The sequence below is a fragment of the Cervus canadensis genome, chromosome 18, assembly GCF_019320065.1.
Source record: "Cervus canadensis isolate Bull #8, Minnesota chromosome 18, ASM1932006v1, whole genome shotgun sequence".
NCBI classification, from domain to species: Eukaryota; Metazoa; Chordata; class Mammalia; order Artiodactyla; family Cervidae; genus Cervus; species Cervus canadensis.
In genome coordinates, this window is record NC_057403.1 from 16,077,080 (window position 1) to 16,213,759 (window position 136,680).

The 136,680-nt window shown below is 53.7% G+C and overlaps 8 protein-coding genes across 33 annotated transcripts in view; 2 read left to right on the forward strand and 6 right to left on the reverse strand.

The window, feature by feature from the left end:
• Window positions 1-251: 251 nt before the first annotated feature.
• On the forward strand, window positions 252-19,124 carry ERFL (ETS repressor factor like). The gene is made up of 7 exons (XM_043435068.1): window positions 252-313; window positions 607-789; window positions 14,248-14,327; window positions 17,263-17,497; window positions 17,840-18,035; window positions 18,129-18,246; window positions 18,676-19,124. Exons 2-7 carry the CDS (start codon window positions 755-757, stop codon window positions 19,122-19,124), a joined length of 1,113 nt encoding a protein of 370 aa, XP_043291003.1. The 5' UTR covers window positions 252-313; window positions 607-754.
• A 736-nt stretch (window positions 19,125-19,860) lies between these two features.
• On the reverse strand, window positions 19,861-40,316 carry ARHGEF1 (Rho guanine nucleotide exchange factor 1). 6 transcript variants are annotated; one of them, XM_043434960.1, is made up of 31 exons: window positions 40,104-40,316; window positions 35,533-35,575; window positions 35,345-35,428; window positions 34,390-34,503; window positions 32,191-32,289; window positions 31,877-31,919; window positions 31,390-31,636; window positions 30,727-30,756; window positions 30,379-30,478; window positions 30,133-30,229; window positions 30,022-30,057; window positions 29,653-29,790; window positions 28,624-28,729; window positions 28,008-28,019; window positions 26,968-27,135; window positions 26,567-26,712; window positions 24,600-24,746; window positions 24,198-24,280; window positions 23,836-23,961; window positions 23,632-23,746; window positions 23,406-23,506; window positions 23,238-23,315; window positions 22,947-23,022; window positions 22,684-22,851; window positions 22,088-22,175; window positions 21,854-21,940; window positions 21,434-21,501; window positions 21,261-21,347; window positions 20,688-20,851; window positions 20,503-20,605; window positions 19,861-20,240 (listed from the first exon to the last, which is right to left on the reverse strand). In XM_043434960.1, exons 2-30 carry the CDS (start codon window positions 35,560-35,562, stop codon window positions 20,522-20,524), a joined length of 2,922 nt encoding a protein of 973 aa, XP_043290895.1. In that variant the 5' UTR covers window positions 35,563-35,575; window positions 40,104-40,316; the 3' UTR covers window positions 19,861-20,240; window positions 20,503-20,521. The 6 variants fall into 6 exon arrangements, with proteins under 6 accessions (XP_043290895.1, XP_043290890.1, XP_043290892.1 ...); XM_043434955.1 differs by lacking the exon at window positions 40,104-40,316 and adding an exon at window positions 38,877-39,097; XM_043434956.1 differs by lacking the exon at window positions 19,861-20,240 and adding an exon at window positions 20,247-20,420 and having other exon boundaries at window positions 40,104-40,237.
• Window positions 40,317-41,374: 1,058 nt separating this feature from the next.
• Window positions 41,375-45,263, reverse strand: CD79A (CD79a molecule). Its single transcript, XM_043435117.1, has 5 exons — window positions 44,958-45,263; window positions 43,255-43,551; window positions 42,944-43,062; window positions 41,981-42,049; window positions 41,375-41,834 (listed from the first exon to the last, which is right to left on the reverse strand). The coding sequence occupies exons 1-5, from the start codon at window positions 45,031-45,033 to the stop codon at window positions 41,721-41,723; spliced, it is 675 nt and encodes a 224-aa protein (XP_043291052.1). The 5' UTR covers window positions 45,034-45,263; the 3' UTR covers window positions 41,375-41,720.
• Window positions 45,264-51,835: 6,572 nt separating this feature from the next.
• Window positions 51,836-59,431, reverse strand: RPS19 (ribosomal protein S19). 2 transcript variants are annotated; one of them, XM_043435118.1, is made up of 6 exons: window positions 58,920-59,431; window positions 58,375-58,445; window positions 58,014-58,114; window positions 53,334-53,517; window positions 52,757-52,811; window positions 51,836-51,901 (listed from the first exon to the last, which is right to left on the reverse strand). In XM_043435118.1, exons 2-6 carry the CDS (start codon window positions 58,443-58,445, stop codon window positions 51,875-51,877), a joined length of 438 nt encoding a protein of 145 aa, XP_043291053.1. In that variant the 5' UTR covers window positions 58,920-59,431; the 3' UTR covers window positions 51,836-51,874. The 2 variants fall into 2 exon arrangements, with proteins under 2 accessions (XP_043291053.1, XP_043291054.1); XM_043435119.1 differs by lacking the exon at window positions 58,920-59,431 and adding an exon at window positions 58,733-58,910.
• A 4,093-nt stretch (window positions 59,432-63,524) lies between these two features.
• DMRTC2 (DMRT like family C2) lies at window positions 63,525-69,007 on the reverse strand. Its single transcript, XM_043435067.1, has 9 exons — window positions 68,789-69,007; window positions 67,517-67,744; window positions 67,273-67,427; window positions 66,911-66,987; window positions 66,431-66,614; window positions 66,150-66,276; window positions 65,326-65,386; window positions 65,006-65,177; window positions 63,525-64,081 (listed from the first exon to the last, which is right to left on the reverse strand). Exons 2-9 carry the CDS (start codon window positions 67,738-67,740, stop codon window positions 63,969-63,971), a joined length of 1,113 nt encoding a protein of 370 aa, XP_043291002.1. The 5' UTR covers window positions 67,741-67,744; window positions 68,789-69,007; the 3' UTR covers window positions 63,525-63,968.
• Window positions 69,008-69,190: 183 nt separating this feature from the next.
• Window positions 69,191-74,955, forward strand: LYPD4 (LY6/PLAUR domain containing 4). Of its 3 annotated transcripts, none has more exons than XM_043435103.1 (6): window positions 69,191-69,317; window positions 69,974-70,114; window positions 73,148-73,297; window positions 73,503-73,646; window positions 74,104-74,430; window positions 74,686-74,955. In XM_043435103.1, the coding sequence occupies exons 3-6, from the start codon at window positions 73,231-73,233 to the stop codon at window positions 74,883-74,885; spliced, it is 738 nt and encodes a 245-aa protein (XP_043291038.1). In that variant the 5' UTR covers window positions 69,191-69,317; window positions 69,974-70,114; window positions 73,148-73,230; the 3' UTR covers window positions 74,886-74,955. The 3 variants fall into 3 exon arrangements, with proteins under 3 accessions (XP_043291038.1, XP_043291039.1, XP_043291040.1); XM_043435104.1 differs by having other exon boundaries at window positions 69,224-69,317; window positions 69,991-70,114; XM_043435105.1 differs by lacking the exon at window positions 73,148-73,297 and having other exon boundaries at window positions 69,277-69,317; window positions 69,991-70,114.
• Window positions 74,956-89,005: 14,050 nt separating this feature from the next.
• On the reverse strand, window positions 89,006-96,222 carry LOC122420204 (carcinoembryonic antigen-related cell adhesion molecule 6-like). Of its 7 annotated transcripts, XR_006263224.1 has the most exons (8): window positions 96,053-96,222; window positions 94,480-94,839; window positions 92,895-93,173; window positions 91,005-91,125; window positions 90,399-90,451; window positions 90,072-90,102; window positions 89,613-89,655; window positions 89,357-89,376 (listed from the first exon to the last, which is right to left on the reverse strand). XR_006263224.1 is itself a non-coding variant. In XM_043435083.1 (7 exons), exons 1-7 carry the CDS (start codon window positions 96,114-96,116, stop codon window positions 89,204-89,206), a joined length of 981 nt encoding a protein of 326 aa, XP_043291018.1. In that variant the 5' UTR covers window positions 96,117-96,222; the 3' UTR covers window positions 89,006-89,203. The 7 variants fall into 7 exon arrangements, 5 of the variants coding, with proteins under 5 accessions (XP_043291018.1, XP_043291020.1, XP_043291019.1 ...); XM_043435083.1 differs by lacking the exons at window positions 89,357-89,376; window positions 91,005-91,125 and adding an exon at window positions 89,006-89,354; XM_043435085.1 differs by lacking the exon at window positions 91,005-91,125 and having other exon boundaries at window positions 89,006-89,376.
• Window positions 96,223-105,346: 9,124 nt separating this feature from the next.
• Window positions 105,347-136,680, reverse strand: part of LOC122420192 (carcinoembryonic antigen-related cell adhesion molecule 3-like) — a 64,040-nt gene continuing 32,706 nt past the window's right edge. Inside the window, exons 1-9 of one of the 12 annotated variants that reach the window (XM_043435047.1) lie at window positions 134,132-134,290; window positions 132,718-133,077; window positions 131,251-131,529; window positions 130,096-130,374; window positions 125,483-125,636; window positions 124,409-124,437; window positions 124,055-124,086; window positions 123,395-123,436; window positions 122,703-123,136 (exon numbers count right to left, since the gene is read on the reverse strand). In XM_043435047.1, coding sequence (XP_043290982.1) covers window positions 123,071-123,136; window positions 123,395-123,436; window positions 124,055-124,086; window positions 124,409-124,437; window positions 125,483-125,636; window positions 130,096-130,374; window positions 131,251-131,529; window positions 132,718-133,077; window positions 134,132-134,195 — 1,305 coding nt within the window. In that variant the 5' untranslated portion in view covers window positions 134,196-134,290 and the 3' untranslated portion in view covers window positions 122,703-123,070. The other 11 variants (XM_043435044.1, XM_043435049.1, XM_043435048.1 and 8 more) reach the window with 11 other exon arrangements.

Here is a 136,680-nt window from a genome sequence, read left to right on the forward strand (position 1 = left end):
AGTGCTAATGTCCAGAGCTAGGGTGTTTATTTGGAGACTGGCATGGTGCCCATGTCCCTGTGTAACTCTAGCATGTAGTTGACATAATTGCCCCATTTTGCAGATGAGAAAACTGAGACCATGGGATGTTTAGTGACTTGTCCAAGTGAGGAGTGGTGAAGGGGGGTGTGGTGGAGCTGGAGCCCGTCTGGAGCCTTCTTCGTCCCTTCAGCACGTTGGCATTGGCACCTGGGGGTCAGTGGGGCAGGGGAGAGCCTCACAGAGTTGTCCTGGCCTCCTGTCTTGCCCCACCCACCTTCCCCTCTGGAGGCAGGTAACTCCAGGGGTGATCCCCTGAGCGGGTAGAGCATGGCCCTGGGGTGGGAGAGAAAAGTGGGGGAAAGAAGTGGCAAGGGGGAGAGGGGAAGGAGAAGGGGTGAGAAGTGGGCAAGAGAGGGAAAAGGAGAGTGGACAGTGGACAGTAGAGTCAGGCTGGGCCAGGGCACCTGAGTGGGGGCTGAATTCTGGGGTGGGCTGGGGTGACAGGGGGCTCCTCTCAGGGCCCAGAGGCCAGTGGCTATTTCCTTGTTATTTCAATGAGAGCAGATCCCTTGTCTGTCACTGCAGGTGTGTGTGTGTGTACAGGGCCTCAGTGACCCTGTGACCACGTGTCCATGTGAAGGGGAGTGTCAGTGTGCCTGACCTGGGTTCTGTCTGTCCACATGCCCTGGGCTCGTGTGTCAGAGGGTGTGCGTCAGGACCGGAGTGTAGCCGTATGTCACCATGGACCTGCGTGTGTCCAGTCTGCAGGTCAGTGGGTGAGGGAGCGGCAGTGGGGCAGGGTGGGTCTGTGTGTGCAGCTGTGTCCATCTGTTTGTGTATGTGTGTGTGTGTCTACTATAGCTGTGTGTCCATGTGCCCACAGGCCGTGTCCCCTGTGTGTCTTCGCGCTGTTAGTGTATCGGTGTGTCCCTATGTCTGTGTGTCTGCTACCCAGACTGTGTGCGTTTCAGCCGCGTCCGAGTCCAGTTCCGCGTGTCCAGCAGGGGTCCTGGCCACCGTAGTTGCCACCTCCATCTCTCACGCCCGTCCGTTTGTCCGCCTGTCCTCCTCGGGAGGGGCGGAGCAGGGAGCGGAGGGGAAAGGAGAGGAGAGGGGGTCTCCACCTCTCCACCCACCCCCGCCCCCCGCCCCCACTCCCTCGGTCCCGGGATCGAACCTTATTTAGAGTCGCGATTCGACATCTGTTTTCAAATTTGATCAGCTCTGAACTTTATTTTCCGAGTTTGAGGAAAATTATATTCCATCGATCGCGCTCCCGCCCCCTCCCCCGCACCGCCCGCCGCCGCCGCCGCCTCCATATATCTGCGCGCGGAGCCGGGCCGGGCGGCCGCGAGGGCGGGAGGCGCGCGGTGCGCGCGGAGGAGCAGCGGGAGGAGGAGCGGGAGGAGGCGCCCGCGGCCGGCCGCCCCCGCGCCCCCCGCCCCGGCCCTGCTGCCCCGCGCCTGGCTCGCGGAGCCGCTGTCCGCCCGGAGCTCCGTCCCCAGCTTCCCGCGTCTCCATCTCTCTTGGCGCGTCTCCGTGTCGGGGTCTCTCTCTGCATCTCCCTGTCTCTGCTTAGCTCCCGTCTCTCTGTCTCCGGACATCTCTCGGTGTCCGGGTCTCTCAGTGACTCTCGCTCCCTGCTCCCGCCCTCTCTGGCTCCGTCCCCTCCTCGGGGGCTCTGGGCATCTCCCCCCACCCCCGCCCCCGCCCCGGTGCCCCCTCCCCAGAACGCCGCGGGGGCCATGGCTGCGGGATCCGAACTTTAAACTCTTCTCCCCGGACCTGTGCGGATGCGCAAATCCCGGAAAGTGAGTGAGCGCCGCGGCCGGCACAGGGGCGGGGATGGGGGGCGGGGATTCCTGCCCGGGGCGGGGGCCTGGCCGCGGGAGGTGCTCCCGAGAGAGCTGGGCTCCCCAAGCTGGGGGCGGGGAGGCGGGTGGGGTCTCCTACCGGGAGGTGGGGGCGGGTGGGGCTGCGTCGGACTCCCGGGAGGAGGGAGGGGCCGAGGGCTGGAGGTGCGCCCTCGGGGCAGGGGTCCAAGGACAGGGGCGCGGGGAGTGTGGAGAGCGCGGTAGACCGCGCCGTAAGAGCGCACGCTGGCGGCCAGACGTGAGGGCGGGTCTGGACTTAGGGGCGAGAGTCGAGGGTGTAGAGAGCAAGGCTGAGGGCTTGAAATTTGGGACCTAGGGGCTCGGAGCCAAGAGACTGGATATTGGGGATGAAGAGCTGTTTGGGGTTGGGGATCAGGACTAGGGGTGTGGATATCTGGAGATGGGGTCCGCATGGGGGTTGGGTTTGGGGGGCTGGGAGGTCTGGATTTGAAGCTAGAGTTCAGAGCTGAGGATCTGCAAATTTGGCCCTCGATATTTGGGGTCTGGATATTTGGTGTGAGAGGTCCCAGGGGCTGTGGGGAGGATATTTGAGCCAAGTTTGGGGTCTGCATACTTCCCGGCTGGGAGTGCAGGCCTGGCCTTGACCTTTGGGGGGGCCATGTCCTGGGGACAGGTGGCCTAGTGCCACATGCCTTTTCTGTCCCAGTCATTCCACAGCTGTCCCGGGACCATGCTGGGCCACCTCTGACATCTCTTTTCTGGCGGGGTCTCTCCTCACTGACTCTCTGTCCCTGTCTCTTCCAGGATCTCTGTGTCCATCTCTAATTCTCCCAGACTTGTCTCTCTGTCTCTTTTTGTCTCTCTGTCTCTGCCTCTCACAGCATCTGTCTCTACCTCTTTGGGTCCAACTCTTAGACCATCTCTCAGAATCTCTGTGACTATCTCTGCCCTTCCCCTATCTTTCTCAGCATCTCTCTGCTTCTGTCTCTCACTGTCTCTCTGTCTCTGTCTCTCCCAGTGTCTCTGTCTCTGTCTCCCCCTCGCTGGTTTCCGCTCAGATTAAGCCGGGGACCTAATTCCAGGCCCAGGATCGAATTTTCTGGCAACAAAGGGAAATAGCGAATCGATCGGTCGCTCCGGAGATTAAGAGACAAGCGGCGCGCGGATCTATCACGGCTAAACGGCCCCCCCTCCCGCTCCCCCCGCCCGGCCGGCCCGCCGAGGCCCAGACGCGCTCCGCATCGCCAAGCAGCCTCTGGAGCCCAGGCTGCCGGCAGGCCGAGCCCAGAGCTAACTGCGTGCCCTGCCGCGGGCCAGAGCCTGGGGAGGGATCCGCGAGCTCAGCCGGCCCCTGGGGAGGCGGGGAGGGGGTAGTGAGTGAAACGGAAGCCACAAACCACCCCAAAGAGCCATGCCGCACACACCTGTGGCCCCAGGTAACATCTTTCACCCACACCTGCCTATCAACACACCTGTCACATCGGTGTCCCACATCTGGACCTCCAGGTAACATTCGACTCTTTACACCTGTGCCCTGCAGGTAATCCCTGTCCTCCGCACCTGTTCCCTTCATCCACACCCCCCTCCAGGTGTCATCTGTTTCCTCTCACCTGCCCCCCCCAGGTAACACTTGTCCCTTGAAGAAACCTGTCCCAAAGATGCCCATGATCAAGCTTACCTGCACCTCCAGGTAACATGTTCTCCAAACTTTGCCCTTTCCACGTGAATCCAGGCATGTCTCATTTCAGACCACGTTATTCCCTCTCTACCTGCAGCTGCACCACCCCCACCTCCCCCGGAAAGCCCGAGACGCACTTGTTTCTCACACGTCTGTATTTCTTCATCTCTGTCTCCTTCAGGCAGTACCTGTCCAGCACGTCTTACCTCACTCTATCTCACGCAGTCCCTTCCTTTACACATAAACACTCACACTCAACACAGGAGCATCCTTCTTCTCTGACCTCAGGCCGTGCCTGCCCCCCTCTCTTCCCCACCCCCGGCTCTCACCCATACCTCTCCCTTATAATGCTGACCTTGTCCACCCTCACGCTGGTCCTTCCAGAAGAACCTCCTACGCCCCTGTCACTTGAGAAATGCATCTTCTTCATGGCACTCCCTGCCTGCACCTAACTCCCTCACACTCTTCCTCACGTCTCCCATCATTTCACGTAAGTACACCTGCTTCCAAGGCTTCCTCCATACCTGTCACTTCAGGTAACTCATCCCAGACAAGAGCGCATGCGCCACCTTCACGTGTCTGCTAGCCACCCCCCCATGGCTCACACATGCAGTGGCCCCCAGGTATCGGGGTAGCCATCTTTCTTGGGTCCCTCCCCTGCCATGGCTCCTTCAAGCCCATGTCCACATGCACGCTTGCTGTCCTCGCTGTCTCTCTGGGTCTCCCAAGGTGCAGCTTCATGCTGGCATGCCTTTGGGCCAGGAATCTGTCCTGGTTGACAGGTACCTGCCTCACCTGTATACCTGTCCCTGCAGGTATGACTTATCTGCCTCTCTTCTTTCCCCACATACCTAAAGTTCCACGTTCCTCACTTCTTTTTCCTTTCCTCACAAGGTTATACCAATATCTCCACATACCTGCCTGTTGCTCACCTGTCTACCGCAGGCATCACCTGCTCCGGTACCACGTCCACTCATTTCTTCAAGCAAACAGGTACTGAGCCCTCCACACACCCTCTCCTTAGTCTCTCTCTGCTTTACATCTCTTCATCCAGGTCTCTGCCAAACCACTGGACTCCCCAGCCTGTCCCCAAAGGGATTCCTGCTTCTGCCCCACAGATGCACGCCTGACTCCCAACACTCTCGCCTTCTCCCCAACTCACCACATCCACTGTGGCCCTCGTTCCTTCATAGCTTCTTCAAACACTGTGTACCCACCCCGTCCCTCTCAACCACCTGCTCATACAACCTGTCGCCCCTGCCCCTCTAGAGCCTAACCTTCAGATCTCTCACACCTGTCTCCAGCCCACTCCCCTCTGGAACGACCTGTCCCTTTTCCCAGAACGTGTCACCAGCCGTCTATCTCCTCAGGGGAATACCTTTCTCGGTGAGCACAAGTAACACCTGTAGCATTTGTTAAAAACGTGTAACACCTGTTCTCGGCCATCCACACACCTACCTGCTGCGGCATGCAGAAGCGCTTAAGTCAGGGGTCCTTAGGTTGCACGGGCAGAGGAACCATCTGGAGGGCTTGTGGGACCACAGAGACCTGGGTCTCACCGCAGAGACCCTGGTGCAGCAGGTCTGGGGAGGAGCCTGACGCTCTGCATTTCTAGCAAGCTCCAAGTCGTGCAGCTGCTGCTGCTGGTCCACGGACCACTCTCTGAGGAGCACCTGCTCATAACGTGTGCGTGGCCACTGCTTATTAAACACCCATCTCTGCGACAGACGGTGTCTTCTGTTCTTCATATCCCTTGTCTCATTTCATCTTCATGAGACCCTTGGGAGGGAGGCACTTATCTTATCCCTTATTCCCATTTTGCAGAGAAGGAAACTGAGTTCAGAGAAATGAAGTCATTTCTGGACTTGGAAGCTGGTAGCTACTGGAGATTTGCATCAATCTGAGGCCATCTGACTGCAAGCTTCCAAGTGTCCCTGTCCCCCACACCTGCCCATCAGGTGACCACCTTCCTCCACAGACACATCTGTCCACCTCATCACTTTGGCATCATTTGTTTGCCCATCACCTGCCAGCTCTGCTACATCCCACGTTCTACCTCCACTCCTGTCCTTGGATACCCTCCCTACCTGCTGGCACACCTGTCTCTCTGACGGTGACTGCCCCCGGCCAAGCTTGTCATCCGCCTCCTGGTTCCCACCTGCCCCCCGCCAAGCGAGCACAGCCTCCTGCCACACACCTGTCTCCTCACATACACCTTGGTCTCTGGTTCCTGGCTCCTGTTTCCTATCCCCCCACCTGTCTTTTATCCCCTCTGTCTGTCTCCATCTCTGTTCCATCTTCCCATCCCCCTTTGCTTGTCCCTGAATCTCTTTTCCTCCCTCCCTGTCTTTGTTCTCTGTTTTCCTCCATTTCTGTCTCTCTCAGGGTCTCTGTATCCCTCCCTATCTCTTTATAGCGCTCTGACTCTCTGTCTGCGTCCTGCATTCTCTGTCTCTGTCTCATTCTCTGTCACCTCTCTCCTCTTCTGTCTCTGCCCCTTGCCCTCTCCACTGACAGTGGAAATCTTAGGGAGACTTCAAGTCATACTGATCTGCATTTGAGTCCAGACATCACCGCTCACCCCTGTGGGACTTTGGCCAAGTTACTGCCCCTGTCGGAGCCTCAGTTTCTGCATCTGTGAAATGGGCATCATGGCAGCTGCTACCTCCCAGGTCATAGTGTGGATGAGAGACTGAAGGAAGCCCCAGGATGCAGGCAGTGGGAAGCGGGGGGCACAGATAGGGGCTGACCTTCCCTCCATGGGTCCCTCTCTGTTCCTGTCTCTTTCCCAGGGCTGCAGCCCCTCCCGGCTGTCAGTGGAAGCATGTGTGTGGTGGGGGGATTGGAGAGAGAGGTGGGCAGAAGTATCCCGGCCGGCCGAGGCCTGGGCATGGGACCCGGTGTGGGGCTGGGGACAGGGATCGATCCGCCTCGGCGGCAGTGCGCGGGCCAGGATTGCATCTTGTCACAATAATTTATTGCTCTCATCCCGTCTGATCGATGGCGCTGAATTAGCACCGTGCGATGCCCCTGGAGCCCCGAGCCTCCCCCAGTCCAGCCGGACCCTGGCCCTTCTCTGGCCCTTGTGGGATCCCTGAAGCCCAGGCATCCGGTTCCAGCTGGCCCAGGCCCTACGCCTGGCTCCAACACAGGGGTCCTGCCCTCGGTGCCCCACCTCTCTGCCCCCTCGCCCTGGGTCTTGCCTCCCCACCTCCACTGCTGTCCATGGGTCTCTGCCTTTCTGTTCCTTGACTCACACCATCCCTCTGTTTCCCTGCCTTGCTCCCTGTAGCCTGAATTCCCTTCCAACAGTATTTGCTGAGCACATACTTGGTGCCAAGCCCCGTGAGCAGGACACACAGCCTCCCCGCCCTTCGGCCAGTGCAGTCCAGAGGGGCTCCCATGGTCTCGTGGCTCCTAGGACTAGCTGGTCACCCTCGCCTTCAGTGTCCTGTCCCTCCACCCCCTCCCCAGCACCCCCACCACGTCACAGTCATCGCCACTGTCTCTGACACAGAGCCCGGAGGCCAGAGGATCCAGCAGTGGCGGGGGGGGCAGGGCAGGTGGTGCAGGGCCTGGGGGTGTAAGGATGAGACTGGGATTCAGCCGGGGGAGTTGAGGACCAGCTTGGGAAGAGAACCCCAGCTCCACTGGGGTTCAGGTGAACGCAGGGGCTGGAGTTGGAGTTGGGGTTGGGGCGGGGTGGTGGTGAGGAGGAGGAGGAGGGGACAGGCTTTGGAGTTGGGGTGGCAGCCAGGAACTAGATCAGGACCCCTCCCCGACACTGGTCCCTTCTCCCAAGACTGCACAAGAGCCCAGGTGGGCGTTGAGGTGGCCGTGAACCCACACTTGGGCTCTGCCTGTGCCAGCGGGACTCTGACTTTCCCCACCATTGCTCCGGCCTCGGGCCCTGCAGCCCCCCTCATCCACTCCTGTACCTCTGCCCTAATCCCTCAATTTTCCGCATCTCTGCCCCCTCCTCTCCTTTCTCCCTGACCCGGGGACTCTGCTCCCAGCAGCTCTCTCCCCGTGACCTCCAGCTCTAATTCACTTTGTGAAGCCTCTCTCGGACCCACTGCTCTTTCCCGGGTCTCCCTAACTTGGGTCTCCCGCCCCGGCTCTGGTCTCTGTCAGTCTCTCCCTGTGTCTCGCTCCCTGTCTGTCTTTGTGAGACTCTCTCTGGCCTCCCGTCTTCTCTGCGTCTCTCCTGTCCCTGTTCCAGTCTGTTTCCCCGCTCTGGGCTGCTCCCCACTTCTCTCCCATATCTCCCTCTCCCCATCGCTGTCTCTGTCTCTCTCCCTCTGCGGGTGTCTCTCAGTCCCCCCCAGCCCTGCGCTGGCTCCATCTCTCTGGGTCCATCTGCGGTTGCGCCTCCCTCCCTCTCCCTTCCCCCAGCGCTGTTTGGTAGGCGGGGTGCGTGGCACTGCGGCTCCCACCTCCCGGGGGACGCTCCCTCGCCACCCCCCCTTCCTGACACCGTTCGGAGCGCTGGCCGCAGCCCCAGGGACATCCGTGCAGAGACTGGAACTCAGGGGGAGAGACCGAGACCTAGAGAGACACACTCCACCCCAGAGATGCCAGCTAGAGGGAGAGACAGTGTGAGGGTGGGTCTGAGGTCTCCGTTCCTGCCCTGGCTTCGTGCCTCCCAAGCACCCCACACCCACCTTCTCCAGGCTGGAAGCTGGTGCCCCGTCTGTCTGCCAAACTGTCCCTCCGTCTTGCACAGTCAGCCTGGGCAGAGGTTCCTGGGGGCGTGTGCGCGCCTGTGTGTGCGTGTGTGCATGTGTGCAAGCTGTCTGGACCGTGTGTGTCTGTGGTGTGTGTGATACTTTGGGGGGGGGCTTGGCTGCCTTTTCATGGGACTGTGTGACCTGTGTTACAGCACTTGTAAACGTGGCGTGTGGAGAGGTGTGTGTTCCTGGGCAGTGACTAAGTGTGGGTGCGTGACACCCTGGGGTCGCATTAAACCCCGCGTGTCGTGTTTATGCCCACATGTGTGACCGGGGTGTGATGCTCAGCTGTCTGCCCCCAAAACTCTGGAGCTGTGCCGTGTTTGGAGGTTCTGGGTCAGGTGGCCACATGGCGTGTCTGAGTGGCCGGGAAAGGACATGTCTGAGGGCCAGGAGACCAGGAGGCTTAATAGCCCCAGGGAGACGGGGTGGAAAGACCGAGAGTGCCAGCATGGTGGGACCCCAGGAGCCAGGCTGGTGAGTGTGGGTATGAGGAACACAGCACAGGGGCAGCTGTGGACACGGTCCCCAAGCCCCCCCCCGAGCTGCTGCATCAGACTGGCTGTGTGTGGCGGTGCCTTTGTGTGCAGGGGTGCTGTTGTGTGTCTGAGACTGTGGGCTGGTGTCTGAGTCTGGGATCAGGCGTGGACAGGCTGTGTGTGCATGTGTGTGGTCATCTGGGGAGCTAGATAAGGAGTATCAGTTCATGACAGTTAAATGAACGAGACTGTGTGTGGCCAGCCCTGAGGGGTGTGGAAGGCTGCGTGTGTCTGTGGTTGTGTATTCGTGTGAGACTGGTGGTGTACCTGTGCATCCCTTGTGTAAACTGATGCTCAGCGATGTGTGGGGCTGGGTCTCTGATGTCGTGTGAGCATCAGCCTGGGGATGGGATCACTGTGTGTGTCACAGGTGCTGGTGTGTTTCCGCCCCTGTGTTTCCTCTGGGGATGAGCCAGGTCTCAAACGAGCTGGGCGGTTGTGGAGATGACAGTGTGTGGCCTTGACAGAAGTAGAGACAGTGGTGTGTGTGTTTGTGTGTGTGTGTACACACACAAGGACACCATTTGGTGGATGTGGGTGGGGGTAGAATGGGTGACCTTGGGTTGGGAGTGGGGGCAAGGCCAGGCAGGAGAGCCCCTATCACCTTCCTGACCCCTTCCTTCCCGGGATAGCCTCCTTGGTACCTGTGATGGGAGGTCCTGGGGCCCAGGTTTGTGTCCCCATGGATGTGGAATGGTCTGTACAGACAGGCGTGCTGGGAGTGTGTGTTAACATAGTGTATGAGAGCAGGTAGCCGGCTGTGTGCTCCCTGTTTGGACAGTGTGTGTGTACGTGTGCTGTGTGTGAAGGGTGCCTAGTCGTGTGTGTCCAGAGAGAGTGTGTGTGCATGCACAGGGGTCTACTGTGTCTGCTGTGTGCACAGGTGTGTCCTACATGGGTATGTGGTATATGGAGGCGTGTGTACCAGGCTGGGTGCAGATGGAGCACCAAGGGGTGTGTGTGTGTGTGTGTGTGTGTATCTGTGTGTCCGAGTGTGATGTGTGTGCCTGTCAGTGTGTGTGTGTATGCATGCGTGCGGGGGCCGCGGGAGAAGGGTCTTGGGCCGCGTCTCTCTCCTCTTTAGACAGAGCCCTGGAGAAGATATGAAATTTAAAAAAAAAATCAATTTTCATTCCACTTGTGCAGATTGTGTTAAGGGGAGGTGGGGGGGCTGGGTGAGGGATGAAGGGGCTGGGGTGGGGGGTGCAAGGCCTGAGGCGGCTCCCGAGGCAGCCAGAGCAGCTTAGAGAAATCAAAACAACTGGTTAAACCCCAGCCCAGGGGGCCGGGGTGGTGGTGGGGCGGCAACGAGGAGACAGAGGCAAAGAGAGATGGAGAGAGACAGAGATGCCTCGAGACAGAGACAAGAAACAGAGACACTAAGAGATGGAGATATTTGGAGATAGAGGCCGACAGACAGCTGGGGCAACAAAGACAGAGGGAGAGACCCACTGCATAAGCAGGCCTGGTTCAGTGCCCGCCTCACACACGTCCAGGCTGGGGGTGTCCACAGATGAGTGGACGGACAGACGGCTGGACAGATGGTGGCAGGAACATTGGGACCCCAGAGTGGGGTTATCTCTGAGTGCCCACTCCAGCCCACCCAGCCTCATCCAGTTGGGCTGTGGGTCTGAGTGTGGCGCTGTGTGTATGTGTGCACCGTGTGTGATGCTGGCCTGGCGATGGCTGGCTGTGTTGGTGTCATGCGTGCACCTCTGTCTCCTTGCATGATGAAGAGTGTGCACACACACGGTCTCTGGTGCTTGTCTGTGTGACTGTGCTTTCGTGTCCCTTGTGTGTGACTGGCTTGGCTGTGCTGCTGGGTGTGCCTGGGTGTGTGTGTGTGCGCACTTCTATGCTGGCACTGTGTCAGTGTGCACTTTGCAGCTTTGTGAGCTTGTATTCATGAGCCTTGGTGTGTGACGGTGTGTCTATGTAGTGTGCATCTGTCTCTAATCTATGATTGTGTGTCTTTGCTTCTGTAGGGGACTGAATCGGGGTGTGTGTTGCATATATCTGTATGTGGTTGTGTATCTGTCTGTGTGTCAATGTCTGTGACCGTGAGAGTACATGTATGTGTGTTTTGACATGGGTGTCTCTGTGGTGTGTAAGCTGGAGGTGTGTGTGCCTGGGTTGCCGTGTGGCAGGGGCTGCGTGATGGTGTTGGTTGTGGCCGTCCTGGTGTGCGTGAGCGGGTTAACATGTGCGTCACCCGTCGTTGTGATGCGTGTTGTGTGTGCCGGTGTGGCGTGTGTCATTTTGTCGAGCTGTGTCGGGGTCGTGTTGTGTGGCACTGTGGCGTGTGTGTGTCTGGGTTGCCGTGTGGGTCTGTGTAGCTCCTTGGCAGGGAAGGGAGGGAGGCAGCCTTTGCCGGCCCAGCCTGTCTCCGCACTGCTGCGCGCACACGCGCACACACACACTCGATGCCATGGCTGCGGGCGGTGGAGATGGGGGGGTGGGGGGGTGTGGAGGAAGCAAAATAAAATTAAAAATTAAAGCTTGCCCGGAGTCCCCATCCGCCCCGTGTGGACTGGTGGGGAGGGGCGGGCTTGCAGCCGCTCCGCCTCCGCAGCCACGGGGGCGGGGGGGCTGGGTGTTTGTCCATCTGTCCAGCTGTCCAGCCAGGCCCCTGCCAGGCCCACTGCCCCGGCCGGCCCCTCATGCCTTGCGCCCTCCATCGGTCGATCAGCGATCGATGGGGCCAGGGGGGCGCCAGGGGCAGGGCAAGATCAAAGGGGCCCCTAGAGACAGATGCGGGATGCTGGGACGGAAAAAGAGACGCGGAGATGGGGAGACAGAGACACCGAGACAGGGGTGGAGACCCCCAGACATAAAAACAGGGTGGTGTGGAGCCCCAGAGACGTGGGGACCCAGAGACAGAGAGACATGGGGACACGGAGATGGGGTGCCTTGGTGCCCGGACAGTCAGGGGCAGACATGCGGGGAAGGGGGCAGAACAGGAGGGGGCGGGGGCCCAACAGGACCCCGGCCGGGGGACAGAGAGGGAAGAAGTGGCAGGCAGAGACCTCGAGATGGCAGAGACGCGTGCCTGCGTGCGAGAGACGCGGGGGGAGCGTGGGAGCAGGGCCCGGAGCGCCGATCCCACGGCTCCTCGTTATAACGTGTCCGGAGGAGGCGGCGGGGAGTTGAAAGCGTCGGGAAGAGAAATCAAAACCAACACGGAAATGAGAGGGGCCAACAGGGGGTGGGGGCGGGGGGTGGTGGTGGTGTGTGTGAAGCAGGAGGGAGGGGGGCCCGGAGAGGCAGAGCGAGCCAGGGAGGTGGGGGAGAGAGAGGTGGATGGAGCGAGGTGGGGAGATGGGAGAGAAGAGAGACTGAGACGGGCCAGGCGGGCAGACAGGGGCAGAGAGACCGAGAGATGGGAGTTAGATGAGAGACGGGAGGAAAAGAGACAGATGGCGCAGAGTTCCAGAGACGAAAGACCTGGGGAGACACCAGGGAGAACAGAGAAAGGCCAGGGACAGAGAGGGACAGGCCCCGGAGGACATGGCAGGGGGTGGTCGTGGAGGACAGAGATACAGGCAGAGACTGAGTGATGGAGGGGGAGAGGCAGAGGGGGGAGACTGCTGGGTGGGGAAAGATGGGGCGAGACACCTGGGGTGACGGGAGATGAGAAAGCAGACCAGAGAGAGACAGCAAAGTGGACCAGAGATGGTGGGAGGAGACGGAGAAGGGAAGAGAGACGATGAAGAGAAAGGATGAAGAGAAAGAGAGATAGGGAGGCAGAGAAACAGAGAAAGTTGGGGAGCTGGGGGGAGAGGAGGGTATAGGAGCAGAGGAGGAGGGGCTGCCCCCAGCAGGAGCCTGGGTGCTGGGGAGGGGGCGCGATCAGAGAGGCCTCAATAGACATGGGGGCGGGGGAGGCTGGAGGCTGGGGTGAGGGTGGCCCTGGGTGGGCAACTGGGCAAGCCCGGGGTGCGGGGGAGTGGGCTGCCAAGGCTCCTCTGGTGTCCAAGGGGTGGGGTTTATGGGGGGAACGCTGTGGGTTCCTAAGGTGTGTGAGATCCTCAAGAGGCAGGGCGTGTGAGAGGGGTGGTGTGTTTAAGAGTCTGTAGAGGGGAAGGGTGGGTGGGTACCCCAGGGAGGGAGCATGAAGATAGCACATCCTCTGAGAGGTGGGGTCTGGAGGGGTGGAAGGATCTGGGGCTTGGGGTGTCCTGGATGGTGGGCGTCTGAGAAGAGCGGATGTCTGAGGGAGTGGGTGTCTGAGGGCGGTGGTGGTGTCAGGGTTGGTGGGGTATCAGAGGGAGAAGGGCTGACAAAAACGAACGGTGGGGAAAGGTCTGAGAGACAGGGATGAGCAGGGGATGAGCCGAGTATCTGAGAATGAGGTACCCAAGGAGAGGGGTGTCCCAGGGAGTGGGGGTCTGAGAGGGGGGACCTGTTGCAAGGCGTAGGGGGGGAAGGGGGAGAGGCAGATCCAAGGGGTGCCTGAGGGTGGACGCAGATCTAAGGGGTGGGGGTGTCTGAGGGGGGAGGCAGATCTAAGGGGAGGGGTGTCTGAGGGGGGAGGCAGATCTAAGGGGAGGGGTGTCTGAGGGGGGAGGCAGATCTAAGGGGAGGGGTGTCTGAGGGGGGAGGCAGATCTAAGGGGAGGAGGTGTTTGAGGGGAGAGGCAGACCTAAGGGGAAGGGGCTGTCTGAGGGGGGCCTTCTGCAGAGGAGGCAGGCCCAAGTGGCGAGGGTCTGAGAGGGGCAGCGGGTTTAAGGAGGGCATCTGAGGGAGCACTCCTGCGGGCGCTGGGGGCCGCTCTGTGGGGTGGGTGGGGCGGAGGGCAGGGCGGGCAGGGGCTGGGCCGGCCCCCTCCCAGCCCGTCGGAAGGCCGCCTGCCCGCCCGCCCGGTGCTGGCTGGCTCTGGGCGACAGATGAGAGCGCGGGGCGGTGCTCGAGCTGGACCAGCCAGCCCGGGGGCCAGCCGCGCGGGGTGGAGGTGGGGGCACAGAGGTGGGGAGCGGGACAGACCGGGGACAGCCACAGAGGGAGACCGAGGGAGAGCCCGGGACACAGAGACGGACCCGGAGAGGTCAGGCGCGAGGCGAGGGATGGAGAGACAGCGGCAGAGACGGTGCGGGGCGGTGCGGGGCGCGAGTGTGAGCCGGGAGTGTGAGTGAGTGAGTGGCGAGGAGCGCGGAGGGAGGCTGGGGGCCCGTGGTTAGTGGTGAGGCACAGAGGAAGGGGAGGCTGCCAGGAGGACGGGCCGGGAGGGAAGGACCGGGCGCGGGACTGGGAATGACGGGGACCAGCGGGCAGAGGGGCACCTGTAGGGGAAGGAGGGGGGGCAGGATGCGAGGATGAGGGCGGCTGGGGCCTGGGTGGGTGGAGGGGGATGTTCCCCGGCAGTGCCAGCCCCCGACTGACTTGGTCTGTCTCTCTTGCTTGCTCCATCCTGTCCTCATCCGTCTGTCTGTCTGGCCTCTCTGCAGGGCTGGCTCCACCATGGACTGTAGCTGCGTCTCCGACCTTCTCTTCGCCCCACCCGCCCTGCCGGCTCTCTGGACCCCTGGTAACTGGCCCAGACCTACCCCACCCTTTCCCCAGCCCTGGGACCTTCCCAACCCTCTGGCCCCTCCTTTCTGCACCTCTCACTGTCTTTCCTCCATCTGCCCGGGGTCTTGGTCAGAGTCGCCTGAATCCCACCCCTTAGTGAAAAACTTGGCTAAAAACTTCACAGCCAGATGTTCCTGCCACCTGCCCTGCTGGGACACGAGGGTCTTTTGGAGGACAGGTGAGGTGTGGAGGTCTGAGCGGGACAAAGATGCTGGGGCCTGAAGACCTGGGGTCTCGGCCGGCCGCAATCTGCTTCCACCCAGGACCTGCAGGCAAAGAGAAGCAGGGAGACTGGAGACAGATGGGCGCTGATGGCGCAGGGCCGGGGACGAGAGGGGGCACTAGACCAGGCGCTGGTGGACAAGTGGACAGACCGGATGACCCAGGCAGGGGGACACGGAGGCGCGGCCCAACTAGCTGGAACGGGAAAGAGGACGGCTTGCTTGGAAGTGGACACCCAGACCAGGGATGTGGAGGACAGTAAGACTTGGACGTGCATTTGAGTCCAAGTCACACACCCCGCAGATGGGCAGTGAGAGGAAGAGGTGTGTGTGTGTGTGTGTGTGTGTGTGTGTGTGTGTGTGTGTGTGTGTGTACACCACCAGACAGAGAGACGAGACAGACTCCGTGCTGGTTATTTAGGATCCCGGCGTGTGTCTCTGGGTCACCCTACAGTTTCCGGAAGAAGGGGTCGCACTGGGGAAATGTGTGTCCATCTCTTTGTTGAACTGGTTCTGCCTGCTTGTCCGTGCACGTCCGAGGTCACCTGAGTGTCTACAGACTGGGTGTGCTGTGTGTCTTTGGGACTCTGAATGTCCACAATTCCAGGCTGGGGGGGGGGGGGGAGTTGTCTGCCAGCTTGCCTCAGTAGGCAATGAGCCTTTGACTGCTTCTTCCATGGTGTGTGGCATTCTGAACCTAATGGAGGTCTTATCTTGCTGCGTTTTGGGTTGCATGGGTGGGTGGGTGGGAGGTCCCCCAGGCCTGTGTCGGGGGCTGTGTCTGTGTCTGGGGCGTGGGGCTGGTTCTTTCTGTCACTGAGTGTGGCTGCACACTGGGGGCTGTGTGTCTTGATGTGTGTGTGTGTCTGTGTGCCGAGGTTGTGGGTCCTCCTCTCTCTCATTGTGTTTGTGGGTCGGGACGTACAGCACACCCGAGAACATGCATGGAGGACAGGCCGGGTTGTGTGTCTGTGTGGTGTCATCTTCGGGATCGTTTGGGCGTGTCTGTGTGATACAGCCGCTGGGACGTGTTCCGGGTGTGGAATGGGCCAGAGAGTGTGTGTTGTTGATTCGGCTGTCTTCTTAGATGAGAAAGACCCCAGACAGAGTTGAGAGAGAAATTCTCTCTTTAGGGAGGAAACTGCCTGGCCTTCGCCAGCCTCGGGCAGACCCCGGGCAGCCTGGCTGGAACCCTGCTTCTCCTTGCCTCCCATCCCTGAAATTCTAACAAGCCAGAGAGGGCAAGGAACTGCCTTGGGACCACACCAGCAAGTGGATACCAACAATCTCCCAGCTCAGAGACGCTGCCCCCGCCACCCCAACCACCTTCCTTTCCTGCAGGGCTCTCTGCGGACTGTAGGCTAATTCTGCCTTCTGTTTTCATGCCTGGGTCTGGGGTCTCTGAGGAGGGGGACGGGGACAGAGACTGTGGCACAGGAGAAGTGGGACCCAGGGCCTGGGGCCTTGTGGGTGGGAGGTGAGATTTAAGGGTGGGCAAGCCCCTCGGTCTCCACCTAGCATCTGTATGTCTGGACACTGGGATGCAGGGCGCTCATCGGAGCTGTGGATGCTAAGAGCTGGTTGTGGGACTTCCCTGGAGGTCCAGCAGTTAGGAATCTGAGCGTCCACTGCAGGGGGCATGGGTTCAATCCCTGGTTGGGAACTAAGATCTCAGGAGGTGAAAAAAAAAGAGTTGGATGCTTGTGACGGGGGTGGGGGTTGCTGTACTGTTAGGGTGTCACGAGGGTGTGGCTGTCAGATTGACACATGCGTCTTGGTGTAGCACTCACGGTCTCCACCACATGGTGTTTCATTTGGGCCTTTGGGGTTCTGTGTGTCTCTCATCACAGTTGTGTTGTTAGCGGGTACCGGTGCTGAGGGGCCTAAGATGTGCAATCGTGTGTGTCTGGCGTGTCTCCCTCGGTGGCATGATTGTAGTGTCGTGCTCCGGCGGGAGTGTGGCTCTCTGGTACAGCCGGTGATTCCCTTGAGGGGGAGTGGATGTCTGTGTGACAGGTTGTGTGCTGTGGGCGTCTGCACACACACGTGCTCTCAGACCGACATGGCACAGAGGCAAGGGCGGGGACACAGGGAAGTGATAGGTATAAATACATGGACGGGTACGGAGGCACACGTGTACGCAGGCCCAGCCTGGATGTCCCAGGGTGAGGTCAGCCCGGGCGGTGGAGGGGTGTGGGGTGGTGAACTTTGGGGAGAGATGGACAAGGGGCAGGGAGAAGAGTGAGCAGGAATCAGGGACTGTTCAGAGTGCACAAGAGACCAGACCTCGTGGGGCAGGACCAGGCTGGGGGGCACAGGGAGAACGCAGTGGAGGGCGTGCCCTTTCCTGCAAGCCCCTCCCAGACCCTCCCCCCCAGCGTCAAGGACAGGGGAATCTGGTCCCTGCCACCCTCCGGCCCAGCTGTGCCAAGGCAGGAGATTGGGCTGCAAGTGCCAACCCAGGGCCCCTGGACGCTGAGGTCTCTCTCTCTGGACAATCTGGGGACTGGACACCAAGTGGGATGTGGAGAGTGGGCGTCGGCTCCCCAAAGATGCCTGAGGCTGCTCATCAGAGACCAGGGGTCAGGGAAGAGGGGGATGCCTCCTGGTCCCCCAAATCCCCGACTCGGCGCCCTGACCTGGGGCCGCTCTTCTGCCTCCCGTCCCCAGGCTTTGCCTTCCCGGATTGGGCCTACAAGCCGGAGTCGTCCCCCGGCTCCAGGCAGATCCAGCTGTGGCACTTTATTCTGGAGCTGCTGCAGAAAGAGGAGTACCAGGGCGTCATCGCCTGGCAGGGGGACTACGGAGAGTTTGTCATCAAGGACCCCGACGAGGTGGCTCGGCTCTGGGGCATCCGCAAGTGCAAGCCCCACATGAATTATGACAAGCTGAGCCGGGCGCTGCGGTGAGGAGGGGCTGGGGACCTCGCCCCTCTCTCCTCACTGTCCCTCTGGGGCCCTGTCCCCTGGGGGCTTTCCCTCAACTTCCTGGGGGGGCAGAATCCTTCGGGATCCCAGCGCACAGGGCTCTTCGCCTGTAGCTACCCTAAGTACCCACTTGTGAGTGAAGGACCAGAGCCCTGGGCTTTGGAGCCACACAGACCCCAGCCCCTGCCTGGCCCTGTGACTTTGGCCTCAGTTTCCCTAAGCTGTTGTGCCCTATGCTGGGTCCCAAGCAAGTGTTGGGGGCTCTGCCTTCACCTCCTGGGGTCCCACCCCCCACATCAGTGTTCTCCCTCTGCTCACAGCTACTACTACAACAAGCGGATTCTCCACAAGACCAAAGGGAAGAGGTTCACCTACAAGTTCAATTTCAGCAAGGTTGTGCTCGTCAATTACCCATTGTTGGACATGGCGGCCGCCACCACGGGCTCCCCACTCCTGCTGACCCCTGGTCCTTTTGGGGGAGCCCCTGGCCCAGATGCTCCTCCCCTCACCCCCGAAGTGAGTTTGGATCTTGGGGTCCCCAAGCCCTGAACCCCCTGGGGCAGGAACAGCCTGTCTGAGCGGTACCTATTCCCTCACCTCCCTCTCTAGACCCTGCAGACCCTGTTCTCTGCTCCACGCCTGGGAGAGCCGGGGGCCCGGGCACCCCTTTTCACCCCCGAGACAGACAAGCTGCGTCTAGACAGCCCTTTCCCATTCCTGGGCTCTGGTAAGGGCCTGGGGTCCAGGGGTGCCCCCAGGGTGGGGGCGGGGGGTGGGCAGGCATGCTGCACGTGTGTGAGGGAAGAAGGTGGGCAAAGATAGATGGAGGAGGAGCCAGGATGCAGGAAGGAGGCCCTGGGCGAGGCTGTGTGTGTGCGTGTGCATGTGTGCATGCGCGCGTGTGTCTCTGGAAGTCAGACGATGTGAGGAAGGTGAAGCAGAGAGGAGGGAAGCTATAGAAGGGGTCAAGCTGACAGCAGAGCTTTTGGGGGGCACTAAATGAATGGGAGGCAGGCAGGGGGGTGGAAATGAGGGGACCCACGTGAGGGTGGGGAGATGCCGTGTGGGAGGACGATGGGAAAAATCAGGTGTAACACGGCAGGGAGGAATGAGCCGGCCCAACTGACCCCCTCTGTGCCTGTCACCTTCTCCCCAGGTGCCACAGGCTACTCCAAGCCCCCTGGCCTGCTGGGGCACTTCGGCCGCGCCTTCCCTGAGCACCCCTGGAACTTCAGCCCGTACCTCACTGGCCCCTTCCCCAAGCTGCCCCCGCCTCTCTACCCACCACACTTCTACCCCAACCCCCTGGCCAGTTCCCTGGGCCACCTGCCTTCGGCAGGGGCAGGGGGCGGCCCCACCGCCACGCCCCTGCTGGCCGCCACCGGGGAGGGCCTGGGCCCGGAGCGTCCCGCGGGCCTGGCCGTGGCCCAGCGCCTGGCGCTGCCGGGGGCCGGGGGTCCAGAGGCCGCGCTGGGAGGGAAGGAGGACAGCGATTCGGAGCTGGAGATCACCGACGTCAGTGGCTGCAGCTCTGACAGTGACGGCGACGAGGGCCTCCCCGTGCCCCCCAAGGCCAAGGCGGGCAAAGGGGCGGTCGGCAGCTGAACTGCTGCGGGGAGATGGATTCTGCCGGGGTGGAGACCAGGGCGGCCGCCCGCGGGCCTCTTCTGTGGCCCGGTCTGTCCTTGATGTCCTGCCGGAGGCTGGGGCCGGGCACATGGCTGCCCCAGGCTTCTTCCCCAGCCCCAGACTGGGGGGTCTCACCTCCCCTCTCCAGTGAGGGGAGGAGACACGATGACCTCCAGCCTCCTCCCCAGGCTCCAGTCTGAGCGGGGGGTGGTCCCCGCCTGACGCCCCCCTCCTGAAGTGCAATATGGCGCCCAGCCTCCCCCCACCCACCTGCCCCTGTGCTGTGACCTGAGTGTTCGTGTGGCCCCAGTGCTGACGCCCGCCTCCCACCCTTCCCCACAGGCCCCCTGGGGACAGGGAGCTCAGAGCAATAAACCCGCCCCCAGCCCCCACCCAGGAGGGCCCCCCTCCCCCCGGCCCCCATCAGCCACCCCCAGAGATTTACTACAAAAATAAACGAACGGAAAGAAGTGTGAGATGCTGGATGCCCAGCATCGGCATAGGTGACCAAAGAGGCTTGGGGGTGGGGGCTGCGAGAGGTGTGTGTGTTGGGGGGGGCGGGCAGCCCTGGGGAGTCAACGTTAAGACATGGGACTGGATGAACGCAGAGGCGATGCAGTGGGACAGACGGAGGAAGCAATGCCAGACAGTCTTGGGGGGGTTTCCAGACGCCATTCTGGGGCCCTTCCCCACCCTCACACACTCAGACCTCTCCTTAGATAATATATATTAAAAAATAAACCTCCAATTCAGGGTATAAAAACAGAGCAAAGGCACTTGGGGGGTGGGGGTTGGAGGGTTTGGCCACCCCCCCCACCCAGGCAATACTGAGATGGCCCAGGAATGGGGGCCAGGTGGGGCCCCCCCGGAATGAAGCCCTGAGTCCCCCAAGTGGGAGGGAGAGAAGGCCAAAGCCAGTGGGAGGTGGCGGGGGGCAGTGATCCCATCTGGGCGCCCTCCACCCCCCAAGGCATGGCCCGGGGCAGCCCAGCTCCCTCTCCTCAGGCCCCTGGGGTTGGAGACGCTGGGTAGTCGGTGGTCTGGGTGGTCGGTGGTCGTGCGGTGGCGGGTGGCCCTCTCCTTGCGAAAGGCCTGGGGGCAGGGGAGAGGCAGGAGCAGAAGGGAGATGCGGAGAGAGATGGAGAGAGATGGACAGGGTGGAAGGGGAGGGTGGGGAAGAAGCACAGAAGAGCCAGAGAAACAGAGATGGAGATAGGAGGCGGAGTGGGGAGATGCAGAAAGTCAAAGATGGAGGGAGAGAAACGGACAGGGCTAGGCAGCTGTTAGCATCCAGTGGGGTCACTCGGGCACCTCCTCTCTGGCCTGTGCCCGGCTCCCCTGGCCCCCCACTCACCTGCCTGGGGCAGGGGGCCTCAGGTACAGCCAGACTGGGGGATGCTGTTCTCCCCAAGCTGAGACAGGAGGAGTCTCAGGCGGCAAAACTCCTCCTCCACCTCCTGGTTTTGGGGGATCATCAGTGAGAAGGGCTTCCACTTAGTCAGCCCCTTCCTCCCCACTCCCACCCCCAGGCCACACCACCTCCAGCTGCTTAATGGTCTCCTCCAGGCTGAGCAGCTTCTCCCGAATTTCCTGATGCTGCGTTGGGCTTGAGGGGCCGCCCCCTGGGACCCCATCCCCTTCGAGGGGAGGTCCTGCCCCGCTGTCTTCCTCCGAAGGCAACAGGAGCTGTTTCAGGGTCAGCACTGGACAGGGGTGAGGGGATAGAGTCAGACGTGGGGGGGGCGAGGGCTGGGAGATGTAGCTGGGGATGGGTGTGGGCCTACGGTGGGAATGAGCTTCTGGTTAGCCAGACCTGCGGGAGGGGCTGGGGGATGCGAGGAGGGGTGGAGGGGTGCAGGGGTGTGAAACTGGGGCTGAGGGGCAGGGCACCAAGCACAGAGATGGGCCCCGGGGAGAAGCTGAACTGAAGGTCAGGAAGGGACAGGGGCTGCAGGAGGCAGAGGGGCTTGGGGCCACCAAGGACGCTGGTGCAGCCTGGGGCTGTGCACGGGGTGGACTGGGTGGGTTTGCTTCCGGCGGCTGAGCACAGGCAGGTGGGAAAGCAGTGTGGGGGCAGGCGGTGGCCGCCCTGCGCAGGTGGGGCTGAGCTACCTTTCTGAAGGGCCTTGGCAGCGAGCTGGCCCTCAAGGCCTTGTCTGCAGAAGGGCAGGAGGGAGTTGAAGAGTCTCTCCATCCGGCCTGGGTTGGGGAGAAGGGGCTCAGTCCCTGCCAGGCTTCCTGTGGAGCCCCCCACTCCCACTCATCGCCCTTCTATCTAGGCTCACCATCCACTGGGGGCATCTCTCGGCTGCCATTGCCGTTTTCGGAGCTGCTAAGCAGGGGTTCACGGGTGCTGAGGGGAGCAAGTGCCGGGTGACCCCACCACCCTGGCCCTGGTGGGCAGCAGGGGCAGGGAGACAGGGAGCTGGAGGTGGGGAAGGCAGGGAGGTCCGGAGATAGAGACAAAGGTCGAGTTTGGGAGACAGGGAGACAGAGAGGCTTGGCCAGTGGAAGACAGAGAGGCCTGGATCGGAGACAGATGGGCCGTGGTGGGGTGGGTGCACACCTGCACACACCTTCACGTGCATGCACATAGACACACACGTGCACATGCACGCACATGGAGACTGGGCTGGAGCTCAGGTTCTGGGGACACACAGGGAGGCTGCCCCTTGACCTCTGGTTCCCTCCCCTGGCCCCCTCACCTGCTGGGGCTGGGCCGGTGTTTTGGTCGGGAGGTGGGGGCGGGGACCTTCAGGCATCCAGCAGTCTCGGTGATGATAGTACACCAGCTGAGGAGACAGGCCAGCCCCCTGGGCCGTCAGAGCCCCCAGACCCTGGGCCAGGACATCCCACCCCCACCCTGTCCCCAGAGACCCTGGGGCCCGGGCCTCCTTCTCCTCCTCCTCCACCCGCTCCAGGAATCCAGACCCACTCACATCCTCCTCTCGGACACCGTCTGCGCCACCAGCTCGTATATCTGGGCCTCATGGTCCCAGGTAAAAATGACATAGAAGGCTTTGTGATCTGCAGGGGGAGGGAAAAGTGAGGCTCAAAGCCAGGGTCACCCCAACATGCACCTGGGGAAATCCTCCATGACCTTAGGGCTCCCAGGACTCAACTCACCTACTCTGCCCCGGTCCGGAGCCCTCCCTCATCTAATCAGGAAATGACAGCCCTGTCAGCTCTACCTCCAAGACCTCCAGCACCCCTCCCACCACCATGGCCCCACCAGGTTTCAATCCCTGCTCTCTACAGCTCCCAAGATGGGGCCAGGGCATCTTTTCAAAATACTACTTAGAACTGGCAGCTCTTCTGTGCAAAAACCTGGGGGCAGTTTCCCATTTAACTTAATAAAATTCACAAACCAGCCTGGCACCCTGGCCGTGTCCAGTCCAGGGTCCGCCCCCCCTGCCCCCCCAAGCCTCAGCCTCAGGGCGGCCAGCTAGCCCCGCCCCCGGTCACAGAGCATGCGCGCCCAGCTCTTCGAAGCGTTCCTCCGCCATCCTGGGGACGGCCGTGCCCGGGGGCTCACCGGTGGCCACCTCGCGGGTCATGGCGGAGGTGAGCCGCAGCACCGGCCGCAGCATGGTCTTGCCGTCGGGCGTGGGCGTCAGCGTCCGGCTGTGCGACTTAAGCAAGAACCGGTCGTCCTGGCGCTGAAGCAGCAGCAGCAGGTCATCCAGCAGCAGCACGTGCACCTCTGCGGGTTGGGGGGCAGGGCTCAGCACCCCCCCCCTGACACCCTGGCCCCGAGGCACCCCTCCACCCCGCCCTGCTCGCTGCTCTGGCGCTCACCCACAGCCTTGTCCTTCGTTACCCGCCACGTCAGTGGGCCCTCGTGGATCAACCTCTTGCCGGTGATGTCTAAGTTCTGGAGGCAGGCAGGAAGGGGTGATGGCCGGTGAAGCCGATGGTGGGGCGGGGGAAGGTGGGGATGACCATGGGGGGTCGGTCAGGTCAGCTCATTCCCCGCTGGGAAATGAGGGGGGTGGGGTCAGAGCTGAGGGGCCCCTCTTGCTTCCTGGGTGTGCTATCAGAGAATGCCCAGGGTAGGGTGAGAGGAGGGGAGGGGAGCGGGGAGGGCACCTTGAACTCGCTCAGCATGGGGTCATTGCTCTGCCGCAGGTGGGTCAAATCCAGGCGCCTCTGATAATCCTTGAGCCGCTAGGGGCAGGGAAGGGAGGGTCACTGGCTTCCACAGACCACTGCATATGCACGCCCCACCACCCCTGCCCAGGGCCCCACCCTGCTCACCAGCAGGTCCTCCATGTCCCGAACGGCATAGTTGACGTGTTGCAGAATTTCCCGGCAACACTCGGCTGCCCGCTCCACTTTCTCCCGTTCTGCGGTCTCTTCTGTGGGGAAAGCGGAAGACCGGCCCCGGGGTGAACCCCAACCCTGGAAGCTCCGGGTCGCGAGGCCAAGGCTGGAGGCTGGAGAGCCAGGGTCCGGAAGGACGGGGCGGGGCCGCTCTTTCTACCTGTGTTCTGCGCGATGCTCTGCAGAAGCAGCGGGTACTTGGTCAGACGCTGCATCTCCGTGGGGATCATGTCCTTCAGCTGCAGCCGGCGGCACCGGGGCCGGCTCTCGGCGTCCTGCAGGAACGGCAGCGCTGAGACACCAGGACGCTGGCCCCCTCCCCAGGGACCCTGGGGCCTAGACCACCCCCCCCCCCCCACCTCACCTGCACGAAGGTACAGAACCGGGGTTCCTTGCGCTGTTTGCTTTTGAGCTGCTCTAAGGCGAATGACTGGCGGCTGCAGAAGCGGGAGGAGATCTTCTGGAACCACGAGCCCTCGGCACCATCGAACTACAGCGAGAGGCAGGTCAGGGAGGGTATCTCAGGTGGGATGGAGGTCAGGGCTAGAGGCCCAGACCCCTGGGGCTTGGATGCGGGTAAGGTTGAGACCCTGGGCCTGGGTCCCAGGTCCCCAGCCAGGCAGAGAGGGCGGGGCGGGGCGATGGGGAGGCGGGGCAGTGGAGGGGAGGGGCGGGACAGTTGAGGGGGAGGGGCAAGTGGGCGGTGTCTGGGCGGGGCTCTCTCACCCGGGCCAGCAGGACATCTCCGATCTCCTCGATGAGGTAGCCACTGTCCTGCCTCCGCTTCATCAGGCAATCAAGGAATAGGGCTGTAGGGAGCAGAGAGGAAAGGTGGTGCTCTGTCAGAGTCCCCGAGATTGGATGCAGAGCTGGTCGGGTGCTGGGGGGTGGGGGCTCGGGCTGCAGGTGGGTGTGTTGGATCCTTGGGGCCAGTGACTGCCCCCCCCCCCAACTCCCCGCCCCATGCCTGTTGATGATGTGTCCCTAGGAGGTGAGCTCTGGGGATCTGGGGATCTGGAGTGTGGCCCTCCCCAGTGCTAGACCAGAGGCTGCCCGGGGTCAACGGCAAGGCAACGGAACAGAGAGCTGGCAGGTGGAACGATGAGAGGGCCACAGTCCCGCACTCACAATGCACCTCGATGAGCTCGTCCAGGCTGGGGAAGATGGTCTGGAGCTCCTGCTGGGAGAAGTAGCCCCCGTCTGCCATGGGCTGATAGAAGAGTTCGTGGAGCACGCGGAGCATGCGCACATGGGCCGCCTCCGTCACCAGGAGCTCTGTGGGGACAGCAGACAGGAGGCAGTTGGAGTTGGGGAGCATGCAGACTCTGGGGGTGTGGGGGGGCCCTCTCAGAGGCAGGGTGGGGAGGGGATGGCACAAGGAAGGCTCTGGGTGGAGCCACTCGCCCCTGAAATAGCCACTGAGAATTCCTCCACCCCACTGCCTTTCCCATATGGCAGTTGCAGCCAGCCAAGGGGACCAGCAGTCCCAGTTTGCCTCATACCATGAGTTTCCCGGGACATGAGATTTTCAGTGCTAAAACTAGGTCGTGTGGGCATGCACGCTCAGTCATGTCTGACTCTCTGTGACCCCATGGACTGTAACCCACCAGGTTCCTCCACCCATGGGATTTCCCAGGCAATACTGGAGCAGGTTGCCATTTCCTTCTCCAGGGAATTTTCCCAACCCAAGAATCGAACCCGTATCTCTGGCATCTCCTGCATTGGCAGGCAGTATTTACCAACTGCACCACCTGGGAAGTCCCCAAACCAGGACAGTCCCAGGAAAATTGGGGACAAGTTGGTCGCCTCACTGCCTGCAGCTGCATTTCAAGTCTAACCATCCAGCAAGTTTCTCAGGCTGTTTCTGGCACAATGACTCTCTGACAGGTTGATGGCCTGGGATCCAGGGGGCTCCAGGGGGTGCATGCCTGAGTTCCAGTGATCCCTCAAATCCCCAGAGACTAAATGCACGATTTTGTATGTTAAGTATGCATATATTTCTGGTGAGAGAAACTGCCATGCTGTCCAATGTGGTAGCCACTAGCTATGCCAATAACTCTTAAATTTTGCTTAATTAAAATGAAATATAATGCAAAATTCAGCTATCAGTTGTGCTCACCATGCTTTAGATGCTCAACAGCTATTATGTGGCTGGTGGTTACCATGTTGGAAAGTACAGACAGATATTTATTGCATGTTACCATCATTCCAGAAAATTCTATCAGATGGAACTGGGAATGTTTTGATCATTATCCTCAGAAGGATCTGTGACCCAAAGGGCATCTAACCACTGCCCTAAAACTTCTGAATGAGAATCCTTCTCAACCATTAAATAACCTGTAAATTAACTTCCAAATGAGTTTCCCAAAACACTCTACATCTGGCAAACCTCTCTCAACACAATTTGAAATCACAGGGAAGAATTAAGACAAAAATGGTATCTCTCAGCTCAGAAGCAAGCATTGCTAAAAATATATTATCTTCCCAAAGTTTTCTGAGTGGGAATCTTTTTCTCCCCTGAGTGCTTAAGATCATAGTCGTAATAGCAGTCACAGCTGAATGCTCTGTCCCTGGACCCATCACTATGCTGAATGCATGAATCATCTCATCTTTATCTCTGTGGGACTTTTAAGGGAGGAGTTATCACTGCTCACATTTCACAAACAAGGAGACAAAGGCTTGTGCTAGAAATGCAACTTTTATAGACTGTTTCTGGCTGTTCACGTCAACATTGTCCCGCACTACAAAAAATTCTTTAGAGAGGATTTCCCTGGCGGCCCAGTGGTTACGATTCTGTGTTTCCATTGCAGGGAGAGAGCGTGGGTTCAATCCCTGGTCAGGGAACTAAGATCCCACATGCCGCGCAGCGTGGCCAAAACAGAATAAATTCCTTGGAAATGTCACTTCCAACAGCTGCCTTCCCATTCCTTCCCTGGGATGTTCTACAATTTAGCTAACAAATGGCCCTCTGAGAGAACTGGGCGGCCTTCAAGCTCTGGTGTAAGCAACAACAAGACGGCCATCCCCCTGCGTCTGTCTTTGCCAGAGGTGGGCTGTGTCCTTGGCCATAGTGGGCTGGAGGGGGTGGCACTCACCACTGATGACCTCCTGCCGCTTCACCTGGCTCCTAGGCAGGTTGTGCAGAATGTCCTGGGGGACAAGCTCTCGCCAGCCAGGCGGCTCCTCCGGTTCCAGCTCTAGTCCCGAGCGGCCCGGCTCCCCCTCGTCTCCAGGCTCCGGGCTGTGGGACAGAGGCCTCGTCAGGTGCCTGGCTCGGGGCATCCCAGGAAAGAGCCTTTGACTCCTTCCACGCCCATCCCCTAGGGCAGCCGAGCTGCGGACCGGCCCCCAGATCTCTGGAAAGCAGCAGCTCACCCCTCTCCTGTGACCACTGGAGGCCCACAGTGACCTCAGCATCCGATATCCCCCACCCTGGCCTCCCTGACTCTCCAGGCTGCCTCGGTGGATGCGGGGGGCAGGGCGGGGAGTGACGTACGTGGCTCGTCGGGCAGGGCCAAGCACGGCCGTGGCGGAGCTGGGGTCCATGTCCACGTCGCTCCGGGAGCGGCCCCCACCCCGGCCCTTAGCCCCGAGGCTGCCCCGGGAAGGCCGGCGGCGGTCACTCACCCGCAGGCTCTCTGAGCGCCCCAGACGCCCTGACAGCCTGGACCCCGAGGCCAAGGACAGAGTCAGGCCCGGACAGAGACAGGGAGAGACCAGGACAGGGAGAGACGGGGAGAGACGGGGACAGGGAGAGACGGGGAGAGACCAAGACAGGGAGAGACGGGGAGAGACCGGGACAGGGACAGACGGGGAGAGACCGGGACAGGGAGAGACCAAGACAGGAAGAGACAGGGAGAGACCGACCGGGACAGGCGGGGAGAGACCGGGACAGGGAGAGACAGGGAGAGACCAAGACAGGGAGAGATGGGGAGAGAGCAGGACAGGGACAGACCGGGACAGGGAGAGACGGGGAGAGACCGGGACAGGGAGAGACGGGGACAGGGACAGACGGGGAGAGACCAAGACAGGGAGAGACCGGGACAGGGAGAGACCGGGACGGGACAGACAGGGAGAGACCAAGACAGGGAGAGACCGGGACAGGGAGAGACGGGGAGGGAGACGGGGAGGGACGGGGACAGGGACAGGGAGAGATGGGGAGAGACCAGCACAGGGATCAAACATGCAACAGAAGAGAGGAGAGAGTCAGAAGGACCAGTGTAACTTCGGGGTGCAGGGGCAGTGGGGGGTGGTCAGAAGGGATACTGAAACTGGTGGGGGAGGGACAGGGACGGGGAACCCAGTAGGGAGCAAAGGACTGCCCCCTCCCTTCCCTGAGGCAGGGGGATGGGGGCAGAGCCAGGAGGCAAGGCGGGGAGGGGGGTTTCAATACTTAGCTCTTCGGCTGGGAGGGTGGTGTCCCCACCCACCCCTCACAGGGGTGAAGGGGAAGGGGTGGCCCCTGGGGGGAGGGGAGGGGCTAGGAGAAATGGGGGAGGGGCTAGCCCTCCCCCCACCCAGGGCCCAGGCACCCACCTCTTCCACTTTCTGGGGAGAGAGGGGGACAGGATCAGAGGTGGACCCAGAGGGAACCCGACTCACCTCCCCCACCCACCACAGGGTCCCCAAAGCAGCTGCACGAGGACTGGCAGGGGGCAGAGCCTGCCCCCCAACTGTGAGGAGGACAGGGCCCCCAGGCATGGAGCACAGAGGGCTGGGGTGAGGGAGGGAGGGGGCGCTGGGAGGCAGGAGCAAGGAGGCTGGGCTGGAGGCTTAAGAATGGGTGGGGCGGGTGGGGGGACGGAAGGAAGAGGGGGTGGTAGTGGGGCAGAGGGAGAGGGGCCAGGAAGAGCCGAGAGGGAGTGAAGTGGGAGAAGAGGAAGGGGGAGGAAAGGAGAGCAAGAGGGGGCAAGGGGAGAGGAGAAAAAAATTCAGTGAAAAAGGAAGGAGAGGAAGAAGGGAAGGAGAAAGGGAGGAAGAAGGAATGAAGGGAGAGATGGGGAAAGACAGAGCGGAGGAAGAAGGGAGAGGAGGCGAAGAGGGAGGATCAGGGCAGAGTGGAGACGGCTCGGCTGGGGACAGGCAGGTGCAAGTGGCAACACGACTCCCAACACGTACCCTCCCCCGCCCAGCCTGCGCCCGCCCCGGGCACCTCTCTGTGTCGGCACCCTCCTCCGTGGTCTCTGGGGGCGCTGGGGTGTCCAGGCTGGCTGGGCCCTGCGGGGGCGGGTCCCCCACTTCCAGGAGGGCATCAACACCTGTGGGGACCATGTGAGGGGGGAAGCAAGGCTGGCTGGAAAGCCCCTGCGGTGGTGAGACCCACACCCCACTACACCCTGGGGGCCTCCATTCCTTGAACCATCCACTGCCTGGCCAACACCACGTGGCTGCTCTGTATTTTAGTGGGGGACAGACAGATGGAAGCTGGTAGAGAATCTGCCTGCAATGTGGGAGACCTGGAATTGATCCCTGGGCTGGGAAGATCCCCTGGAGAAGGGAAAGGCTATCCACTCCAGTATTTCTGGCCTGGAGAATTCCCTGGACCGTATAGTCCATGGGGTTGCAAAGAGTTGGACACGACTGAATGACTAAGCACATGCACAGACAGATGGAAAGAGCTCTGAAAACAGGGCCCTGGGCAGCTAGGGCCCAGTGGGTGAAGATGTCGCAAAACTGAGGTGCCAGTCTCCCACTTGGAGAGGAGACTGGATGCCTCCACATTCATTCATTCTCCCAACACTCCACTGGGACTTGTGGGAAGAGAATGTATCCCATTTAGAGGGGAGGAGGCTGAGGTTCAGAGAGAGGAGGGGTTTCTAAGATCTGACATAAGTAAAATGCAGAACCAGGATTTGAACCCAGGCCCTGGCCAAGTGGCTTTCTGGGGGGCGTCACCCAAGGAGTGGGAGACCTTTCCATGGAGCAGCCAGGTTCACCATCTAAGGGGGTTGATCGGTCATGGACTTAGAGGGTTCTGGGAAATGAAACCATGGGGGCTGATGGGAAATGTAGTCCAAGGAGGTGGGGAAATCCATCACCAGGACAGAGGTCAGAGCTTAGGAGGAAAGCCGTGGAAAAGGTAAACCAGGGGAAGGAAGTGGTTATCAGTAACACTGGTGGCAAGAAGCAGGGAGGGCAGCGGACCAAGGGGCTGTTCTGCTGGGGGGTATAGGAAACTCACCTGGCTCCCGGTCAGGGCTGTCCCCAGACAGAGGGTGCAGAGAAACTCCAGGGGTGTCCTGCCCAGGGCCTCCGAGATTCCGGTCCCGGGAAGGAGCCCCCTGACCTCCCTTACGTTCTGTAAGGCCCGGCTTCTCAGCTGGGGACGTATTGAGGGAGAAAACTGAGTATGAGAGTCAAGCGACTCAGATCCACAAGGGCTGGGGGATCTAAGAGGCTAAGGTCCTCCCCATCACCCAGGAGACCCCTCCTCCACCCTCGGACCCAAGAGTCCTAGCCCCTCGCCCCTCCTCCCTCAAATCGTGTGGGTCCCCCCACCTCCCCTCTTAGGTCCCCAGGATGGATGATGCTCTAGATTCAGGACCATTACCATCAACCTCGACCTTCAGGTGTCGAAAATCTGGGGCTGAAACGAGAGATGGGACCGTGAGATAGGGGCAACACGGGGAAGTAGGGGCAGGGCCAAGGCTGGGCACCTCACCCTGGGGCTCTCCCCGGTTCCAGCGGGCGGCATCCAGGAAGCTGCTCAGGCCTTTCTTGGTCTTGGTCGGTTCATCTGACCGCCGGTTCCCTATCATCTGGGGAAGGGGGGGAGAGGGGGCTTGGCATTTCTGGACCGATGTCAACAGAGGGCTCAAACCTCAGGGGCATAGAGGTTTCCTGGGGTGGAGGGGGGAAGGCCTTCTCTGGGGAGGAAAGGGCCAGGTTTGGGCGCTCAGGGAAGCACCTTTTTCCGAAAGAAATTCCTCCCGGACTTCTTGTCCCCGCTCTTGGTCCGCACCCCAAGGTGCCGCATGTACAGGCTGATGGCGTTGACCACGGCGGCACTGTGGGGAGGGGACAGTGAGGGCACACGGACAGACACGCAGGGACCCTGCCGCCCCCACAGCTTCCCTCTGCTCACCTCCCACCCCAGCCCCACAACCACCTCCTGCTGAGCATCTGAGCAAAGGGAGAGAGAGGAGGTTCTAGGGAATGGAGCCGGGGCATGCAGCTCAACACCCAGGCCCCCAGGTAGACCACCCCCCTTCAGGCCCGTGACACCAAACTCCCTGCCGGCCTCTGCTTCCATCACCTCTTCTCCTCATCATTAGAGATGGTGTGCCTGTAAGAAGAAAAAGTCTGTGAGCAATGTGCTAAGCCTGGGGTCCCTGACTACCCAGCCCAACAGGTCACTGTCCCCTTCAAAGGTGGGGGGCACTCTGCCAAAGCATCTGGGATGGACAGTTGCTGGAGGAGAGACCCTCACTCGGGGCGGTGGGAGTTGCAAGGGCAGTCCCCAAAGCCCAGGCCTGAATGCAAGACCATGGATGAGACCTGGGAACTGGGAGGGACCCCCAAGCTGGGAAGGGAAGATGCAAAACCAGATGGGTGAAAATGCGAAGGCTTCCCAGGTGGCACCAGTGGTAATGAACCTGCCTGGCAATGCAGATAGACAAGAGACACAGGTTTGATCCCTGGGTCAGTAAGGGCCCCTGGAGGAGAGCATGGCAACCCATTCCAGTATTTTTGCCTGGAGAATCCCATGGACAAGAGAAGCCTGATGGGCTACAGTCCATGGGGTTGCAAAGAACTGGACATGACTGAAGCATGCACACAAGGGCCCCAGAAGTTAAGAGAGGAAACCAAATGCGTGGAAATGACCCCTGAAGCTGAAGAGGAAGCCTGGAAGCAGATGGGACGAGGATGGGATAGCAGAGGGTGCCCCCTGGGCTAAGGAGAAACCTGCCCCACTTACTGCATCTCCTCCAGGTGGGTCAGTTGCCGCTCAGCCAGATGCCGCTCCCGGGCCTCATAGCTGGCACGGTCCCGCGCCACCCAGGCCCCCAGCTGGGCCAGCTCCTGCTCCCAGGGTGTCATGCCCATGAGCTTCTTGGAGCGAAAGTCCTCCAGCTGCCGGACCACGGCTACCTGCTGGCTCTGCACCACCTCCTGCACAAACTGCCGCTGGAGGTCCTCAGAGAAGAGGTCAGGCCGCGTGCGGTCTGCGGGGACAACGGGGCCCGGGCTGGGGGCCAGTTCCCTGGGCCGTGAGTCCGCCCCTAGCCCTGCCCACCCTTGGACTCTGACAGCCATGCTTCCTTGGGCTGGGGTGGCCGTTAGAAAGGAAGGCATCTCCGCTGTCCAGGGACCGTGGTGTGAGCGTGGCCTCCCACCCCGGGGGGGGCTCCTGGTCCCTGCTCGCGACTTCTCCCTCACCCCAAAGTCCCCTTTCATTTCCTTACCAAGTTCAAAGGCCACGGGGGGAGGGACCATCACTCGCAGAATCTGCTCAGGAGAGAGAATGGAGTGAAGGGGAGGATGCAGAAGTGAAGGGGCAGCCGTGATGGGATGAAGGGATGGCAGCCCAGGCAGCAGGTGGGAACGGTGCTCTGACGGGAGGAGCAGTGGATGGAGAGCCAGGCTGGCATGAGGTCTCCCACCGGGCGGGCCAGGCCTCCCTTCACACTGTCCTCAGCAGGGTGGAGGTTGGGAGGAGCAGGGTGGCTGTCTAGGGGGTTGGGGATGGGGGACGGGGGCCCTAGAAGGGGTCTCTCACCGAGTGCTTATCCAGGAAGCTGTGGTAGAAGTCGATGAAGGCCTTCTTGAACTCCTTGGGGCCCAGGGAGCCGAGCATGTCCGCATGCAGGCAGCAGAGCTGCGGGACACAGAGCGTGACCCATCCTCTTCCCCCCCTCCCAAACCGCACTGCCCCTTGGAAAGCCTCGGGGTGCAAACCCTCTGGGAAGTGCTCCCCGATGTCCCGCATCCCAACACCCGACTCCCGCACAGCTGCCCAGGGCCACTGCACCATTCCCTTAATTTTCTCTCCTGTGAAATGGTTCTTCGGTCTGTCTTCTCGCTGCTGCTGCTGTTACAACCATCACCGCCCCCAGCTATACTAAGAGGGCTCAGTGCATCCCCGACACTGTCCAAACCCTCCACCTGCATTAATCTGTTCAACCATGGGGAGGACCATCATTATCCCGTTGTTGCAGATGAGAAAACAGCTAGCAAGTGACAAAACTGCGATTGGATTTCTGGCAGTCTGTCTCTGCGACTCTCCATCGCCAAGCAATACTGTGTTACTCAAGGGTGTGTGTGTGGCAGCCAGGAGGTTCTGATTCATCGGTGTCTCAGGGCCTAGCGCACAGCGGGGCTGATCACGTAAACAGAAGGACGAGTGATGCTTGCTCACTCATTCATTCGTCAAGCATTCCCTGAGGTTGCCTGTGGAGGGAGCCCTCTGCTGGCTGACAGTGGCAATGCTGTGGGGCCTCCAACCTGTCCTGGCTCCTGGCACACTCTCACTGGGTAAGGGACATGGTCTCAGTCGGCTAAGGACTCGCCCCAGTAATCTACGCCTGCCCCCTTCCCACCCCCCCCCCAAAAAAAATCAAAACTCCATCTGAGGCTAAGAGGAAGCAGCCCAGGCAACCACAACCATCTCCTGGCCGCTCCACCAGTCAGTGAGGTGAGGGAACGGCATGAGGACAAATCTCAAAACGCCAAAGGCCATCCGGGTCACGTTAGTCACACCCCTGACCCTGGCGAGGCCTCAGTTTCCACATCTGGAAAGGGACACAGCAACCAGCACAACCCCTGGGCTAAGTTCCAGGAGCTCAAGTTCCAGAAACACTCAGGCTCAGCAGGGGGACTCCTTTGCCCAGAAGGCCAGTGCCTTAGGCATTAGGGGAGGCTGCAGAGGGGACAGTCCTTTTCTGGCAATTTCCTGATTTCCTGTTTCTGATACTTTGGTGTCAGTCAATACAGCCTTCTCTCTGCCACCCCCAGGCATCCCTTTCCGCCACTTCCATCAGCCTCCTTATTTTCTGGAGGGGGCTTCCCTGGTGGTTCCAGATGGTGAAGAATCTGCCTGTTTTGTGAGAGACCTGTGTTTGATCCCTGGGTTGGGAAGATCCCCTGGAGAAGGGAATGGCTACCCACACCAGTATTCTTCCCTGGAGAATTCGATGGACAGAGGAGTCTGGTGGACTATGGTCTATGGGGTTGCTGAGTCAGACACGACTGAGCAACCAACACTACGACCCACATCCAGTACAGAGCAGTGCCCTGGTCTAAGCCCAACTCCCAGCCTATGCTGGGCTGCGTGGGGTCCTCACGGGACAGGACCCCAATCCACAGAGCCTTCTCCAGCCAGCACTGGGCCTTCTTCCTCCCTAAGCCACCTGCCGGGTTCTCTAGACTCTGCAGGCGTCTCCCAGACAATATGGCTCTGCATCCACACCTCCCCAGTATTTTCTGCCTGATACAAGTTTTCTGTAGCATCCATTACGTCCTCTGTGCCTCGTGGGCTGCTTGGAGCGGTCTCCTTGTTTCTGGACCAGGGCCTGCTGTGCTGCCTAGGCCCGAGAAGGCTACTGGCTTTCTCCCAACCACCAGCCCTGAAGCACTGACTGGAGGCACCTGCGGAGAATTAAGATTCTGGGGCTAAGGGCGCTGTCACTGACGAGTGATGCTGCCATGGGCACGGGAGGGCAGCCGGGGCACGGTTTTCCTCCAGGCTGCTGGATTCTCTGTTGCTCTGCGAGACTGCACCCTGCTTTGCTCAGAAATTTACACTGGCAGCTGCAACCTTGTCTGGACCCCATGGCGGGCTTCCTGGCTCTCAAGCTGTGTGCTCTGGGTCTCTTTCCCAGACCCTCGCGGGCCCAAAGCACTGAACACTGCGGCCGGTCCCAGCCCCGCCCCGTGCCTCTCCGGCCCCGCCCCCGTGCCTCCCCAGCCCTGCCCTCACCAGGGGTCCTGGCTCAAACTGCATGGCCACGTGCTGCAGGAGGGCCATAAGATGGGCCGGGCGCCGCTTCACCTGATCCAGGTTCTGGAACTGGTTGTTTTGTTCCTCGGGGTTCTGAGGGGTGGGGAAGGGAGTGAGACAGAGGGGAGCAGTGGAGGGGCTTGGGGCTTGATCCCCGCCCCTCTTCCCGGGCACCTTCCCCAAAGGACCCAAGCTGGGGGGGTGGGGGTGCTGATGGTGCCACTGCTGGGATGGTGGCCAGTTAGGGGGTGGGGAGGATGGATGAGACTTCATGTTCTAACGGTGGGTGGTGAGGAGAGAAATCAGGAGAGATGGAACGAGGATCTGCGCTGTCATTACAGGGAGTGGGCAGCGATAAAAACTGCGATCAGAGTAAACCGGCTGACAGCTTGTGCTGTAATATCGAAACGGGCACTGAGGATGGGGTGAGGGGATGAGGAAGGAGGTACTAGGAAGATGGGGGCTTCCCTGGTGGTCCTGTGGTTAAGAATCTGTCTTGCAATGCAAGGGATGCCAGTTCGATCCCTGTTCTGGGAGGACCCCACATGCTGCAGAGCAATTAAGCCCCGGCGCCTCAACTACTGAGCCCACGTGCAGGAACTACGGAAGCCCGCATGCCCCTAGAGCCTGTGCTCTGCAGCAGGAGAGAAGCCACCGCAATTGAGAAGCCCACGCAGGGCAACAAAGAGAAGCACCACCCCCTCACTTGCCACAACTAGAGAAAGCCCGAGCTCAGCAGTGAAGACCCAGCACAACCAAAAAATAAAGACATCCTTAAAAAAGAGAGAGAGATGGGCAGAAACAGGAGGCCAAATGACAGCATCAGAGGATGGAGAACAGGGTGTAAGCGGGAGGGGACGCTGAGGATAGGGCTTGAGGGCTGGGGCCCCGGGGAGCCTGAGACAGAGGCTTTTCCAGCCCGCCTCCCTCTCACCGTCTTCAACTCAATCTCAAAATCCTCGTCCTCTGCCCCGATGATGCTGACGGGCACCAGGCCGGGTCGGGGGGGCCCTGGGGCCTGTGGAAGGGGAGGGATGGCTTCAGCCCACATTGCTCCCCGCCACACAGCACCCCCCTCCCCCACCTTCCCAGTCTCCTCACCCCTCGGCCCTCTCCACTCACCGCCCCTCGGGCGACGTCTTCTGCCTCCATGGGCTCTGCCGGGCTGGGGGAAGAGGAGGGGCCGCGGTTAGAGGGGTGGGAGGCAGGGAGAGCAGGGCGGTTACTCACAGATTCCTGGCCCAGGTGCGAAGGTGAGTAAACAGCCTCCTCTCCCCCCCATCCTGGCCTCCACAGCTCAATGGGGCCTCTGTGTGGCGACAAAGAGCCCTTCAGAGGCCAGCCAGGGCGGGGAGCCCGAGGACAGGGAGCCGGGTGTGGGGGGGAGCTGGAGGACGGGAGCCTGGGTCCATGAGAGAGCTGTGGCCCAGGAGCCTGCGATTTGGGGTCCCCTGATGGAGGAAGGGCCTGGGGGCTCTTGGATCTAAGTAAGGGAGGAGGGGTTGGGGAGTTGGGTCCTAGGGGGGCAGGGCTTGCAGGCCAACAGAGTTGGAAAAGTTAGAGGGGAGCTGGGAGGGAGATAACTGGGGTGTGGGGGCTTGCCTCTGACCTGCGACAGACTTGGGGCAGGATGTTGCCTCTGAACCCACCAGCCCCACTTCCTGTGACAGGAAATCACAATGGCAAATCCCCCAACCCCCAGCTCTCTCCACAGAAGAAAACAAAACTGCAAACCCTCCTCCTTCAGGGACCAAGGGGCCTCGAAGCCACTTCTCTTCCTGGGGCCCTGGCATCTTTCCGGCTCCCATCCCAGAGAGTAAGGGACGGTTGTCAGATAGCTCATCCCCCCAGGTGCCTCTGTCTCCCTCACCCCACATCCACCTGTCCCGTCTGTCTGTCTGTCTGCCAACTTGCCTCTCCCCAGCCAGACCTCCCTGGCTGTCTCTCGCTTGAGTCTGCCTCCTGTCTTTTGCCTCTTTCCTCCCCGATTCTTCATTTTCTCTCTCCCTTTCTTCAGACCCGGCTCATTTTTTCCCACCATCTCTGCCTCCCCTCCCCCCACATCCGCTGAGGCCCCACCCTGTCTTCTCTTGCTCCCCGTCTTCCCTCCTCGCTCTTCTCGGCCTCTGTCTCCCCACGCCTGGTTCCTGCAGCCACTGTCCCCGCACCTGTCCGCGTCGCTCGCTGTCTCCCCCCTCTCTCTCTCCCATCTCTCGCTGTCTCTCCCATCTTGTCTCCCTTAGAATCTCCCCGTCCCTGTGTCTTCCCACTGACATCTTCGGTGTTCTTAATTAGTCTGACTAATGCCACTTGAGCCCGTGTGTCAGGCAGGAAGGAGCTGTGGAAACGGGTGGGGTGCACCACTGGGGTGAGGGGTGGCTCTCCCCACAGCCCAAAGCTATTTATAACCCTAGTCGCCTGAGTCCGATCCTTCTCCTCTTCCACTGGCCTCCTCCCTAGCACTCAATAAACGGCAGCCGGCCTTTTGACTCTGATCATTAAACAATGATGCCTTCTGGAGTGTCCAAGTGCCATCCTATGGGCTCACCCAAGCAGGCCTCATTTTGATTCTTTTCTATAAAGTGTGTTTGTCCAACATCCAAGCTTGGGTGACTTCAGATCTGAGCATTGTTAAACGTTCACATAAATAAAGTTGCAAACCAAGGCAGAAGAATAGTAGTAATTATTTATTATGAGAGCTGAACTTACACTGCACTTACAGTGTGCTAGGCACTGCTCTAAGTGCTTTTCACAGAGTAACTCACTGAAGCCTCATGACCACAAGCAGCCCTGTGCTGTTATTACTCCCATCCGAGACAGAAAGCCTTCACCAGGCCACCAGCTGCAGCTTCTGGACTGGAAGCCATGACCATGGACACGGAGGGTCCATGCTCATTCCACTCAGGGGTGGGTGGAGAAAGTTCGACAGAGGCAGGGGTAATTCCAAAAGGGCCAAGGCAAGGACACAGGTTTATCTGAGCAAATGCTTAGGTGCCAGGCAGGCCTCGGAACATGCACTTGATATGTATTACTTCCTTCATTCCTCATCACCACGACAGGAAATAATAGCTAACATGGAATGTGCACTAAGTGCCATGAAGTACAGTATTAGTGCTTGACAGGTATAAACTCAATCCTCTCAGTGACCCTGGGCAGTTTTCTTATTACTGCTATTATTCCCATTTTACAGAGGAGGAAACTGAGGCACAGCTTATAAGAAGCACTGCCAGGATTCTGACCCAGGCAGGCTGGCTCCAGAGTTTATGCATTTAACTCCCAGAATGTGCTGCTTTGAGAGCATGGAGAATCCGCACCCCCACCTTAGGAAACTGAAATCTCAATCAAAGCTGAGATACAGCAGGTCTCCCTATGGTATCCGGGTATGTGGACACTGTGATCTGGGCAAGAGTTCAGACTGGACTCAGCTGCTCCACAGAGGCCTGGGCTCAGAGAGGATTGGGGAGGAGGGTGGCTCCTTAAAAGATGGGGCATGAAGGAGTCCTGCAAAGTTAGAGTGATAGGTGGAAGCGGACAGATGGATCTAAAGGCAACTGACAAGGCCTGAGGTCCAGCAGAGAGGGTGCTGTGTGCATGGGGCTGTGGAGATGAGGGCAGGTTGACAAGGTCCTTAACAGTGGGGGTCCGAGAACAAAGTGGGCATGCGCAAGGACTACATGGGCGCCTGCGTATTATGCAGGGCTCAGGGTCTACAACAGGCTTTCCTGGTGGCTTGGACCACAAAGAATCTGCCGGCAATAAGGAGGAGACCGGGTTCAATCCCTGGGTCAGGAAAATCCCCTGGAGAAGGGAATAGCTACCCACTCCAGTATTCTTGCCTGGAGAATTCCACGGACAGAGAAGCCTGGCAGGCTGTACAGTCCATGGGGTCGAAAAGAGCCGGACACGACTGAGTGACTCACAGTTCAGGGTCTATAAGATATTGAGTGGATGACCCTGGTCTCCAAGAACCTCTGGGAGCCTTAAAGAAACTAAAACACAAAGTAGTCAAGGTTAGTCCTTGGAATGCATAAGGCTCCAGATTCTGTTTGACACATGGTGGTCTACAAGGATCCTTGGTCCACAGGATCGTAAGTACATAAGGGAAAGAAGCCAGTGTGTGGGACCTCTGGAGATTTAAAAGGGGAACAGAATTCTATAGGGGAGTTTGGTGGTCCCCGAGACCCACAGTCTACAAGGCCCCGGATTCTAGCAGATGCTACTGATGTATCGAAACCCCCAGTCTGTAAGGAGCTGCACCTCCACGCGGGGCAATCAGGAACCTTAGAGGGTCTGTAGGATCTATATGGAACGTGGCAGGTCTACACAAGCCCCAAATCATATGTAGGACGTGGCGGGTGTACACGGGCCCTAAATCCTACACGGGACTTGGCAGCGTGCATGGTCAGGGATGCTGGGGAGGACGTGCGGAGTCAGGGTCTGACGCCCGCGGGGGCCGCGTCCCTCACCTGCTCCAGGTCGGAGGCGAAGCACCGCAGCAGCCAGAACCGAAGCCTCCGCGCGCCGGCTCCGGGCTCCCCCACCCCCGACTCGGAGTCGCTCTAGCCAGCCCAGGGTCGGCCTTTGCGTCCACCTCCACTCCTCCTGCCAGCCGTTCTAGCCTGCTCCTGCCGGGCTCCAGCCCAGAAAACTCTACTCCTCCTTGCCGGCCGCTCTAGCTCTCCGCTGAGCCACGCAGGCCAGATAGGGCCGCTCTGGCCTGTCTAGGAGGGCTGGCGTTTCCGGGTCTCGACTGCCCCCGTCACTCTCCTGGGCCCCGCCCCCTGCCCCCCGCCCCCAGGCCGGAGGCGGGGATAGTTCCAGCCCCCAGATCAGTGTTCGTTCAATCCGAGTCGCCCCGACCCTTAGCCGTTCCCCCAGACTGGGGTCCCCGTCCTATCTCGCCGCCCTAACGTGGGACCACTTGAATTCCCAACACTTATACATTAATTCTCCCTGCAGTCCCCCCAGGCACCCCCGCACACTTTCTGCTGGGGCTGCAAAACAAAATCCTGGATTTTGCAAACAAAATCCTTTCCATCTGACATGCAGCGGTACCTGGAGAAAACTAAATACCTCTTCCCGGGCCTCAGTCTTCCCATGAGTACAATGGGGAACGATCTCCAGTTTTTGTCCCCTACAACCTATTTCCCAAGGTATAATTCCTGACCCAACCCAGAAAAAGACCTTTCCAAAAAATGCTTTCAAACGCGTTCTGCAACTTTCAGCTTCAAGACAGCCTATGGCCTATCGCCACTTTTCCTTTTGAGTGGCTCTAAAGTATGCGGACTTGGAGGACGGCGCTTGGCTAAAAGCACCTGCGAGTTCAAATCCCAACTCCACTCAGTCTCACGATGTGCGTGCCTTGGGACGAGTTGGTTTTACGCCCTGGGTCTCAGTATCCCCACCCGTGCAATGGGAATGATCATCCGTCCTCCGCCGGACAGTTGGGAAGTTCTGACCCCGGGCTTGCAGCCCTCATCTCACCTACCGGGCCCTCAGCAAGTATTACTTCTCCTCCCTTTGTCCCCTTTGACAGATGGAAAAACTGAGGCCCAGGGAGGGGCGGCTGCTGGCTGAGCCGGGCCGGTAGGAGGCCCCTCCACGGCCGGCAGCGCCCAGCCCCCTCCCTCCTCCTCCCTACTTCCCCTAGCAGCCTAGGGGAGGGAGGCCGGGCGGGGCCAGGGACGGTGTACCTGGTGTCCGCGCGGGGTGGTGACCGGCGGGGCGCCCGAGGTCGGGCTCGGCGATCCCGGGCCCGGTGTCCCGGCTCCCGCTTCCTGGCTCTGGCGGGGCAGGAAGTTGGGGCGTTTTTCCGGAGGCCCCAGCCCCGCCGCCCCTCCTTGCTTCCTGCCCGCGCCCCGCGGCCGCCCGGCACCTCCGCTTCCTTCCCCTTCTCGCCGCCGGCCCCGCCCTCCTTTCCCCGCTCCGCCCTGGACCTGCGGGCATCAACCCCACCCGGACCCCGCCCAGTTTCTCCCGGCTTTGTCAGTCTGTCCCTCCGCAGGGCACGGGCACCACATTTCTCAGATCTGCCTGACGTCGGCCATCACCTCCCTGGCGAGGCAGGGGGCCCTGCGTCCGTCTCCACCTGCGTGTGGCCGCCCCTGCTCTGAGTCTCTGTGTATCTCTTGGTCTTTTCTGTTTTTGCTTCTGTGTGTTTCTGTCCGTGTTCCTCTCTTTGCCTCTGTCTCTGACTCTCTTGCTACGTTGAGGTCTTTCCCTCTTGCTCCCGAGCCTCTGCTTCTCCCTGCTGTCTTTTCAACTCTTTGTCACTTTCTGTCTCAGAGGCTTCTCTCCCCATCGCTGGGTCTGGATCTTTCTGCATCTCCATCAGTCATTTCCCCATCTATTGCTTTCCTTAGAGTCTCAGGGGTCAGCCTCTCCATGTCCATTTTCAGTGGACCCTCCTTGCCTTTCTGTCTCTTCCTGGCCTCTCTCTCTGATGCCCTGTCTCCCCAGTGTCTTTTAGTTCACTTGCTCTGTCTCTCCATCCTTATCTCTGTCTCAATTTCCCTCCCCTCTGTCAGCTCAGACACACTGTACCTCTGTCCTTCTCTCTCATCCCCTCCAGGTCTTCCCACCATCCCCAATTTACCACCACAGGCTCTCCAAAATCCCACTTTTACAAGTCTACTCGCAGAGAACAGGTGTGGCTATGGTCAGGATTTGGTACCAGTCCCAGCAGACAGTCCACTGTGTTTTGGCGACTTAGATGCACGTAAATGAATATAACCGGTTACCTGGGACCCCCCTGTGTCCCCCTCTGCTCAGGCACAGAGCCTGGGGTAGGACCCTTCCCAAGACACTTCCTGTTTTTTCAGGGGATGACCAAGACTGACTACCTGGTCCCAGGTGTGGGGAGTGGGCAGGGGCTGGGGGAGGAGGGGCCTGAGGTCCTGGATTTCTCGGTTTCAGAGAAGGAAGGGGAGTGGTCCCCACGAGATCCATGACTCCTGCGAAGGTCTGCAGTTGGGAAGGATTTATTATCACTAAGTGGCCAGGACAGAGCAGGCAGCGGGGAGGTGACACTACCGAGGCTGCTACAGTCAGCTCCCCTAGAGGCAGTGATTAAGGGCTCATTACCCGCTGGGTGGTGGGTGGGGGAAGCTGGGGAAGGCAGTAGGGGGAGGATTGAGTTAGAGTGTGTGGAGGGGATGAGGACGAGGATGGCCTAGAGGGAAGAAGAGTGGACAGTCCCAAGGGGGAAGTTGAGTCAGGACACTCCCAGGAAAGATTGTGAAAAGAGAGCGGGTTCAGGGGGAAGTAGGGTGAGATGCGGGCTGGGTGCATGGCGGGTCAGCCCGGCGGGGTCACGGCTTCTCCAGCTGAACGTCTCCAATGTGGAGGCTGCCCACATCCTGGTAGGTGCCCTGGAGGCCCCGGGAGATGTCTTCATACATGGAACAGTCATCCAGGTTCAGGCCCTGCGGCAGACACAGGGGGGTGGACCTCAGTGCCCTGGGGCCCAGGTCCCTGCCCCCAACCAACCTCAAGGAGGAACCCTAGGAGACCCCCACCCCCACCCCACAGACCTGCACCCGCTCTGCACCTGCCCCGACCTTCCACTCACCTCATAAAGATTTTCATCTTCGTAGTCATCCTGGATATCAGCCCCGAATTTCATGTTCTGCCATCGTTTCTGTTGAGGGATGGGGAGCCTCAGTGAGTGGGGGCGGAGGGGGGGGAGCGGATAGAGATCATGTTTTCAGACCCTTGTGGCAGCCAGGAGGAGTTAAGGGGCATGCCCAGAGTCACATATCCTGTAAGTGGCAGGTCACTCTGGGTCCAAGCCAGTGTCCTTTTGACTCTCGCCACTGCCCATTCTTCCCCACAAATAGTGAGAGCAATAATACTAAGTGGCTATAGTTGCCTTGTGGCCTAAAGAAAATTTGTTGTTGTTTTAGTCGCTCAGTTGTGTCCGACATTTTTTGCAATCCTGTGGCCTGTAGCCCGCCAGGCTCCTCTGTCCATGGGATTCTCCAGGCAAGAATACTGGAATGGGTTGCCGTTCCCTTCTCCAGGGGATCTTCCCGACCTAAGGATGGAACCCACGTCTCCTGCATTGCAGGCTGATTCTTTTACTGCTGAGCCACTGTGGAAGCTCAGGTACTCTTGCCTGGGAAATCCCATTGGACAGAGGAGCCTGGCGGGCTACAGTCCACCGGGTCGCAAAAGAACTGGACACTACTTAGCGACTGAGCACACACACATGCCAAAGAGACGCTGGTGGGGGTCAGACACTCCGGGATGACACCAGCTCCCAACTCCCCTGGCCTGGGCTACATCTGAAGGGTACAGCCCTCCTGGATAGAGGGGGTCAGTGAGACATCCCTGGGGCTGGAGGTGAAGACAACCCTGTGGGGAGACAGCAAGGACGCCCCTCTGGTCCCAGCACGGTTTAAAACGCGTTCATTCTATTAAATTGTCCTCAGCATCTCGGAGGTGGGTGCTGCCATTCTGCCAAGTTCTAGGCGGGAGGGATTCTTGGGGGCCCGTTGGTCCCCGCGGGGTGGGCCTGGGGGGGGGGGCTCACCCGGAAGAGCAGCAGCGTCCCAGGCACCACGGCGCAGACGAGGAGGATGATGCCCTCGGCGGTGATGATGTTGTTCTTCGTACCCTCCCCCATGTCCAGGAAGGGCCTGGGGAGCGGCTCTGTGAGGAGGGAATACGGCTCAGAGCCCCACCTTGCCCCCTGGCCACGCCCCCAGGCCACGCCCCCTCCAGCGAGGCCCGAGACCTTGGAAGCGGCTCCCGCTTGGCGAGACCCAGGATGCCCGAGATGCAGGCGATGCAGGCTCGGGCTCCATCCCGCTTTCCCGGAGGATGGACGGGATGGGCACTCACCTCGCACGCGGAGGTACGTGCCGCAGGAGCGCTGCATCTTCTTGCCCTCGCTGACTTGGCACCGATACATGCCCCGGTGACTCTTGTTCACTTGCTGGATGATCAGCTCCCCTTTGGGACCCAGGGCCCCGGGATACATCACAGGGGGCCACGAGGAGTTGACTTGGAGGACGTGCCACCACGTGACGTTGGTGTTGCTGCTGCCGTTGTGCGGGCACTGGAGGCGCACCTGCTCCCCCACGCTCACCGTCACCGAGGGTGGGCCCGGCTCCACCCACAGGGCCCAGCACCCGGGGCCTGCAGACAGGAGGCAGTGGGTCAGGGACGGCCCTTGAGGACACCGCCCGAGCGCGGCCCCTGGCATCTGCAGGACTCCTGGCTGCGTGTGCATGTGTGTGTGGGGTGGGGTGTGGAGAAGTGTGAGTGACACACCCGGAGCTGGGGGGGGCTGGGAGGTGCCCCCACTTGCCCCTCCAGGGCCACCTCCTCCCTCTCCCCCCTGCTCTGTGCTTCCACCCACTCTGAGCTCGCTGGCACTTGAATAGGCAGTTCCCTAGGACTAGCAGTGAGTGCCCCAGGCCAGGAAGCACCTTCCAAAATCAGTCTGGGCTTTGCCTCCTCCTGCAGGCCCTCCTGGATTATTTTCTCACCCAGCCCCTGCCCAGCCCCACACTGGCACTTTATTTACTTTGTATAATTGTCACAGAACCCAGAGAAATCAGTTCTGTCATCAACTCATTCTACCAGTGGGCCAGCTGTGACCCACGGCAGCAGGAGTGGCTCAGGGCTTCTACCCCTGGCCCCCTGGCCCTGGGCCTCTTCCTGCCAGTATGTGAGCCTGCCCTGCCCTGTGACCCTGGGCCCGCCCCTCATTCTCCTTAACTTGCTTGTGTCAAGCTGGGGACCGGGGGTGAGGCCAGGGGCTGGGCTGGGCTGGCTGGCTAGAGCTGGAGGGCCTCAGCTGGGTCGAAGGAGATGGGATGGCCCAGGCACAGGGGAAGGCCCAGTTCTGTGCCCCTCCTCCTGGGCCAGTCCGCATGGCTGGCTCTGCCTCTTTTGGAGGGAGGAGGGGAGAGGTGGGGAAGAGAGAAGGAGGAAGAAGTGGGGTAAGAGACAGCAACCTGAGGAGTCACTCCAATCTCAGCTCCCAGTAGAAATTTGGGGTGACTGGCCGTATTTCTCTTAACTCCTCGGTCAAACAGGGTGATCACAGCCCTGCCAGCTGGCATTGTGTGGGAGGGCAAGGGGGAAGGTCACCTACTCCCCCAGCACTGAGAAGGGGTTCACTAAGTAGGGGGTGAGGACTAGGATTCAAGGCAAAAAAGGAGAAAGCTTTTTCTCCCCCCTGAAGCTGACCGCTACCCACCACCGTCCCCTCCCTGCCCCTAGCTCGCTCGGGAGCTCAGTCAGTCAAGGGCAACCTTAGTTCCTTATTTTGATCTGGGGGGAGGAGGGGGTGGGGAAGGTTTCTCCTGCCCTTGCCTCCCTCCACCAGGCCCGGACGCGCCATCAACTTCGCTGAGCCCCCTCCAGCCTCCCATTGGCCTGTTTGGGACAATCAAGCAGGCAGATGCAGTTTCTACAGGGTCTTTTCTAGCCTGCCTCCTGCCAGCTCCTCTCCCTCCCCCTCTGCCTGGGGCCTCTCTCAACAATCTCCCAGTTCCCAGTACCTTCTCCCCAGCACCTGCCTGTTAACCACATACCCAGGCCAGCAGTGGAGATCAGGAGGAGAAAGATGGTGGCAGGCGGGCTTTGCAGGGCTTGGGGACCCCCAGGCATCTTCTCCCAGTGGGTCTGGTTAGTCTGGGTTGTAGCAGTCCTGGGGTACCAGATCCCACCTCGGCTGAGCCCCAAACCCCGCCCCACTTCCTGCCCGGCCCTGCGGAGATGGGCTTCGCTGGCCCCACTGCTGGGCCCTTTGGCTGGCGAGCTGGGGGGGGAGCCCCTGGCGGAGGAGGCTTCAGACTGTGAGTGGAGAGGAACCGCTCCTTGCACCTGTGGCCGCCACAACTCCCTTGAGAGGAGGCTGCTTTGGTGGGGGGAAGAGATTGGTTCAAGGCCTGGCTCGTCACTGGAAAGGAAACCCGCCCTGCCCCCCTGCCCGAGGGAGCCAGGTTTGGGGAGCTTACTGCACAGCGGCAGTCAAGGGTGGTGGTGGTTCCGAGCTTGGTCTTTGCCCCTCATTGGCCTTGGGCAAAACTTGTCCCCTCTCCGAGCCTCTGTGTGCTCACTTCTTTTTTCTAATACTTATTAATTTATTTGTTTGCATTGGGTCTTAGTCGCAGCATATGAGATCTTCGCTGTATCATGTGGGATCTTTTGTTGGGGCACACAGATTCTCTAGTTGTGGCCATGGGCTTACTGCCTTATGGCATGCGGGATCTTAGTTCCCTGACCAGGGCTCAAACCCACGTTCCCTGCCTTGCAGGGCGGCTTCTTAACCATTGGAGCGTGGGGAGTCCCTGAGCCTCTGTGTCCTCACTTCTTGGGGTTGGAAAAGAGAATTTAGAGGTTGTACATGCACAGTGCTGAACACAGGACCCCGGCACGTGATAGGTGCTCAGTAAAGGTTGGTTATTATTAATGTTTATGAGGAATAAAGGCTTCCCTTGGTGGCTCAGTGGTAAAGAATCCACCTGCCAATGCAGGAGACAGGGGTTCAATCCCATGCACACACACATAGAAGGAGATGCAGGAAGAAACCCTGGAGAAGGGAGTGGCTACTCATTTCAGTATTCTTGCCTGGAGAATTCCATGGACAGAGGGGCCTGGTGGGCTATAGTCCATGGGGTCACAAAGAGTCAGACACGACTGAGCAACTAACATACACACATGAGGAATAAATGAGGCAGGCTCACCAGCTATGTGACTAGGTGATGGCTTTCCTTTCTGAGGTTTGGCATTTAAAATATATATATATATATATATATATGTATCATTTTACTTATGTGACAGCGCAGGGTCTTAATTGCGACTTGTGAACGCTAATAAATTGTGGCATGTGGGTTCTAGTTCCCTGACCAGGGATTGAACCCGGATCCCCTGCATTGGGAGCATGGAGTCTTAGCCACTGGACCACCAGGGAAGTCCCTGAGGTTCAGCATTTTTAATCCAAGAGATGAGGATGAAAATATCTCCCTGATGCTGTCATTTAAGATGATATTCCTGACATCCAAGGTCCACAATGGGCTCTTCCCTGGTGTTTTTTCATTTCCGCCACAAGTCAGCAGGGTAGGCCACTTACCGCCCCCGCCCCCCCACCAATTTAAAGGGGTGGAAACTGAGGCCATCACAGAGAGGGGATGCCATCTGTCACTTGCCCAGTGTTCCACAGCCTAATGATGGAGCAGGGATTCCAAGTCACTGACGTGTGTCCAGGTGGCTTTTGAACATCATTTTAGGTCAACTGGGAGGGAAATGAAGCCTGAGGGGTGGGGGAGTGAAATGATATGAAGTTGCTGAGATGTTTGTGAGCTGTTGGGGGACCATGTCACACATGTACACACACATATAAGACACACACACATAAGGGGACACCTAGGAAGAAATTCATGGCAGGGAGATTTTTGGTAGCCAAAACTGGGAAACAGATGAGAAACTCCTTTATAGGAGAATGAATGTATACATTGAGCTATGGTAAGGAGTACATCAAGGCTGTATATTGTTACCCTGCTTATTTAACTTAAATGCAGAGTCCAAGCATCCCCCCAAATTAAAAAATTACATCATGAGAAATGCTGGGCTGGATGAAGCACAAGCTGGAATCAAGATTGCCAGGAGAAATATCAATAACCACAGGTATGAAGATGACACCACCCTTATGGCAGAAAGTGAAGAAGAACTAAAGAGCTTCTTGAGGAAAGTGAAAGAGGAGAGTGAAAAAGTTGGCTTAAAGTTCAACTTTCAGAAAACTAAGATCATGGTATCTGGTCCCATCACTTCATGGCAAATAGATGGGGAACAGTGGAAACAGTGGCTGACTATTTTTTTGGGCTCCAAAATCATTGCAGATGGTGACTGCAGCCAGGAAATTAAAAGACGCTTGCTCCTTGGAAGGAAAATTATGACCAACCTAGACAGCATATCAAAAAGCAGAGACATTACTTTGCCAACAAAGGTCAGTCTAGTCAAGGTTGTGGATTTGCCAGTAGTCATGTACGGATGTGAGAGTTGGACTGTAAAGAAAGCTGAGCGCTGAAGAATTGACGGTTTTGAACTGTGGTGTTGGAGAAGACACTTGAGAGTCCCTTGGACTGCAAGGAGATCCAACCAGTGCATCCTAAAGTAAATCAGTCCTGAGTGTTCATTGGAAGGACTGATGTTGAAGCTGAAACTCCAATACTTTGGCCACCTGATGTGAAGAACTGAGTCATTTGAAAAGACCTTGATGCTGGGAAAGATTGAGGGCAGGAGGAGAAGGGGACGACAGAGGATGAGATAGTTGGATGGCATCACCGACTCAATGGACATGAGTTTAGGTAAACTCCGGGAGTTGGTGATGGACAGGGAGGCTTGGCGTGCTGCAGTCCATGGGGGTCGCAAAGAGTCAGACACGACTGAGCAACTGAAGTGAACTGAACTGACGGTGGTGGTGGTTTAGTTGCTAAGTCGTGTCTGACTCTTGCGACCCTATAGACTGTAGCCCATCAGACTCCTCTGTCCGTGGGGTTGTCCAGGCAACAATACTGGAGTGGGTTGCTGGTTGTTGATGTCGCTCAGTCGTGTCTGACTCTTTGTGACCCCATGGACTGCAGCATGCCAGGCTTCCCTGTCCTTCACCATCTCTTGGAGTTTGCTCAAACTCATGTCCATTGAGTCGGTGATGCCATCCAACCATCTTGTCTTCTATGTCATCCCTTTCCTCTCCCAGCATCAGTCTTTTCCAGTGGGTCAGCTCTTTGCATCAGGTGGCCAAAGTATTGGTTGTCAATAAAGTAGCACACAGCAGGAGTCCGAGCTTCACTTGTCAACAGGGCTGCATCTCAGGACCAACAAAAAAATGAGAAGAAATGGACTGTGGCAGGATCTAGCTGACTTGTTTTCAAAAGGCAAAACAACATGTGCTGTTTAGGGACACATGTGTGCAGGAAAGGGGTGAGCCCATGCAGGGGAGTGACATCCCACTCGCGAGAGGGGTTCCCTCTGGGGGAAGAGTACACAGAAGGCTTCATTTCTCTTAGTTTTAGGTCACTTTACTTTTTAAGCTAGGTAGTGGGTTAATGGGTCCTTGTCACACTATTATACTGTTTTGCGTGGTAAAGTCTTTTGTAATTTAAAAAAGTGCAAATGTCACCCACACAGAAGAAAGTGGGCCTCAAGAGATCACACCTCCTGGGTCTGAATCTCAGCCCTGCTCATCTGAGCCTGTTTCTCCTCCTGTAACTTGGACACAACCCCCCTATCTTGTGAGTCTGTAAGAATATCACAGAGCAGGGTTCCTAGGACACACTTCTTCTTCTCTGGCCCTCAGACCCTCCCCCTTTCCCTCCAGGGACCCAGGTGTTCCGTTGGGCCCCTCTGTATAGCAGGTTATGAGCCCCTCTGTACTAAAGTTCCTCCTTCTGACCCCCACGTAGGAAGATGCCTGGGTGGTCCAGTCGCTGCAGCCCTTAGGAATTCGCCTCCTCCAGCATCCTTCCTGGCCAGGCTGGTTTCCAGGCCCTTGACTGCCCCCCAGTGGCCAGAGGGCTGCAGCTGCCGCATTGCAGGCCCTCTCAGGCAGACTGGTTTGTCTGGGCACCTCCACGACCCACTTACCCAGCACCCCTGGTATCTGGCACTGGGCAAGCTAACCGGATGCTTGGCATTGCATTCCCAGGACGATTCTGGGAAATTTCATTCTCAGTCGACAAAAGAGGAAACTTAGGTCCCAAACAAGGAGTGACTGGCTCAAGGCCATGCCCAGGAGTGTAACCCTTTGGGTCTCATTTTCCTCATTGCTAAGCCCTGCAGTGGCTACCGCCCAGATAGCTGGCTGTAGCTACCAAATGCTGGCTTTGCTACCTCCTAGCTGTAGGTCATGAGGAAAATCACCCATCCCGTGACTTCTTTTTCCCATCTCAAACAGTGGGTGAGTTTGGGGACCTACTTCACAAAAGTATTAAGTGATATGGCTATATAGCACCTCTAGTATTTCAGTCTCTGTCATATCTGATTCTTGCGACCCCATAGGTTATACAGCCCATGCGGTTCTCCAGGCCAGAATACTGGAGTGGGTAGCCTTTCCCTTCTCCAGGGGATCTTCCCAACCCAGGGTTTGAACCCAGGTCTCCCACATTGCAGGCAGATTGTTTACCAGCTGAGCCATAAGGGAAGCCCCTGAGAAATCTATATGCAGGTCAAGAAGCAAGTTAGAACTGGCCATGGAACAACAGACTGGTTCCAAATTGGGAAAGGAGTGTGTCAAGGCTGTATATTGTCACTCTGCTTATTTAACTTATATTCAGAGTACATCATGTGAAATGCCTGGCTGGATGAAGCACAAGCTGGAATCAAGATTGCCAGGAGAAATATCAATAACCTTAGATACGCAGATGACACCACCCTTATGGCAGCAAGGGAAGAAGTGCTAAAGAGCCTCTTGATGAAATTGAAAGAGGAGAGTGAAAAAGTTGGCTTAAAACTCGACATTCAGAATAAGATCATGGCATGTGGTCCCACCACTTCATGGCAAATAGATGGGGAAACAATGGAAACAGTGGCAGACTATTTTCTTAGGCTCCAAAATCACTGCAGATGGTGACTACAGCCAGGAAATTAAAAGACGCTTGCTCCTTGGAAGAAAAGCTATGACCAACAAGAAAAGCTATGACCAACAGCATGTTAAAAACAGAGACATTACTTTACCAACAAAGGTCTGTCTAGTCAAAGCTATGGTTTTTCCAGCAGTCATGTATGAATGTTAGAGTTGGACCAAAAAGAATGCTGAGCGCCGAAGAATTGATGCTTTTGAACTCTCAAGAAGTCTCTTGAGAGTCCTTTGAACTGCAAGGAGATCCAAGCAGTCAGTCCTAAAGGAAATCAGTCCTGAATATTCACTGGCAGGACTGATGCTGAAGCAGAAACTCCAATACTTTGGCCACCTGATGCAAAGAACCGACTAATTGGAAAACACTGATGCTGGGAAACATAGAAGGTAGAAGGGGACGACAGAGGATGAGATGGCTGAATGGCATCACCGACATGATGGACAGGAGTTTGAGTAAGCTCTGGGAGTTGGTGATGGACAGGGCAGCCTGGAGTGCTGCAATCCATGAGGTCGCAAGGGTTCACACACTACTGAATGACTGAACTGGAGTACTTGGGTACAAACACACTGGTCGGCTCTAGTCCAGTGTTCACATCAGTAACTTCCAGCCCTGGCAACTTTTGAGCTGGGGGCAGTAGTGCCAAAGGTGTATGACTCTGTGGCCTGATATTTTCACTTTGAACATCTTGGTACACCAGGTATGCTGCTTTGGGCCGAGACAGGGAACCTCCCAGAATCCCTCAGGCAGGATTAAGTAGCTTTACAAACAAGACCAGGCTGAGGGTAAGCTGCTCAGGGTCACAGCAATTATGGGCAGTAGCAGAACTCAAACCCATGTCATCCCGAGTCCAGAAGTCAGGCATGGCACTGGGTCTGATCTCAGTGGTAACTTGGGGTGGAGGAACCTCAGGGGTTGTGGCCTAGCCAGTTTGGGCTCAGCATTTTGGCTTTTCCCAGCAGGGAGGTGTGCCCAGTCCCCAGGGTGGTAGAGTGTCCTATGAAGGCAAGGCTTCTCCCTCCAGGATTAAAAGGGTGTCCTGCTCCAACCAGGGACCCAGGTACAGGTAGAGTTCCTGTTCCATCAGTCGAAGTTGCTCAGTGTCCCGCTCTTTGTGACCCCATGGACTGTAGCCTACCAGGTTCCTCTGTCCATGGAATTCTCCAGGCAGTAATACTGGAGTAGGTAGCCGTTCCCTTCTGCAGGGAAGACTTCTTTACTGTCTGAACTACCAGGAAGGTCCCATCAGTGCCAAGAACCAATCGCCATGGAGACCCAGAGGGGGCAGGGCACCAAGAGGGCCCCAGACCGCAGGTGTCACATCCATCCCCTGGGGAGGGAAGTTAACACCCTGGTCCCAGCTGGGTCCGTGCTGCCGCTTCTCCTTGTTGAAGGGGGTACAGCAGGGCCCAGGCTAGAAGTCCCAAGCAGATCAGGGAAAGGACGCGCACACCAGGCCAAGGTCAAACCCTCGGGCGGAAGGCACACCAAGGACCACCTGGAGCGAGGGCTGTTTGTCCCTGTCTGCTTCCTGCAGGGAAGCAGCACTTGAGCCCCAGGGCCCCTCCTGCTTTGTTCCAGCAGGACCACTGCTTGAACTTTCAGTTTCTTTTTTCTGAGACTTGCTGTGGAAAGACGCGCAGAGGCCCTAGGTCATACACCAGCACCTTGCCCACGTGGGGTAGAACCCATTTGAATCTGGAGGCCAGGCCTCAGGTTTCTGGGGCTGTTGAGTATGACAACCATCCAGGAAGCCCCTGACGCCTCTTTCACCAGGGAAGGGAAGTGCTCCTTCCTCATGCCCCACCCCTCAAAACAGGAGACCCAGACCAGGGTTACGAATGAGGCAATTTATTAACCCAGCATCATTTGTTCTAATGCTTCTTGTTGGCAGCTGCCACCTGTAGGAAAGATGGACAAATAGTTACGATCAGCTGTGGGCCTGTGTTCAGGCACTTCACAGAAGCTCCCCACTAACCAGGGGGCACCAGGCCTCCTGATTTGTGGTTTCTGATGTATTCATCTCACCAGATGCTCACAGCCTCGGGCACTTCCCCCTTTTACAGAATCAGAAACTGGGACTCAAGCGAGCACTGCAGTATGATCCTGACCTCTGCCCATCACCCCAGTCTACACTGCCAGGCCCTGCACTGCCCCTACCGTCTGCCAGGCCACCTCCCGCTCCCAGAGGGCTGATACGCTGCTCTTGTCTGACACTCAGGGACTCCACAGTCCAAGGCTCCTAGGGGGCCTAAGTCAATGATACACAAAGAAGAAAACCAACAGCAGGTTCGTGCCGGGCCCGGGGCTCCTGCTGCTTTAGCTCGTGAATCCTCGCCACCACCCTGGGAAGTGGCCAAGAGCATCACTCCCGACAGGGAGACTGGCCCAGGGTGTCTTGTCAGTCAGCCTCCACATGGAGGCCAGGTTCCGTGGCACCCCGCCCAATGCTCTGTGAGGATCAGGAGTAAGGAAGAAACCCTGCCGTCAGAATCAGAAGGCTGACCTGGGGAGACGGAGTGGCCTCTGTGGGAGCGTGCCCTGCAGAAGAGGCCCAGCTGGCTGCACCTAGGCCCGGGGCTCCCTTCACCCAGGGCCCTGCATTCCAACCTGTCTCCCACCCCCCGTGATGGGAAGTCTGTTAGAAACGATCTTTCTCCTGCACCCCCACTTCCCTGGCTGTACCCTCCAGGGTACAAAACTGTCAAAATCCAGGCTCCAGAGGCCCCCGGGTGGTGACCCAAGTCCCCACTCACCTGTCCAGCGATTCTGTCCAGATCTCTCTGTCCCTGAGGTGTCAGTTTGCGGCCCCTGTGGGAGAGAAGGGTCACGCAGGCCCAGGTGAGCGTGGACTCTCACCAGCATCCCTGGTCCCGGCCAGGCCTCCCCTGGACATGAGCCAGGCTTCCCAAGGAGGCACCTGGCTGCAGGACCTCACGACGCCAGCCAAGTCCCACTCAGGCCCCCAGTCGGCTGCATTCTAACAAGCTGGAGGCTGCAGTGGGAACCCCCCCTCTTCCTGAGCTGATGGGGTGTCGTTTCTGCAAGCAATAGATCAAAAGCCCCGAAAAATCAATTGGGAAAAGTTAACGAGCAGGCTAATGAAAGCGGACAGTCGCTAAATTACCTTCCTGGAGTCTGGAGTAGTCAGCCAGAGAGGTCGGGGCGAAGCCCCTCGGCTGCTCGCTCTTCTGAAGAACCCCCTGCCTGCCCGAGGGCCAGGACATACCTGACACCTCACTGAGGGCAGAGGGGGATGGTCCTCCATAAAGGCACCACTGGGGATCTGGCCCCAAGCACCCTCATGTGCCCAGCGTCCCCTCGCTGGCTTACCCATCTTGGTCCTTTTCCACCATTTTCAGCCCCTCCAGGGCTTGGAGGACCCGCCGGGCCACGCTCTTGGAGCCTCTGCTGAAGTGGCTGGGCATGACGCCGTTCCTCTGACGCCCACCATAGATCTTGGTCATGGAGCCAACCCCAGCGCCACCCCGGAGGTACAGGTGGCGTGCCGTGGAAGCTGGGTGGGAGGAAAAGGAGGCTGGAGACCCCGTCTCAGGCACAGAAGCCCACAGGAAAGGGTCACACACTGAATTCTGCAGGGAGCGGAGTCTCACCATCTTACAGTCGGGGAAACGGAGAACAGGCGAATGCACCCAAGGCTCCAGTAACACCTGACCACCACCCCCAGATCGGGAGCCTGGGGTGCACCGGCAGTGGAGAATGCTTCAGCCACGTGACCAGGCAGATCCTGCTGCCCCGGCCAAGTGGTGAGGTGGACCTGAGGTTTCATGGACAGAGCCCAGCAAATGTCTGAGCCGTGACCGTCCACAACCAGCTGTCCGGGGGCTCTGCAGGGCTGCAGAGTTGTAGAAGGGACCTACTGATTGCCCCACTACCGTCCCAGGCCTGCCCTGAAGAGCTCGGGTTCGCGGTGGCAGCGGTGCTGACATCCTAACGCCATGGACGATCCCAACCTGAAGGTATGTCAGCCTGCTCCGTGGACTGGGGTTTCTGGCTCGGGCAAGTCCCCTGGCCAGTCTCCTTGGAAATCTCTTCTGTCCAACTGCAACACTGGCCCGCCAGGCCCTGTGCCACCTGCTTTTCACTCTCTCCTGTGAGTAGTAAGATAGCCTCAGGGGCCAGCCTGATAGTGTGGCTGCTCTGGAGGGACAGACAGCCCCGCAGATGGTTCTGGTTTTCTACCTCAGGGAGCCACTGGGGTCTGAAAGAGCTGGGGCCCAGATGCTGGCCACCACACAGCCCTGCCTGGCTGAAAGCTCAAGGGTAGGGACTCCAGGTCCCCACACGTTAGGATTCTCCTCGGTCCTGAGAATGAGTCAGAAGTTATGACTTGCTGCTAAGAGTCACACCACCTCCCTGTGTCAAGAGCTGGGGTGGGGGGAGGGGTGGTATAAAGTGTAACTGACCAGGTGAGGTGGGCTCCTCCTCCCCGGGCAGTACCTGCACACAACCCATTGTCGGCCCGCCTCCAGACACGGACGCAGGCTACAGGGGCGTATCACGGAGCGCTAACTCCTGCCACTTCACCAGGGCCACTGAGCAGCCTCTCCCTGGTATCATTGCCTATGGCCCTGCCCCCTTTAAATCACTCTCCTTGGTTCTTTCTGTCCCCATGCCATCCTCTATACCAGGGATCTGACCCCTCTTCCAGGCATCAAGCAGTCTACCCACTGCCAGGATCAAGAGACTCACCTCTTATAAGACCCCCCCGCCCCCAATTCCCTCAACAACCCTTCTGCCAGGGGAGTAACCTCATGGAGAAATGGCCTTCAAGACCAGTACAAATGCCCAATGGCCACCTCCCCACCACACCTGCCTGGCCATGCCCTGGTTCCATGTGGAGATCCACTCTCCACTTGGGACGTGGAAGGCATGAGAGCCCCACAGAAGGGTTAAGATGAACACCCCTGATTTCACCAACACCTGGAAGAGGCTGCACACTAGAAATGAATTTTGCTGAACCAGGACAGCACTCAGTCTCACCATGGAAAGGGGTGAGCTCCCTGGTAGCTGGGGTTTGAACCCCAACATGGCTCCCTGTCAGCTGTGACAGAGCCCACCCATGTCTAGTGGCCAGTGGCCTGGTACTCACAGGGACAACTTACTCAAGTCCCCAGCAGCAAAAGTCAGAGAACAAACTCCAACAAAGCCCAACTATAGTTTCTCCTGGGTGGATTTCACACCTTTCTTAACACCACTAAAACTATTAGGTGTGGGGGACATCCCTGGTGGTCCAGTGGTTAGGACCCTGTTTTCTCACTGCCAAGGGCCTGTGTTCGACCGCTGATGGAGGAACTAAGTGGCGTGGCAACCCCCCCACCCCCCACTATCCAGTGTGGCAGATACCAGGTCCTCCCCCATCACAGCGGTTTGTGCAGATTATTTTTCTGACCCGTTAGAAGGGAGAACAAGAGTATTAATTTCACAAATTGGAAATTAACAGTCAAAATACTGAGTTCTACAGAAACACTGACCCCCTTTTACCTCCTTCTCCTCAGCCCTTCAGACCTAGGCCGAGGTCCCAGCGCCTCCTCCTGAAGTGGAGCTGTAAGGGCGCAAATCCAGGCCATCCCGAGGGTGTTTATGATGGCCTCAGTGAATGAGGTGCTGCCACAAATGGCTTTCCCTTCAGCCTCTCCAAAGGTGTCCTTCTGCTCCTTCTAGGGAGACCCGGATGAGGAGTCACTCCTACCTCAGGACCACGCAGCACCCTAAACCCCTGCTAGGTATCCTGTTGGGCCCCCAAGTGGAAGAGGGGGCAGGGCATACTCCACTTAGCAAATGGCAGACCAAACGAGGCTTTGGTCTTCGCAGCCTAGCAAGCCACCAGTCCATGTTAAGTTCACGTTCATGGCTCCATCATGACCCACCGAATCATAAGGCGGGGAAAGGCAACTGCTCAGATTGGGACTGGCCTCCACCTTACAGTAAAATGCATTCAGTGGGAACTCCCTGGCAGTCCAGGGGTCAGGACTCTGCTTTCACTGCCCAGAGCCTGGGTTCAATCCATGGTCAGGGAACTAAGATTTTGCAAGCTGTTTGGCATGGTGGGGGGAGAGAAAAGGGATTCAGGTGCCCCAATCCAACAGCTGCTCACTCACTGCCAGACACACTGTATTCTTACCTCCCTCTCAAGTAGGCCCATCCGAGCACTCGTATCTACCCAGGGCCACAATGCAGCACCCCATTCAAAGCCCACAGTCTCCCCTCGACCCCCCTCCTCCCCTTAGAGCAGGTCCCTGCTCCCCTGAAACAGGGTCCATCTCCACACCCCATCCCTCACACACTCCCAACACCACTGCCTGGAGGCCATTCATCCCTACAGATAACCGCACCCCTTCCAGACCACCCTTACAAAGGCCCTGTCACTTACGTGGCCCTTGTAATCTACACCTGAGATCTACAGATTTTGGTCTTGGTCGTCAGCCTGCCACACCCTCCCCCAGGGTCTTCATCTGTCAGTCTGCATGACTCTCCTCATCCAGAGTATGAACTGAACAAACTCAGTAGGAGCACTCCAGATTTCAACACAGGTTGGCAAACTTTTCCTCTTGCAGGGCAAGCAGAGGACGCACACCCAGCATGAGGTGTTAGGGAAGGTACACAGTGGACAGAAAGGGGCCACAGCAACTACAAAGATGACCAGCAGGCTCAACTAGGTGTGTATTACCCATGGCCTTTCCCCCACCCCACAACCTCCCCCGACCTAGAAACGCCAAGTAGAGAATGTTGCCGAGGGAAAAGAGCTGCCCACCACCAACTCCCCAAGTGATGACAAGGCCGAGGGGACTGTGGTCTCAGGAGCAGGCAGACCTCATGTATTAACCACTCTGACATCAACAGCGATTCAGCTACCACCAGTCCCTATGTGGGAGGTTTCTGCTAAGTACAGATTACACAACATAGGCATATTCACCCACGAAATGAGAAAAACCACTAGTCTTTCTCCAAATCTCGGGCATCACAAAAGAGCAGTCAGGACCATGCAAACCTTGCTTCCCAAGACAGGTGAAAGGGGTGGCAGTGGTGGTCTTGTCCACCCTGTCCCACCCCCCATCTTTCTTTCTAAAAACACTGAAATGAGTAGGTGGATAAGCTACCCACCCCACTCACCTCACAATCATCAAGGCTCAGACTACAAAACACTTCATGTTCTGAGATACTGGGCAACCTGACCAAGGCCAACTCTTCTCAAAGTCATGCTGGAGTTTTGTCAACTTCTCAACTCTGCTTCCCACCCACTTCCCACATGGAGACCAGCAGTCGTCAGGACAGAACCCCCACTTCACAGAGGAGGAAGGTTGAGAGTGGAGAGGTTGAGAGCTCGTAGTGAAGGTCTGTGCAGAGGCTGCTTGCTGCCTTGGCACAATCCAGGGCGGAACCCCATCTCCCACTCCCAAGATAAGCGTCATGGGGGTGACTGCTTGGAGAAACTTCAATCATTAAAAAGACAGATAAGACAGTACTAGCACTGTGCGGTCAGGGGCTATATTTAAGCCAGTCCTTACTGAAGGATTAATTAATAAAAAGGATTAATAAAAAGAGAAGGAGCTGGTACAGAGTGACCATAAGTTTTCTTCTGAGCACTTGAGACTTGTCAAGATTTAGAATAACTGGGTCACATTTCCAACCCCTTTGTTAGGAACAACTTCTTAAAGAGAAGGAGATAAGCTAGAGTGATAACCTGAATGAAAACAGAAAAGAGACACTGAAAGGACAACGACTTTATAAAATGAACTACCTCTAGACAAAAGATGAACACTTTACTCATTGTCCCTGGGATGCCCTCGAGGCTCCGAGGAAAGCATGGGTCCTCACATAAAATCGCTTACAAATGAACAAATATCAACAACACAAAATTACCCTACATCACACAAAGTATGCAATGACAGAGTCAAGTATTTCTCTCTTGTAACTTCTGGGGACAAGTTAAGAACTCACAAAGGAGACACCCAGCCCTCCACTCCCCATCCAAAGGCCCCAGTTCCTCACCAGCTCGTGTGTAGAACCAGTTCTCATCGTAGGGAGCAAGTTCTTTATGCTTGGCCAGCTTGACGGTGTCCACCCATTCAGGGACTTTCAGCTTCCCGGACCTGGGACCAGGACAGCCAGAAAGGCACAATTCAGAAGCCTCCACAAGCTCCATCCCCATTCCCTTCCATCAGCACAACTGTACACCACTAGGAGCCCACTGTGCCCCAGAACAGGAAAAATACTGCAACTCAAACACAACCCAGGCCTCATGTAGAAAGAGTGGACTCCACACTGACCACCACCAAGCCTCCCCAGCCAGGAAAAGAAAGCCCAGAGGCATTGGACAAGACTAGAGCCCCCACCCAGTCCCCACACTCACTTTTTGAGGAAGGCTGCCAGAGCTCTGACGAACTCCTGCTGGTTCACGTCTTTTACAGTAACTCCAGGCATCTGCGGGCAAGGTCGAGCATGAGAACACAGGTTGGATGGAGAAGAATGCCAACGGCCCGGGCCCAGTCCCACGGCGACGTAACCGCCGGACTCACCCTACTTTCCGAAGGCCCTACTGCAACTCCCCGCTTTAGAGGCCCAAGCGCCCGCGGGTCTTACAGAGCTTACCGCAGACCACGGTCTCTCTGGGGCGCATTAACACTGCCTGACCCCGTTTGTGAAGACGCTGTACGTCGCCAACCCCTGATTCTGACCCCCACCCCGCCCCCGCTTTCCCGGGTTTCCACCTGGCCCAGCCGCGGTTCCCGGACCGCGCGGATCAGACATGTCCGGGCCTGCCGCTCGCACGTGGCCGCGGCTCTAGGGGGCGGGGCGGCCCACGCGGGTGCCCCGGAGCCCCCAGGCACGCTCCCCGGGCTCGAAAATCGAGCCCCGACTCCCCGCGCCCAGGTCGCACCGGAGCACTCTTCTTACCGTGCGGCCTCCGCGCTGCCAGCCAGGGGAAAGGGAGCAACGGGGTTTCCCGGGCGCACAAGTCGGGCGTCGGTTATCGCGAGAGTTCCGGAGCTCGCGAGACCGGGTTTACAAAAAAGGTGGCTCCGCCTCTCTCAGGGCAAAGGTGGCTTCGCCTTCGCGGACGTGGGCGGGTTTGGTGGGAGGGTGGAGGCTTTTTCCTCCTCGCTCTTCTTTCTCCTGCAGCGAGATAGAGTGAGGAGCTCTAATCTCGAGCAGGAGGGAATCTAGCTTCGTTTGCATCAATCGTGGATGGGACGAATAGCGGCGGAGGCTGTATCTCCTGGCGGAAGTCATGGGGAAGCTGGCTGGGCGGGAAATAGACCGGGGCCTCCAGCGGGACCATCCCTTTTTCCGAGTGGAAGTGGCTTTTCTGGCCGAAGGTGGGGCTAGTAAGGGCGGAACTGTGACCGGGAGCCGAGAGGCAGGACACGGAAGAATTGCGGCCAGTCTGCCCTTTCTCGATCAGCAGTACTCGCGAGAGCAGGAGACGGAAGCCCCACCCTTCTTAGGGCGGAAATTGCTTCACCGTGGCCCAGCAGAGCGGAGTGCGAATGAGGCCCTGGAGGCGGGGAGCAGAAAAGGGCAGGAACAGAAGCAGAGGCGGGACCTTCGAAGTTCAACTCTGCTTCCTAAAGCCCGAGTCTCTTCGGACATGTGTGTGCGCTTAGTCACTCAGTCCTGTCAGACTCTTTGTGACCCCATGGACTGTATCCCACCAGGCTCCTCTGCCCATGGGGATTCTCCAGCCAAGAATAAGGGAGTGGATTGCCTTGCCCTCCTCCAGGGGATCTTACCAACCCAGGGATCAAACCCAGGCCTCCCGCATTGCAGGCAGATTCTTTACCTGGGACGCCCCTCTTCGGACAAAGTGCACACAGACTAATTCTATCGACAAATGTTTTTTGTGTGGCTACTCTGTGCAAGGAACAGGTAAACATGTATAGTGTTACATGCATTATCTAGGTTAATCCGTCTAAGGTCCGAGAACACAGAGGACACACCTGTGGTTTGATGAAGTTGCTGACTTGCTGCGAGGAGAAAATATTGAAATATGAATCCTAATGTAAACTATAATGTGTCAGCGTAGACTCCGCAATTCTAACAAATGTACTACTCTGATGTGTGATGCTGATAGGAGGGGAGGCTTTGGGGAGCAAGGGGAATATGAGAGCTCTTACTTTCTGCTCAATTTTGCTATGAACCTAAAAACTGCTTGAAAGAAAACTCTTAAAACGTGGTTTGAGAGGGACTTCCCAGGTGGTCCAGTGGCTAAGACTCTGAGCTCCCAAAGCAGGGGTCCCATGTTCGATCCCTAGTCAGGGAACTAGATCTCACATGCCGAAACTAAGAGTTCACATGCTGCGACTAAGAGTTTGCCTGCCACAACTGAAGATCCTCCAGGCTCAGCCAAATAAATAAATAAATAATTTTTAAAAAATGGTTTGAGGGTAGGAAGTTGTTCACGTTGTGATGAGGGGAGAAGCCATGTTACAGTGAACTTTGTAGGAAAAAAAATATTCCTAAGGAATCAAGACAGCGTGTTTAGTCATTTATGCTGAGTGGCCAGAGAGGAGTTCAATGCAGGCTCTGCCCTCTTAGAGTACTAATTCTTAGAGGGGAAGACGTGGTTGGACAGGCCCAGCTCAAGGTGATCAGGCTGGTAAACTAGGGGCCAAGGGCCCCTGAGGAATGTAAGGAAGCCTATCTAAGGGGCTTATTAGAAATATTAAGTCAGATGAAAAGAATGAGGGTCTATGTAGGGCATGGGTTATAGAACTGTCTATGTGAATGTATGTTGGCGGCTGCAGAGCCAGCTACACAATGTGACAGGGATGCAGGATGAGGTGGGTGGTATGATGGTGCTACATTGGTCAAGGAGCATAGCCTGGAGTGGACCAGGTTCACACAGGGCTGAGTGAAAGAGAGTGTGGATTCCCAAAGGGCAAAATGTAAAAGGAGCTCCTGAAGTGAAACATGGGTGTCTGTCTGGAGAGGAGCAGGATGGTGCTTCAAATCTGGAAACTCATTGGTGATTTCTGCAGAACATCAGTGAGGATGGTACATGAAGGAAGCTTAGAAGAGGTACCTATTGGACCTGGGCAACACCTCTCCTCACCTGCTAATGGGTGCTGGGAAAGGGAGTGACATATGAAACAGTGCTCACAGTCTATTAGCTTTAATCTCCAAAGGCTGGTCAGAGGCCAAGAGCCCATTGGCTCCCCACAACTGCAGGTGAGGGATGCTTCAGCCACGTAGGAGCATGAACAATCTGTAAACCTGCCTTTTTCCCCAGACCCTGAGCTCTGCAGAGCCTCCACCTCTCTCCCTGGGGAAGTGGTTGGGGAAGCAATGGGGGAGCCCTGACAATTTGACAAACTAGACCTAGTCAGGAGTGTAAAAGGTCCTGCCAAGTCTGACAAGAAGGTGAGATGGGCTGCAGAGAAATGGGTCTATGAGTGGCCTGCCCCCAGCTCCTTTCTCCAGTCTTCGTCACTTTATCCCCCTCCGTTTTCTCATGTCATCCTTTAACCTCAGATTATACTTTCTCTGTTACTGTGGCCAGCTGTGTGAGCTTGGTGTACTGGGGACCTTTGGTCAGCTCTGGGTAGCAGGGTCTTAGCCATGTTGCATTTTGCAGTGCTTCCCTCCCCCTTGATTATGGAGCTTGGCTATCTGTCACCGAGAGAGCATGGCACAAGGTTTATGCAGGTCTATTAAGGGGCAATCGTACATCTAAGTTAAGGTCAGGGAAGGAAGGTGTGAACCAACTTAGGTCCTTCGGTTATCCTGCACTGAGTCCTAGTCCTGAGAAGTGTTGGAGGTTAGTTGCTCTGTAATCTGTTAGAATTAGAAGCAGCTCATCTTCTCAAGACCCCAAACTGGAAAATAGCAAGTTGTAATTGGATGCCATCACCATCAATTATCTTGAATAAAAAGGTGTGTAGGTAACATTAGGAAACAGAATCAGTGCCCAGGCAGAATCATCCTCCCAGGCATGAACTTTCTGTTTGGCCCTTCTAAGAGTGGGAATGGGGATGGGGGTCTCCAAATCTTCATATCTTTGGAATAGCTCAACAAGTCTCCACATACTTGGAACAGTTCAAGAAGAAAAACTTGACAGCAGAGGACTAAGAAACAAACGTGAGTAAGATATTATTACTTACTGCTATCTTGAATACAAAAGCAAAGACTTTTTGAAAAACCCTTGGGATGTCTGTCGCCTGGAGTCCTGAATTTTTCACTCTATGTATTATCTATTAATTGATTTATCTGCCTGCAATGCAGGAGACCCAGGTTTGCTTCCTGGGTTGGGAAGTTCCCATGGAGGAGGGCATGGCAACCAACTCTAGTATTCCTACCTGGAGAATCCCCGTGGACAGAGGAGCCTAGCGGCTTACATAAGGTCACAAAGAGTTGGACATGACTGAGCGACTAAGCACAATTGATTTGGGCCTGGCAAGGAAAAGGAATCTTTCTTCAGTATTTGCCTACAAATTTTTCCTAAAATACTCGGACAAGTCACTTAATCTCTTTAAGCTTGTTCCTTTATTTGTAAAGTCAGAGTAATCATGTATAGCTTACAGAGTTGCTGTGAGGATATGTGGGAACTGCATACAGTGAGTACTCAATAAATGATAATTGTCACAATCCTTTTATAGGTCCTTCCCAAGTTCAGGAAAAACCTTTTATAAAGACTAACTTGATTATTCCTGTTCTGATTGCTCTCAGTCTCCCCATTATAAAATATTATGTTAGATCAGCATTGGGGCTTCCTTGGTGGCTCAGCGGTAAAGAATCCGCCTGCAATGCAGAAGACATGGGTTTGATCCTGTGGTTGGGAAGATCCCCTGGAGAAAGAAATGGCAACCCACTCCAGTATTCTTGTCGGGGAAAATCCCATGGACAGAGGAGCCTGGCAGGCTAGAGTCCATGGAGTCACAAAGAGTCAGACATGACATAGCGACTAAACAACAACAGATGAGCATTAAATTGGCATTCCACTGACCAAAGCTGGCCTGAAGATATGTTTTATTTGACCTACACAGGATTTAAGCAAAGCACAGAATTTAAAGAAAAACTGAGTCAGCATTTGAAAATTTAAAAATGTAAAACAGAAATCTAGTTTTCCAGCTTCTCTTGAAAAATCAGCAGATATGGCAGTACTGAGCCCACATTCCTGCCTGGCAACAATTCACTAGGGCCAAAAGGAAGCTGCCCCCTAGGTGAGGCGTGCATTCTGTTCGCCAGGGCTTCTCTGGCCTTCTTTACTCATTTATATGATCTGTTTGGCCCTGTAGGTATTGCAACCTGTGCCCCTCTGAACAGCTGGAAACTGTCTATGCTTGGCACAGAGCAGTCAATTATTCAACCAGTGAATCACCTACTGTGTTTCCCTACCACTCTTTCTTACCTGGCCATACAAAGAAATCCAAGTTTGTAGTTACTTGTGGTAGTTACTGAGTAACTGACTTTCATTTTGAGGAGTGAAGTGAACAAGTCCTTTCTGTCACTCAGGATAGACTAGGTTAAGCTGTGGTAAAAAAAACAACTCCCACATCTCAGTGGCTTAATACAACACTGGTTTATTTCTTGCTTACCCACACAAACCAAGATACAAAACAAAAATACTCTTGTTTTCACATGCATGGAGGCAGACATGAGTGCACAGGTATATACAGGATCACATGTCAAATGAATACCCTGGAACATGAACTCATGCAGAAATCTATTTAGATACTGGCTAGCTTAAACTGCACAACTTTTTCTTTGTTGGGGATTTGAAAAGGTCCCAGGACCCAAGGAAGGTAAGAGAATATCCACCTTTGGCTAAGGAAATGGCCATGCTACAAAAGAAACCAAAAGCTAACAAAGCACCTGAGAGCTTTAAAAAAAGCCTGAAGCGTGTGCTACATTAAATTCCATGCAGAAATCTGTGAGTAAAATACCAAATATGCAATGCCTACAGGCTGCTGCCCCCTACCTCCCGGGACCTCCACCTCTGGGCTTCTAGCTTAGGAGGGAAATGGACCCCAGTCGCCCAATATGCAGAGCCACGGAAGGTGCTGGGCTGGGCCGGAGAGAGGGCCCAACAGGCTGGAATCCTCTTCCTCCAGCAGGAGCTACAGGAAGGAAGGAAGAGGGCAAGACCAGGTCACATCCATTTCCCCTCCCAGCAAACCCTCCCTTTTTACCCCATCTATTCCAGGCCCATCTTTGTTCACCTGGATTATAGCAAACACTTCCTCCTCACCGATTTTACTACTTCTAGTCTTGCCTCATCCAACCCCTCCATCACAGCCACCATACTTATCTTTCTAAAGCTCAGAGTCTCTGAATACATCCCTGCCTAGCTCAGAAATATTCCCTTGTTCCCCTTCATGTATGGTTGCTTGTTTACTTCCATGATCAGAAGCCCTTCCAGACTCACCTGCTTCTGTCTCAGCAGTTCCTTCAGGCCAGTTTCCTCACCTGCGCTGCATGCCCAACCCATCATTTTGGACAGGAGAAATCTCAGCCTTCCCTTTCTGTCCCCACAGGTGGTTCTCACGCCTCAAGATTCTTCTAGATCTCTCCAAGTTTATCACTAAACTTTGTGAAAGCATCCAGGTTTTCCAAATAGGATGCCTTTAAAGGCAGGTTGCCAAATAGGAAACTCCTTAAAAGCAGTTATCAAGGGTCCAGGCCAGGCTCTTGATACCTCCTCAGTCCCTCTCCAGACTTCAGCAGGCACCGTGGGTCAAGAGAAGCCCTGGGCTGGAGTGAGGAGACCAGGCTTTGCCACTGACTTGCTATATGCTCTCAGGCCTCTCTCAGGGCCTCACTTTCCTTGACATCAGGGCACTGGACATTTGCTTTTGAGCACACAAAAAAATAAATTCACTGAATAACTCTCAACTGTAATCTAAGGGGCTAGGTTGAAAAGCGTGGGGCCTGGGATCTTCAACTTGCTGATCTCCTGATCTCCTTGGTTAGTCCCTGCTTGTTCCAGTACCTCCATTTCTCAGTCATGCCTTTCCATCCTTTCCTTTTAGAGAACAGGTTACCTGGTGGGCCACAAGGATGGAGCAGGGAGATCCAGGCAGGGTTGGCGGGGCCAGGAGTCAGGCGGGGAGCCTGAGATGAATCTTTCAGTCCCACAAGAGCCTCAGCTGCCTCCCGCTGCAGCTGCCGCTCTGAGGAGGCAGAGGTCCAGGTCAGGCGAGAGGGTCCGGGGGCCTGCAAAGGAGAGATGCAGACTGGGAATCCCTACTTCTGCCCACCCTCCAGAGGCTCCCTGTCCCCAGTTACTTCATTATTCCCTACTCTTCCCTTCCCCAAGCTGAACTTCCTCCCAGGGTCCTGGATTCCACTTCTTTTTCAGGACCTGTGGCTGTAGCAGAAGAGGGTCTGGGGTGCCACAGGGCTGGAGTATCAGAGTTGAGCATCTGGAAATAAGGAGAAAAGATGCCAGGGGGATTAAACTCATGGACAGACATGTATACATGAAAAGAGGAGCAGGATTTTGCTGTGTTCTGAACTGGGATTGTGAGTGCCTGTGGTCATTAGGTTTTGTGGCTTTGGGCAAGTCCCTCCCTCTGTTTGCCCTGCTTTGTTTTCTGTGAAATGGAAACATCTTTCAGTTTCTTACTCCCAGAGCTACTGTAAGGATTATGGGAAATAATTGGTGTCAGTTTAAAAAAAGATGGGCAAAACACCTAGAGGGATTTGAATGATTGTTCCTGCCCTACCAGTGTCTGATTTTCTTTCCTCCTAGTTCCTTAAACCCCATGGAACTTGAGGAGCAGCTTGGCCAACCTTTAGACAGAGGTCTAATGACCTCTGGCCTTTCTCCTAGGCCTCTGAAATTCTTACCATCATGTCCCCCCACCCCTCAGGTCAGCAGGCAGTTCAACCCTATCTGTTTAAGCAGATTTAATAGCTACTATTTGTTTAAGGTCAGGGCTTGTGCTAAGTGTATTCCATATATTATTGCTAATTCTTATTATTACCAAGAGGTAGTACTGTCTCTGATTTACTAATAGAAAACAGGCTCAGAGAAGTAAAGATACTTGTACAAAGATTCATAGCTAGCCAGTTAGGAGAGCTCTGCCTCACACAGTAGTCTGAAGACTTTTTCTTCATCATCTACTATGGTGTCCAGCACAGGGTTAGGCACATCATAAACACGTTTTTTTCCTCCATACTCACGTGCGGGGCAGGGTAGAATGCCCTTGGGATTCTCCAGAAAGAGGAGCTGTCAGTATTGGGCGAGATCCTGTGCAGGCTGGGAGAGGCCCATGAGTGGGCAGCCGGAGGGCAGTGCCAGGGTCAAAACCTAATGAGGAAAAGAGAATGCAGAGTATATAGTGTTCAGAGGTCATGGCTCTGTCTTGCCTTTTCCTACCCTGTATCCTTTTGCTCTTCTCTTTCTGACACAGTGGTACACAGTCATTCAAATATCTGTTGAATTAACGTTGAATTCATCTTACCAGGGAAAGGATGCAGAGGGACAGCAGGTTCTTGGCACAGCAAGCGGCACACCACTGGGGTTGGCATGGAAAGGCCTGGAGGCAGCCAGTGCCCAGGGCCCCAAGGGCCGGGAGGCACTGGAGTCCAGGGCAAAGGCAAGGCTTCTGGGGGACGACTGAGCAGCAGAGGGCCCCGAGAGTTCTCCTGCAAGGGCAGGGAGCACAGGTTGGAGTCAAGTTCAAGGCTGGAGAAGGAATGTTCTAGGATAGAATTGGGGCCTCAAAACTTCCGAGTTTGAAGGGCTGCAAAATCCCACCCCATCATTTTGCCCATGGAATAGAAGTGATTTGCCCAAGATTACACAGCAAGTCAGGGCTGGACCTAGAATCCAGGTGCTGAGGGCACAGAGGAAGGGATCTGGGCAGGGGCTAGGACAGGAGTCACTCCCTCAGGGCCCAGGGGGACCTTGTGCCAGTGGGACTGGCACAGGCCTTCCTTACCTTTCCAGGAGGTGTCAATGCCAGTGGAACTACATGATGGGGAGTCTGAGGCTGGGGTGCTATGTTCTCCTTTCCAGCTGTGAGGGACCAGGGAGAGCTTTGGGGAGCTCTTTCTCCTGTGTGCCTCCCACTCCAGCCCAATATTGAATTTTTATCTCCCTCTGTCCCATTTCTACCCCCCCGATCTCATTACATCCTTCCAACACTTAATCACGCTTTACAGTTGGGGAGGGCGAGGCCCAGAGAACAGAAACTCCTTGCCCAAAATCATACATCAATTCAGTGGCAGGACTGGGGCCCTATTCCCTACTTAGGCTTTTCCTGCCTAAATTCCTGCCCTGGCCACAGCCAGTGACACTTACAGTGGACCCCTGGTCGAGTGACTCCCTTCTTGACACGGCTGGGAGCTTTGGGAGGAGCTGCCCCTCTCATGAGTCCCTCGGCTAGATGCCTCTTTAGCTGTGCCTCCTGCTGCCTACGCAAGGCCACCTGGGCAGCCATGACCCTTCGGCGCTCCCTAAAAGAGGGCAAGTGGCGAGTCAACAGTCAAATCAGCCACCTTTTATATGAGGCCCATCCTCTCCCTTCTCTGGATCTCATACTCACAAGATGAGGACACATTTGTGACACTCGCAAGCCTGAAACAGGCACAGGCGCTTGTGGCCCTTGAGGTGGGCAGTGACACCGTGGTTGCGGCAACGGGCACAGGTTGGAGACCGACTGACAGCTCTCCTGGGGATAAGTTCCATGCCCTGAGGGGCTCTGGTTTCACCCCCTGTGGCAGAGTCTGAAGGGCAGTGGTGGACAGCATGCATTTCATTGGGGTCCATGGATCTAGGGGCAGGAGTGGAAGGTCAGGGTGGCCACGTACATGGGTCCTGTCCTGACTATCCTTATTGCCTCTGGGAGGCCACACCAAAAGGGTTTTCCCACTTTGCCCATCCCGGGACTCAGCTGTCACCCTTGATTCTCCCCTGGCTCTCTCCCTTCTTCACGCTTCCTGGGGCATCCTCCTCTCCAAGAACCTCTCTCCTCGTTCCTTTCTTACGTATCTTTCGATCCAAACATTATTCTCTGCTCACCTCTACCTTCCCAAGCACAAATACCAGTTTGGGGCACACTCAGGCACTCTCATGCCCCCTACAACAGTTCTTACACTCCCCTTTCCATCACCACCCCATTCCCACGATTTTCCTGGCATCCTCTTCCACAATTATCATCCTTCCCTCCTGCAGTTATACAATTCCCACACATGCTTTCATGCTCCCCTTTCAATCCTTAACCCTCATGTATGCCGTGCAATTCAACTTCCCCCTGCAGCCCTTTTAATCAGACCCCCTTGCACCCCAGTAAATATATCATTTTCAAGAATCCCTTGTCCCATTTTCAAGAATTATTTTCATTTCCTCAGCAAAGGTTTACTGAGCCCCTTCCACGTGCCAGGCCCTGATCTAGGCCCAAAGACCCCCCTCTCCACGGCCCAAATTCCTCTGTTGCACCCACACTCCTTCTAAACTAAGGCAAACCCTGGCACGTCGCTGCGCCGGGCCATCACGCGCCTTCACCGACTACCAACAAGTAATCTCGAGCCACTCCCGCCCCACCGCCCCACTCAGCTGTTCCTGGCGCGCACCCCATTCTGGAGCTGTCCCCCCCAAACGCTGGGTCCGCGGCCCCGCCCCGCTCCAGGGTCTCAGGGAGGGGGCGGGGCTCGGGGAGCGCGCCCAGGGTCCGCGGGGCGGGGAAAGGGCAAACGGGGCGCGAGGAGCGCGAGCAGGGAGGCGAGGGGATGCCTGGGGCGGGGAATCCAGGGCAAGAGAGGGAGTGGAAGAGACACAGAGGGGCAGGGTCGTGTTCGTCTCGTCAGTTCGGAGTTACCTCAGCCTGGAGCACAGTTAGAGTCAATCTGGAGGAGGCGAAAGGAGGCGGTGAGACAGTGGCATGAAAAACGGCCGCGCTCGCGCCACTTTTCCCGCCCCTTCTCAAAAGGACCAATGAACTTCAAGGGGCGTCTCCTGCGCCAAGGCGACCGACCAATGCGCTTCAAGATCTTGCAATGACGGCCCGCCCCTTTACCTCCGTCCGCTTCTCCTCGTGCTGGACTATCAATCCAGCCAATAGCGCGTCGAGTTGAGTCTCGCACTTATCCCTTCCCCTTGTGATTTGCCTTCCCAAATTGTTCTTCCTCTTTTGGGAGAGGTAGCCAATGGGGCGTCGAGTACCGGTTCCAGTACAAGGCTGGCCCCGCCCCCAAGAACGGCCGCCTGGCCCGCCCTCCCGCGAACGTTGACCTGGACGCACTGGCGCTTGCGCAGTCTCGTCATCCGGCCTGCGCTGCACCACCCCGCCTCTGGAGCATTTGGTGGCCAGGACTTGGCTTGAGCGGCCTTGCACTGCGTGGACGCCCGTGTGTTTTTTCGCTTCTCTCCCACTACCCGAACTCAAGATCTACACTTCTCCTTTTATGTTCCCCTACCTGTGATATCCTTGTTTCCCTCCCGGGTCCCACCTTCTAATGTTGTGACCCTTTCCTTGTGTCTCTTATTGGCTATGCCCATGCTGATTTCCCTAAATTTGACGTTTTCCTTCTCCGGGAGTCTCTCTCTTTGCCTGTTCATCCTACTGATTTTCGAAACCCTTTCTCCACGTGCTTCATCCCCTGATAGTCTGTCCCCCTTCCCCTCCCATCCCTGTCTTTGGTTCCCGAGATACTTCTGTGATTTTTCTTTTTAACCCTTTCCACCCTCTGTGTTCATCTTCCTCCCGGATTTCACCCCATTCTCTGGCCTCCACACTGCAATTGTAGCCGTCTCTGTGCATCTTTATTAGACCCATCTCACGGTTTCCCCACCCGCATCCTCCGTGTTGTCCCCTTTTCTCTATGCATCCCGCCCTGTCTCCTTTTCTGTCTTTGAGCCTCTCAGATAGCCTCCTCCCCACCCCAGAAACCGATCTTTGTGCCCAATTCCTCATTTCTCTGCCACTCCCAATTGTGCTCTCTCTGCGGCTCATCCTCTGTCTCCCTGCAAGTTTCTGTTCCATTAATTTGCTCCTTCTCCTCAGTGTGGTTTCTCTTGTAGGAATAGTGTCTTCTCTGACCACTACTTCAACCCTTTTTCCTTGAGGATTTTATTCCAGTCTTTTCTTTTTGTGTCCGTGCTTGTACCGAGATTGCTGGGGCCTGCGGTTTTGCATTCCAGGCAGGTGTGTGCCCTGTCCCCTGCTCAGTCCAACTCCTTCTATCCTTTGCCTTCATCCCCCCTTCCCATGTCCCACCTTTTCTGCTGGTCTTGGCTTCTTGGTTTGCGGCAGATTTCTGGGTTACGCATCCTGGGTCAGGTATTCTGGTCAGAAAAGTGCGGCAGAAGTGACGTCTATCTGGACTGCTGTGCAGGGAAGCAGTACTAGACAAAATTGGAAAGGTTGTTTGGGGCCCATCTGAGGGATGAAGGGTGGCCTGTATGTGGGAGGCTTGAATGCCAGCTAAAGAGATTGACCTTGATCTTTTAGATAGTGGAGAGAGAGAGATGGGGGGCAGAGGCAACATTTTGGAGAGCTTAGCACTTGCCTGGCACTTTATGCTAATAATCTTAATAATGAGCCTATGAGATATATTTTTAATATGTTTTATAAATGAGTTCAATAAGAGGCACAAGATCACACAGCTAGTCAATGGAGAGGTAAAGATTCCAACCTTGGTCTGTCTTTGAGTTCAAAATCTTAAGAACTTTGTACTACCTACTGCATTTTATTTATTTCCAGTAATCCCCAGTTCCCCACTTTTCTTCCCTAACTGTCCCACAGGCGCTCATTTCAGATGGCACACGCATATCTCTTTTAGTCTGTGTATGTTCTTGGCAAGATGTGCAGTGTTTTATGTGCATGATGTTTTTAACTTATGCAAGTGACATTGAGTTGTTTATTATTAAAAATAATCAACACAGTGTTTTTATGATCCATCCATGTGTGTGTGATGTGTACAGCTAACCAGTTGCTTCTAACTAGTGCACGCTATTCCATGGTATGCATCCCTTGTGTGTTACGTGTTCACTTGGTCTCAGGGAGAGATGCCCATGTTGCCTTCAGCTCACTATCCCCACCATACTGGCACATCCTTTTATGTGTTCTTTTGTAGTTGAAGGTGGAAATCTCTGTTTTGTGTACCTAGGATATACCAGAAATAGCTATTTGTAAACCTAATTTGGCTAAGTACTGCCAGACTTCTCCTTGCAATGAATGATACTTTGGGCTTGAGACACTGATCAGAACCCTTAGCACCTCCATTCTTCAGGGTCCAGAAGAGGACCCTATCCCTGGCCACAACTACCCCATGAGCACCAATGCACAAGGGCCTCTCCAGCCCCATAGTCCTACCAACATTCATATTTTTCCAGCTTTCTGATCTCTTGTCAGTCTGGTAGATGCTCATTTGAATACACTGCATTTCTGTGATTATTGTTGAGCATGAGTGTTTCTTCATGTGCCTGTTAGCCTTTCTGGTTTGCTTTTCTGAGAACTGAGAATTGCCTCTTCATATACTTGGCCTATTTCTCTACTTAAATTTCTCTCTTTTTCTAATCAATTTGCCCAAGATCTTTGTCCATTCTTATTGGTTTAAGACTTTGCATACATTCTTCTTATGACCATTTTGGCATTTCATATTATTTTAGAAATTTATCCACTTATAAAGTATATAAATTTCAAGTTTGTAAGTGTAGGCTTGTTTTTTAAATATATATTTCAAGAAATTTATTTTTGGCTGCATTGGGTCTTCATTGCGACATGAGGGTTCTTCGTTTTGTGGCTTCTCTCTAGTTGTAGTGCTTGGGCACTAGAGCGCATGGGCTCAGTAGCTCTGCGGCATGTGGGGTCTTAGTTCCCTAGCCAGAGATCAAACCTATGTCTTCTGCATTGGAAGGCAGGTTCTCAACCCCTGGACCACCAGGGAAGTCCCAAATATGGAGTTGTTAATGACAGTTTTATTATTCTTAGAACATATAATGTCTTTTAGTTTCTATTTTTCATTCTGCATCTTATTTGCATCTCTCTTTTTTTTTTTTCTTGAGTAGATTTGCTGGAGGATTATCTTAGTAATATTGTCAAAGAATGAATGTTAGTTTTTGGTAATAGTTTTTTGTAAATAGTTTTTTTTAAATCAATTTAGTTGATTTCTGGTCATTTTTATTCCTTTTTGGGGAGGTTGCTTTGTTGTTCCTTGTATAACTTCTTGAGTTAATTCATAAGCATATTTTATAATTCTTATTGTTTCTTGATAAATGTACTTAAATTATAAATTTACTTCTAAATGCTGATTTAGAAATCATTGTCCAATTAAAAAAAACTTTGATTTTGAAATGATTATTAGCTCACAAGAAGTTGCAAAAATTGTGTATAGAATCCCTAAAACCCTTCTTCTGGTTCCGCATAGGGACATTTTGTATGACTGTAGTAAATGAGCAGGAAATTAACATTGGTACAGTACTCTTGGGGCTTCTCTGGTTGCTCAGTGGTAAACAATCCCGCCGCAGTGCAGGAAATGTGGGTTCGATCCCTCGGTTAGGAAGATCCCTTGGAGAAGGAAATGGCAACCTCTGGTATTCTTGCCCGTGAAATCCTGTGGACACCTCCCCCAGAGGAGCCTGGGGCGCTATAGTCCATCAGTTTAGTTCAGTTCAGTTCAGTCACTTGGTCGTGTCCGACTCCTTTCGACCCCATGGACTGCAGCACACCAGGCTTCCCTGTCCATCTATAGTCCATAGAATTGCAAAAGAATCTGACATGACTGAGTGATTAAACAACAACAACAACACTTTTAATTAAATTACAGACCTTATTCAGTTTTCATCAGATTTTACATGCGTGTGTGTGTGTGTGTGTGTGTGTGAGACATGTAGCATGTTTGCTATTATTCAGTACTAAATACTTTCTCATTTCTTTTTCAAGTCAGGGGTTACTTAGTAATACATCAGTAATTCACACAGTTGTTGTTCTGATCTCATTGTCTCTGGATGGAGAACATCCTGTATAAATAGTGATCCTTTGAATAAGTCAGCTTTCTCTGCTCAGCACCATTTCCAACATTAGGAACTAAGCAGGAGAGCGAGACTCAGGATTCAAGAAGCTCACGGGGTGGGTTCAGGTTAGGCTGGAGGAAAGACCATGGAGATGAAGACCTGTGTCCCTGAAGGTCTCAGGAAGCCTATGTCACAGGAACTGATAATCAACTTTCTGCTTCAGAAACAGTGATCTAAAGGCCAACAAGAACAGAGTTTTGAGACCTAGATTGAAACTGGTTCCAGAATCAACCCAAACACAGGACCATGGGACCCCAGCATCTCAGCCCCATGCAGCTGCTCTGTCTCCTGGGGGCCATTTCCTCTCTGCCTTGTATGTCCTGTGGGGCTGGATGCCTCGGGACCCTCTTGGCTGGGGAGGATGGGGGGGCCTGGATTCCTGTCGCTGGGGGAGGGAAAGCTGCGTCTCTGGGTCCCTCGGGGGACAAGATCTGTGGAGGCTGAACTCTTGATTGGCGGCTCAAGGGGTGAGAAGGCAATGTGAGGAGCAGTTGACCGGATAAAGATTCTCTCTTTAGGGGCTGAAGCTCTTCTGTGCTATGAAGCAAAATCTTCACTCTTCAGAGCTGTAGATCTCCATAAATGGCAGTGGTTTCTATTGAGGAGCATGGTGTGTAAACTCAATGAGGGCTGTGAGGAGACCCTGGTGTTCATCGAGGCAGGTGGGTGGGGGCGACTTTGCTACATTGTTCTGGCTTGCTCTTCTGACCCCTACCTCCCTTCCCAGCACCCAGGGACTCTGGACTTCGGTTCCAGATATTTATCCCTGTCATATCTTTGGGAACAACGTCCAGACACCAGCAGGAGAGGGGCAGGACCCAGCTGGTTGCGCTGTGGGCTGGATAAGAGGGCAGAATGGAGGTGGGAGAGAAGACAAGTTTGGGACACACGGGAGAGAGGAGCAGAGGGGCTCCTCCCGTGGAGAGAGGGGTGAGGAGAGGCAGATAAAACCTGGGAGATCTGAGCAGCAAGTGGACAGTAGGGGAGATGCAAAGCTGGTGGTGGGGCAGAGCGAGCAGCAAGGGCAGGGTGGGGTGGAGTGGGGTGGGGTGGGGTGGGAGGTCGGACTGGGTGTGGTCAACGATGCTGATCAGAGCTCTCCAATCTTCTGCTCCACAGGGACCAGAAGGGGAATCCTGGGTTTTAAAGGCTGCAGCCCAGCCTCATCTTATCCCCCGCAAGTCTCCTACCTGGTTTCGCCACCTGGATTGTCCATCGCCTCCTATAGCCGGGTCTGCCGGACCTATCTCTGCAATAACCTCACCAACATGGAGGCTATATTGCAGCTCAAGGCCAGGACTCCCAAGACTTTAGCATTTTCTTCCCACAGTTGCCCAACTTGTGTGGGCGAGCACTCAAAGAGCTGCCTCCCAAATTTTGTCTCCACTGAGTCTTGCCCCAGAGATGCTACTAAGTGTTACAGTTCCACAGTGAAATTCCAGGCAGGTGAGAGGACACAGACTTTCTTCCTCAGATGCCTGCTCCAGGCCTGCTGCCTTTCCATCCCTGAGGGAGGTGGGTGGGACTCGGAGAGATGCTGGGGCTCGTGGTACAGAATTCCAAGGGGAACAGGGGGAAGGTGCCTGATGCCGGGTCTTTGGGGGGCGAGCAGGTGTCCTGGTTGGTGAGGGGTGTCTGGAAGGAGGGGCAAGGCACTTGCATTTTGAAAGTGTCCCTGACTGCCCCCTCTCTTCCTTGCAGGGTCTCTCAATACCACCTTCCTCCTCATGGGCTGTGCTCGTGAACATACCAGTGTTTTAGCCCATTTTCACCATATTGGGAGCATCAGAGTGACCGAGGTCATCAACATCATAGAGAAGGCTCTGTTTACTGGTGCAGGGACCCCTTGTTGGAGTCCTTGGGGCATCCTCTTAGGCCTCATGTTTGCCTTCAGGGGCTAAGGATCTAGCTGGACCAGACCAACACCCCCCTCCCTTTTCACAGGGCCAAATAAAGTCACAGAGTTGCATATCTGCCTTGTCTTGTGGTCCATGAGGGTTGTGGGGTTGTGAAAGAGCTGAAGAGGGGTGGCAGGCGGAGGGGAGGGGCAGGCAATGTGCAGTGCTCGCTGTGAAGTGAGCAGGGTACTCCAGGAGGAGGATCATAGGCAAAGTGACAGAATCATGGCCAGCGTGCAGGAGGAACACAAACACTCCCCTTTTCCTCCTGGGAGCATTAATTCTAGCTTGGGTTCAGCCACTGACTTTGAGATCCTGGCCAAATCTCCTCCATTTTCTGGGCCTCCATTTCCTCCCCTTTAAAATTGAGGCTTGGGACCTCCCTGGCAGTCCAATGGCTGAGACACTGTGTTCACGATGCAGAGGCCTGGCTTTGATTCTTGGTCAGGGAACTGGATCCCACGTGCTGCAACTAAGAGTTCACATGTTGCTACTAAAGATCCCACAAGCTGCAACGAAAATTGAGGATCTAGTGTGCTGCAACTAAACCCGGTGCAGCCAGATAAGTATTTAAAATGAAGGCCTTGTAGGGAAGTCATAAGGATTATAGATTCAATTTGAGTAAAGTTTAAAATCACATATTTAATGATAAAGGGCCTTTGACTTAACATGGCCAAGGACTTCCTGGTGGTCCAGTGGCTAAGACCCTATGCTCCCAAAGCAGGGCCTGGGTTCAGTCCTTGGTCAGGGAACTAGATCCCACAGGCCACAACTGAGACCTGATGCAGCCAAATAAATATTTTTTAAAAAAGAAATGTCATTTTTAAAAAAGGGACTTCCCTGGTCCAGTGGTTGAGAATCCACCTTGCAATGCAGGGGCAAGGGTTCAATCCCTGGTGAGGGAACTAAGATCCCACAGGCCAGGAAGCAGCTAAGCCCACATGCCTCAACTACTGCCCGCGAGCTCCGGAGCTCGTGTGCCACAACAGGCTGGAGGGGTGCGTGCTGCTAAGTTGCTTCAGTCGTGTCCAACTCTGGACACACGGACTATAGCCTGCCAGATTCGCTGTCCATGGGATTCCCCAGGCAAGAATACTGGAGTGGATTGCCATTTCCTTCTCCAGGGGATCTTCCTGATCCAGGGATAGAACACACGTCTCCTGCATTGGCAGCAGGCAGATTCTTTACCACTGAGCCATCCAGGAAGCCACTCAGTGCCTCTTTACCACTGAGCCATCGCTGATGCAATGGACATGAACTTGGGCAAACTTTGGGAGATGGTGAGGGGCAGAGAGATCTGGCATGCAGCAGTCCATGGGGTTGCAAAGAGTCGGACATGACTGGGCAACTGAACAACACCACCAGGGAAGACCTGAGGCGGCCAAATAAATAAATATTTAAATATTAAAAAAAGATAGCCATAGCACGGATATGAATTTATTATAAACAGAATTTTAAGAGTTTCATTTTTCTGATATTAAAAGTGACAATAAAGACTTGTTTCCATTAAAGACAATAAAATGAAGTCTTTATGAATTCAAACTGCAGCTTATCAGGGTGATTTTTAAATACAGTCTATTTTGTATGTGTCAGATATTGTGTTAGTGTCTGCTAGGGTTTCTTTTTTCTCTTGGTGCAAAAAATTTATTAAATGGACTTGTATACAAAGGGTGTGTGGGACATGGGTGAGATATGTTTTGAGCCAGCTAAACTCATGCTGCAGGCCACTTCTTTTCCAGTTTTAGTGAGGTGTAATTGACAAAATTGCAACATATTTAAAGTGTACAACGTGAAGATCTGATACACATATATATTGTAGAAGGACTCCTACCACTGTGTTAACTAGCACATTTATTTACCACCTTACACGTGTACCTTTTTTCCTTTTTCTGGTGAGAACACAAGTTCTACTCTCTTGTGTGCATACATACCAAGTTGTTTCAGTCGTGTCCGAGTCTTTGTGATTCTATGGACCGTAGCCCGCCAGGCTCCTCTGTCCGTGGGATTCTCCCGGCAAGAATACTGAAGCGGGTTGCCATGCCCTCCTCCAGGGGATCTTCCCGACCCAGGGATTGAACCTGTGTCTCTTATGTCTCTTGTTTTGGCAGATGGGTTCTTTACCACTAGCGCCGCCTGGGAAGCCCCTCTATTCTCTTAGCAAATTGCAGTTATACAACACAGTATTATCAGTGATAGTCAACATATTATACATTAGATCCTCAGACCCTATTCCTCATATAACTGAAAGTTTGTACTCTTTTACCAACTTTTCCCTATTTCCTCCAACCCTAGCCCCTGGCAACCACTTTTTGAATCTCTGTTTCTACAAGTTCAACTATTTTTGGAATTTCACAAGTGGTATCATGTAGTATTTTTTTCCCCTTTTTTCTTTTTAAATTGAAGTAAAGTTGGTTTACAGTCTTGTGTTAGTTAGTTACTTACAGATAACTGCCCAGGTGGCTCCAGTGGGAACGCACCCCCCTGCCAGTGCAAGAGAGGTAAGAGACACGGGTTCAATCCCTGGGTTGGAAAGATGCCCTGAGGAGGAAATGGCAACCCACTCCAGTATTCTTGCCTAGAGAATCCCATGGACAGAGGAACCTGGTGGGCTACAGACTACAGTCCATGGGGTCACAAAGAGTTGGACATGACTGAAGCGACTTAGCACACACACATATGTATATATTCATATATACATATATATACACATTCTTTTTAAAATATTCTTTTCCATTTTGGTCTATCATAAGATATTGAATATGGGTCTGTGTTCTATATAGTAGGACCTTGTTGTTCATCCATTCTGTATATTAAAGTTCACATCAGCTAACCCCAACCTCCCACTCCATTCCTCCTCTAACCCCTTTCCCCTCAGCAACCACCAATCTGTTATCTATATTCTGTTTCATAGATGGGTTCATTTGCGTCATGTTTTAGCTTCCACATAAAAGTGATACCATATGGTATTCGTCTTTCTCTTTCTGATTTGCTTCACTTAGTCTGCTAATTTCTAGTTGCATCCACGTTGCTGCAGATGGCATTATTTCGTTCTTTTTTGTGGCTGAGGAGTATTCCATTGTATATATGTAACACTGTGCTGTGCTCAGTCGCTCAGTCATGTCCGATTCTTTTTGATCCCATGAACTGTAGCCCGCCAGGCTCCTCTGTCCATGAGATTCTCCAGGCAAGAATACTGGAGTGGGTTGCCATGCCCTCCTCCAGGGAACTTCCCCTGCCAGGGATTGAACCTGCGTCTCCTATGGTGCCTCCTGCCTTCACAGGTGGGTTCTTTACCTCTAGTGCCACCATTTTTATCCATTTATCTTTGATGGTCATTTAGGTTGTTTCCATGTCCTGGCCATTGTAAATAGTGCTGGTATGAACATAGGGGTACATGTATCTTTTTGAATTAAGAGTTTTATCTGAGGCTAAGGTTTTAAATACAGGATCTCATTCAACTCTCACAAGACCCCAGTGAGATCAGTTTTATCCCCATTTTGCAAAGAAGAAACTGGCTGTGGAAGGTTAAATGACCTGTCCAGCGTAGAATCCCTCTTGCCTCCTGTGAAGATATGTCCCTACTGAGGGGATTTTGTTGAGACATTTGGAGATCTGGGACGACTTCCTCTGCCAATTAATTGCTTTTTTTGGTGCAAGCTGGCAGATAGTAGGAAGGAGTGCTGGGGGTGGCTAGTTTTCACCTAAGGTTCAGGTTGTAGGCTCCTAGGAGAGGACCATGTAACTCCTCTTTCTGGCCATAAGGGGGCGGCAGATACACCAGACCCTGCAACTTCAGGCCTTCAAAAGAGGGTTTTGTAGATGAGGAAAGATGGAGTCTGAGGAAGCTCAGTGGTAGAGTCCATCTGCAATGCTGGAGACACAAGAGATGCAGACTCGATTCCTGGGTCAGATAGACCCCCTGGAGGAGGAAATGACAACCTGCTCCAGTATTCTTGCCTGGAAAATTCCATAGACAGAGGAGCCTGGAGGGGCTGCCGTCCATGGGGTCGCAGACGTGACTGAGCGCAGGTAAGGAATAGTGATGGGAGACTCTGTGCTAGGCTATTTACCTGTGGAATCTCAGTTTAACCCTCTGTACTCTGTTATGAGGTGGGGAGGTAGACACTTAGGGTACTTTTATTGTTCAGTTCAGTCGCTCAGTCGTATCCGACTCTTTGCGACCCCATAGACGGCAGCACTTCAGGCCTCCCTGTCCATCACCAATTCCCTGAGTTTACTCAAACTCATGTCCATCGAGTCAGTGATGCCATCCAACCATCTCATCCTCTGTCGTCCCCTTTTCTTCCTGCCTTCAGTCTTGGCAGTCTTCAGTCAGAAGATGGTAGTCTTCTTCCTGCCATCAGGGTCTTTTCAAATGAGTCAGTTCTTCGCATCAGGTGGCCAATGTATTTGAGTTTCAGCTTCAGCACCAGTCCTTCCAATGAATATTCAGGACTGATTTCCTTTAGGATGGACTGGTTGGATCTCCTTGTAGTCCAAGGGACTCTCAAGAGTCTTCCCTAACACCACAGTTCAAAAGCATCAATCCTTCTGCACTCAGCTTTCTTTATAGTCCAACTCTCACATTCATACATGACTGCTGGAAAAACCACAGCTTTGACTAGATGGACCTTTGTTGGCAAAGTAATGTCTCTGCTTTTTAATATGCTGTCTGTGTTGGACACTTGCTCTTCGAAGGAGCAAGTGTCTTTTAATTTCCTGGCTGCAGTCACCATCTGCAGTGATTTTGGAGACCCCCAAAAATAAAGTCTGTCACTGTTCCCATTGTTTCCCCATCTATTTGCCATGAAGTGTTGGGACCAGATGCCATGATCTTAGTTTTTTGAATGTTGAGTTTTAAGCCAACTTTTTCACTCTCTTCTTTCACTTTCACTGAGAGACTTTTTAGTTCTTCTTCGCTTTCTGCCATAAGGGTGGTGTCATCTGTGTATCTGAGGTTACTGATATTTCTCCTGGTAATTCCAGCTTGTGCTTCATCCAGCCCACCATTTCACATGATATACTCTGCATATAAGTTAAATAAGCAGGGTGACAATATACAATCTTGACATACTCCTTTCCCGATTTGGAGCCAGTCTGTTGTTCCATGTCCGGTTCTAACTATTGTTTCTTGATCTGCATACAGATTTCTCAGGAGGCAGGTCAGGTGGTCTGGTATTCCCATCTCTTTAACAATTTTCCAGTTTGTTGTGATCCACACAAAGACTTTGGCATTAAGCATTTTCTGTGCCTTACCTCATTCATTCTTATTACAATACTATGAAGAAGATATTGTCGCTTCTGTGTTTCCATTTTGCAGTGGAAGGAATAGGTTTAACTACCTGAGGCCTCAAATCCTACCTCTGTTAATGACTTGGACAAGTGAGATCTGAAGAGCCTGCCATAGTCCTCAGAAGTTGGACTGTCATGAGGACCTTGATTACTATGGATGAGTTTTGGAAGGGTGGTTGGGGAGCCAAAGGAGGTCATGAGAAGTGGGTCAGGTCTGAATGGAGACCAGAGAGAGCCTGTGGCAAGAGGCTGCGAGGTGAAATTTATCACTGGGCTCCTCCTAGTCTGTACTTCTGACCAGTTGAGCTAGTAGATCATTTTAGAGGGCTGAGTCAGGGCATGGGTGAGCCAAGGCATGTGTGTGTACATTCTCTCTCTCTTTTTAAAAATGATTTTATTTTATTTTTGGCTGTGCTGGGTCTTTGTTGCTGCCCCGGATTTTCTCTAGTTGTGGTGAGCAGGGGCTACTCTCCTGTTGCAGAGCATGGGCTCTAGGGTTTGCAGGCTTCCGTCGTTGCAGCAAGCAGGCTCAGTAGTTGCAGCTCCTGGGCTCTAGAGCACAGGCTCGGTAGTTGTGGCTCACGGGCTTAGCTGCTCTGTGTCATGTGAGATCTTCCTGGACCAGGGATTGAACCTATGTCTCCTGCACTGGCAGGCAGATTCTTACCACTGAGCCACCAGGGAAACCCCCATAGAGTCTCTTTTCTCATTAGCCAAGGGGCTTGAGAACATCAGTAACCTTCAAAGGGAACTGGAGAGTCAAAAGGATGGTATCTTTAGGTGGATGGGAGGCGCCAATCATGATGTGAGAGATGGGACATATTTACCATGTACAAAAGATTATATGTAACAGGACAATTGGCCATGGAGTGTGATTTAATGAACCCCACAAACATATCACTCAACCTAAGAAATAGGCTATCAAGAGGAACATGCATCTTACCTATACAGTGCTTCCTATTGCATCTCTTTGCCTTCTCTCATGAAGTAACCACCACCCTACATTTTACTTGGCTTGGGTTTTTATATACTTTGATCATATATGCATAATATACATTTATTTTAAAATATTTATTTAATTTTTAGTTGCACGGGGTCTTCTTTGCTGTGTGAGGTCTTTCTCTAGTTGCCGCAAGCAGGGGCTACTCTCTAATTGCGGTGTGCAGGCTTCTCACGGCAGTGGCTTCTCTTGTTGCAGAGCATGGGCTGTGGGGTGCTAGGCTCAGCAGTTGCGGCTCACAGGCGCTAGAGCATGGGCACAGCCTTAGCTGCCCGGTAGTATGTGGAATCTTCTCAGACCAGCGATCGAACCTATGTTTCCTGCACTGGCAGATGGATTCTTAACCACTGGAGCACCAGGGAAGTTCAAGAATAACATATTTAAACAATAAATGTTGTTAGAATTGTTTCCTCTTGTAAAATGGTTTGTTATATGGAGTTTTCTGGAACTTTAAAAAATGCATATATTTAATATTCATCCATGCTCCAGTGTGTGGTTTTGTTCCTGCATTTTCACTGATGTGTTATCTCCTGTTGTGCTATTTGTATCACAATATAATTCTTGTCAATTGTGCTTGGATTTCCCCTTCTCCCAGTTTTGGGACCTTATTGCTGCTGGGTGTCCCCTAGTGCTTGTGTGTAAGAATTTCTCCTGTGTGTACAGCCAGGTATGGAAATGCTGGGCTGTAGGTTTGTCTGGCTTTGGAAAATAATGCCAAATTGTTTTCCAAAGTGTTTGTAGCAATTATACATTACTGGTAGAGAGTAAAGAACTCTTGTTCATCCACATGACCTCCAACTTTTCCAACTTTAAAACTTTTGCCAATCTGGTGGGTGTAAAATGGCATCTCATTGTGGTCTGAATTTATATCTCCCTGATTACTAAGCTGTTATTGTTCAGATGGATTGCAGCATGCCAGGCTTCCCGGTCCTTCACTGTCTCCCTGAGTTTGCTCAAATTCATGTCCATTGCGCCGGTGATGCCATCCAACCATCTCATCCTCTGTTGTCCCCTTCTCCTCCTGCCCTCAATCTTTCCCAGCATCAAGGTCTTTTCCAGTGACTTGGCTCTTCACATCAGGTGGCCGAAGTATCAGAGCTTCAGCTTCAGCATCAGTCCTTCCAATGAATATTCAGGGATAATTTTCCTTAGGATTGACTGGTTTGATCTCCTTGCTGTCTAAGGGACTCTCAAGTAGGTTGATCATTTTTTCAGATGTGTATTGCCTGTGCTTCATCTGTAAAATGCCTATTTATTTTATTTTATTTTTTTTGGTTTCTTTTTCTATATGATCATTTAACTTTTTCTTCTGGATACATAGGATTTCCTTAGCTATGCATATATCTTATGTACTAATTCTTTGTCAGTTAGATGATTTGTCTTTATATCTTATGGTCTCTTTTAAAGAAAAGGATTTTAATGTTGAACTTATCAACCTTTCAGTTTTATGGTGATTCTTTTGCTTTGCTTAAGAGATGCTTCTTGGTGATTCCCCAGTGGTCCATTGGTTAGGGCTCAGTGCTTTCACTGCCAGGACCTGAGTTCAATCCCTGGTCAGGGAACTAAGATCCTGTAAGACACAGAGTGGGATCACACCCCCCAAAAAAAGTTAAAACAAAAATAAAGGCTGCAAATATGGCAGTAAGGCCCTTGACAGTCTGATTCCATTCATGTTTCAGACTGTTTTCCACAAAAACCCTATCGACACACTGTCTTATTAACTATCTCATTATGAAATAACATTAAAAAAAAAAAGAGAGATTCTTATTTATCCCAGAACCCAAAACATGCTCTCTTTTGTTTCCTCCAAAAAATCAAGTTTGGCTTTTTGCATTTATGTTCTTAATTTATTTAGAATTGATTTTTGTGTGTCTTTAAGATATTTTCATTTTTTCATATAGACAATTAATTGCCCAGCCCCTTTTATTGAATGATTCCTTCTTTCCCCATTTATCTGCAATGGCATCTTGGTTGTATTTCAAAGTTTCGTATTTGTGTGAGTCTATTTCTGGAATTCCTATCTTCCCATCGATCAATTTATCTATTTTTGTGCGAACAGTTCACTGTATTTATTTTTATAGCTTTTTAATAAGTCGTTTTACCTGATAAGGCAAGTCATTCCCCCTCCCCACTTATTCTTCATCTTCAAGAGAACCTTGGTTATTCTTGGACTTTTTGCACTTCCATGTAAATTTGGACCAACTTGTCAAGTTCCAAGGAATTCTTGTTGGCATTTTGGTTGGAATTTCATTGACTAACTGCTAATTTAGGGGAGAGTCTATATATTTACGAAGCTGAACCCTTCTATCCATGAACATGGGACATCTATTTATTGAGGTCTTCCTTAATATTTTTCAGGGAAGCTTAAAATTTTTTGCATTAGGATCTTGCACATCTTTTGTTAATTTATTCCAAAATAATCTATAGTGTTCATTATTATAAACAATGCCATTTTAAAGTTACATTTTCTATTTGTTTTTAACGTGGAAATGCAATAAATTTTGTACAGTGTATTGATCTTAAAGATAGACACTTTGCTAGACTATATTATTATTTCTAATAATTTGTTTAAAGGATTTTGGGGAGAGGTTTCTGTGTAGATAAAAAGCATCTGTGAATAATGACAGTCAGTCTGTACTGGTTGGGACATCCTAGTACAGCAGTGACAATGCTGGGCATTCTTGGGTTGTTCTTGATTTTCAGTGTAATACTGCCATTTTTCTAGAAAACAGTGTTGCTGTGTCTTGTTTGCTTGCTTTTTTGAGGGGGGTACATTAAAAAGATTGTTTTTCCAGCTTTTTTGAGATATAAGGGACATTATGCTCAGTTGCTCAGTCATGGCTGACTCTTTGCAACCCCATGGACTGTAGCCCTCCAGGCTCCTCTGTCCATGGGATTCACCAGGCAAGAATTCTGGAGTGGGTTGTCATTTCCTCCTCCAGGGGATCTTCCCAGACCAGGGATGGAAGCTGCATCTCTTGTGTCTCCTGCATTGGAAGGCGGATTCTTTACCACTGAGCCACCGGGGAAGCCTCATATAATAGACATGCAACACTTATTTAGGTTGTACACTGTGATGATTTGAAACGCATGTGTATTGCAAAATGATTGCTACCATAGCATTAGCTAACACGTCCATCTCATCACATAATTACCATTTCTTGTTTGTGGTAAGACCACTTAAAGTCTACTCTCCTAGCACTTTCAAGTATACAATAGAGTTTTACTAACTATAATCAGCGTGCTGTACATGAGATTCCTAGAACCTGTTTATTTTACCACTGGAAGTTTGTACTCTTTGAGCAACATTTCCTCATTTCCCCTACCCCTCAACTCCTGGTAATTACCATCCTACTTTCTGTTTCTATGCATTGGCTTTTTTTTGTACTCCACATGTAAGTGATATCATATAGCATAGGTCCTCCAAACTCTGAGATCTAATGCCTGATGCTGAGGTGGAGTTGATGTAATAATAGAAATAGCATGCGCAAAAAATGTAATGTGCTTGAATCATTCTGAAATGATCCCCCAGCCCCCATCTGTGGAAAAATTGTCTTCCATGAAACCAGTCCCTGGTGCTAAAAAAGGTTGGGGCCACTATCATATAGTATGTATCTTTGCCTGTCTGATTCATTTCAGTTAGCATAATGCCATCAAAGTCCATCCACCTTTTTTTTTTTTTTTTTTTGCAAATGGCAAGATTTCTTTCTTTTGCATAGCTGAATAATATTTCATCTTTCTATCTCACATCCTCTTTACATCTTTATCCATTCATCCATTGATGGACACTTAGGTTGTTTCCAAGTCTTAGCTATTGTGAATAATGCTGCAAAAAACACGAGAATGTAGAAATTGTTAGGTATTCTTAATCAGATTAAGGCAGTTCCCTTGTGTTCATAGTGCAATAATTTACAAATATAAGCTGATGGCAAATATTGTTAAATTATTTTTCTATATCTATTGAGATAATCAGGAGTTTTCCCTTTGATATGTTAATATGGCACACAAGGTAGATTTTTTAAAACTTTAAAAACTGATGTATTACATGCAAAGACATGTACAAGTCATAAGTGTATTGCTTAATAATGTTTAAAAAATTGGACACACCCACGTATCTAGCAGTTAGATCAGAAAACAAAACATTGCTTGCACCCTAGAAGCTCCAGCGCACTTCCATTTACAGATTTAAAATGTTAAATAACATTTACTTCTCTGGGGCCAACAAAACTTAGTCATGGCGTGTCATCTTTTTTCACATACTGCTGGATTTGGTTTGCTAAAACCTTGTTTAGGATTTTGGCATCTCTGTTCATAAGTGTGACTGGTCTGACATTCTCCTTTTGGTTCTGGTTTTAATCTCAGGATGAGTTGGGAACTGTATCTCTTTTTCTATTCTGTGGAAGAATTTGATGTGTGAACAGAGTCCCAGAGCTTTTGGGGACAGTAATAAAAAGATTTAACTTTTGTACCATTGAAATACCAGAAGCAGAGGAAAAGAAAACATGGACTGAAAAAAAAAATTGAAACAATAATGGCTCAGGAACCTGAGTGAACTCAAAGTAGGATCAGTCTAAACAAATTCACACTAAGATACATATTAAACTTGCGAAAACTGACGACAAAGGAAAAAATATCTTTACAACCTAGAGGGGTGGGTTGGGGAGGGAGGTGAGAGGGGGGATCAAGAGGGAGGGGACATAGGTATACCTATGGCTGATTCATGGCAGAAATCAATACAATACATAAAGCAATTATCCTTCAATTTAAAAAAATCCAGACAAACAACCCATTTCCTATTCAGGATCTTTTTTTTTTTTTGGCCACGAGGCATGGGGGATCCTAGTTCTCTGACTAGGGACTGAACTCCTGCCTCTTGCAGTGGAAACTCAGACTCCTAACCACTGGACCACCAGGGAAATCCCAGAAACTCTAATTTAAATGACAGTAGATTTTGTACCTGAAAATATGGAAGTGGCATATTTTTCAAGTGCTGAAAAGAAAGAACTGTCAACTAAGAATTCTAATCTGGCAGATTTATCCTTTGGGAATGAAAGGGGAATCAGGAAATTCTCTGATGAAGGAAAACTATGAGAATTTGCTGCTAGCTGACCTTTCAAAGACTGGCCAAGGAGAAGAATGTCCAGTTCATCCTCTTTCATTGCTTAGGCTTGGTGTCATATCTAAAATCTAACCAAATTTAAAATAAAATAAAAATAATAAATAAAAATAAAATAAATCCAACAGAGTATGTTCTCTGACAATAATACAGTCACAGTATAAATCAGCAACAGAAAGACAACAAGAAAATCTCTGAAACATTTAGAAAATAAATAACATATTTCTGAATAATCTATGGCCAGAAGTGAAGTCTCAAAGGAAATTTTTAAAACATTGAATTAAATACTGAATTAAAAAACCTCCAACCATTTGTAGAATGTAGCTTATGTAATGCCGAGAAGGGTACTTATGCAACAAAATGCTTATATTAGCAAATAGGAAACACCACCTCAAATTAATAATCTAAGATTCTATCACAAGAAACTAGAAAAATGACAGCAAAAAGAATCCAACTCAAAGCAGAAGAAAGAATTAATAAAAATAAGAGCACCCACGATCCTTATACTAGGTTCCCTGAATGGATGGCTTGGACCTGAGCCACTGGGAAGGGCAGGGATGAGTCTGGAGGGTCAGATTTGGTTTTGTGAGTGTGAGGTGGATGGGAACAAGGAGATGGGATGACTCTGAGGGTCCCAGTCTTTTCTCTTCATCTGGGGGTTGCAGGCAGATGGAACAGTTCTTTGGTGTTCTGCCCTGGGAAATATGTCTTCATGCTCCACTGTTCCCTCAGGAAAAAGGTTTGCTCTGCTGAGAAGGACACCCAGCACAGGGCTCTCAGCCTGGAGGAGCTGGGAAAGTAGCCTGAGGCTCTGCTCAGCCTGCTGTCTGGGGAGCTCAGCGGGGCTCAGGGAACAGAAGGCTGTGCTCAGGTGGTGCTCCAGGCTCAGTGATGGATGGGTGTGTTTCCAAGGTCAGGCACCAAGGTTCAGAAGGTTAATCATGAAATATTCCCTTAATGTTGCAGGCAAGACAGTTGCCTGACTCTCAGGGGTGGGGAGATTCCCTGAGATGCCAAAGTAAGTTCTCAGCCTCCCCAGGGGCTTACTCTGGGTGCAGTGGTCAGCAGCAGTGTGGCAAGTTGTAAAAGATGTGCCAGTAAGTACTGTCCAGACACATGCAAAAGGTTCATGACTTATAAATTAGAGCAAAGCAGGCTATCCCTTAAACGTTCTGCCTCATTGCATCTTTTTCATAGAAAGAATAGAAATGGGCAGGATTTCCAGTCATTCCTTTTCATTGGGTCCTTTCTGTGCAGCCCTGGAATGAGCACAGTGAACACCCTGTCCATGGTGCTGACCGACACTAGCTACCCAAAGGAGCTGCATCTGCTTTCTTTACAGCGTTCTAACAAGGAAGAGATGGAGAGGGCTTCAGGGAGTGTTGACTGGCTTCTGTCTCCATGGCTAAAGGACAGTGAGGGTGCTGTGCACATCAAATCAGGAACTAACCCCACAGTCAGGAAGACCAATTCCAGATTGCCCATGAGTAGTAGTTTTGTAGCTTAATTGGTAGAGAATCTCCCTGCAGTGCAGGAGACCCGGCTTTGATTCCTGGGTTGGGAAGACCCCCTGGAGAAGGAAATGGCAACCCACTCCAGTATTCTTGCCTGGAGAATCCCATGGGCAGAGGAGCTTGGTAGGTTCCCAGTCAATGGGGTCGCAAGAATCAGACACAACTTAGCGACTAAACCACTATGAGTAGTTTGCAGTGAGAGAAGATGATGACCACAACCTTGAGAGATGTGATAGAGAAAACAATGGCCCCTTAAAGTTGACCACATATTTTTTAAAATTTTATTTATTTGGCTGCATTGAGTCTTAGTTGCAACATGCAGGATCTTTTGTTGCAGTGCACAGACTCTCTAGTTGTGGTGTGTGGGTTCAGTAGTTGTGGCATGCAGGCTTAGGTGGCTTAAGTGGGAATCTCTGCAGATGTCCCAAGATAAAGGGAAATTATAAATTAAGGATCATGTGATTAGGAGATTATGGTGAGTTATCCGGCTGGGCCCAATATAATCACAAAGGTGGTCCTTATAAAGAAAAAGGAAGGCAGGAGAGGCAGAGCCAGAGAAAGAGATGTGATGATGGAAGCAGAGTCTGACTTTAAGATACTCCACTGCTGACTTTTGAAGATGGAGGAAGGGGCCACAAGCCAAGGAAAACAGGTAGCCTCTCATAGCTTGGAAAGGCAAGGAAACAAACTCCCTCCTAGACCATCCAGAAAGAACAGAGCTGTGTTGACATCTTGATTTGTGTTGTTTTATACCACAGGTTTGTGATAAGTTGCTACAGCAGCAATAGGAAACAAGAGGTGTCACTTTCTCTAACCCAACATTGTGTGCGTACGAGATAAGGAGTATCTTAGAGCCAAATCACGATGTGAAACTTAGCAGGTTTTGTAACTGTCTCTTATCTCATAACAAACAACACTCAGGCAACGGCCGAACATCCTCCTGAACTCTGGGCTCTGTGCCTTAGTGCACAGACCACTTTTGTTCGGGTGAATGTGGCTAAACTGACCCATGTGAACTTACATGGGAAGCTCACCCTTCCCAGGTGACCTCAGTTCTTCAGGTGTGTGGAGGGGGCTGCAGATGAGGCCCAGGTGGGAGGAGGCCCGAGGGCCACATTGAGGAGGAGACAGTTTGTCCCACTGCTGTGGAACCTGGGTGAGTTTTAGGTGGGAGGAGCCCATGTGAACAAAAAGAGCAAACGAGAGGAAAGTGCTCTTTATTCAGACCTCTCAGGTGGTCCACAGTGGGTCACAGGCCCAGCCACTTCCGTTGGAAGCCCTCAGTTCCTCAGGGAATGGAAGTCCTTGTCTTCATCCATCCAGGGCTCAGAGCAGCCTTGTCAGGGCCTCCAGAAGGCCAGGAGGGACACTAAGGCTGAGCCCAGGTCCCCCAGTATCTTCACAGGTCACAGCTGTTTCTCTGCTTCAGGTTTCTGACCTCACTCAGACTCTGGGTCTCAGGCAGGCTGTTCTCCACAGCGCTTAGGGGGAAGTTTCTGGAGCAAACTAAGAAACCACATCTACTTCGGGGTGGATCTGGCAGTAGATATCTGTGTTGGGATAGAGTAATTCCTGTAAAGAAAGAAGAGGCCTTTGAGCCCCTATAAACTTCTCAGAACAGGTCTCAGGATCTCCCTGGCCTGGGGTCCACAGAGGTGCTTTGTGGGGAGCCTGGCTGTGCTGGAGGCTTTCTGGCCCCAGATGCATCGCTCCTCTTCATCCATTTTCCCATTTTTGCTGCTGTTTCCTGGACCTCAAGAACGTGCCCTTAGAAGTGCAGGATCAGACCATTCATCCCCAACACTCACCTCATAGAGGGGAAACAATTGGCCTGGGGCTGTGTAGGGAGGCCTGGGCAGGGGAGAAAGTGGGCATCAGGAGGGCAGGGAGAGAGTCATTTCTCCTCAGAAGTGACCAGCCCTGCCTCCCAAGCAGCCACCTCCAAGCCTGAAGCCCTCACTTCAGTCCCCATCTGGGCTGCATGCCCCACCCTCGATAGCCCGAGACCCTTGTCTGAAGCTCCTAGTGCCCACTCTATTCCTGGCTGGACTCCAGGGTTAATTGTGAAGGGACCAGGCAGGCTCAGCGCAGGGTGTGGGGGTGTCCTGCCCATGAAGTGAGTCCCAGTCCTGACCAGGATGGGGTTCATGTTGCTGGCTACCTTGGAGTGAAGGGTGTCTGTGCTATGAAGTGTTGGACAGTCCCACTGCCCTGAGTCTGCACAGCTGGGACCACAGGGAGAAGAGACAAGGAAAGGATGTGCTTACCGGGGAGACAGAGCTGCCAGAGGACCATGTCCTAGGAGCAGAGACAGCAGTTAGCACCAGAGGTGTGAGGAAGTTTAGCCCATCCTCCCAGGAGAGGTTGGGGGTCCTCGGCTTCCAGAGAACCATGGGAGAAGGGGCATCACCCAGGGAGGGACCTTCTGGGCATTTAGGGTCCAGTGAGGTGACCCATGACTCAGAACTCATACATCTAGCAGGCCAGTCAGTGCGGATCCCCTGTGATGAAGCCCCAGGGCGGTGGCTGGCTGGAGCAGAGACGAGGATAGGAACAGGGTGTCCCAGCTGCTCGCGGGCTGAGAAGACACTCACCCAGGGTGGCTGCTGGAGGCTGCTGCTCTCTGAGGTCATTCTATCCACTGGCCCTAGGAAAGGTCAAGATTATGTTTGAGGGTTGCAGGAGGCAGGAGGAGGTCACAGCTTTGGTGTCAAAACAGGGAACAAGGAAGGTTCCCTTTTCTAAACAGGGAGTGTGTATGTATGTGGTCAGATGCACAGTCGCGTTCAACTCTTTGCGATCTCATGGACTGTGGCCCTCCAGGCTTCTCTGTCCATGGGGTTCTCCAGGCAAGAGTACTGGAGTGGGTTGCCATTTCCTTCTCCAGGGTATCTTCCTGACCCAGGGATTAAACCCACATCTTCTGCATTGCTGGTGGATTCTTTACCACTGAGCCACCAGGGAAAGTGGGGAGACAGTGGGGAGTTAACTGTGTCTAAATTACAGATGAAGAAGGTGTTGGGAAGCCACCACAGGTCAGCATCTGGTGAAGGAGGGGCTGGTGGATGAGAGGGAATGTCTTTGGGGGGAGTGGGGAGGCTGTGGAGAGCCAGGTCTGGAATCCAAGGATACGGTGTCTTTCTTCCTGGCTTGGCGTCAGCCTGGGGGACAGGATTAGCATCGGGCATTGCCATTTGTACCTTCTAGTCATCTTGAAGAAAACAAAACACCCCAGAGTGGTCACCACTGCCAACCTAACCAGGATCCCAGTCATGATGGCGATAACGATCTCGTTATTGAGGGCTGGGCTGTTTTCTTGGCCTGAAAGCAGAAGATAAAGGGGGAGACGAAGGCCTGAGTTCACCTGACCAGAAAAACCGCAAGAAGTCCTACGGGGGAGAGGGCCTGGTCAGGGAGGAAGGAAACGCGTTGAGGTGTGTGTGGTCGTGTGTTTTGTCATCACAGTGTCTTCCCAACTCTCCTTCTGCAGGCGATTGCATCTCTCTCTCTCTTTTTTTAATCACATTTGAAACCTCGGACTTCCTCTAACTCGACATCCTCTCACTGTAGCCAGCTCCATGTCCTATTCATGTTCCTGTTAAGGACTCTTTCCTCTTACATTATGCCCCCTCCCCTTGTTTTTCCTTCCCATCCCTATTGCCAGTCTTAGAGGGAAGGTCTGCTCAACGCCTGATCAGTAATAGTAATATTAGCCGACTGTTTCCAGTTCATTCTGTGTGGCTGGCACTGTGGGAAAATCCTTTAGGTCCATCTGTTCTGATCCTTCCCTCCCCATGATGGAGGGGGTGTCATCCTTGCTGTGTGTACATACGTCTGAGACCCATGGTGCTTAAATAAACCAACGGAGTTCATAGAACTGGGATTCCCAGATGGCTCAGACAGTAAAGAATCTGCCTGCAATTCAGGAGACCCGGGTTTGATCCTTGGGTTGGGAAAGATCTCCTGGAGAAGGGAATGGCAATTCATTTCAGTATTCTTGCCTGGAAAATTCCAAGGACAGAGGAGGCTGGTGGGCTACAGTCCATGGGGTTGCAAAGAGTCGGACACAACTGAGCGACCGAGCACATAGCAAATCACATCTGGGAAGAGATGTGATCCATTTCTTCAACAACAACAAAAGGCACTCGACCCTGGGGCCCCTTCTTTGTTTCCTATCTCCCCCTACATGAGGCTGTCAGGGTCTGAGAGAATCCCCTCCCCACATTCCAGGCTGGACCCAAGGTCTGCCAGGAGAAATCAGACAGCAGGAGGAAGAAGGGTCTGCTGAGATGTAGTGGGAGGGTTCAGAGGCTGATTTGGAATTTGCTTGTAACTTCTGGGAAGTTGGGAGGTAACTTCTTTCAGATTCTTTTCTGAAAACCTACAGGCTCTACCACAAAACTTGGTACTGATGGGCCAGGAGCCACTTAACAGAGACTGTGATAGCCTTGACTGTGGTTTTACTGGGATCAGTGACAAAGTTATGGACAAGGCAGTTACAGGATCGACTCTTATCTGCAGTGATGTTGGGGATAAAGAGTTCCTGTATGGATTGTGGGGGCCTCCCGGTGATAAGCCAGGGACACGTTGTGGCTGGGGTTAGAGGCTGTGTGGTGGGAGAGGCTGAGGTTTGCCTCTGGATGGTAACAGGAGTCTGAGGGGAAGTGGTGGGGTGTCTGGGCCATCTGAAGCAAAGAGCATAAAGCCACATGTGGTGCAATCAGAGGGAAGGGAAATTCATGGTCTGTATTAGGGCCACAGCGTCCTTCTGTCTGGATCACAGCCTTGTTGTAGAAAGTCTCAACCATTACCTCTCATGTTCACTCATCCTGAGTCTGAGACATTAACCTGTTTCTCCCATCACAGGCTGGTGACCCTGAGCCTCTCAAGACAGAGCAGTCCATCCCCTCCTAGTCTTGATTCAAGGTGGGCCTGCCTGGGCTTGCCTGGGACAGGAAGTCATGGCCAGCCTGGGTGTCCCAGGGTGAGGGTCCTTGCTCTTGGACCTGAGAGGGATGGGTACGGCCTGGCCTCGGGCACTGTAGATTCAGCCAGGAGGCCTGGGCCATGTAGGAACAGAGGTTACTCACAGAGAACATTCAGGTTGAATGGGTCACCATGGATGATATTCTCTGGATTCCTGGCTTCACACACATAGGGTTCTACGTCATTCCTTGTCACATTGAACACAGTAAGAGTTCTGTTTCTCTTGCACAGTTCCAGCTTGGTGCTGTTGTGGAGGCTCTGATTGTTGATGGAATACATGTAGAAGATGTCCTGAGTCTCAAATCTACACGTTAACACCACAGTGTCCTCGTGCTCCCAGGGGTTGGAGTTGTTGCTGGTGATGACGGGTGTGGGTAGCACTGCTGTGCAGATAACAGAGAGAACATTGCCCCTTTTCTACCTTTGGCTTCTCTAAAAGCATCTTCAATCAGGATTGGCATCTCTCACCTCTCAGCCAGACTGAGCCCTTAAAGGATAAGGCAGGTCTGTGTATCGAAGACAAATGCATGGGGAGCTGAGCTCAGAGAGTGTGAGGCCACCTGCTCTATGTCTGGGAGAAGCACAGGCTTCCTCGGGGGTTGACTGTGCAGTTGCGTTTAGTGGTGGACAGAACAGGGAGGGATTCAGAGACCACCTGGCGTCTCTCTTGGTTTTCATCAACCAGCCTCGGGAGAGAGCTCCCTGGGTGGCACCCTGGGGATGAGGAGCTTCTAGGAGTGTCTTCCTTCCTTCGTTCCTCCCTGGGGATGCTGAGACTTCTCTGGAGTCTCCAAGTCCCCCAGGGCAGCTGACTGACCACCTGGGGACCTTGTGCCCCTGTGATCTCCATGCTGAGTCTCAGGAGCAGGACCAGGCTGTCCCCCTGCCTGGTTGTGGCTCTCAGGGCTGAGCTCTGGCTGGCGTCCAGCTTGGAGCCTAGGGATTTGGCTCAGTGTCACTGGAGGCAGGAGCCCTGGGACAGGGTCTGGAGAAGGGCTTCCTGGGGCTGAGTTTCTCTGTGAGGATCCCTGGGGGCCCTCAGGCCGGGGTCTTCCCTGAGTCCTGAAGGGTCTTCCTCAGGGTCATGGTCATGGGGAGGGACCCGGGGCACTGGACTGAGAGTGCTCTCCCTCTGCTGAGTCCCTCCATCAGACCATCCTTCCTGCACAGGGTGTCTGCAGGGTCTGGCTTCCTGGAAAGCATTTCTGACCCTTTGGAGTTTGTCTCCACAGCGTGCGTCCTGCACTAAATGTTCAAACCCCAACACTGGACATCATGCAGAGGAGGATGGAGGCACCATCCGGGTCTGTCAGTCCTGTGTGTGTGAATAGAACTTACCCCGACCCATAGCTCAGTTGGTAAAGAATCTGCCTGCAATGCAGGAGACCCTGGTTCGATTCCTGGATCAGAAAGATCTGCTGGAGAAGGGATAGGTTACCCACTCCAGTTATCCTGGGCTTCGCTGGTGGCTCAGCTGGTAAAGAATCTGCCTACAATGTGGGAGACCTGGGTTTGATTCCTGAGTTGGGAAGATCCACTGGAGAAGGGAAAGGGTACCCACTCCAGTATTCTGGCCTGGAGAATTTCATGGACTGTATAGTCCATGGGGTCACAGAGTCGGACATGACCGAGCGACTTTCACTTTCACTTTCCCACCCAATACTCCGAGGTCAGAGAGGAAGCACTCACGGTATATGCAGAGATGCCCAGTTTGTCTTTCTGTCTGTAAATCATCGTTTGTAACGAGCAGCGTGTAGGATCCTGTGTCTTTCTGGGTGACGTTCTGGATGAGCAGGGTTCCATTGGGGTAAGGTGTCTCTCTTCCGCTGTGTGCAGACCCTTTGGTAGTTACATTAGTGTCTACTCTGTATGATGCAATTAACTGGATGTTTTCTACCCTTTCTCCTCTGTACCAGGCATAGCCTAGACTATTCTCTGTCACGTTGTGGGCAAGTAGAAGAACATCTGTCCCTTCTGCAGCAAGGGGGAGCACCGTGTCAACACTGAGGCAGGCAGTGGTGGGCAGGGGCCAGAAGGTTAAGAGTGAGACTAGTAAAAAAAAAAAAAAAAGAGTGAGACTAGGAGGGAAGAGAGAAAAATCAGTTAATATTCTGACCTGTGTGGCGATGGGAAAATGGTGCCCTGGGTCCTGAGCAGGTCTCTTCATCCCTCAGCCTTGGTGTGTGTTTTTATATTGTGTGAGGCTGTGTGTGTGTGTATATGTGTGTGTGTATCTGTGTGTGTGTGTGTATATGTGTGTATGTATGTGTGTGTGTCTGTGTGTGTATCTCTGTGTGTGTCTGTGTGTGTGTCTCTGTGTGTGTATATGTGTGTATGTGTGTATGTCTGTGTGTATATGTGTGTGTATATGTGTCTGTGTGTATGTGTATCTGTGTCTGTGTGTATGTGTGTATGTGTATATGTGTGTGTATGTGTCTGAGTGTCTGTATATGTGTGTGTGCATGCGTGCGTGTGTATGTGTGTTTGTGTGTATGTGTATATACGTGTATGTGTGTGTCCTCCTGGTTCAAGGTCAGCAGCATGACCCCCATCACTTCAGCCCCTCTGGGCTCTGTATTTCCTCTGTTTCCCCAGCTGTCCCCCGGCTCACTCCCTCGCTGCCCTCACACACCTGCTCACACTCAGAGGCCTCTGGGGAGCTGCCCCCAACAATGACCAGCTGCTGTAAAGACCCTCTGTGTTCACTTGCTGACCCTTCCCTGTCTGGGTCCTGCATGACCCCTGTCAGCGCCTGACAGCACATTCTAGATCTCTCTGCTTGTCTGTCTTCCTCCCCACAGAGCCTGGGCTCCGTGAGGGGAGGGGCTTGTCTGATCCTGGTTATACCCCAGGGCCTGGACCAGGCTCCAGGTATTAATACCTGGGGATGAAGGAAGGAGTGTTCCCAGGAATCCCACAGCCTGGTGTTTGTCAGTTTCTAAGGGTGCCGGGTAAGGACAGTGGTTACTGTCCTGGTTATGTCTTTTTCTGTGGTGAGACAATATTATTGTCATCAGTTTCCAACAATTACTGCTCAGTGAAGAACAACTTACAAAACCAACACCGTTTGAGGTCTTCCCGCCCCTCCCCAACTCTAGTTCATGGAGAGTCTCCTGGGGCTGAGCCCCTCACCCTCCCTGCTCCCCGCCTTCTGCCTGAACAGAAGTCCTCTGTCCCCTCTCAGAGCCCCGTCTCCCTCAGAGACCAGCCAGTCTCTTGTTCTCCAGTCTCTGCCCACTCCCTGAAAACTGTCCCCTCTCACCTGCCAGGAGGAGCCTGTTCCAGGGGACATGCCTCCTGCTTGCCGGGCCTGACGGGGGCTCCATGGGGCCTGCTGTCTGCTGGCCCCTCTCTGTGAGGAGAACTTCCGGTCCAGAAACGCTCACAGGCCCTGCAGTCGCTGTGTGAGCTCTGCAGTCCTTCCCGCTCTGTGCTGGGCCTCCTCCCGGGGCAGGAGCGCTTGGTTGGGTCACGTGGCCCGGGGGCGGGGCCTCTGCCCAGGCCCCTCCCACTCCCTCCCCGCTCATCCTTCCCTCCCTAGTGGCCCCGCCCCCTTCCCCTTCTGTCTTTCTATTCCCTAAACTGTGCTGAGTCCTCTGCCTTCTAGAGCAGTGATTCTCCACTCACACACACACACACACACATATCCACACACACACCTACACACATAAACACCTACAACACACCTAGACACACCCACAGCTACACACCCCCACACACATCCCTACACACACATTCCTACACAAACAGCTACACACACCTACATACACACACCTACACACACACACACACATACCTACACACACACACACCCTTGTCTGGAAAATCACAGCCTTGGGGTGTCCGGGTCCGGGGCCCCCATGATCTGGATCAGATGCACACTCAGCCTCCCTCATGCCCTTCTGGCTTTTCCCCTCAGAGCAGGAGCCGGGGGGTGGGGGGTGCGTCAGGAACTCTAGTCACAGGGACGTCATCCCTGCAGTGCGTGGGAATTACCTGTGGACCTTCATGAAGACTGCAAACCCCCAGGTGACACCTTAGAAATGCTGTTTCAGCAGCCGCCCAGGTCACGTGCTTGCCCAGCCTGACTGAGACCCCAGAACCCCGGTTAGGCTGCCCCACCTACCCCAGTGTTGGCCTCTGCTGTGTTTTGATCTGGGGTCTCTCAGCACAACGCACAGATCCAAACTTTCCAAATTTTGCTGGTAACTGTTCCCGTTCACAGAAACCCAGCTGGGTGCCCAGGGTCTTCCTGTTGTTTTCAAATATCTGAGAAGATTGCTTTACTCCCCTCAGGAAGAACACACTGACTCTGGATGAGAGAAAGGGGTCACATGAGTGACGACTGGAGAGGGGCCTGACCTCCACCTTAGCTTGTCACCAGCCTGGCGTCTGTTTTCTGGGACCGCTGCTGCTGCTGCTGCTAAGTCACTTCAGTCGTGTCTGACTCTGTGCGACCTCATAGACATCAGTCCACCAGGCTCCTCCATCCCTGGGACTCTCCAGGCAAGAATACTGGAGTGGGTTGCCATTTCCTTCTCCAATGCATGCATGCAGGCTTTATCGCTACAGTTGTGTCAGACCCTGTGCGATCCTATGGGCAGCAGCCCCCCAGGCTCCTCCGTCCACAGGATTCTGCAGGCAAGAATACTGGAGTGGGTTGCCACTGCCTTCTCCAGGGACAGAGACCCAGAAGCGGGTGTCAGGAGGAGCTGCAGTTCCCAGGTGAGAAGGGAAAGGTTTCCTGTATGTCCTGGGAAGAGAGGAAGCTGGTGCTGGGGGGTGGGCTGACTGTGGGCTCCCTGGTCCTCGGGTCAAGTTCCAGGAGACTCTCCCTCTCTGTGCCTGGTTGCCTGAGCCTTCAGAAACTGTTCAGGTCCTCCTTGCCATTATAGGGCCTCCTCTGTCACCCTGGCTGATTTTTCTGTGGTCACTGTGATCTTTCCCATGGGTGGTTCCAGGCAGGGATGGGAGCTGGCATGGGTGCCCATAGGCCCCTAGAAGGTTGGGCAGCATAGTGTGGGCACACAGGAGGGGCCCTGAGGGTCTGTTAGAGGAGGGGTCCCCTGGGGTCTAACGCCTGATGATCTGATGTGGAGTTGATGTAATAATAATAGATATAAGTGCCCAGTAATTGTAATGCGCTTGAATTATCCCCAAATCATCCCCACCCCTCCACAACTGTCTTCCATGAAACCGATCCTTGGTGCCCTTTAGGTTGGAGACCGCTGTTTAGAGGGAGGGATGGAAATCAGGCTCCTTCTCCACCTCCTTAGCCAGAGCAAAGGTCACCTGTTAATCTCTGTGTGGCCCCATATCGCCCCCTGGAGGTCATGAGCAGACCTGGGGACAATATTAGGGGCTGCACAGGGGTGCAAATGCCAAAGGGTGTGAGCTGGCTCTGTGCCCTGGGCAGAGGGGGGTGCTGACCTCCAGACTAGGGGCTCTCAGCCAGGGTGCAGGTCACTGTGGGTCCCCAGACTTCCCGACTCCATCCCAGCGCCGGGTGAGCCCAGGGAGAGGATGGGCATTGTTCAGTGGCAGGAGAACCGTCCATCCAGGTGGACGTGGGCTCAGGAGGAGCTCTCAGTCCCTGAGGCTTCAAAGGAAGGGTTGGTGGGGAGTCTCTGGGGCTTTGGGGCGAGGGTGGCGGCCTGTGGGCTGGACCCCAGAAGGCCTGTCCTTCCCCACCTCTCAGCACTGGGGCTGCGCCCTAGTTCTCTGTGTCCCCATCGGTGGTCTGCTCTCGGTCTCCCCACAGCGCCGGGACCTGGGGCAGCTCCACCTCCCCCATGGGACCCAGTCCCCCTGAGATGGAGCAACTGCAGAAGCTGGGTTCCCCTGTGCCACGCTGCTCTGGAAGTTCCCTTCCTTTCCCAGGATGCTTTGGGGGACTGAGATGTCTCCAAGGACCACAGGTGTCCCCCCAGATCAGGGACCTTGGGATGAGGAGCTGCTCCCCAATTCCTGTGAGTTCACGCTGGGGCTCCCCCCTCCCCTGTGGTCACTCCCTTGGGATGGAGGATGAGGATTCTGAGCCACGTCAGGTCTCCGAGAGAAGGAGAAGGAATCAAGCTGCTACCCCAGGCCCTCTGGGGAGACTAGAAGATTCTCCTGAGTAGAGATGGGAGTGGGTGTGATAATCTGGGAATGAGTAGAGGTCTGCCTCCTCACAGATAAGCGGCCCTTGTCCTCCTGACTCCGGGAGGAATAGAGTCCTGCCCTGGAGCAGCTGTGGGCACTTGCAGGTCTCCCCCAACTCAGATGCCAGGGCCCCTGTGTCCACAAGGGATATTCTCTGACCCCTCGGTGTCACTCTGGGAGGGGGGTGGGGGTCTGGCTTCTGTTATGTAGATTCCCTTATCTATTTAAAGAGTATATTGAGCATGTGTGACATGTCAGCTGTGGGTTGTGTCCTGGACTCCAGAGAATAGGATAGACTTGGGTCGTGGGTGAACACACTTGACTTGTGATGGGGAGGCAGACACTCAGAGAAAATCCTGGAAATAAGGAGCTAATTATAATGGAGGGATGGACTGAACGGAAAGGGTCTGGTGCATCCGGAGTCTGTCATGGAATCTCAGCTGGACTGCGAATCATGGAAGGCACCCCTGAGAAAGTGACCTTTTGCCTGAGATGTGAAGGGTGAGCAGACCCTCAGCAGAGAATGACAGGGGATGAGAGGGCAGAGCTACCTGAGGGGAGTCTGGACTTCAGGTGGGCCTGGCTGGGAGGAGGAGCTGACAGAGTCCAGTGTGGGGAACTGGGAGAGTGGGGAGGACCACGGACGGAGTAGGTTGCTGAGGGTCGGAGGCTGCTGGGCGGTGGGAGCTGCTAAGTGGGAAGGAGGTGGGCAGCCCTGTGGAGGCGCCCGACTGTGGAGGAGCTCTGCCGCCCTCTGGTGGCCAAGGAGGGGAGTGTAGAAGGGAAAGGCCCTCAAGAAGGTTTTCTCCTAAGACAGCTCAAGAATTTGTCAAGTGTTTACATAATCGTTTTACAAACCCCAGGGACAGAGGATCCTGGCAGGCTACAGGCAGGGGGTCGCAAAGGATCGGACACTTCCAAGCGACTAACCCTTTCAACACTACATATCATTTATGCTCAATCATGTCCCACTCTGAATTTCCAACTCTCTCATCCAAGATCTTCTCTTACATACCCCACTCCAAGATTTCATTCAGTTGACATTTGTGTTGATACCAGGCCAATTTCTCTTTGTAGAAGAGGATCCAGTTGCAACATTCTCAGCCCTGGGGCAGGACTGGAGCATCTGTAAGTAGGAGGAGGGTGAGGAAACCTCCTTGTTCCCCGCCTGTGCCAGAGGGTCCATGTGGACATGCAAAGGCTGCATTTCCTTTTCTCCCTTGACCCCTTAGTGTCTTCCCCATGGGGCAGGGCCAGGTGGAATTTGAAGACCAGGGGTGGTGTGGTGACACTGCACCTCCTCTTCCCGCCTTCTCTATCTCTGCCCCCATCAGGGGACCTGGTCTTCATGGTGGGAAGGAAGGTGGGGCTTCTCCATCGGCCCCTGATCAGAGATTCTTTCAGCAAAAGGGACACAGGGATCAAGCACGCTATCTCTGGCCTCAGCTTCCCTGTCACCCCGTATGATTGTAGTAACTGAATTATTAGGATCTAATGGCCTCTTCAGCATTCTAATTTAATTATTAGATTGTTTTTACTTCTTTTTACCTTTTGATATTTGAAGTTTCAAAGGTGAATCTCCATCTTCCTTGAGCCTGATTAGGGTTGCTGCCAGGGCAGGTCAGTTGTCTTAAAGGTTATCTTTTATAGTAGCTTTAGGTTCACAGCAGAAGTGAGGGAAGGTACAAGTTTTCTTAGGACCTGCTGCCCACAAGTGTAGGGCCTCCTCCATATTCGGCCTTCCACACCCGAGGTGTACATTTTATCAATTGATGAACCCACATGGATACATGAAAATGACCCAGCTTCCATAGCTTCCATTAGGGTTCATAGTTGGTGCTGTAAATTGCATGGGTTTGAACAAGTGATTTTCAGCAACATGGGCTTCCCTGGGGGCGCCGTGGTAAAGAATCATCCTGCCCATTCAGGAGACCCAGTTTGATTTCTGGCTCAGGAAGATCTCCTGGAGAAGAAATGGCAAACCACTGGAGTGTTCTTGCCTGGGAAATCTCATGGATAGAGGAGCCTGGCGGGCTACAGTCTATGGGGTCGCCAAAGAGTTGCACATGACTTAGCAACTAGAACAACCACAATGTCAGTGACAGGCCTGCTGCCAAAGTCACAGCATCAGGGCTAGTGAGTACAGAGCAGGTGGATGTGTGTCTGCAGGGCTAGTGAACACAGAGCTGATGGTTGTGTGTCTGTATATTCAAAAAGTATGACATACATCTCTTGTTTATTTACCCATACTCAAATATGGAAACCTCATGTGTGGGGTGGCCATGATGAACCAGTGTCTGCCTACAAGTTAAGCATTGTTTAGAGGACTTTCCTGGTGGCTCAGTGGATAGGATTCCGCCTGCCAAAGCACAGTACATGGGCTTGATCCCTGATCAGGAGGATTTCACCTGCTTCTGAGCAACTAAAGCCATGCATCAGAACTACTGAGTCTGTGCTCCAGAGACCACGAGCTGCAATGACTGAAGTCTACTTGCCTAGAGCCCATGCTTGGGAGTAGAGAAGCCACCACAATGAGAAGCCAGTGTATCACAACAAAGAGTAGCCCCTGCTCACTGCACTAGAGAAAACCAGTGGAAAAGCAATGAAGACCCAGTGCAGCCAGAAATTTAAAACAAAATAAAAATAATAAGAATAGTTCAGAATTAAATGTTTTTCCTGAAGTTGTCAGGTGTTCTTTTCATGTCCTTCTTTCTCAAACATCCAGGACCCCACTGAAACGTTGGTTTTCCACAGGCTGAGGACCTGCTCTGCCATTTGGGTGACTGCACTGCAAATTTGTTTTCAGTCTAGACAGCCACTAGCGAGCATCCTGCCTTTCACACTGACCATCAGCTCTGCAGTGAACACCTCACCACAAATCTCCGCCCCTGTGGAGTATGATCCAGGAGCTCATTCATTCGGCACACAGGTATGAAACTCCCTGCACCAGGCCTGGAGCTGGCCAGTGGACTCAGCAGAAGCAGGACAGGTGAATCCTTCCATGTCCGAGCTCCCAGCTCAGGGTTCCTCTTAGAACTGGAGTCCTGGTCAACAGGTGTGCACGCTGAATGTCACTGTATCCACTAAACTGCATTTGCAGGGGGAGTATAGGAGAATGTCCATTTCCAGCATCCTCACCCTTTATGGGAAAATTCTGTGAGGAGATAGCACGTGTGTCCATATGCCCATCTCCCTGCCCACATCCCTCCTTTATCCCCTACCCATCCTTCCATTCATCTTATCACGAAGTCCTTTGGCTGTGCCTCTGTGGTTGACCAGATGCCAGGACCCCTGAGATACCCTCAGTAGCTCCTTCTGCTGGTCTGTTTAAACACCATGGTTCCACAGGTGGTGCACCTGAGCCCAGGTGATTCCTGCAGAGTCTGTCCCCATGGAAGATAGGAGAGGGCCCTGGGACCCAAGTGACCATTATCGTGGGTAAAACCGAGCATTTTGTGTGACTGTTTGGGATGCTAGATGGCTTAGACCTGAGCCCTTGGGAAGTGTAGTGCTGGGTTTGGGTGTCAGACTTACCCCTGTCAATGGTACATTTATGGAGAAGAGGAATTTGGGGTGACTGTGGGAGCCCTAGTTCCTTCTCTTCCCTGGGGATCACAGGCAGATGGAGGAGCCCTCAGGTGATGGACTGTACCCTGGAGAGTGGTCTCAGGCCCCACTTGTCCTTCAGCAGGACCCGTGCTCTGTTGGAAGCACGGAGAGATGGCAAACGCCCTGCTACTGGCTCAGGGCTCAGCCTGGAGGAGCTGGGAGGGTAGCCCAGGCCTGCTGCTCAGCCTTGCTCCCTGGGCCGCGGGGGATCATTTGGGGAATGAGGGAACAGGAGGCTCTGCTCAGGGGGCCTCCAGGCTAGCTGATGGCTGTCTCCAAGGTCAGGTACCAAGGGTCAGGACTTAGTCATGAAACGCTCCCTCCAAGTTGTAGACAAGACGGTCATCTGACACTCAGTGGCGGGGAGATACTCTGAGAGGCCAGAGTTACTTCTCAGCCTCCTTGGGGACACCCTCCAGGTGCAGGATCATTCACCCGGGAGTTATCATGGGTGCAGATTCAACTAATACACAGACAGGAGAAAGTGCTCCCGATTGACAAACTAGAGCAAACTGGGTTATCCCTGAACACCTCCTCCTATGTTCATCTTTCTTATAGAATAGAAATCAGCAGGGTATCCAGCCGTCCCTTCCCATTGAGCCCTTCTTGCTGCAGCCCCTGGGATGAGCACAGCAGAGACACTGTCCATGGTGCTGATCAACACAGGCTGCCTAGGGGCTGGGAGCTGTGGTCTCTGAGTCGTATCTTTCTTTTCATTCTGAAAAATTGGGCATTGCTAGTGAAGAAGATGCTCCCCCGTGGCTCAGCTAGTAAAGAATCTTCTTGCAATGCGCGAGACCTGGGTTTGATGAGCCTACAGAGATGAGAATGGATACCCACTCCAGTATTCTTGCCTGGAGAATCCCATGGCAGAGGTGTCTGGAGGGTTACAGTCCACGGGGTTGCAAAGAGTTGGACAGACTGAGCAAGTTTCACTTCACAGAAAAGAAGAGGTGGGGATTGCTGCAGGGAGTGTGGACTGGCCTCGATCTCCAGGCCTAGGGCCGGTGAGATTTTTGCGGACGTCATGGCAGGACGTGACCCCACATGAGCATGACAAAGTCCAAGCTGCCCAGGGCACATTGAAGGAGGGAAGATGATGACCACGACGTTGAGAGGAGTGGCAGACAGAGCACAGAACCCTAGGCGATGTCCACAAGCTCAAGCCCACAATCCGAGAATGTGCCCCACGATTAAGGAAACCTACGGAAGACATTCAGATCACGTGACTGGGAGATTATGGTGGGGAATATATCTGGCTGAGCCCAATACTTTCATAATATTCCTTATAAATAGAGACGAAGGCAAGAGAGGCAGAGCCAGAGGAGATGGGATGATGGAAGGAGAGTTTGGGGAGACTTCAAGATGTTCCACTGCTGGCACTGAAGATGCAGGAAGGGGCCACAATCCCAGGAAAGGAGGCAGCCTCTCACAGCTTCGACAGGCAAGGAAATGAACTGTCTGTAGAATCCAGAAGGAACAGGGTCATACTGACACCTTGATTTGCGTAGATTTGTGCCATTCAATTTGTGGTCATTTGGTACAGCCTGATAGGATGGTCTTGAGGTGTGACCTTGTCTAATCCAAGACTGTGTGCCTGGAGGATAAGGAGTAATTTAGACCTAAATCATGATCGGAAGCTTTGCAGGTGGTTTCTCTTACCTCTCATCTCCTCTCAGCACAAATGACACTTGCCACTGGCCGAGCATGCTTATCAAATGTGGGTTCTGTGCCTTAGTGCACACACCAGCTTTATTTGTGCGAGTGTGGGGACCTGATCTGAGTGGACCTATATGAGAACAGCACCTATCCCAGGGACCTCAGGGAGAGACTGAGAACTGTTAGCCCAGGTGTGTGGTGGGGGCTTCAGGTGAGATGCGGGCAGAAAGGCCCTTGGGACACTTTGAGGAGGAGACAGGTGGGCCCTTTGCCGTGGGTAGCCAGGTTGATTTTTAGGTAGAGCCCTGCAACTCCACCCTTAGTCTGTGTGTGTGTGTGTGTGTGAGGGGTAGCCTCATAATCCACGCTGGAAAACAAAGTGGAAACCAACAGGAAGTGGACAGAGGTCACGGGAAGTTCCTGGGAGGGCCTTTCTCAGAGCATGGCTTCTGGGTCCTTCCTACTTAGGTGACTCTGATTGCTCCTCTGTCCCCCCAGAGGGAATGATGACCTCAGGGCTCAGGCCCTTAGGGAAACGACAGAAACCCACGGATAGAGAAGGCATTCTGGATCCTGGATCTGTGGACAGACAAAAGTTCCCGTCCCATCGCCGACTCAGTGGATATTAGTTGAAGCAGACTCCAGGGCACAGTGAAGGATGGGGAGGCCTGGGGTGCTGCAGTCCATGGGGTCCCAATGAGTCAGAAACAACTTGGCAACTGAACAACAAAAACTCATTGGAGGCAGCCACCAGTTGGGGCCAGCAGGGCCTGGTGAGGAGGACCAGAGCGCTCAGGATGCCAAGAGGCTGCACAGGGGCCTCACCCAGAATATGTGTCTCACACACGACTCTTCCTTCCTTCCTGACTCGTGTTCTAGTGGGTCTCAGGTGGCCCCACATTCTGTGCTCCAGAGACTCCATTCCAAGTGAGCAAGCACTGGGAGGTGTCTGGGACCCCAGGGCCGTGTGAGGACTGCCGAGTGCCCGTGTGGCTGCGAAGGGTCTGGTGACCCTCCTTTCCTGCTAGCATGCCCCCCACCTCCATTCTCACAGCCTTCCCCTTGCTTTCCCACAGGGAATAGATGGGGAGGTCAGGTAACCAGAGCTAATACTTTCCCTGTGGGACCATGGAGAAACGGGAGCAGAGATTCGGGTGAATTTCTTGCTGGACAGGACTCAAGGGCAGTACATTTTGCAAGCAGGGGAAGGAAAGTGCTCTTTATGCAGATCTCTCAGCTGGTCACAGTGGGTCACAGGCCAGTCTCTTGCCCTGTTGAAACCTCCCCCCACTCTGGGAGCTGCAGTCTGAGTTCTGGTCCATCCAGGGTTCAGGGCAGCCTGTCAGGGTCTCCAGGAATCCAGGAGGACCCTGAGCCTGGCCCCAGGTTCCCGAATAGCCTCAGGTCTCAGAGCTGGTTCTCTGCCTCAGGCTCCACCTCTTGACCTCACTCGGGTCTTGGGTCTCAGGTAAGCTCTTTCCCACAGTCCGTAAGGAGACTTGTCTGGAGGAACTAACGACCCACATCTGCTTTGTGGTTGATTTGACAGTAAACATCTGTGTCGGGGCGTAGTAATTCCTGCCAAAGAAAACCGATGCCTTGGAGCTCATGTAACCTTCTCAGATGACTTACCAGGGATTCCCGGCCCCAGGTCTCCCAGGGCTGCTCTGTGGGGGTCTGGTTTTATCAGAGGTTTCTGGCACAGACCTCCCTCTTCTTCATCCCTTTTCCCATCTTTCCTGCTATTTCTTGGAACTCCAAGCACAGCCAGGTGTGCAAGGGGCATTTCTTGAGCCCCTTGGGCATATGGACCAGACCGTGGATCCCCACACTCACCTGGTAGATGGGAGCTGGTGATCTGGCCTCAGGTAGGGAGGCCTGGGCACGGGAGAGAACGGGCATAGGGAAAGAGGGAAGGAGAGTCATTTCTCCCGTGCAGCCATCTCCAAGCCTGCAGCCCCCACCACAAATCCTATCGGGGCCCTTTTTGCCACCCTTGTTAGCCTGGCTCCCCTGACTGATGATCCCATGCCCACTCTCTTCCTGGCTCAACTCCAAGGTTCTCCTGAGGTCAAGTCAGGGGACCAGGGCAGCCTCAGGATGAGGTGGTGGGTGGTCATGCCCCTGAAGCGCATCCAGCTCCCAGCTTGGTGGGACTTGCCATGTCCTAACTACTTTCATGAGCGTCCCTGGTGGCTCAGAAGGCAAAGAATCTGCCTGCGATGCGGAGCCCGAGGCTCGATCCGTGGGTCAGGGAGATGCCCTGGAGAAGGCAACGGTAACCCACTCCAGTATTCTTGTCTGGAGAAATCCATGGACAGAGGAGCCTGGCGGTCTACAGTCCATGGGGTCACATGAGTCAGACACGACTGAGCGATTTTCAACTGCCCTCGAGTGAAGGGTGTCTCACAGTGCTTCAGGGTTGGACAGTCCCCCTACCCCGAGACTGTGAAGCGGGGACGCTGGGGAGAAGAGAGAAGGAAGGGATGTACTTACCTGGGAGACAGAGCCGCCAGAGGGACCACGTCCTGGGAGAAGAAATAGAACTTAGCACTGGGCGTGTGAGGAAGCTTAGCCCATTCTCCGAGGAGAGGCTGGATGTCCACCTTCTGGTGAACTATGGGAGGAAGAGCCCCATGAAGGGAGAGACACTCTGGCAATTTCAAGCCCCAGAGAGGGCGAGGGGGCCTGCCAGGATTACAAGCCTTAGGACAAGCAGCCTAGGCATTAGGGGTCCCCTGTTCTGAAGCCCCAGAGAAAGGACCAGAGACCCTGGGGGTGGCAGGCAGGAAGAGACGCGGCAGGGCCTGACCGGGGCTCCCCGCTGTCCTGGGCTGAACAGACACTCACCCGAGGTGGACGCTGAAGGCCAGTTCCCTCTGTTGTGGTGCAGGCAACCGGGGTTAGGAAAAAAAAAAAGCAAGAGGCTTATTTGTGAGGAGTGTAGAGGGAGGTCAAGGCTTTGGTGTCAGAACATGGGACAGGAGGATCCCTATGTCCAAGCAGAGGCTGGACACCTCCTTTCTCCACAGAGGCTGCTTAGAGGGAAGGGCCCAGCAAGGATGCTGAGGAAAGTCCTTAAGAAGCCATACCTGCCCCGAGTCCAGAAGGGCAGGACCATAGGCTAATAGGGTTCAGGAGAAAGTGGCCAGCAAAGGGACCAAGGCTCTGCGAAAGGCATCCATCCATCTAAAGCTTTGTCTGAGTGGATGCATCACGCCTGTGGAGAGAGCAGGGCCAGTGCGTGGGGAGGAAGGGGGAAGCCAGTGACTCTGGGATCTCACTGAGTGCAGTGTCGCTGCTGTGGCCACCTGCCCTCATCCAGGAGGTGCTGAAATGTGACAGTGGCCTTGTCCTCTGTCTCCATTACCTGGACCTTAAGTGTAAAGACATCCCACCTCCTGCTGACCTGGCACAATGTTGTGTCTCATGCGTCAGGGGCTGTTGTTAATGCATCGGCCACGTGGGGGCATTTGACCCCACTTGGCCTGTCCAGACTTCCATTCTCTGGCCAAGTGAGGACTTGGCGAGGACGACCCTCAGATCCTGGCCCTGTGACAGCCTCTCATCAGAGTAGCTGGATTTAAATATATGGGAAGACATACCTTTTTCTGAGTACTTACAACCTGCCAGCCTACATATAGGGAACTTGGACAAGGAGGGGTCTTAATTGTGTTAACTGATAGATGAGGCTTCTCTGGTGGTTCAGAGGTAAAGAATCCACCTGCCAATGCAGGAGATGTGGGTTCGATTCCTGGGTCAGGAAGAGTCCCTGGAGAAGGAAATGGCAACCCACTCCAGTATTCTTGCCTGGGAAATTCCATGGACAGTGGAGTCCATGGTGTGGCAAAGGAGTTGGACACAACTTCGCGACTAAATAACAGAACAAATGAGGGTGGTGTTAAGGAAGCCGCCACAGGTCAATACCTGGTGAGGGAGGAATTGAAGGATGAGAGAGAATATCCACGGGGCAGTGGGGAGGTCCTGGAGATCCAGGACGAGAATGGGAGGATGGAGTGTCCTTCCTCTAGGACCTGGGTCAACCTGGGGGCAGGAGCAGAATCTGGGAATGCCATTGTACCTGTGAAGGAAAATGAAACATCCCAGGGCAGCCGCCAGTGTCAGCACAAGCAGGAGCCCAATCACGATGCCAACAATGGTCCCCACATTGAGCGCTTGGGTGTTTTCTTGCCCTGAAAGCAGGAGAGAAAGAGAGAGGGGAAGTGGGGTCCGAGTTCACTGGAGGGAATATCCCGAGGAGTCTTACAGGGAGACGTCCTGGTTAGGAGGAAGGAAATGCTCTGCGGTCTGTGTGTTTTCTCATCACAGTGTCCTCCTGACTCTCCCACTGCACGTGCTTGCATCGTTTTACTGCTTATCAAATTTGAAACCTTGGACTTGCTCTAGCTCTCCATTCTCTCACTGTAGCCATTTCCATGTCCTGTTCATTTTCCTTTGAAGGACTCTTTTCTTCTCACATTATACCCCTCCCTCTGTTTTTTTGTTTCCATAACAATTGTTGGTCTTAGAGGATAGCTCCTCTCCAGTCCACTCAACATTGATTAGTAGTAATAATATTAATGAACTGTTTCCAGGTCCTCCTGTGCGACCGGCACAGTGGGAAATCCTTCACACCCATTTGTTCTGATCTTTCCATCCCCACAAGGGAGGGGTTGTCATCCCCGCTGTGCATTCATAGATTTGAGACACACATGCTTCAATAAAGGAATGGAAGTCATAGAATTAGGACCAGATGAAACAAAAATGTAACCAACTTGTTTAACTCTAGAGCTAAAACCCAAAACGCTGAAAACCAAAATATCACCTTGCATGCTGACCCTGTGTAGGTACCCAGGGAAGAATTTTAATCTCATTCACTTCCTAGTGAACATCTTCACAGCAGCCCTAAGATCCAGCTCTTCTTCTATAGCTTTACAGACAGGGAAACTGAGGCACAAGATCCAGTGCTTTGCCTACAGTCAAACAGCTCTCACAAATAATAATCAAACTATGACAAAATTAGCTAAGTTTTGCATAATTAATTAAACACATTGTTCTACAGGCTCTGAAAGGAGACTACATCCTCATTATTTGCATTCATTACACACCCACTTCCAGTGAAATTTCAAGGGAAGATGTAGAGGTGTTGAGGGTCACTCAGAGGGCTCAGCTGGGGAGCTGGGGTCACATCTGCACACTCTGACTGGGAGGAGACCCTACACAGGTGGGACCCTGCATTCTCTGTCCTGACACCGTTGATTGTCTGGGACAGCATCATCTTCTCAGTGATCCGTAAACTCTGCTCATCGATTCACTGACCATTGGATGCATGTCCCCATATCACTTGGTCTGTCTGCACCCAGATTGGAAGGCTCATGGGATTTCTAAGAGGGAGCGATTGACTACCAAAGAGCATGACCTTTGTCTGTGGTTCCTGATCATCTGGACTGGTGCCTCTGTCCATGGAATTCTCCAGGCAAGAATACTGGAGTGGGTTGCCATTTCCTCCTCCAGGGGATCTTCCTGACCCAGGGATCAAACTTCCATCCCTTAGTCTCCTGCATCAGCATTGGCAGGCAGGTTCTTTTCCACTAGCCCCACCTGAGAAGCCCCTAGAGAGGGTGGAGGATACATCAGACGTGAGGACAAGTCCAGTTCTTTGATTGATGCCATCTGAGAGCTCCTTGGGATGAGCCTTCCTTCTCATGGTCCAAAACTAGCCTCTTCTCTGGTGTGGTTGTCTACTCCCATTGTGCTTGTCTGAGATTGACCTGGGTAGCTATATAATCAAGGTCCATGTCTAAAGCACTGGAGTCCTTAGTGTGGGAGGCTGGCTGTCTCCATATTGGGCAGGTCTAAGGAGATCCTGCTTCTTAAGTAAGATGTGTTCTTCCTCACTGTTAAATTATTTAAACAGGGTCGAAGAAAATCTGGAGCTGAAGTAAAAGAACTGAAAACAATAACTTAGATGGGAGACTCCTCATCACATTTGAGCAGGTAGAAGAAAGAATCAGTAAACGTGAAGATAGAAAAAAAAGAAGTTATTCAGACTGGGGAGTAGAAAGGAAAAAAAAATGACGAATAGTGACTCCAGGGAAAGTATTATGCAGAACTCCATCAAGTGAACAAACATATGCAGTGTGGCAGTTCTTGAAGTAGAAGAGAGAGAAAAATGCAATGAAAAAGATATAAAAACATAATGGTTTAAAACTTTCCAAACTAGATGAGATCACGTACTAGAGATGGTTAAGGAACTCCAAAAAAGGATAACTCAAGATATAGACACTGTGACACAATATAGTCAAATTGTTGAAAGACCGAGGGGAAGAGGAAGTGAAAAACGCAGCAGGAGAGAAGTGATTTATCATGTACGGTGGATCTTCAATAAGGTGAAAAGCAAATTTCACATCAGAGTCCAGGGCCAGAAGGTATTGAGATGCCTGATTTAAGCTGTATAAAGGAAGACTGTCAACCAGGAAAGCAATGTACAGAGAAACTCTCCTTCAATGAAGCTCAAATTAGGACTTTCCCAGATAACAACAGTCGAGGGAGTTTATTCCTTGGAGACATGGTATATGTGAAATGTAAAAGGAATCCTTTAAGATGACTGAACAAACATTACACAGTAACACAGAGCCATAGGAACACATGAAGAACAGTGGTCAAAGAGACACGGTAGGTAGCTATCTTATTTAAGCCAGTATTATTGTCTTTTATGTAATCCATTATTTTTGTTTTTTATTTCAAAGGTATTGCATGAAACAATATTTATAAATCTATATAATCGGCATACATTGTATACAGATGGCTGAAATATATGACAGTAAGTGTATAGAATGGGGGGAATGGAGATGTATAGGAGCACATTGCTTGTATTATACATCATAGAATCTAGTTGGTATGTCAACTCGATAGATATATGTTTAAGATGTAACTGTCATCGTCAAGTTAGGCTCTAAGAAAAGAACTGGAACACATTGGAAAGTGGAAGAACAGAATCAAAATGACACATATGAAAGGAAATCACCTAAATCCCAAACAGGAAGTAATAGAGGAATTAATGAATAAAGCATGGAGGACATATGGCAAGTAGCTAGATGGCAGAAGCTCTTTCTGATCAGGAAGTATTTGAATGATAGGTAGCCTCAACCTTCAAATTAAAGGCAGAGACTGACAGAATGGATTAAAATTATAACCCTCTCTTTACTCTCTTCAAGAGAGTCTCTTTAGATACAGAGACATAGAAGGTTGAAGTGAGGAAAAAGATATTTTATGCAAATAGTCAAGAAGAGAGAATTGTGGTGGCTGTATGAGTGTCTGATATAATCACCTCTAAGCCAAAAAAGCCTGCAGGAGACATTAGGACCTTACATATCAAGAAGAGTTTCCATCCATCAAGGAAATCGAACAATTATAAGCATTATGCACCTAACACCACCAGAGTTCTGAATCAAAAATGGACAGGATTGAGGGGAGAAAGAGCTCTGCCATAACAGTGACACTACAACACCCCACTTTCAATAATGGACACAGCATCCGAGAGAATTTCAGTGAGAAACCAGAGAACGTGACAGCACTGTAAGCAGAGACCTAACCGACCAACAGGCAACACAGAATCATGGGAGTTTATGTTTCGCAAATCACAGTCCTCAAGGCCCCCATCTCTCACCACACATGACCACCGCCCATCCTGTGAGGAAATGGTGTTGCTTCCACTGTAGAGACGACGGTGCAACTAAGAAAGACAAGTGGAGGGACCTGGAGTTGAATGTGACGGCAAGCCTGTAATCACAACAGTGCCAACCAACACACTGAACACTTACTGCCTGAAGACACGTCTGCTGTCATTCCCACCTTCACTGAAGCGCGTATTCACAAAGCTCTACAAAGTGCCTCATAAACACCATTGCACACACAAGAAAAAGGAGATTTAGGCTTCATGACTCACTGGGGCTTCCCAGGTGGCACTAGTGGTAAAGAACCCTCCTGACCAACAGGAGACACGGATTCAGTCCCTGGGTGGGGATCTTCCCAGGAGGAGGAGGAGGACACGGCAACCCCTGCAGTGGAAGGTGGAGTCTTAACCACTGACTGCCCAGGAAGTCCCAGGTACTGGTTTTAGTGCTGCTTCCAGTGGTCTGGGGAACGAGGCTTCACAGCAGAGGGCCAGGAGAAATCAGGGGATGAGGAAGGGAGAGACAGCACACATTCCAATTGCTTGAAGTGAAGGAAATGAGATGATAGGCTAATTCCTGGTGGAATTAATAAAGGAAGATTATCCAGGTTAAAATGGTCTTCACTGGAAAACAGTGCCTGCAGTGCAGTAGACACGGTGCGATCCTTGGGTCAGGACGATCCCTTGGAGTTGTGAATGGCAACCCACCTCAGGATTCATTCTTGGGAAATCCCATGGCCAAAGTGAGCTCAAGTCCGTGGTGTCACAAAGAGCTGGACACCACTGAACGACTAACACAGGAGGCAATGATGGTTACTCACAGGTCACACTCAGCCTGAGGGGGTCACTTTTTCTGGAGTTGGCCCTGTTGGACACCTCACACTGATAATCCCCGGCGTCCTTTCTGCTGACGGGGTCTATGGTGAGGGTGCTATTGTCCAGGGACAGTGTCATCCCCCTTGTGAGGAGGAGACTCTGGCCTTTGAAGAACCAGCGTATGGAGACCCTGGTCTCATCTGTGAGGCAAGTCAGGACCACGGGACCCTCATGTTCTGCGACTGTGGTGTTGCTGGCTTGGAGGGAGGGCTGTGCCAGTGGGTCTGTGGAGAGACAGAGGGGTGACTGCTGAGAGGGGGTCAGGGGCCTGGGCCATGCTCCCTCTTCATTCTTGGGGCCCAGTGACCTCTGTACAGGCGCCTGTAAGGAAGGCCCTGGGACTCTGTTCAGGTGACAATGGGAGAGATGATCGCACATCTCCTCTGACCCCCAGATCACACCAGGGGGACCCCTGCCTGGTTGCTGGGACAACACTCTAATATTGGACAGCTCTGCGGTATCAGCCTTGGGAACCTTGATTTTTCTGACTGTGGGGCTATCCAGGCCAGTCAGGGAGTGTAGGATCTGAGAGAACATGTTATGACGGGAATAAAGAGAACCTGGGCGTATTGCTGGGGCCTCACCCTGACAAGCCGGGAGCACTGTGTGGCTGGGTTAGAGGCTGTGTGGCAGGAAAGATTGAGGTTTCCCTCTGGATGGTAAGAGGAATCTAACGGGGAAGTGGTGGGGTGTCCACATCATTTCGAGCAAAAGAGCATAAAGCCACACATGGTGCAATCAGAGGGAAGGGAAGTTCCTGGTCTTATTAGGGCCCCTGGGTCCTTCTAGCTGTTCACAGACTTGTCTGAAAATTTTGCAATCACTACTCTTCATGCTCATTCATTGTGAGTCTGATGTTAATGTGTTTCTCCCATCATGTTCTGGTGATCCTCAGGCACCAAGAGAGAGCAGCCCATCCCCTCCATGTCTTGATTCAAGATGGACCTGCCTGGACTTGCCTGGGACAGGAAGTCATGGCCAGTCTGGGTGTCCAGGAGTGACGGCCCATGTACTTGGACCTGACAAGGATGGGTATGGATTGGCTCTGGCAGCTTTCATTTGCGTGGGCAGCCCAGATCACACAGGAACAGAGGTTACTCACAGAGGACCTGCAGGGTGAATGGGTCACTGCGGCGGACACTCACTGGGTTCCGGGCTTCACACACATAGGGCCCTGTGTCTTTCCTTGTCACACTGAACACAGTGAGAGTCCTCTTGTCCTCGGACAGTTCCAGCCTCGTGCTGCTGGGGAGGCTCTGATCGTTGATCCACCACATGTAGGAGGTGTTCTGGGTCTCAGGACCACATGTTAACACCACAGTGTCCTCGTGCTCCCAGGGGCTGGAGTTGTTGCTGGTGATGACGGGTGTGGGTAGCACCGCTGTGCAGATAACAGAGAGAACACTGCCCCTGAGTTTCCCTGGTGCCTCAGACAGTAAAGAATCTGCCTGCCAGTGCAGGAAACCTGGGTTCAACCCCTGGGTTGGGAAGAACCCCTGGAGATGGGAATTGCTACCCAGTCAGTATTCTTGCCTGGAGAATTCCAAGGACAGCAGAGCCTGCTGGGCTATAGTTCCTGGGGTAGCAAAGAGTGGGACATGACTGAGCGACCAACACTTTCCCTTTCTTTATACCCTTGCATCCTCTAGAAACATCTTTATCTTTTATTTGAGAAACATCTTTAAACAAAAGTGGCATCCTTCGCCTGCCAATCAGAGTCTTTAAAGAATAAGGCAGGTTTGTGTATGGCAAGACAAATGCATGTGGAGCTAAGCTCAGAGAGTGTGAGGCCACCTGCTCTATGTCTGGGAGAAGCACAGACTTCCTCGCGGGTTGACTGTGCAACAGCGTTTAGTGGTGGACAGAACTGGGTGGGATTCAGAGACCATCTGGCGACTGTCCTGGTTTCATCAACCAGCCTCATGAGAGCGTTCCCTGGGATGCACCCCAGGGGATGAGGAGCTGCCCGGAGCTGCTTCTCTCTCTTCCTCCCTGGGGATGCTGAGATTTCTCTGGAGTCTCCCAGTCCCCCAGGGCAGTTGACTAAGAGCCTGGGGACCCTGTACCTATGTGAAAGTCTCATGAAGCAGGATCAGGTTGCATCCCTGCGGGGATGTGGCTTTCAGGGCTGAGCCTTTGCTGGTGACCAGCTTAGGAGCCTAGGGATTTGGTACATGCTTCCCAGTGTCACTGGAGGCAGGAGCCCTGGGACAGGGTCTGGGAGGGGCTTCCTGGGGCTGAGCTTCTCTGTGAGGATCCCTCAGGTCCCTCAGGCTAGGTCTTCACCAAGTCCTGCAGGGTCTTCCTCAGGGTCATGGTAGAAGGGAGGGGCCCAGGGGCCTCTCCCTCGGCTGAGTCCCTCCCATCAGTCAGAACCTCTGTCTACACTGTGTCTGCAGGGTCTGGGTTCCTGGAAAGCATTCTGACCCTTTGGAGTTTGTCTCCACAGCATGCGTCCTGCACTAAATGTTCAAACCCCAACACAGGACACCATGCAGAGAGGGATGGAAGCACCATCCCGGTCTGTCAGTCCTGTGTGTGTGAACAGAATTCACCTCACCCAACACCCCAAGGTCAGAGAAGAGGCACTCACGGTGTACGTGGAGGTGTCCGATTTGTCTTTCTGTCTGTAAATCAAACTGTAATATGAGCAGGATGTAGGATCCTGTGTCTTTCTGGGTGACGTTCTGGATCAGCAGGGTTCCATTGGGGTAAAGTGTCTCCCGACCGCTGTGTGCAGGCCCTTTGGTAGTTACATTAGTGTCTGCTCTATATGATGTGATTAACTGGCTGTTTTCTATCCTTTCTCCTCTGTACCAGGTACAGCCTAGCGGATTCTCTGTCACGTTGTGGGCAAGTAGAAGGACATCCATCCCTTCTGCAGCAAGGGGGGGCACCGTTTCAATAGTGAGCTGGGCAGTGGTGGGGGGGAGCCAGAAGGTTAAGAGTGAGACTAGGAGGGAAGAAAGAGAAATCAGTTAATATTCTGACCTGTGTGGGGGATGGGAAATGGTGCCCTGGGTCCTGAGCAGGTCTCTTCATCCCTCAGCCTTGGTGTGTTTTATACTGTGTGAGGCTGTGTGTGCGCGTGTGTGTATATGTGTGTGTGCGTGTATATGTATGTGTGTATGTGTGTGTGTGTGTGTCTGGGTGTGTGTATGTGTGTATATATGTGTGTGCATACATGTGTGTGTATTTGTGTATATGTGTGTGTGTGTGTGTGTGTGTGAGCGTGTGTATGTGTGTGTGTCCTCCTGGTTCAAGGTCAGCAGCATGACCCCCATCACTTCCGCCCCTCTGGGCTCTGTATTTCCTGTTTCCCCAGCTGTCCCCCGGCTCACTCCCTTGCTGCCCTCACACACCTGCTCACACTCAGGGGCTTCTTGGGAGCTGCCCCCAACAATGACCAGCCGCTGTAAAGACCCTCCGTGTTCACTTGCTGACCCTTCCCTGTCTGGGTCCTGCATGACGCCTGTTAGCGCCTAACAGCACATTCTAGATCTCTCTGCTTGTCTGTCTTCCTCCCCACAGAGCCTGGGCTCCGTGAGGGCAGGGGCTTGTCTGATCCTGGTTACACCCCAGGGCCTGGACCAGGCTCCAGGTATTAATACCTGGGGATGAAGGAAGGAGTGTTCCCAGGAATCCCACAGCCTGGTGTTTGTCAGTTTCTAAGGGTGCGGGGTAAGGACAGTGGTTACTGTCCTGGTTATGTCTTTTTCTGTCGTGACACAATAAAATGTTATTATTGTCATCAGTTTCCAACAATTACTGCTCAGTGAAGAATAACTCACAAAACCTACACCATTTGAGGTCTTCCCGCCCCTCACCAACTCTAGTTCATGGAGAGTCTCCTGTGGCTGAGCCCCCACCCTCCCTGCTCCCCACCCTCTGCCCTCAGTCCTGAACAGAAGTCCTCTGTCCCCTCTCAGAGCCCCGTCTCCCTCAGAGACCAGCCAGTCTCTTGTTCTCCAGTCTCTGCCCACTCCCTGAAAACTGTCCCCTCTCACCTGCCAGGAGGAGCCTGTTCCAGGGGCCATGCCTCCTGCTTGCCGGGCCTGACGGGGGCTCCATGGGGCCTGCTGTCTGCTGGCCCCTCTCTCTCTGAGGAGAACTTCCGGTCCAGAAACGCTCACAGGCCCTGCAGTCGCTGTGTGAGCTCTGCTGTCCTTCCAGCTCTCTGCTGAGCCTCCTCCCGGGGCAGGAGCACTTGGCTGGGTCACGTGGCCCGGGGGCGGGGCCTCTGCCCAGGCCCCTCCCACTCCCTCCCCGCTCATCCTTCCCTCCCTAGTGGCCCCGCCCCCTTCCCCTTCTGTCTTTCTATTCCCTAAACTGTGCTGAGTCCTCTGCCTTCTAGAGCAGTGATTCTCCACCCACACACACAAACACATCCACACATCCACACAGACACCTGCACACACACACACACCTACACACATAAACACCTACAACACACCTACACACACCCACAGCTACACACCCACACACATCCCTACACACACATCCCTACACAAACAGCTACACACAGACACCTACACACACCTACACACACACACACACACATACCTACACATACACCTACATACACACACATGCACACACACACACACACATCCCTACACATACAGCTACACACAGACACCTACACACATCTACATATACACACCTACACACACACACACACACACATACACCTACACACACACACATGCACACACACACACACCCTTGTCTGGAAAATCACAGCCTTGGGGTGTCCGGGTCCGGGGCCCCCATGATCTGGATCAGATGCAGACTGCCCTCCCTCATGCCCTTCTGGCTTTTCCCTTCAGAGCAGGAGCCTGGGGGTGGGGGGTGCATCAGGAACTCTTGTCACTGGGACGTCATCCCCGCAGTGTGTGGGAATCACCTGTGGAGCCTCATGAAGACTGTGAACCCCCAGGTGACACCTTAGAAATGCTGTTTCAGCAGCCGCCCAGGTCACGTGCTTGCCCAGCCTGACTGAGACCCCAGAACCCCGGTTAGGCTGCCGCATCCACCCCTGTGTTGGTCTCTGCTGTGTTTTGATCTGGGGTCTCTCAGCACAACGCACAGATCCAAACTTTCCAAATTTTGCTGGTAACTGTTCCCGTTCACAGAAACCCAGCTGGGCGCCCAGGGTCTTCCTGTTGTTTTCAAATATCTGAGAAGATTGCTTTACTCCCCTCAGGAAGAACACACTGACTCTGGAGGAGAGAAAGGGGTCACATGAGTGATGACTGGAGAGGGGCCTGACCTCCACCTTAGCTTGTCACCAGCCTGGCGTCTGTTTCCTGGGACCACTGCTGCTGCTGCTGCTAAGTCACTTCAGTCGTGTCTGACTCTGTGCGACCTCATAGACATCAGCCCACCAGGCTCCTCCATCCCTGGGACTCTCCAGGCAAGAATACTGGAGTGGGTTGCCATTTCCTTCTCCAATGCATGCATGCAGGCTTTATCACTTCAGTTGTGTCCGACCCTGTGCGATCCTATGGGCAGCAGCCCCCCAGGCTCCTCCGTCCACAGGATTCTGCAGGCAAGAATACTGGAGTGGGTTTGCCACTGCCTTCTCCAGGGACAGAGACCCAGAAGCGGGTGTCAGGAGGAGCTGCAGGTTGCAGGTGAGAAGGGAAAGGTTTCCTGTATGTCCTGGGAAGAGAGGAAGCTGGTGCTGGGGTGTGGGCTGAGTGTGGGCTCCCTGGTCCATGGGTCAAGTTCCAGGAGACTCTCCCTCTCTGTGTCTGTTGCCTGAGACTTGGTTCAGAAACTGTTCAGGTCCTCCTTGCCATTATAGGGCCTCCTCTGTCACCCTGGCTGATTTTTCTGTGGTCACTGTGATCTTTCCCATGGGTGGTTCCAGGCAGGGATGGGAGCTGGCATGGGTGCCCATAGGCCCCTAGAAGGTTGAGCAGTGTAGTGTGGGCACACAGGAGGGGCCCTGAGGGTCTGTTAGAGGAGGGGTCCCCTGGGGTCTAACGCCTGATGATCCGATGTGGAGTTGATGTAATAATAATAGATATAAGTGCACAGTAGTTGTAATGCGCTTGAATTATCCCCAAATCACCCCCACCACCCCGCAACTGTCTTCCATGAATCCGTTCCCTGGTGCCCTTAAGGTTGGGGACCGCTGTTTAGAGGGAGGGATGGAAATCAGGCTCCTTCTCTACCTCCTTAGTCAAGGCAAAGTTCACCTGTTAATTTCCTGTTTATTTTCTGTGCGGCCCAATGTTGCCCCCTGGAGGTCATGAGCAGACCTGGGGACAATGTAAGCAGCTGCAAGGGGTGCAAACGCCAAAGGGTGTGAGCCGGCTCTGTGCCCTGGGCAGAGGGGGGCGCTGACCTCCAGACTAGGGGCTCTCAGCCAGGGTCCAGGTCACTGTGGGTCCCCAGACTTCCCGACTCCATCCCAGGGCAGGGTGAGCCCAGGCAGAGGATGGCTGTTGTTCAGTGGCAGGAGAACCATCCATCCAGGTGGACGTGGGCTCAGGACGAGCTCTCAGTCCCTGAGGCTTCAAAGGAAGGGTCGGTGGGGAGTCTCTGGGGCTTTGGGGCGAGGGTGGCGGCCTGTGGGCTGGACCCCAGAAGGCCTGTCCTTCCCCACCTCTCAGCACTGGGGCTGCACCCTAGTTCTCTGTGTCCCCATCGGTGGTCTGCTCTCGGTCTCCCCACAGAGCCGGGACCTGGGGCAGCTCCACCTCCCCCATCAGACCCAGTCCCCCTGAGATGGAGCAACTGCAGAAGCTGGGTTCCCCTGTGCCACGCTGCCCTGGAAGTTCCCTTCCTTTCCCAGGATGCTTTGGGGGACTGAGATGTCTCCAAGGACCACAGGTGTCCCCCCAGATCAGGGACCTTGGGATGAGGAGCTGCTCCCCAATTCCTGTGAGTTCACGCTGGGGCTCCCCCCTCCCCTGTGGTCACTCCCTTGGGATGGAGGATCAGGATTCTGAGCCACGTCAGGTCTCCGAGAGAAGGAGAAGGAATCAAGCTGCCAGCCCAGGCCCTCTGGGGAGACTAGAAGATTCTCCTGAGTAGAGATGGGAGTGGGTGTGATAATCTGGGAATGAGCAGAGGGTCTGCCTCCTCACAGATAAGCGGCCCCTGTCCTCACTCCTGACTCCGGGAGGAATAGAGTCCCGCCCTGGAGCAGCTGTGGGCACTTGCAGGTCTCCCCCAACTCAGATGCCAGGGCCCCTGTGTCCACAAGGGATATTCTCTGACCCCTCGGTGTCACTCTGGGAGGGGGGTGGGGGTCTGGCTTCTGTTATGTAGATTCCCTTATCTATTTAAAGAGTATATTGAGCATGTGTGACATGTCAGCCGTGGGTTGTGTCCTGGACTCCAGACAATAGGATAGACTTGGGTCGTGGGTGAACACACTTGACTTGTGATGGGGAGGCAGACACTCAGAGAAAATCCTGGAAATAATGAGCTAATTATAATGGAGGGATGCACTGAAGGGGAAGGGTCTGGTGCATCCGGAGTCTGTCATGGAATCTCAGCTGGACTGCGAATCATGGAAGGCACCCCTGAGAAAGTGACCTTTTGGCTGAGACGTGAAGGGTGAGCAGACCCTCAGCAGAGAAGGACAGGGGGCTGAGAGGGCAGAGCTACCTGAGGGGAGTCTGGCCTTCAGGTGGGCCTGGCTGGGAGGAGGAGCTGACAGAGTCCAGTGTGGGGAACTGGGAGAGTGGGGAGGACCGTGGACGGAGTAGGTTGCTGAGGGTCGGAGGCTGCTGGGCGGTGGGAGCTGCTAAGTGGGAAGGAGGTGGGCAGCCCTGTGGAGGCCCCCGACTGTGGAGGAGCTCTGCCGCCCTCTGGTGGCCAAGGAGGGGAGTATAGAAGGGAAAGGCCCTCAAGTAGGTTTTCTCCTAAGACAGCTCAAGCATTTGTCAAGTGTTTACATATCATTTTACAAACCCCAGGGACAGAGGATCCTGGCAGGCTACAGGCATGAGGTCGCAAAGGATCGGACACGACCAAGCGACTAACCCTTTCAAGACCACATGTCATTTATGCTGAATCATGTCCCACTCTGGAATTTGGGGTTGCAAAGAGTTGTATAGACTGAGCAAGTTTCACTTCACAGAAAAGAAGAGGTGGGGTGAGCTACAGGGAGCGTGGACTGGCCTTGATCGCCAGGGCTCAGGCCCGCTGAGATTCCTGTGGACGTCATGGCAGGACGAGACGCCACATCAGCATGACAAAGTCCAAGCTGCCCAGAGCAGATTGCAGGGAGGGAAGATGATGACCACGGCCTCGAGAGGAGTGGTGGACAGAGCACAGAACCCTAGGAGATGTCCACAAGCTCAAGCCTACAATCCGAGAAAGCACCCCACGATTAAGGAAACCTACAGAAGAAATTCAGATCACGTGACTGGGAGATTATTTGGGGTATAGGGGAGATATGGTGGGGGTGACTTGGAGATTATGGTGGGTAACGTATTGGGCTGAGTCCAATATTCACAATGTTCCAAGGCAGGAGAGGCAGAGCCAGAGGAGATGGGATGATGGAAGGAGAGCTTGGGGAGCTTCAAGATGCTCCACTGCTGGCCGAATGTGGAGGAAGGGGCCACAAACCCAGGAAAGCAGGCAGCCTCTCACAGGTTGGAAAGGCAAAGAAATGAATTGTCTGTAGAATCCAGAAAGAACAGGGTCATACTGACAACTTGATTTGTGCCACTAAATTTGTGGTCATTTGTTACAGAATAAGGAACACTAAGAAGTGTCACCTTGTCTCATCCAAGACTGTATGCCTGGGGGATAAGTAATTTAGACCTAATCATGATCGGAAGCTTTGCAGGTGGTTTTTCTGACCTCTCATCTCAGCACAAATGACACTTGCCACTGGCTGAGCATGCTTGTCGACTGTGGGCTCTGAGCCTTAGTGCACACACCTGCTACATTTATGTGAGTGTGGGCACCTGATCCGAGCAGACTTATATGAGAACAGCACCCCTCCCAGGGACCTCAGGGAGAGACTGAGGTCAGGTGTGTGGTGGTGGCTGCAGGTGAGATCTGGGTGGGAAGGGCCCACGGGACACTTTGAGGAGGGGACAGGTGAGCCCTTTGCCGTGGTAGCCAGGTTGAGTTTTAGGTAGAGGCTGCAACTCCGCCCTGAGGCTCACGTGTGTGTGTGTGCTGGGAGCAGGCTCACGATCCACATCGGAAAGCACAGTGGAAACCAGCGGGAAGTGGACAGAGGTCATGGGAAGTTCCTGGGAGGGCCTTGCTCAGAGCATGGCTTCTGGGTCCCTCCTACTTTGGTGACTCTGATTGTTCCTCTGTCCCCCCAGAGGGAACGATGACCTCAGGGCTCAGGCCCTTAGGGACACGACAGAAACCCATGCAGAGAGTAGACATTCTGCATCCTAGATCTGTGGACAAAAGTTCCCGTCCCATCGCTGACTCAGTGTATATTAGTTGAAGCAAACTCCAGGGGACAGTGAAGGACGGGGAAGCCTGGGGTGCTGCAGTCTATGGGGTCCCAGAGAGTCAGAAACAAGTTAACAACTGAACAACAAAAACTCATTGGAGGCAGCCACCAGTTGGGGCGAGCAGGGCCTGGTGAGGAGGACCAGAGCGCTCAGGATGCCAAGAGGCTGCACAGGGGCCTCACCCAGAATATGTGTCTCACACACGACTCTTCCTTCCTTCCTGACTCGTGTTCTAGTGGGTCTCAGGTGGTCCTACATTCTGTGCTCCAGAGACTCCATTCCAAGTGAGCAAGCACTGGGAGGTGTCTGGGACCCCAGGGCCGTGTGAGGACTGCCGAGTGCCCGTGTGGCTGCAAAGGGTCTGGTGACCCTCCTTTCCTGCTAGCATGCCCCCCACCTCCATTCTCACAGCCTTCCCCTTACTTTCCAAAGGGAATAGATGAGGAGGTCAGGTAACCAGAGCTAATACTTTCCCTGTGGGACCATGGAGAAACGGGAGCAGAGATTCGGGTGAATTTCTTGCTGGACAGGACTCAAGGGCAGTACATTTTGCAAGCAGGGGAAGGAAAGTGCTCTTTATGCAGATCTCTCAGCTGGTCACAGTGGGTCACAGGCCAGTCTCTTGCCCTGGTGAAACCTCCCCCCACTCTGGGAGCTGCAGTCTGAGTTCTGGTCCATCCAGGGTTCAGGGCAGCCTGTCAGGGTCTCCAGGAATCCAGGAGGACCCTGAGCCTGGCCCCAGGTTCCCGAATAGCCTCAGGTCTCAGAGCTGGTTCTCTGCCTCAGGCTCCACCTCTTGACCTCAACTGGGTCTTGGGTCTCAGGTAAGCTCTTTCCCACAGTCCGTAAGGAGACTTTCCTGGAGGAACTAATGACCCACATCTGCTTTGTGGTTGATTTGACAGTAAACATCTGTGTCGGGGCGTAGTAATTCCTGCAAAAGAAAACCGATGCCTTGGAGCTCATGTAACCTTCTCAGATGACTTACCAGGGATTCCCGGCCCCGGGTCCCCCAGGGCTGCTCTGTGGGGGTCTGGTTTTATCAGAGGTTTCTGGCACAGACCTCCCTCTTCTTCATCCCTTTCCCCATCTTTCCTGCTATTTCTTGGACCTCCAAGCACAGCCAGGTGTACAAGGGGCATTTCTTGAGCCCCATGGGCATATGGACCAGACCGTGGATCCCCACACTCACCTGGTAGATGGGAGCTGGTGATCTGGCATCAGGTAGGGAGGCCTGGGCACGGGAGAGAACGGGCATAGGGAAAGAGGGAAGGAGAGTCATTTCTCCCGTGCAGCCATCTCCAAGCCTGCAGCCCCCACCGCAAATCCTATCGGGGCCCTGTTTGCCACCCTTGTTAGCCTGGCTCCCCTGACTGATGATCCCATGCCCACTCTCTTCCTGGCTCAACTCCAAGGTTCTCCTGAGGTCAAGTCAGGGGACCAGGGCAGCCTCAGGATGAGGTGGTGGGTGGTCATGCCCCTGAAGCGCATCCAGCTCCCAGCTTGGTGGGACTTGCCATGTCCTAACTACTTTCATGAGCGCCCCTGGTGGCTCAGAAGGCAAAGAATCTGCCTGCAGTGCGGAGCCCGAGGCTCGATCCGTGGGTCAGGGAGATGCCCTGGAGAAGGCAACGGTAACCCACTCCAGTATTCTTGCCTGGAGAAATCCATGGACAGAGGAGCCTGGCGGTCTACAGTCCATGGAGTCACATGAGTCAGACACGACTGAGCGATTTTCAACTGCCCTCGAGTGAAGGGTGTCTCACAGTGCTTCAGGGTTGCACAGTCCCCCTGCCCCGAGACTGTGAAGCGCGGACGCTGGGGAGAAGAGACAAGGAAGGGATGTACTTACCTGGGAGACAGAGCCGCCAGAGGGACCACGTCCTGGGAGAAGAAATAGAACTTAGCACCGGGCGTGTGAGGAAGCTTAGCCCATTCTCCGAGGAGAGGCTGGATGTCCACCTTCTGGTGAACTATGGGAGGAAGAGCCCCATGAAGGGAGAGACACTCTGGCAATTTCAAGCCCCAGAGAGGGCGAGGGGGCCTGCCAGGATTATAAGCCTTAGGACAAGCAGCCTAGGCATTAGGGGTCCCCTGTTCTGAAGCCCCAGAGAAAGGACCAGAGACCCTGGGGGTGGCAGGCAGGAAGAGACGCGGCAGGGCCTGACCGGGGCTCCCCGCTGTCCTGGGCTGAACAGACACTCACCCGAGGTGGACGCTGAAGGCCAGTTCCCTCTGTTGTGGTGCAGGCAACCGGGGTTAGGAAAAAAAAGCAACAGGTTTATTTGTGAGGAGTGTAGAGGGAGGTCAAGGCTTCGTTGTCAGAACATGGGACAGGAGGATCCCCATGTCCAAGCAGAGGCTGGACACCTCCTTTCTCCACAGAGGCTGCTTAGAGGGGAGGGCCCAGCAAGGATGCTGAGGAAAGTCCTTAAGAAGCCATATCTGCCCCGAGTCCAGAAGGGCAGGACCATAGGCTAATAGGGTTCAGGAGAAAGTGGCCAGCAAACGGACCAAGGCTCTGCGAAAGGCATCCATCCATCTAAAGCTTTGTCTGAGTGGATGCATCACGCCTGTGGAGAGAGCAGGGCCAGTGCGTGGGGAGGAAGGGGGAAGCCAGTGACTCTGGGATCTCACTGAGTGCAGTGTCGCTGCTGTGGCCACCTGCCCTCATCCAGGAGATGCTGAAATGTGACAGTGGCCTTGTCCTCTGTCTCCATTACCTGGACCTTAAGTGTAAAGACATCCCACCTCCTGCTGACCTGGCACGATGTTCTGTCTCACGCATCAGGGGCTGTTGTTAATGCATCGGCCACGTGGGGGCATTTGACCCCACTTGGCCTGTCCAGACTTCCATTCTCTGGCCAAGTGAGGACTTGGCGAGGACGACCCTCCGATCCTGGCCCTGTGACAGCCCCTCATCAGAGTAGCTGGATTTAAATATATGGGAAGACATACCTTTTTCTGAGTACCTACAACCTGCCAGCCTACATATAGGGAACTTGGACAAGGAGGGGTCTTAATTGTGTTAACTGATAGATGAGGCTTCTCTGGTGGTTCAGAGTTAAAGAATCCACCTGCCAATGCAGGAGATGTGGGTTCGATACCTGGGTCAGGAAGAGTCCCTGGAGAAGGAAATGGCAACCCACTCCAGTATTCTTGCCTGGGAAATTCCATGGACAGTGGAGTCCATGGTGTGGGAAAGGAGTTGGACACAACTTCACAACTAAATAACAGAACAAATGAGGGTGGTGTTATGGAAGCCGCCACAGGTCAATACCTGGTGAGGGAGGAACTGAAGGATGAGAGAGAATATCCACGGGGCAGTGGGGAGGGCCTGGAGATCCAGGCCGAGAATGGGAGGGTGGAGTGTCCTTCCTCTAGGACCAGGGTCAATCTGGGGGCAGGAGCAGAATCTGGGAATGCCATTGTACCTGTGAAGGGAAATGAAACATCCCAGGGCAGCCGCCAGTGTCAGCACAAGCAGGAGCCCAATCACGATGCCAACAATGGTGCCCACATTGAGCGCTTGGGTGTTTTCTTGCCCTGAAAGCAGGAGAGAAAGAGAGAGGGGAAGTGGGGTCCGAGTTCACTGGAGGGAATATCCCGAGGAGCCTTACAGGGAGACGTCCTGGTTAGGAGGAAGGAAATGCTCTGAGGTCTGTGTGTTTTCTCATCACAGTGTCCTCCTGACTCTCCCACTGCACGTGCTTGCATCGTTTTACTGCTTATCAAATTTGAAACCTTGGACTTGCTCTAGCTCTCCATTCTCTCCCTGTAGCCATTTCCATGTCCTGCTCATTTTCCTTTGAAGGACTCTTTTCTTCTCACATTATACCCCTCCCTCTGTTTTTTTGTTTCCATAACAATTGTTGGTCTTAGAGGATAGCTCCTCTCCAGTCCACTCAACATTGATTAGTAGTAATAATATTAATGAACTGTTTCCAGGTCCTCCTGTGCGACCGGCAGAGTGGGAAATCCTTCACACCCATTTGTTCTGATCTTTCCATCCCCACAAGGGAGGGGTTGTCATCTCCACTGTGCATTCATAGACTTGAGACACACATGCTTCAATAAAGGAATGGAAGTCATAGAATTAGGACCAGATGAAACAAAAATGTAACCAACTTGTTTAACTCTAGAGCTAAAACCCAAAACGCTGTAAACCAAAATATCACCTTGCATGCTGACTCTGTGTAGGTACCCAGGGAAGAATTTTAATCTCATTCACTTCCTAGTGAACATCTTCACAGCAGCCCTAAGATCCAGCTCTTCTTCTCCAGTTTTACAGACAGGGAAACTGAGGCACAAGATCCAGTGCCTTGCCTACAGTCAAACAGCTCTCACAAATAATAATCAAACTATGAAAAAATTAGCTAAGTTTTGCATAATTAATTAAGCACATTGTTCTACAGGCTCTGAAAGGAGAGTACATCCTCATTATTTGCATTCATTACACACCCACTTCCAGTGAAATTACAAGGGAAGATGTAGAGATGTTGAGAGTCACTTACAGTGCTCATCTGGGGAGCTGGGGTCACATCTGCAGACTCTGACTGGGAGGAGACCCTACACAGGTGGGACCCTGCATCCTCTGTCCTGACACCGTTGATTGTCTGGGACAGCATCATCTTCTCAGTGATCCGTAAACTCTGCTCATCGATTCACTGACCATTGGATGCATGTCCCCATATCACTTGGTCTGTCTGCACCCAGATTGGAAGGCTCATGGGATTTCTAAGAGGGAGCGAGTGACTACCAAAGAGCATGACCTTTGTCTGTGGTTCCTGATCATTTGGACTGGTGCCTTGTCCATGGCATTCTCCAGGCAAGAATACTGGAGTGGGTTGCCATTTCCTCCTCCAGGGGATCTTCCTGACACAGGGATCAAACCTGCATCTCTTAGTTTCCTGCATCAGCATTGGCTGGCAGGTTCTTTAGTTCTTTACCACTAGCCCCACCTGAGAAGCCCCTAGAGAGGGTAGAGGAAACATCAAACGTGAGGACAAGTCCAGTTCTTCGATTCGTCCCATCTGAGAGCTCCTTGGGATGAGCCTTCCATCTCAGGGTCCAAAACTAGCCTCCTCTCTGCTGTGGTTTTCTACTCCTAATGTGCTTGTCTGAGATTGACCTGGGTAGCTATATAATCAAGGTCCATGTCTAAAGCACTGGAGTCCTTAGTGTGGGAGGCTGGCTGTCTCCATATTGGGCAGGTCTGAGGAGAACCTATTCTCAAATAAGATGTGTTCTTCCTCACTGTTAAATTATTTAAACAGGGCCGAAGAAAATCTGGAGCTGAAGAACTGAAAACAATAACTTAGATGGGAGACTCCTCATCACATTTGAGCAGGTAGAGGAAAGAATCAGTAAACATGAAGATAGAAAAAAAAAGAAGTTATTCAGACTGGGGAGTAGAAAGGGAAAACAATTGATGAATACTGACTTCAGGCAAAGCATTATCCAGAACTCCATCAAGTGCACAAACATATGTAGTGTGGCAGTTCTTGCAGTAGAAGAGAGAGAAAAATGCAATGAAAAAAGATATAAAATCATAATGGTTTAAAACTTCCCCCCCCCCAAAAAAAAAAAAAAAACTTCCCAAACTAGATGAGACCACATACTAGAGATGGTTAAGGAACTCCAAAAAGGATAACTCAAGACATAGAGATTGTGACACAATATAGTCAAATTGTTGAAAGTCCGAGGGAAAGAGGAAGTGAAAAACGCAGCAGGAGAGAAGTGACTTATCATGTACGGTGGATCTTCAATCAGGTGAAAAGCAAATTTCACATCAGAGACCAGGGCCGAAGGTATTGAGATGCCTGATTTAAGTCGTACAAAGGGAGACTGTCAACCAGGAAAGCAATGTACAGAGAAACTCTCCTTCAATGAAGCTCAAATTAGGACTTTCCCAGATAAACAACAGTCGAGGGAGTTTATTCCTTGGAGACGTGGGATATATGAAATGTAAAAGCAATCCTTTAAGATGACTGAACAAACATTACACAGTAATGCAGAGCCATAGGAATACATGAAGAACAGTGGTCAAAGGGACACAATAGGTAGCTATCTTATTTAAGCCAGTATTATTGTCTTTTATGTAATCACTTGTTTTTGTTTTTTATTTCAAATGTATTGCATGAAACGATATTTATAAATCTATATAATCGGCATACATTGTATACGGATGGCTGAAATATATGACAGTAAGTGTATAGAATGGGGGGAATGGAGATGTATAGGAGCACATTGTTTGTATTATACATCATAGAATCTAGTTGGTATGTCAACTCGATAGATATATGTTTAAGATGTAGCTGTCATCTTCAAGTTAGGCACTAAGAAAAGAACTGGAATACATTGGAGTGGAAGAACAGAATCAAAATGACACATATGAAAGGAAATCACCTAAATCCCAAACAGGAAGTAATAGAGGAATTAATGAATAAAGCATGGAGGACATATGGCAAGTAGCTAGATGGCAGAAGCTCTTTCTTATCAGGAAGTATTTGAATGATAGGTAGCCTCAACCTTCAAATTAAAGGCAGAGATTGACAGAATGGATAAAAATTATAACCCTCTCTTTACTCTCTTCAAGAGAGTCTCTTTAGATACAGAGACATAGAAGGTTGAAGTAAGGTTGGAAAAAGATATTTTATGCAAATAGTCAAGAAAGGAGAATTGTGGTGGCTGTATGAGTGTCTGATATAATCACCTCTAAGCCAAAAAAGCCTGCAGGAGACATTAGGACCTTACATATCAAGAAGAGTTCCCATCCATCAAGGAAATCGAACAATTATAAGCATTATGCACCTAACACCACCAGAGTTCTGAATCAAAAATGGACAGGATTGAGGGGAGAAAGAGCTCTGCCATAACAGTGACACTACAACACCCCACTTTCAATAATGGACACAGCATCCGAGAGAATGTCAGTGAGAAACTAGGGAACATGACAGCACTGTAAGCAGAGACCTAACCGACCAACAGGCAACACAGAATCATGGGAGTTTATGTTTCGCAAATCACAGTCCTCAAGGCCCCCATCTCTCACCACACATGACCACCGCCCATCCTGTGAGGAAATGGTGTTGCTTCCACTGTAGAGACGACGGTGCAACTAAGAAAGACAAGTGGAGGGACCTGGAGTTGAATGTGTCAGCAAGCCTGTAATCACAACAGTGCCAACCAACACATTGAACACTTACTGCCTGAAGACACGTCTGCTGTGATTTCCACCTTCATTGGACCGCGTATTCACAAAGCTCTACAAAGTGCCTCAGAAACACCATTGTACACACAAGAAAAAGGAGATTTAGGCTTCATGACTCACTGGGGCTTCCCAGGTGGCACTAGTGGTAAAGAACCCGCCTGACCAACAGGAGACACGGATTCAGTCCCTGGGTGGGGAAGATCCCCTGGAGGAGGACACGGCAACCCCTGCAGTGGAAGGTGGAGTCTTAACCACTGACTGCCCAGGAAGTCCCAGGTACTGGTTTTAGTGCTGCTTCCAGCGGTCTGGGGAACGAGGCTTCACAGCAGAGGGCCAGGAGAAATCAGGGGATGAGGAAGGGAGAGACAGCACACATTCCAATTGCTTGAAGTGAAGGAAACGAGATGATAGGCTAATTCCTGGTGGAATTAATAAAGGAAGATTATCCAGGTTAAAATGGTCTTCACTGGTGGCTTATATGGAAAACAGTGCCTGCACTGCAGTAGACATGGTGCGATCCTTGGGTCAGGACGATCCCTTGGAGTTGTGAATGGCAACCCACTCCAGGATTCATTCCTGGGAAATCCCATGGACAAAGTATCCTAGTGAGCTATAGTCTGTGGTGTCAAAGAGTTGGACACCACTGAACGACTAACACTGGAGGCAATGTAGTTACTCACAGGTCACACTCAGCCTGAGGGGGTCACTTTTGCTGGAGTTGGCCCTATTGGACACCTCACACTGATAATCCCCGGCATCCTTTCTGCTGACGGGGTCTATGGTGAGGGTGCTATTGTCCAGGGACAGTGTCATCCCCCTTGTGAGGAGGAGACTCTGGCCTTCGAAGAACCAGCGTATGGAGACCCCAGTCTCATCTGTGAGGCAGGTCAGGACCACGGGACCCTCATGTTCTGCGACTGTGGTGTTGCTGACTTGGAGGGAGGGCCGTGCCACTGGGTCTGTGGAGAGACAGAGGGGTGACTGCTGAGAGGGGGTCAGGGGCCTGGGCCATGCTCCCTCCTCAGTTTCGGGGCCCAGTGACCTCTGTACAGGTGCCTGTAAGGAAGGCCCTGGGTCTCTGACAGGTGACAATGGGAGAGATGATCGCACATCTCCTCTGACCCCCAGATCACACCAGGGGGACCCTTGCCTGGTTGCTGGGACAACACTCTAATATTGGACAGCTCTGCGGTATCAGCCTTGGGAACCTTGACTTTCTGACTGTGGGGCTATCCAGGCCAGTCAGGGAGTGTAGGATCTGAGAGAACATGTTATGACGGGAATAAAGAGAACCTGGGCGTACTGCTGGGGCCTCACCCTGACAAGCCGGGAGCACTGTGTGGCTGGGTTAGAGGCTGTGTGGCAGGAAAGATTGAGGTTTCCCTCCGGATGGTAAGAGGAATCTAACGGGGAAGTGGTGGGGTGTCCACATCATTTGGAGCAAAGAGCATAAAGCCACACATGGTGCAATCAGAGGGAAGGGAAGTTCCAGCTCTGTATGAGGGCCCCTGCGTCTTTCTGAGCTGTTCACATACTCTGAAAAATTTGCAATCATTACCCTTCATGCTCACTCATTGTGAGCCTGAAATATTAATTTGTTTCTCCCATCATATTCTGGTGATCCTCAGGCACCAAGAGAGAGCAGCCCATCCCCTCCGTGTCTTGATTCAAGGTGGACCTGCCTGGACTTGCCTGGGACAGGAAGTCATGGCCAGTCTGGGTGTCCAGGAGTGACGGCCCATGTACTCGGACCTGAGAGGGATGGGTATGGGTTGGCTCTGGCAGCGTTCATTTGCGTGGGCAGCCCAGATCACACAGGAACAGAGGATACTCACAGAGGACCTGCAGGGTGAATGGGTCACTGCGGCGGACACTCACTGGGTTCCGGGCTTCACACACATAGGGCCCTGTGTCTTTCCTTGTCACACTGAACACAGTGAGAGTCCTCTTGTCCTCAGACAGTTCCAGCCTCGTGCTGCTGTGGAGTTTCTGATAGTTGATCCACCAGATGTAGGAGGTGTTCTGGGTCTCAGGACCACACGTTAACACCACAGTGTCCTTGTGCTCCCAGGGGTTGGAGTTGTTGCTGGTGATGACGGGTGTGGGTAGCACCGCTGTGCAGATAACGGAGAGAACATTGCCCCCGAGTTTCCCTGGTGGCTCAGACAGTAAAGAATCTGCCTGCCAGTGCAGGAGACCTGAGTTCAACCCCTGGGTTGGGAAGATCCCCTGGAGATGGGAATTGCTACCCAGTCAGTATTCTTGCCTGGAGAATTCCAAGGACAGCGGAGCCTGCTGGGCTATAGTTCCTGGGGTAGCAAAGAGTGGGACATGACTGAGCGACCAACACTTTCCCTTTCTTTATACCTTTGCATCCTCTAGAAACATCTTTAAACAAAAGTGGCATCCTTCGCCTGCCAATCAGAGTCTTTAAAGAATAAGGCAGGTTTGTGTATGGCAAGACAAATGCATGTGGAGCTAAGCTCAGAGAGTGTGAGGCTACCTGCTCTATGTCTGGGAGAAGCACAGACTTCCTCGCGGGTTGACTGTGCAACAGCGTTTAGTGGTGGACAGAACTGGGTGGGATTCAGGGACCATCTGGCATCTGTCCTGGTTTCATCAACCAGCCTCATGAGAGCGTTCCCTGGGATGCACCCCAGGGGATGAGGAGCTGCCCGGAGCTGCTTCTCTCTCTTCCTCCCTGGGGATGCTGAGATTTCTCTGGAGTCTCCCAGTCCCCCAGGGCAGTTGACTAACAGCCTGGGGACCCTGTACCTATGTGAAAGTCTCATGAAGCAGGATCAGGTTGCATCCCTGCGGGGATGTGGCTTTCAGGGCTGAGCCTTTGCTGGTGACCAGCTTAGGAGCCTAGGGATTTGGCACAGGCTTCCCAGTGTCACTGGAGGCAGGAGCCCTGGGACAGGGTCTGGGAAGGGCTTCCTGGGGCTGAGCTTCTCTGTGAGGATCCCTCGGGTCCCTCAGGCTAGGTCTTCACCAAGTCCTGCAGGGTCTTCCTCAGGGTGACGGTAGAAGGGAGGGGCCCAGGGGCCTCTCCCTCGGCTGAGTCCCTCCCATCAGTCAGAACCTCTGTCTACACTGTGTCTGCAGGGTCTGGGTTCCTGGAAAGCATTCTGACCCTTTGCAGTTTGTCTCCACAGCGTGGGTCCTGCACTAAATGTTCAAACCCCAACACAGGACACCATGCAGAGAGGGATGGAAGCACCATCCCGGTCTGTCAGTCCTGTGTGTGTGAACAGAATTCACCTCACCCAACACCCCAAGGTCAGAGAAGAGGCACTCACGGTGTACGTGGAGGTGTCCGGTTTGTCTTTCTGTCTGTAAATCATAGCTTGTAATGAGCAGGGTGTAGGATCCTGTGTCTTTCTGGGTGACGTTCTGGATCAGCAGGGTTCCATTGGGGTAAAGTGTCTCCCGACCGCTGTGTGCAGGCCCTTTGGTAGTTACATTAGTGTCTGGTCTATATGATGTGATTGAGTGGCTGTTTTCTACCCTTTCTCCTCTGTACCAGGTACAGCCTAGCGGATTCTCTGTCACGTTGTGGGCAAGTAGAAGGACATCCATCCCTTCTGCAGCAAGGGGGGGCACCGTTTCAATAGTGAGCTGGGCAGTGGTGGGGGGGAGCCAGAAGGTTAAGAGTGAGACTAGGAGGGAAGAAAGAGAAATCAGTTAATATTCTGACCTGTGTGGGGGATGGGAAATGGTGCCCTGGGTCCTGAGCAGGTCTCTTCATCCCTCATCCTTGGTGTGTTTTATACTGTGTGAGGCTGTGTGTGTGCGTGTGTGTATATGTGTGTGTGCGTGTATATGTATGTGTGTATGTGTGTGTGTGTGTGTCTGGGTGTGTGTATGTGTGTATATATGTGTTTGCATACATGTGTGTGTATTTGTGTATATGTGTGTGTGTGTGTGTGTGTGTGAGCGTGTGTATGTGTGTGTGTCCTCCTGGTTCAAGGTCAGCAGCATGACCCCCATCACTTCCGCCCCTCTGGGCTCTGTATTTCCTGTTTCCCCAGCTGTCCCCCGGCTCACTCCCTCGCTGCCCTCACACACCTGCTCACACTCAGGGGCCTCTTGGGAGCTGCCCCCAACAATGACCAGCTGCTGTAAAGACCCTCTGTGTTCACTTGCTGACCCTTCCCTGTCTGGTTCCTGCATGACCCCCGTCAGCGCCTGACAGCACATTCTAGATCTCTCTGCTTGTCTGTCTTCCTCCCCACAGAGCGAGGGCTCCGTGAGGGCAGGGTCTTGTCTGATCCTGGTTACACCCCAGGGCCTGGACCAGGCTCCAGGTATTAATACCTGGGGATGAAGGAAGGAGTGTTCCCAGGAATCCCACAGCCTGGTGGTTGTCAGTTTCTAAGGGTGCCGGGTAAGGACAGTGGTTACTGTCCTGGTTATGTCTTTTTCTGTCGTGACACAATAAAATGTTATTATTGTCATCAGTTTCCAACAATTACTGCTCAGTGAAGAATAACTCACAAAACCTACACCATTTGAGGTCTTCCCGCCCCTCACCAACTCTAGTTCATGGAGAGTCTCCTGTGGCTGAGCCCCCACCCTCCCTGCTCCCCACCCTCTGCCCTCAGTCCTGAACAGAAGTCCTCTGTCCCCTCTCAGAGCCCCGTCTCCCTCAGAGACCAGCCAGTCTCTTGTTCTCCAGTCTCTGCCCACTCCCTGAAAACTGTCCCCTCTCACCTGCCAGGAGGAGCCTGTTCCAGGGGCCATGCCTCCTGCTTGCAGGGCCTGACGGGGGCTCCATGGGGCCTGCTGTCTGCTGGCCCCTCTCTCTCTGAGGAGAACTTCCGGTCCAGAAACGCTCACAGGCCCTGCAGTCGCTGTGTGAGCTCTGCTGTCCTTCCCGCTCTGTGCTGGGCCTCCTCCCGGGGCAGGAGCACTTGGCTGGGTCACGTGGCCCGGGGGCGGGGCCTCTGCCCAGGCCCCTCCCACTCCCTCCCCGCTCATCCTTCCCTCTCTAGTGGCCCCGCCCCCTTCCCCTTCTGTCTGTGTTTCTATTCCCTAAACTCTGCTGAGTCCTCTGCCTTCTAGAGCAGTGATTCTCCACCCACACACACAAACACATCCACACATCCACACAGACACCTACACACACACACACACCTACACACATAAACACCTACAACACACCTACACACACCCACAGCTACACACCCACACACATCCCTACACACACATCCCTACACAAACAGCTACACACAGACACCTACACACACCTACATACACACACCTACACACACACACACACACACATACCTACACATACACCTACATACACACACATGCACACACACACACACATCCCTACACATACAGCTACACACAGACACCTACACACACCTACATATACACACCTACACACACACACACACATACACCTACACACACACACATGCACACACACACACACCCTTGTCTGGAAAATCACAGCCTTGGGGTGTCCGGGTCCGGGGTCCCCATGATCTGGATCAGATGCACACTCAGCCTCCCCGACTGCCCTCCCTCATCCCCTTCTGGCTTTTCCCTTCAGAGCAGGAGCCTGGGGGTGGGGGGTGCGTCAGGAACTCTTGTCACTGGGACGTCATCCCCGCAGTGCGTGGGAATCACCTGTGGAGCCTCATGAAGACTGTGAACCCCCAGGTGACACCTTAGAAATGCTGTTTCAGCAGCCGCCCAGGTCACGTGCTTGCCCAGCCTGACTGAGACCCCAGAACCCCAGTTAGGCTGCCCCACCCACCCCTGTGTTGGTCTCTGCTGTGTTTTGATCTGGGGTCTCTCAGCACAACGCACAGATCCAAACTTTCCAAATTTTGCTGGTAACTGTTCCCGTTCACAGAAACCCAGCTGGGCGCCCAGGGTCTTCCTGTTGTTTTCAAATATCTGAGAAGATTGCTTTACTCCCCTCAGGAAGAACACACTGACTCTGGATGAGAGAAAGGGGTCACATGAGTGACGACTGGAGAGGGGCCTGACCTCCACCTTAGCTTGTCACCAGCCTGGCGTCTGTTTTCTGGGACCGCTGCTGCTGCTGCTGCTAAGTCACTTCAGTCGTGTCTGACTCTGTGCGACCTCATAGACATCAGCCCACCAGGCTCCTCCATCCCTGGGACTCTCCAGGCAAGAATACTGGAGTGGGTTGCCATTTCCTTCTCCAATGCATGCATGCATGCTTTATCGCTTCATGTGTCCGACCCTGTGCGATCCTATGGGCAGCAGCCCCCCAGGCTCCTCTGTCCCCAGGATTCTGCAGGCAAGAATACTGGAGTGGGTTTGCCACTGCCTTCTCCAGGGACAGAGACCCAGAAGCGGGTGTCAGGAGGAGCTGCAGTTCCCAGGTGAGAAGGGAAAGGTTTCCTGTATGTCCTGGGAAGAGAGGAAGCTGGTGCTGGGTGGTGGGCTGAGTGTGGGCTCCCTGGTCCACGGGTCAAGTTCCAGGAGACTCTCCCTCTCTGTGTCTGTTGCCTGAGACTTGGTTCAGAAACTGTTCAGGTCCTCCTTGCCATTATAGGGCCTCCTCTGTCACCCTGGCTGATTTTTCTGTGGTCACTGTGATCTTTCCCATGGGTGGTTCCAGGCAGGGATGGGAGCTGGCATGGGTGCCCATAGGCCCCTAGAAGGTTGGGCAGCATAGTGTGGGCACACAGGAGGGGCCCTGAGGGTCTGTTAGAGGAGGGGTCCCCTGGGGTCTAACGCCTGATGATCTGGTGTGGAGTTGATGTAATAATAATAGATATAAGTGCACAGTAGTTGTAATGCGCTTGAATTATCCCCAAATCACCCCCACCACCCCGCAACTGTCTTCCATGAATCCGTTCCCTGGTGCCCTTAAGGTTGGGGACCGCTGTTTAGAGGGAGGGATGGAAATCAGGCTCCTTCTCTACCTCCTTAGCCAAGGCAAAGTTCACCTGTTAATCTTCTGTGTGGCCCCATATCGCCCCCTGGAGGTCATGAGCAGACCTGGGGACAATATTAGGGGCTGCACAGGGGTGCAAATGCCAAAGGGTGTGAGCTGGCTCTGTGCCCTGGGCAGAGGGGGGCGCTGACCTCCAGATTAGGGGCTCTCAGCGAGGGTGCAGGTCACTGTGAGTCCCCAGACTTCCCGACTCCATCCCAGGGCAGGGTGAGACCAGGGAAAGGATGGGCGTTGTTCAGTGACAGGAGAACTGTCCATCCAGGTGGACGTGGGCTCAGGACGAGCTCTCAGTCCCTGAGGCTTCAAAGGAAGGGTT

Bases quoted from the DNA above. Each gene is read 5' to 3' on its own strand.
- ERFL (XM_043435068.1), top strand. From the start codon at position 755: ATGTCACCATGGACCTGCGTGTGTCCAGTCTGCAG. The intron at 790-14,247 runs GTCAGTGGGTGA...GCCTCTCTGCAG, and splicing joins TGCGTGTGTCCAGTCTGCAG to GGCTGGCTCCACCATGGACT. The intron at 18,036-18,128 runs GTGAGTTTGGAT...CTCCCTCTCTAG, and splicing joins CTCCTCCCCTCACCCCCGAA to ACCCTGCAGACCCTGTTCTC.
- ARHGEF1 (XM_043434960.1), bottom strand. From the start codon at position 35,562: ATGGAGGCAGAAGACGTCGCCCGAGGGGCG. The intron at 31,920-32,190 runs GTGAGAGACCCC...TCTCCTGAGCAG, and splicing joins GCTTCCTGGATAAGCACTCG to ATTCTGCGAGTGATGGTCCC. The intron at 23,023-23,237 runs GTGCCCTCCCCG...GCCTGCCTCCAG, and splicing joins CCATGCTGAGCGAGTTCAAG to AACTTAGACATCACCGGCAA.
- CD79A (XM_043435117.1), bottom strand. From the start codon at position 45,033: ATGCCTGGGGGTCCCCAAGCCCTGCAAAGCCCGCCTGCCACCATCTTT. The intron at 43,552-44,957 runs GTATGTGGTTAA...TCCTGTCTGCAG, and splicing joins GATCTCCACTGCTGGCCTGG to GCCCCGGGTGCTGGGCCCTG. The intron at 41,835-41,980 runs GTGAGTGGAAGG...TGTCTGCCGCAG, and splicing joins AAGATGAAAATCTTTATGAG to GGCCTGAACCTGGATGACTG.
- RPS19 (XM_043435118.1), bottom strand. From the start codon at position 58,445: ATGCCTGGAGTTACTGTAAAAGACGTGAACCAGCAGGAGTTCGTCAGA. The intron at 52,812-53,333 runs GTAAGCCAGCGA...TCTCTCCCACAG, and splicing joins GTGGAAAAGGACCAAGATGG to GGGCCGCAAACTGACACCTC. The intron at 51,902-52,756 runs GTGAGTGGGGAC...TCTTTCCTACAG, and splicing joins TGGACAGAATCGCTGGACAG to GTGGCAGCTGCCAACAAGAA.
- DMRTC2 (XM_043435067.1), bottom strand. From the start codon at position 67,740: ATGGACCCCAATGAAATGCATGCTGTCCACCACTGCCCTTCAGACTCT. The intron at 66,615-66,910 runs GTAAGGAAGGCC...CTGCCCTTGCAG, and splicing joins CATTGACACCTCCTGGAAAG to GAGAACTCTCGGGGCCCTCT. The intron at 65,178-65,325 runs GTCCTGAAAAAG...TCTCCTTTGCAG, and splicing joins CTCTTCTGCTACAGCCACAG to GCCCCCGGACCCTCTCGCCT.
- LYPD4 (XM_043435103.1), top strand. From the start codon at position 73,231: ATGGGACCCCAGCATCTCAGCCCCATGCAGCTGCTCTGTCTCCTGGGG. The intron at 73,298-73,502 runs GTATGTCCTGTG...TTCTCTCTTTAG, and splicing joins GGCCATTTCCTCTCTGCCTT to GGGCTGAAGCTCTTCTGTGC. The intron at 74,431-74,685 runs GTGAGAGGACAC...TCTTCCTTGCAG, and splicing joins CACAGTGAAATTCCAGGCAG to GGTCTCTCAATACCACCTTC.
- LOC122420204 (XM_043435083.1), bottom strand. From the start codon at position 96,116: ATGGAGCCCCCGTCAGGCCCGGCAAGCAGGAGGCATGTCCCCTGGAAC. The intron at 90,452-92,894 runs GTGAGTAACCTC...GACCTTTCCTAG, and splicing joins ATTCAACCTGAATGTTCTCT to GGCCAGTGGATAGAATGACC. The intron at 89,355-89,612 runs GTGAGTGTTGGG...ATCCCAACACAG, and splicing joins AATTGTTTCCCCTCTATGAG to ATATCTACTGCCAGATCCAC.